Source organism: Ammospiza caudacuta, chromosome 6, assembly GCF_027887145.1.
Source record: "Ammospiza caudacuta isolate bAmmCau1 chromosome 6, bAmmCau1.pri, whole genome shotgun sequence".
In the NCBI taxonomy this organism is placed as follows: domain Eukaryota; kingdom Metazoa; phylum Chordata; class Aves; order Passeriformes; family Passerellidae; genus Ammospiza; species Ammospiza caudacuta.
The window spans coordinates 51,900,954-52,045,132 of record NC_080598.1 but is presented as its reverse complement, the minus strand read 5'-3'; the positions used below and the strand labels follow the sequence as shown (position 1 = coordinate 52,045,132).

Here is a 144,179-nt window from a genome sequence, read left to right as displayed (position 1 = left end):
ACCCCTAATGGTGCTAGATCAAACTTGCATTTTGACTTTATCTGCAAAGACACAACATCTGGTGTGCTTCTGGCTACACAGCTCCTATTCAGAGAAACCACTGTTGAGGCTATCAAGCAATTCCTACGTCTTTGAACACACATAAATGCAAGTGTGCTAGCTTATATCCCTACATTAAAAAAAAAAAAAAATTAAAGTAGTCTTCTTAGGTCAATTAATTTACAGACTTGAGATTCTCCAATACTAAGCCTGCATTTTCATGGAACAAAATTTGCCCCTTTTTCTTAAGTAGCCTAAAACATGATCAAAAATTTTATAAGTGGGAAAAAGTGCTTTGTGCCTACACTAACTACTAGAAAAATGTTTCTAAATTAATTGAACTCTTTTTATTCATAGCAATTACTATAAATATTATTTCATCCCTATTCAAGTCAAAGGCTCATTGAACAGAAGCAGCTCTTTTCTTAGTATTTTGTCGTTTGAGAAAGAATACACAAACGATGAAACTATTAATTAATTAGTAAACTATTAAAAAAAGAAGAAATTATGTCCTGTGGGAAATATCCTGGAAAAAGTATTTGTAAAATCTGTCCACAGAAGATGATCTACCACCTCTTAAACTGCAATCAGACCAAAAAGACTGATCTTCCTCCCATGAAGACACTGAAAAGCAAAACACTGAAACTGCTTTTTAAGGCATTTTTCTTGACTCAGGCTGTGAGGATCCTTTTCTCTCACTACCTATAAGGACTAGATGTGACAAGAAAAAAAAATACTCCCAGATGAGATACCACATTTAGTAATCACTAGTGAACAGAAAATCCACACACGGTTCTGGGTGATGGTAAGAAACAGTAGGAACAATCACTAATAACTCTAATATACTGTATGAGCAGATGGCCTAAATTATCAAACGTTTTATCAGTCTCACTGTTTTTCACATTGTAATGGATAAAACTTACAGATGATAAACTGTGGCTGAGACAATGAATGCTTCCATCCATCATCCTGGGCTTGTTATTCCAACCATGTGACTGAGGTGAACCAAGTTTATGATATCTTGGCAGGAGATTCCTACAGAAGCTAATACCTAGACTGAGTACATGTATAATGAATTTATTCCCCATAAAAAGCAAAAAATGTTAATTTTAAGAATCTCCATTTCATTTAATTGAACCAGATGACAACAAAATATTTTAAATTGCTTAGGCAATTCTCAAAACTTTCTGCCTTTATATTGCTGCTGAAACTGTGTTTATTCTCAAGAGGACATCAAGTTTTTTAAAAATGGCACGCTGATCCTAAATAAGAGAAATCTCCCTTTAAGAGCACAGGCTCAAAATGTAATTGAAATCCTTGGTAGAGGCTGCAGCTCCTCTCCCCACACGCTGAGCAGGCTTGGCACAGCGTCCAGGCATGGCCGGCTCTCTGCTGGGGGCAGCGTTCTCGGCTGTGAAGGCAGAGCGTGCCCTCTGTCACTCATGGCGAGCAGTCCTGTCCAACTGTCTCTTCCCGACAACTTTATCATCAATCTCTTCATTAACAGCTCCGCTGCAGACTCGCAACGCACACAAGGACAGCGCGCACGCCACAATCCTGGAGCACACGGCACGAGGCACTGCTCGGGGCACCGGGCGGGAATGCTGGAGCAGCCGACGCAGCTCAACTCTTCCACGCTCTTTCAAGAAGTATCATATTTATTGTGTTTATTTAGAATCAAGTTTCTATTTGAGGAGATTGGGAAGTTGTTTCTCAAACATCAAGGATTGCCCGCCTTGCCTCCAGTTTTATCTTCAGGCCATTTGAAGTGCCCGATCAATAAAGGGAACTTGACCCAACATTCCGTTCTACTTTAGTAATTCTATCTGCTTTAGGTCAGTGTTTTACCCTAACTGAACCAAGAGCCACAGAAATAACCTCAGATAAACTGAAAAGTTTCACATGTGTAGAGTTTAGGCATTTAAATAACCTTATTCAGGTGATTGACTTCGACAAATACAAACAGAAAACAGGAATGCTAGCTCATAGATCAAGCAAAAGCAGCATTTGCAATTGTAAGCTGTCCAGTATCTGTGTGGGCCACAGCAGTTTAAATGATTGGCCAGTTCCTTAAATAAATAAATGCAGCTTAGCCTACCTAATAAACTGGGGCTTTTATCACCTTACATCAACAATAATTTTACTCTTTATCCTTTCCTATTATTTTCAGGGATTCTAGCTCTTATTTAGAGACAGTAACTTAATACAAAACCAAAGCTTAATAATGTCTACATATACCACAAAATATTTTTTCCCAACCATTACTATTCCTTTAAAGTTAACTTCAATACAGTGTGCAGGACATTTGTCATTCTTAATTTATTTTAAACATTGCACTAGAATAGATAATAAAAATACTGAGGTAATTAAGATATCCAGACTTGCTGATGGCACCTGTGATCTAGTTAATTTAGTAACATAATTCATAATTAAGAGTGGAAGGCAGAAAAAAAAGTTACCTAAAGACACAATTCCTGGATTTAGTTAGAACAATAAAAATATACCTAAACTTCATTTTAAAAAATCCTCAGTTTAAATATCCAAAACACAGATGGAATACCCAGCAGTGGTTAACCATATTATCTTTTTCATAAACATGCCCTCTGAAGTTTCATATTAAAGTCTGCATTCTTTTGGTGACAGTATTAGCTGATGTTTGTAGGTATTTCAAATTATTAGTTTGAATTTTGTAGATGTAGCAAACTGCATCTGCCTCTACCAACAAAACCAAGATGCTTTGTTTCTACTGAACAGACACTTATTACTACTATGATTATTAAACTAAAATCAGTTTACTGATTTGTATTATTGACGTTTTTCCAATATGAATACTGGATCTGTAAAAAAAAAAAAGTGAACCCACTAAGTATTCAGCTAATACATGTACATTTCTAACTGTACCATCAAGACTTGCATAACAAGTGATGAAATCTGGTAAGTATTGTACAGCCACAATGATGGCAGAGATTGATCATAGCAAAGGTACTTGACTAGTGTTTCCATGAACTTACATAAATGATTCCAGCAACACTACAACATGCAAAATACTTTTTCTACAAATACAACTTCTAAATAATATCTATTATGAGGATAAACATATTCTGCTTCCTCAGTAACTATCACAGTAGTTTTTAGTGCATTTAAGCATAGGTTCTGGCTCAGAGTCAATATTGTATGTTCTTGCTATGCTGAATTACTTTTGGCTAGTCTAGATGCTGAAGAACTGTTTTATCTTTTACTGTTGATAAAATTCATTTTTTCATGAAGTATTTACTAACAACTGATATTCATTACTACTCAGTTACCATATACTTGTAGCTACAAGTTTAAAAAAAAAGCCATTTAAGAAAAACCCAAAACAAAGAAAACCCCCCCAAAACTAAGAAAAGCACTAAGAAGTGCATTTAATAGGAAGTGGCATGCACACATACTATCTACAAGGAAGCACAACTTTAGCTAGAACTCATCAACTCGAATGTCTGATTCCAATCAGTATGTCTAAAGCCATCTGTTAAACCATGGCTTATTAATGTTAATTATTTTGGCTACAACAGTAATTTTCAGCTTCTTGTTTGCAGATCCTTATGAGTCAGTGAACTTAATTCAGGAGGTTGATGATGGGCAACTTAGAAAAACAAGCTATTGAAACCTATTGCCAGTACCTAAAAAAACATTAAAGAGAAATTTGTGTATCTACTAGCAGATTTCTACTGGTCAGAGAAAAAAAAAGATGAATTAAAGCCCTAAATAACGCCATCAGCTGTGATGAAAGGGAGATGTGGTGGGCAGGAAATAAAAATGATTAATATGTTTTAAACAAGACAATTTCATGCTGTGAAAAATATATACAACAGAAAGGTTTATTGTTTTAGGCAGGGCAATTATAATATGAAGACCATAATCATCCGTGGTTGTAGCAGTTAAAGAAATTTTAGTCAAAAGTAGACTACTTATTAAAGTTACTCACATCAAGCATTTGGAGGATTGGGCTCATGCTGATACAAAGATCAATCAAGTGATGCACAGCTACCTGCAATTTTTACTTTTATTTCAGGACATGCTAAACTACTTAAGAAGAAGAGAAATAGTGCCATCTGCTGACATAAGGAATAGGCACTTGCAAGAAAAGCCTGAGGTGCCAAAACTCTGACAGCCAATATTTTTAAAAAATGAAGCTCAAACATTTGCTGAAAAGAGCGTACCCCCAAATTATTAAGGCACGTGTTTCTTCTAGTTTTGTCCACTTTTAAGAATTTAGGATGAAGAGATGGAATGGATGCCCTTAAATGTTTTGTGTTTTTGTCGACTCTGCCCCCACCAAAACACTGCACAATTCACAAACTTTCCCTTTAATAGCTGGAACCCAACATCCTTGAGTGTTATTTCCACTTCCTATTGCAAACATAAATGAATGCTCTCTAAGTAAGCATTATCTACTCTATTTCCTTTAGGCCACACCATATTTTGCAGAAAATTTAAGAGCTAAGTAAGAATTAAGAAAGTAAAACGAATTTAGTACAGTCAGAAAAATTGGACAACCATGGGATTGTGCTGTTTTTTATTGTGTTTTCAATGGAGAAATACATCATCTGTTTACAAAATAGCTCTTGAAAAATACAAGGAGTACAGATACTATAAAACAAAGCAAACTCCAGTCATGAGACACTACGTACATCATGCGAAAGCAACAGTCTGATCTCCAGGTTATGAAAACTAGAATTAAAAAGTCACTATACAGAAAGGTTCCAAGTTTCCAGCTTGGCAAAACTTGGGTGCAGTTACATGAAACGTTTAATAAAATGAAAAAGATTTTCTGATGTGTAAACAAAATGACAAGACTAAATTTGTGCCTGGCAATTTCGATCTAAACTCCATAGCTACACAAAATACACAGACAGCTTGTACACTTCAACTGTTAAGATATAACCTTCTTTGGGGGGTGGATGACAGCAGGCTGCACAGGGCAAGGAAAAGAGAAATATTGTATACTAGACATCTTAGACAAATGGCAAAAAAAAAAAAAACCTTCAGTTACTGCACAGCCTAAGTAAAAGATAAGCTACACTCTGACTTTGGAGAATTAATTTAGAAGGATAAGGGGAAGAGTGTAAGTAATTTAACTTGTAACATGAAAGATGCATGTGTAATAGGATGGAGCACAATGGGAGAAGGGAGTTCATAAAACATGCTAATCAAAGTATGGGAAGTATGATTTGACATCCCACATATTTCAGACTTAAGTAATAGTAACATGAAGTTTGTTATCTACATCTGGTATTACTGTTGGTATCCCTCATGTTCCTCAAATACTGTTCTTTGCCATGAGAGCTTCAGTTCTTTCAAAAGAAAAAGCTGTTACTTTTTTGATAGGACTACAAGAACAAAAAATAGGAGTAAGAGAGCTTACTAGATGTCAAGTGCTTACTAGAAATATGATTTTTAAAAATTTGGTGTTGTTCAGCATGTAAAACTACTTGTGATGAACTATCTAAAAATAAAAAGGTTAAAATTTTTAGGGAAAAATCTTTTTGCCTTTATTTAAAATTTTTAGCTTTTTAATGCATACAGGACCTTTATGGAGTGTACAAAATTCATATTTAGTGATTCAAAGGCCATCAAGACAGGTGGTGTATTTCACAGGCACACAATATTTACCTCAACACTTTAGTCACGGGACAAATTCTGAATTTGTGCCTAGAGGCCCACAGGGTTATTACAACTAGGTAAGGGGCAGGGGGGAACCCAAATGAGTACATGGCTTGTTTTTATTTTGTATAAATAACTACTGTTCTACATGGTGCATACAGGCAGAAAAAATAATTTGAGAAAAAAACCCCAACAGTAAATGCAAAATATTTTCCCAAGAAATAAAGGGATAAAAAAAGGGAATAAGGAGTTCAGTTAGCTCAAAAGAAAGTTTATTTACTGTTTGATTGCTGATTTGTATGCACCTTAAAACAATCCTATAAATAAAAGTAGACCACATCTTAATCATGTCCCACCAATACCAAAACTTCCCAATTACTTCCTCAACTTATGTCTTATGACCCCAAGATTTGACATTACATTTTAAAGACTTACTGCTGCTTGATGGCAGTTGAACTAACTACACTATACACTTGGCTTTCAATGTATAGCATATCATAGAATGTCATCCAATTTGCAAATTACTACTATTGAAGAGACTCTTCAATAAAATGAAATTTTATCAGCTAAAGATCTAAAATTAGTCATACTCCAATAAAAAAGTACATAAAAGTGCATTTAAGGGATTCTTATGCCAGTTTTATCTCAATTTTGAAACAATGCATCAAACAAATTCAATCAGAATGTCAAATATGGCTACAAATAGTGTTCATGTTTTTAAAGGCAGTAATCCTTCGAAATATTTAATGTAACTGTTGCTAACACATTAATTGTACTCCTGGCTTCACATACTAACCTGGACTTCCAATCAAGCGGCGACTTTAGTCCAGAAAGGGAAGTGCACAACATATACCTAAATCCATTTGCGATTATGTTCTAGTCTTGCACCCTCCGTTCTCCTTTTTTTCTAGCATTAGAAGACAACAGGTTGAGTTGGCAGATACTGTTTATGGACCCCTGAGGTGGTTTTTACCGGTTCAATCTCAATTTTATTGAATTCTTGATAACAGGAATAGGATTTGCAGGAAGAGCAGGGATATCTGAAAGGTCTGTACTGGGTGTTTTCTGAAAAGAAAAGAAGTTTGGTTGTATTTTAACTTTGTAAATATAAAAAGAAAAATATTGTAGTAACTGGCATTAACTTTCAAAACAAAGATATTTTAAAAGTTTTTAGGAATATATGAAGGTAATTACAGATTATAAGGAGAGAAGCAGGTATTTCCTTTGCCTACAGAGTCTTTAATAAAGAAAATTTCTATATAATCTTTGTGTGCTTTTATTTTTTAGACAACTGCAAGAAATTAGCAAGTGCTGTAGATAGAGCTGGGCCTACTAATAACCTGTATTAAAGTAAAACATCCACAGAATAATGATGCTTGATCAGTACCATCAACTATCTGATCTACATGTCTAGTATTTGAAAACATCTCTTAACAATTCATTGTTAAGTCTCTGCCCTTCCTGATGAGTGATGAAAAACAGTTCCCAATCCAATGTGTGTGTCGTCAGACATTATAGACTGTTGAAAAACTCTACAGTCAAATGTCTAATTTTTCATATTGGTTCAGATTTATATGACAAAAAAGTTATGAACTCTAAAAAGGTACTGTATGAATGTGTTAAGAATTTCACCTTGACAATAATCTCAACAATTTTTTCTCACTTATAAGACTTAAATGCCATTCGGAAAAATTGTATCTAAAACAAACTAAAGGAAAAGACAGAAACACACCCAAGATTCAATGAGATTAATTTATTTCTCACTTGCTGTACATGCCTCTAAGGTTGGGGTGGTTTGGTTTTTTCTTTTAAGTATTTTCACTTCCACTGTGGCAGATTATTTGCCATCCCAATAACGCAGTTATTATGCAATACTTCACATCATTTATCATAAAATGTTTCCTTACATTATAAATGTTCAAAATTTATATAAGGTACCTTTGATACATGGGGAAATCTGCATTAAAATGACTACTCTTAATTGCTGCTTTATTAAAAATAAATCACTCAAGTTAACACTGACTGATGTGTTTGTGCACAAAGCAGCAGGGACCCAGGACAAAATAGCTCTGGGCTTCACATCACCCCTGCCCCAAGTAACCCTCCGGTTGGTGCTGATCTACAGTCTGACATGTTTCTATTTTCTGCAACATGGGCAGTGTTTTAAACAAACCAACAAGAACACTGAGAAATGACAGAGGAGGCTCACCATCCTTTGTAGTTTCCAGATTACTTTTGCTAAACAACCACACAATCTGTAAAAAAGCTACAAAGCTTTATGTAATCCCCCACAATAACAGAAAAAAATAAAATTGGTATACTTACTAAATGATCTAAAAAATTCCCCAAAGCAGTTTAGGAAGTCCATGTAGCATCTACAGTTTTGCTATCTTTATTCAGTACTGCTCATACAGTTCAAAATGTCCAGTAAGAAATACAATTATTACTATTGCAACAATTTCTATTTTCAACCAACACATTCACTACACATACTTCAATGATTCAAGTGTGCATAAAGTGCTTGATAGTGATACTTTAATCAGCAGAGCACTAAGAGAAGTTTAAAAATATTAGTAAGAAACAGAGGTGCTCTCTAAAAGTTGTTACAATACTAGAAACAAAAACTTAAGTGAATGGTACAGAATTCTTACTATTTTGCAAAGGACTTTACACTGCTAACACCAGCTGGCTAAGGAGTGACAAACTTACAACTTGTCTCATACCAAATATCAGAATCTGAAGTTACATTTCAGATATCCTCAACCTCTACCTGGAGATCTTTGAGCAGCAGCTATTTAAAGCATTTGTTTTCTTGTTAGAAAGGATTATTCTGTGATATGCAAAGCTCAAAGGAATAAACTGAGCCCCTTACTTTGAAGGCACAATTCAGAAGAGCAAATCCAGCTTCAGTCAGTTTGTATGGCAAGCCATACATGTTTAGCTACAATGCACATTCAGTAAGATCAATGACTATCTAAAACAAAAATTGTGACAGTAACAAGTAGCTTACCATAAAATGGATTTCTATTTAAAATTATACATTTATTTTTAACATCTGGACTCATTTCAGTTTCAATTCTTTCACCACAGATTAGCACATAAATACATTACACGGCAGCATTGCTTTTATAAACAGTACCTGAGGAGCTTGAAGAGAAGTTGTCTGAAGAGTTTCTGTTTGAGAATTAACATTCACTTCTGTCTCAACTTGCTCCTGAAAATAAAAAAACAAAAGCATCACCACAGTTACACCACTTCCAATGAGCTACTTATATACAACACCCAGCACTCCAGAACGATTTACATTGTGCATATTCAGCAAAAGAAAAATGCAAGCATTGATGCTTGCTGCATTGACACCCTTCCTTTTAGGAAGGAATCACCACACTGGAGAATGTTTCACTTATTAGGCATTTGACATCAACACAAGCTACATCACTTATCAGCTGTCATTTATTTAACCGATAAACACCTTTTATACAGAATCCTATAGCAAAACATTACATGTCACTCAACTCACTAAAGACAAAAAGTGTATTATCAAGGAGGATTATGTGAAAAGCTACAGAATTTGTTTAAAAATTCAACAGCTTTTCCACAGCTTTTGCCATTCTGCCAGTAAAGTTTTCCTGCTGCTTTAATGGGTTGATTCAGCTTTCTGAATGAATAGGTGAGTGTCAGAGACTGATTTGCAGGTAAAACAGTGGGACTACAGGACTAAAGCAGGACAATGGCACATTCTCATTTTAATAAAAACAGTCTGCTAGCTCAAAGTGTACTATGAACACACCCTAAAAAAGGAACGCATTTCAATGGATGAAAACCTGTGTTTATGTTAATTTAAGAAATTTAATTCCACCATAAATATTAAGGACAAAGACTTAGAGGAGACTGCCAATAAAAACTAACAGGATTACCTATGTCTTTTATAATCATCTGTATCCAGAGGATCTATTTTTGAAGTGAGGATTAAGTGCTTACATGTATTTCTGCCCTCACCTATCTTAACTTCAGAGACATTGCAAGGTGACTGCCTAACAAGATACAATTCCTGAAGCTATAAACCAAAGAACTTACATTTAACTTTAAGCATAAGCGTAACTTTCAGAGTATTCCAGAGACAACAGAATGTGCCCCATAAAAACTGCAGAATTCCAACTGGAGAGCTGCTATCATAAGGCTAAAAAGAGTCTGTCAACCTTTCTGTTCACCTCTAAGGTAGAAAAATTTTCTGCTAATTACAAGACACTGGAGAGGCACACTGAATCTCCTAAGTCCCCAAAAAGATTGCTGTACCTTCACACTATAATTTCACTTGCACAGAAGATTTACTTACTATCACTTGAAATTTCTTTATCTAAAAAGTGAACAAGGTGGCTGGCTTTAGGATGCTCAGCCCGACATGCAAACTCCAAACAGAATACATAGGACAATTGCTCTTCCACTAATTGACATACATCAGGTTTGGGATGCAGGAAAAGCATGGCATATTGACACATCCTTGATCTAATATAACAAGCTGAAATATAAATATCATGACTAATTTTTTCATCATGCTTAATATCATGTACTGACCAGCAAAGAAATGACAATCCTATGTGTTTATGGATTCGGGCTCAACTTAGCATGCCAGCAGGCAATGGACTCCATCAATACTGATATGAACATTAAAAAAATAAGATATCATTTTAATTTTGTAGTCATTTTAATTTTGATATCTTTACTGGAGAGTCTAGATATAGACACACTCTTAGTCATTCCTAGAGAGAAACAGTAATTTTCCCAAATAATATATACAAAATTATACAGTCTAGGCATATATACCTTAGTTTCCATTTTTTCATGTTCATTCAAATCTATACAGCTAGTATCTTCACTTATTTCATCCTGCTGAAAAGCAAACACAGAAACTATTACAAATCATAAAATTGTATTTTAAAAAAATCAACAAGAAAATAAGGTCAAAGTGTTTAAAAGGACAGAATGAGTTGTAAGACTTAGCATATTACAAGCTTACCAAAATAATTACTTTTAAGATAAGAATCTAGATTCTAAGCATTTGTGCTAATGCAGTAATGTGTCATGTGATGAATACCAACAAAATAAAAATACTAACACCTTGGCAAGCTGAAAACATCAAGCAGCAATGCAATCAGAATAAGAAATTTCTGAAACTTGGAATATGAGAATCAGCCCTCTGGGTGAAATGAATATTCAAAGTTTTGAACATTGCTATGGTATGATCTGAAAATCTCAAATACCTCTTCAATTTTAATTTTCTTAGGAGACTCTTCTTTATGGGGAGAAGATGTCCTTTTCACTGCTGCGACAGGGCTAGGCATTTTTGTTGCAACATTTCCTGAACTTCTTGGTGATGGATTTAATAGATACGCTGAGGGAACAATTCTAGAGATGGTAGGCTTTGGTGGTGGAGAAATGGCTGGTTGTGTGGCAGTTTGAGGAATGCTTTCATTTGAAGTACCTATGGACAAACAATTTAAAGACCTTCAACAAGAGGAATTGACACAATCATTTCAGTTCAATCACTGGTATTTTTGGTCTCTAATCAAAACCCCTGACATCAAGCAGGCATCAAGGAAGTGGTACAGTTAATGGTGTAGCATCATGTTTGGAACAGCAAGTGTGCATACACTGCACAGTTTCAAGCTCATTCTTGAGCTTGAGTGCCCCCTCAGCAAGTTCACTGGTGACACCAGGCTGTGTGGTGCAGCTGACACACTGGAGGGACAGAATGCCATCCAGAGGCACCTGGACAGGCTGGACAGGTGGGTCAATGCAAACCTCTTGAAGTTCAACAGAGTGAGTGCAAGGTCCTGTGGCTGGGTTGTGGCAAACCCAGGCACACCCACAGGCTGGGCAGAGAAGTGACTGAGACAAAGTCCCTGAGAACAAAGACTTGGGGGCCATGGTTGATGAAAAACTCAGCATGAGCTGGCCAATGTGCTCACACCCGACAGCCGAGCGTGCCCTGGGCTGCAGCCAAAGGGGTCTGGGCAGTAGGTTGAGGGAGGGGACCTTTCCCCTCTACCCTGCTCTTGTGAGACCCCACCTGGAGTGCTGTGTACAGTTCTGGTGTCCCCAATAGGAGAAGGACATGGAACTGTTGGAGCAAGTCCAGAGGAGGCTGTGAAGTTGATAAGAGGACTGGAGCACCTCCCCTCCAAAGAGAGGCTGAGAAAATTGGGGCTGGTCAGCCTGAAGAAGAGAAGGCTGCATGGAGAACTCACAGCAACCTTCCAGTACCAGAAGCAGGCCTACAGGGAAGCCAAAGAGGGATTCTTTGTCAGGAACTGTAGTGATGGGACAAAGAGCAGTGGGCACAAACTGAAAGAGGGGAAATCTGGGTTAGGTATTAGAAGAAATTCTTTAGTGTGAGGTACTGAGACACTGCAACAGGTCGTCCAAGGAGGTTTTGGATGCCCTGACCCCGGCAGTGTTCAAAGCCAGGTCAGTTAAAGCCTTGAACAAACTGGTCTAGTGGGAAGTGTCCCTGCCCATGGCAGGAGGAGTCGGGGTTAGATGATTTTTTAGGTCCATTCCAAGCCCTTAACATATGATTCTGAGAAAGAATTCCTGTACCAGACATAGGGTAGCCATGGCAATGACACTCTGCTTAGCCTAATTAACCCTGCTTAAGGCAGGCTTTATGAGCCCAGACAGAGCTCTGTATAATACAGTTGTAGTATTTGTGATACCTAAGGAAATTCTACTGCTTCTGTATTCATATATACACATTGCCAAGACGGCATTAAATCAAATCCAAGAGCAATCTGACACTCCCTTTTTCACTCAAAAATTAACTTTATCACTTCTCAGGCTTAGCTTATCTAGTGACAAATATGAAGTCATCACAGAGCATCAAGTAAGAATTTATATTATATACATCCTTTTGAAAAACGCTCCATATGACAAAGCTCTATCTCATCAATTGCCTACCTCAAACCCATAAGCACACATAGGGAGATGCTCCAGGATGAGAAAAAATACACTGAGGAAATTTTTCATTAACAACTATCAGGTGATTAACATTTTGATTAACCAAAATATAAGAATGAACAACTTCTGATATGCTTCCAAATCCAAAAACCAGTCACACCATTTAAGCTCCATTTAGTGCTCATGGACAAACTAACTCACATTGATGCACCTGTGACACGATAAAAACCAGAGAGAAGTAAGACTAAACCATGCCACATGTCAAGAGTGAATGAGAGATTTCATTTTGAAAGGCCAACCAGTCGCTCCCCTTTTCCATCTATTTCTGACTTGCTCCTTGTACACTAAAGCACCATCAAAAAAGAAGAGTAGCTGATTCTAAGAAAACATTTTCACCAGATGCTTTTATTCTTTGACTTAGGAGTGAAAAATTTAAATTTTTAAGTAAAGTGTACTTTTTCTTGCAGAAAACAGAGGATAAAGTCAGCACATGCAGTGAGAATATCCGAACAGACATCAGTAAGGAACAGGTGTTTCTGCTTACATCTGAGTCTTTCGCATTCCTAGAATCAAATTCATGAAGCACAAGGAGCGGGAACATGGGAGGACAGACTACATACAGACAGTACAGAACCACCTTGAGTTTAACTACAAAATGAATTAAAAATAAATATAAAAATTGTTCTTCCAGCTTTAGATACTTTTTTCTTCATTTAGCTAACCAAACTACAGACCTACATTAGGTCATTGGAACACTATCGCTATTGTGCATAGCAAATATAAATCTCTAAGAATTAAAGAATTAAATGTCACAGCAAATATTTCTCTGATTTTTTGAATCCTTAAGAAATTATTGAACTATGTGTATGAAGAAGAACACATTACAGCATGTGTTATGCAAAGTCTAGAAGACTCAAGCTGGAAGAAAAACTGCCTTATAAACATTTCCAAAAATTCAATAGAAACAATATGCTATGCCATTTTCCTTACCCCCTGAGCTTTCACTGGAATTTATTTGTGGCACAGTGACTTCAGAAGCCTGTGTGTTGGTCACAGATGCTGCTGTTACAGCTGGCGCAGGACTGCTTCTGCTAAAAAGAGAAAAATTATGAAATGCTGAAGATATTAGTAAAGCTATGGTGTTACATGATCTGCCTTTCATCACATCATGTGTTACCAGTAACCACAGCTAGTATTTTACCTACGTTACAGAGCAGAACTTATGCCAGTAAAAAGGTAAAAGTGAGCCTTGGCAATCTACTACCAAACACAAGCAATGGAAGCTGTTTCAAATATTGAATTTAAATCACTCAATGACAGTTTTGAGACCAGAAAAAGGCTGTATTTAAAAGACAGGCAAAAATTCAGGCAGTGTCCACCCATATAATGAGCATGGGAAAACACAACAATTATTTACTGAAGGATGAAACAAAACCAGTGTAGAAGAATCAGAATAAAAAGTTTGGTTTTAATTTACACACACTATTACAATGATAATTTCAGTCTAAAATCATCCCAAACAAAGGCCTGGAGCTTCAAGTGACCAATCACAAAAATGATCCCTTTTCCATCATCAAGAAACTGGGAAGCAGTGTGTGTCTAAAATCAGCCAAAGGCAATTTCCACTTCACTTGTGACATCCTAGGTAAGACAGATTTATTTCAGTAGCAGAGATAGTGGTATCAACTACTGTTAACTGTTTACCGAGGAAGACTAACTGAAAGAACTTCTGTCAAAAGGACCAAATCAGGTATTTCATCCTATACAACATCCTATAATAGATGACTAATACTGCTGGTCTGTAGGAGATTGATGATAACTTCTATGTGTATCAAAGAGACAAACATGGGACCCTTGAAAGAAGAGAGTACACTCACTTATTGCGGTAAACTGGAGTTAAGGTATGAAAAGACTTAATACAGAAAGTTAGTATTAAGATAACTTTAATATGTACACCTTGAAACTAGGGGAAATTATGGTCCTAAGCCTAATTTGCATAGATATCATCAGTAACAGCAGGAGCACTACTTATTTCCCAGACAGAAAATCTAAACTTGTCTATTGTCTCGCACTTGGAGCCAAAACTCACAAAATACTTCCTCACCCTCACAACTATCTGCTCACTACTTCTCACAACCTCCTACTGCAGGTCCCAAGTTTTTCTATCATCATTTTCTTCTAAGCATTTTTACCCAAATTTATAATTCTTCATCAAGTTCAGCATCATTGCTCCCTATCCCCCAAATTTTGCTATAGTGCTCAAACTGCAATAAGAGTGTTTACAATCTCCATCCAATTTAGAACATTCCCACGGTGGTATCACATGTGTGCAGTATTTGCCACGTGTTTAACACAAGTAATTCAGGAAGAGAACAGCAACAAGCCTGAAAGTCTTCATTACCCCTGAGAACTTCCAGAACTGTTCAACGGACTTGTCTTCATAGCACTGGTAGGCGAAGGCACAGACGTGCTGTTATCACTGTCCATAGACAAGTCTAGGCTGCTGTCATTCAGAGCTGTCAACCTGATCCCTTCTGTTGAATGCTGCAAGCCACAAGGCAAAGGAAAATTCTGTTAGTCTAATTAAAAGTTTAAAAATCAAAAGAAATTTAAGTTAGCTAAAAATGCAAACTTAAATGGACAGTTTTCAAATCCTTTTACATGTAAATAATCCACTATCCTCTCACTACAAGCATTGACATTTTCACGTTCACAACTCTGGTACAGATTTGTCTGAATCAATCACATTCAAAAAGAAACTGTTACTGTATTTAATTATTATATTTTTCAGCTTTATTTCAAATTTCTTTGGTTTTGTGGACTTCAAAATACTTTCATTAACTTTAAAGTAAGTGATGTACATCAAAACAAACTGATGTACATAAAAAGAATTTTTTGTAAATTTTTTAAGAATTTAAAGAGGATTTGAACTTAATCCATGGAGAAGAAAAACCCTTTTCTGACATAGTACTACTACTTTAAGTGACATATTACTTAATAATTACATTGTTTTCTGAAACAGATCTACACTTGGTGTCAATAAAGACTTCCTAGTCCTTAAAACAGCATTCAATGTAAAACAGCTATAGAAATGAAGCATGTTATTCAGCTATACTTAAACAGAATATGTAGCAGTAGTTTAGCTATTGAAAAATCCAAGCAAACATGTATTGCTCTCAGATCAAGCTAATACAAAGCAGTGGAGATTTTGAAATATACTGAACTGTTCAATTCAAACTTTCACCCCTTCTTACTGACTCAACTGAAATTTAACAATAATCCAACACAGCATCTTAATTAAAAACTAATGCTACCATTCTCATATGACCACAGGTAAACTACCCAGCCAGACAACATACTATCCACATTGTTGATGCTCTGAGAAATGTAGTACTATATTCAGTGCACCTAATAATACTGCTACACTCAAATGAGATCATTTGCAGGTAAAATTAGGATCTCAAAATGTGATTTTAATTCTTTGATTAGTAAACCTAAACATCTAAGTAAACGTAAATTAGTAAACCAAAAAATCAAAAATTTGAGAGCAATAGTATTTTTATTGCTCTCATATATTTCAGAAGTTTACCTTTTTCTTTTTCTGAAGCACGTGATTAGGTAGCAGTTGGTGAAGTTGCTTACGCTTCACATGCCTTGCAGCAATCTTCATATCCATCTCAAACATTTTGCTGTTTATTGCTTGCCTGTAAACTACAATTAGAATAACAGTAAGACATACTGAAGCATTTTGTAAAGTCCACTTACTTGCCCAGGCAGAAACCATTTGCATTTCAGAGCACTTATCACCCTCAAGAACAAGAATAATGTTTCCTTGTTCTAGAGGACGAAAGGGAAACTGCCTAGCATGCCAGCACTGATAGTACAAACACAAACATTAGTTTGGAAACAGGTGACCTGTTTTTCAAGAAAAATGTCTTGCAAGCACACAGTTCTCTGTATTTCCGATAAGTTTTAACTAGAAGAGCTCAGAAGCAAACTCTTTTATTTCATCTCAAAGAGATTAAAGATGAAAATAAAATTTTCTCATAAGAATTACAGCACTTACATAAAATAATTTTCTTTGCAAGTGATTTTATTTATGCAGCTCCTGCAACAAATGGGTTTTAATTCAGGAGTTAAGTGCTCATTTGCCACCTAATGTATTAAAATTACTCTGGCAACTCACACATCACTACATTTTTATACAGAAGTAATTTATGTTTAGATTTTTTCTGTTTTCTTGAGCTTTTTTGTTGCTCTGGTTTTTGGTTTTGGTTTTTTTTTTTTATTTCATATGGCCATTTTGGTGGTTTTGTTTGGTTGGTATTTGTTTCTTTTAATTTTGTCTAGTATGACAAGTTATTTCTCTTCACCTCAAAACATGTGCTTCTGGTAAGTCACCATGGTAAGCACTAGTACAAGAACTGCACTGGAACCCAGAATGCTGGGCTCAAGTAAAGCCAGGTAAAAATGAAAAGCTTCTTCTTCCACACTGACTGTCTCCACAACATTGAACAAAAGCTGGGGCAGATGTATGAATACAAAACGGTTCCGTAGCTCTTAAATACAAAAAATTCAAGCGGTATCTCCCTGATTCACTGTCTATTCTACAAACATTAAGGAACCTCACTGAATAGGCTGTGAACAGGTAATTAAAAAGGTGTTAAGAGAGAGGCACACAAAGAGCTGAATGAATACTGAGTATTAAAGCAAGTACTGCACCACTTCTTGGTATTGAAGAAGCTCATAAAGCCTCTCTGTAAAAAACTACAGTGGTAACAGCTAAGGTATAGGCATGCTCAATGGAACCAGACATTGTTAAAGCATTCCATATTCCTGACATTAGGTCTTATCAAAGTTTCCATACAACAAAAACCTGGATCACTCTTCATGTCTCTCTTCCTCCCCTTGCTCCCACTAAAAAACAAGCTATTCTTTCATTCCATCCTGGAAAATAGTTACTTCTGATAAAATCTTAGGATCTATTCCAAAAGACAGGGAAAAGAAGTCTTTAGGCTGGATTAAAAACAATGAAGACAGACCCACACTAATTTCAGATTACCAAAAAAAACCCACAACACAACATCAGGAAATCAAAAAGCTCTCTTCCCCCGAGTGTCAGACATGAAAGTAAAGATTACTGAATCAATTATCTAGTATGAAACACCATGGAATAAAAGACATTTTTGTTAATCCACTGATAAATTTAGTTTCAACAAGTAACAAAAATATTAAACCCTGCTCAAATTTTTGAGGTTAAGCTTGCTAGCTTGTGTATGATAACTAATTTATCTGTTTAATAAAGATTACAAAATAGTGTACCACACTTTTAGTGAGATCTGCAAGATGTATGGATAATTTTTATCACTTTTAAACGAGAACAAACTGAAAGTGATTAGTCTAAATCCTAACTAGACTTAGGAACATTTAAAGTCATTGAAAGTGTGTTTCATGAAATAAAACCTTCAACTCCTCAGCTGAAACCCTCTGTGTAGATACAATTCTACTATTGCTATGAGCATTATGAATAAAGACTTCATTTTGAGCAAAGTCAGTAACTTCAAAAAGTTTGTTAATATCAGAACACCTAGAAAGCAAAACTCACCTGTGTCTGTAAAAGACTGAATGTCGTAGGTAAGATCAACACTTAAATTTTCTGAGTTTTCAGTTTTCTTAAACACCAACCCAATCACCCACATTGTACGGTATTCCTCCCTGGAAAAATTTATAAAAAACAGTCATGTAATACTGACAGAATTAAACAGCTTAATAAGTTATTTGCTGCAATAGACAACAGTTGTACTTTCTAGCTCTAGTAGCAATAGTTAACTGGACATAGAAACGCAAAACTCAAGTTGTCTAACAATATTTCTTTTTCATTCACAAATATGTCATTAAACACTAGACACCTACCCCCAGCAAATGAACTTAGATCATCAGTAGATTACTCCATTCAACTGTGTTCCCATATAGATACTCTCATGTAGCTCCTAGCACGAGAATAACCAGATCTCAACTAGACATAGCAACTATAAAGGCACTGAAAGTAATTAGAACCTATTACCCAATAAAGCAACTTCCATTTTGCAACTTAAACGTGTCTTCAATGCTCAAATCTCTCAGCTGTAACTGACCACAAACTGCAGGTTTCAGTTAAAACCCTCCCTTTGACAGCTCCCCTTTACACGGGATGGTGAAAGAATGAATGTCCTTTGTATATCCTGTAAAGATAACCTTTGCTGGAAGTATTCCCTGAATCAAGTCCTCTGAAATAAGAGCTAATTGGAGCCTCTGATTATGCAGGCAGTTGTAGCTATATCCACTCATTAAACTGGTGCTGAGGAGGTGCTGCCTGCTTTCATCCAGTTTTACTAGGAACACATGTGTAACAATTATATAACCTCTTAAAAAAAAGTAGCCCCATACTGTACTTGAAGCAGTTTGTGTGGAAAAGGCCCTGTGCAAGAGTAACAAGGCTTTTCACATATCCCAGTAAAGACAAATTCCTCCCCCACTCTCACACTTCACACAAAAATATGATTCCAAACAAATTAATTACAATGCTATCTTGGAAAAAGTCTTAAAAGAATTTTCCACCCACACACACCTGGAACTGCTGTTTTGAGTGGAGGAGGGAGTAAAAAAACATTTTAAATCCTCAACAATCTGAAGCACTTAATACTATCTCCACTGTTTCCACAACCTGACAAATTCTAACCACAGCCATTATGATTTCAATGATCTTCATCCCAATTGCTAAATTTTATAACATTAAATGAACTCAGTTACTCAAGAGCTCTTGTATAGTGCCTGATGTTCTCCCACATTCTCAGTGCTTCCTCACAATTAAAACAGCATCAACTAAGTAGTAGTAACTTATACAGGTTGGCGGGAAATTATGCAATTAATACAGTTATTAACAAAAATAATTTCCCCTTATTTTCTGATTTAGAGACATTCTTATACACAATTAAAGAGTACCTAATTTAAATAACACCTATTTTAAATATTACTTAAGAAGAGCTGAGCATCATTTGTTTGCCTTTAGGTGCTGTCATTAAAAATTAATCCTTTTAAGATTCTATAAAAATGTCCATTTATTTATTAATGAATTTGTGTTTTAGTTAAGTTAGTTTCTCCCTACTAAATGAAGAAAATAGCTGTGCTTACTTGTCAGGATTCTCCTTGGGTGCTGGGAATGACTGTGGATTCACATGTGCCAGTGTAATGAATTCGTTCTTCTCCAGGTTTCCAACTAGAATACGGATTTTTGATTCCACCAAGCCCACCCTGTATAAATGTCATTTATTAGCAACATCTCATTAACAGGAAATAATAGAAGTATCCAACATCACATATCAGGATAAAATCCTCAACATTCTCCTTATACTAATACTTGAGACCACTAATGAATTAGTGCACGTCAGATTAATTCAGATCAATAATTTCAGTTAAGGCATTACAAAAGCTGACAAGGGAAGCTTAAGAATGCCCTGCAGCTCTCTCTGCAGCCTGATTTCACAAATGGAATTAAATACAAGACATTACGCATCGAGTAAAAGGCAGTTAGAAAGGACAACCACATATTTATCCAATATTCTTTTGGCTTCAGATCACGAATTTTAGAGGTAAAGAAATTCCCAATACTTGCCAATCTTAGAATTTCACTAATAAAAGAGCAGAAACATGGGAAAGGGAATTGGGGAATTTTTGTTTTGAGAAACAGCATTTCACGTGATTGAAAACATACCTCCTCACACTGCTTATTAAAAAAAGTGCACAAGGCATTTGTAAAGTAAATCTGAGACTCCTGTTAAGGAAAAATTCAAGCAACAGCCTTCACTCCCCAGTTTTTTTATTTTTACTGGGTTTTTTTTCAGCCTCTACAGTCTTCATCCATTTAATTTTGAAACACTGACGCTCCACTTTCATTCATTAAGATGACACCTGATACACTAAATACTCCCTTGTCCAAGGTTGACTGGGGGCGGGGAAGGGAGGTTCTGCTTTTGCTTTTGGGGGGGGGTTGGGGTGGGGTTTTTTTTGCTTAAATCTCAAGGATTACTCACCATTCTAGTCGCTGCTTTTCTGTCGGTGCACTTGCTAGGAGTACAATATAATGCCTTTGGAGATAAAGACAATATGCTATTCTATACATATTTCTAAAACTAGACATTCAAGCCTTAATATTAAAACTTTGCAGTAAACTCTACATTGTAAAAGACAGATTGTTCATTTAAGTATATACCTCACATGAAATTAAGCTTTGTTAGGTAGAAAAAGGGGCTATGTCACAAGTGTATGACTAACAGACTTCAAAATATTTTGGAGTTTAGGGCCATTTGCAATTCCACTGTAATGCCTCAAATAAAAGGTTAGGAATGTAGCACTAGTTGAAATATTTTAACACCTGATGAGATCAGAGATTAAACTATACATATCAAGAGAAAAATTGGTCACAACTACCTTTACATGTCTGCTGTCCTAGTTGCAACATTATTTCTGAATAGTGAGAAGAGTAGTTAGCACAAATGCATTTGCTCAAAATCCAAAGTAACACTTTGAAATGTGGTTTAAAAATTTCTATCTGCATTTTGGAATTCTCTGAAGGCACTTATCTGAAATTTCATAAGGAATGCTTCCTCTGATGATAATTCTTAAACTCTGAATTATTTTCCAGGATATTCAGTGTATAACCACTGTAAGCAGATTTCAAAGAGACAGTACACAAAACAAGAACAGTATTTTAAACAAAGAAATCCAAGGACAGCAGAATGGGAAAAGATAACTTTTAGCTTGAGTTTCTAATGAGGGCACTGAGGCAATCTCACATGCTTACAGGCAGGTTTTTCAGAAGCTCAGCTGGGAAGTTTTAAACATCTTAAGTCATCCAGTGCTGCACTACTCTATACAGATATGGCATATTTAGGTACCTTCAATCAAGATTTAAAGAACAGAAGTAACACAAGAGACCAGTCCCTAGCATATAGCTCACGTAGAGGGAAGCAAGGTCAATGACACTGGAAAATGATGCTACAGAGTTCTCTGGTACCACAGGCCTTCAAATCACAACAGCAAATCCAAATCAACAGATCAAATTAGCAGCTACATGTTTCTCTACTTATTTTAAGGTGGCAAGAGCCAAAATCCTGCTACATGCTACAATCCTCTGGTTTCAGTCAGGGGATGTCAATGAAACAAGGGAACTGCAAGGGAGAAATCTGGAGAAACATCTTCCCTGCTCTGAACAACACCGAGATAAAATAACCTTTTCATTTTGCATTATGGCAGTATTAACTGCTTCACAGGAAAATGTTATGGAAAAAGATAAGAGACCTGGAATTCTGTATAATTACTAATGTTGGTTTATTCTAAGGAACACTACACTTTCTCAAAGATTCCTACACCACACACATCGCACACCTGCAGAATGTTTCATTCAGTAGACATGAAAATGTTTAAGCTTTTTGATATTTTTAACCACATCTGAATCAAAAAAGACAGAATTCAAACCTGCAAATATTTGAAGAAATCAGTTTCCCAGTTACTTACTAAAAGCATCCCTGTGAAACAAACTTCTGAAGAACAACATAAAAAGAAAGTAATTTGGCTATGTCTAAAAGCCTCAACTAGCTGGTAAATACTGAGAAAAAAACCCTAAGCCTTATTTATGAATAAAATAAGTGACTGCTAACTATTTTTCCTCAGGTAGTGTTTGCTGAAAAAGACCTAATTTCTTCTCACCTGCCAGCTGTTAGTGCTGAGAGGGAATTATTTTCTAGAAATTTCCTTCTACCTTTTTCAATACAATTAAATAATTTGTATTAAAAATGAAGATACCCTTAGTTTTCAGAGTCCAAGGTCTCACTGCTAAATTTTGCTAATAGAAGGTTTTCTTTATCAGTGCCTCATTCATAGTTTTATCACAAAGCATATGTGTAATTCAGAAGTGTCTATCACTTCATTATACAGAAAAAAAGGTCTTAGCTTAAGCTTCTGCCTCTCAATGGTGTCATTTAGAATCTGGGTATTATTCTAAAGTGCATCAGTCTGAGGTTTTGTTTGTTTGGGGGCTGGGATGTTTCGTCACTGTCTTCCATTCATAATTAGTTTCATAAAAATAATCTGATGTAGATAGTATAGAATTATAATACATCATTAACACACCTTTCTAAAAAATTACCCAAATTAGAGTCATATTACTTTCTGGAGGAAAAGAAAAAACAAAAAAAAAACCCCAAAAAACCAAAAAATACCAACTGAGAACACCTGAACATGTAATTTCAATTTTTCTTTATTACTTGTCTGGGAATTACACTTTTATTCAGTACTTTACAGTCCTATGAAGCCAAGAATTTAGGTGACCTTTTTAGAAGGTATATTCTTCTTATTTAGCAGAATTCTCTTAACAACATAGAAAGAATATGCTAGAGCTCATTAAATGAGTGCTACTTCTCTCAAAATCCTGCTCTCTTGGTCTTAAGCTATAAGGATTTCACTCTCATGCAACACTTCAAACTCATATCCATTTGAAATTCTTGTCATTTCCCTATAAAACACCTTATCTACACATTCTTTGTTGTTGCCTCTCCCTTCTAAAAATTTAAACCTACGTGAAGGGCAGACAATACATGTTGCAATTCCCCAGCTCCAAGTAATTGCTGATATTTTAAAAGTAAGAAAAAAATAAGTAACTAAAAGCAGATTTCTGCTTTCCTGATTTCTAATCTGCTCCTACTAAAGTAGCCTATAGATTTCCTTGGTATATTTTAAACACAAACAGCAAGTCAAAAGTGCTTATGAAGAACAGATATTCAGCAACTAATTGCCATTGAGAGTGACAGATTACTGAAGTTATTCTTTCAGAGATTAAAAGAAATGTTTGTCTCAGAGCAAAGATCAGATGGTCTCTTATCTGGCAGAGCATTTACACACTGCTATGAATTTCAGCAGAACATGACAAGGCATCTACAATTTAAACAGGAGAAGAGTGTGAAGAGGGAAAAAAAATTCCAAATATCTTTCAGATGGAGAACTGACCAAGAGATGTAACTTTACTGGATACAGATACAGACTGCATACAATTATTTACTTTGTAAAGACTACTAACCAAAATTATAAAATCAACCTAAGGGAAAACAGAGAAAATCCTGGGTAATTTAAATTAAAGCAGACTCCATAATACCATGCCGTACTTTAAAAAAATAGAGCAAAGATATCTTGTGCAAAACGGAAAACCTGGATATATAATGTTGAGCAAAAGAAGATTTTATTGGAACACCTGGTAAAATGGCTTACGCTGGTACACAAAAACCTGTATTAAAATGGAGATTATTTCAAATGACAATAAAAGCTTCCTATTTTTTTTTTTCTGCTTTTGAAAGAAACTAAGAAAATGTACGGGGAAACTTATGAACAACCTCTTGAACAGAAACTGATTTGTCTGCAGACCATTTTTTACTTCAAAAAATAATATAATTTAACAGTGTTTTTAAAATGTTTTAAATCTTAAGCTCCAAGGAACATAAAAGCCATCCAAATGTTTTAAAGCTTTTATCATGCAAAAGGTATAGAAACAAAACACAGACACGTTATGAAGGTCATCAGTCTCTTTTAATGGGGGAACTGTATATTTCAATCTTGTTTAGATTAGTACAAAACCAACCAACCACTCAACACAAACAAGTGTAAAATATATTTGATCTTGATTCAAGAAAAACGGGTCTCCAATTTCAACTGAGGGCAAAGAAGATGTAGTCCATATTTTAATAATCCATATTTATTATAAAAATACAACTTTCAGCAAGTCCGTATACATTTAACAAGCTTCTGCCCCACAAGTATATTACTAGAAACCCTAAAAGTGTGAAGTGTGAATTTCAGTATTTCCCTCAGAGACATTACAAAATTAGAAAAGCTAAGTGTGAGTTAATATAAGATCCAAGAGCCTTAAACTTTAATGAAAAAAATCTATTAATAACTAGTACAACTGGTAGTTAGTCAACACAATTGCAAAAATACCTTTTATTATCAGAGTAAACTGCTGACTATATTGACAGAAGAAAACACAAGTTTTGAGTACTTATTCATCTTAAGTACTGACCTTCAGAATAATTTAACATATTTTTCCTTGGAAAGGCTCATTGTTAGAATGCTTACTGACAGGACTAAAGAATATTTCTATTAGTCAAACCTAGAGTTAACTGGTGACATTCTAAATATCTGCTCAGGAACTAACTCAGGTTTCTCAAATACAGGTTTAGGACACAAAATGTACCTGAGGAGATTATATACTTTCCAAGAGAAAGGACAGTAGTGTATTCCCTCTCCCACGCTAGAAACAAATCCTAACAAAACACTTTTTGGGCATCTAATGTATGTATATTTATGATCCTGTGCTACAGAGCATTATGAGGTAGTTCAACTGATAAACTTTAAATATTCTGCCATGCCATAAAATACATACTTGTACTTCTGAAAGAAGTTGGGAGCTTCAAAAAGTTTGGACCACTCTGCCTTACTCAGCAAAATTTCATCTGTGATAGCAAGACCTAAATTATAAAAAAAAAATATTTAAACTTTTTTTAAAAAATACAGTTTAGTATCCAGAGTAAAGACAGTTTGTTAACTAAGCAAAATCCACTAAGAATTACTTCCTCCCTTTAAATTCACAGCAATTTATCAACAAGATTTATAATTCAGTCATACTTTCATTGGTCATTAGTTAAACAAACCATATTATTTAAAAAACTCAATCTGTGTAGAAACGTATATTAATTGATCTGATTATTTCCCATATTTTTGCTCAGTGGTGTGACACAGCTCCATTTTGGTTTTTTTTTTGCATATGCCACACAAACTACTCATTTCAAAGACAACAGATCTTTCTCTTACAATATTTCCCTTAGATCACCCCTTGTGCAAGGCATTTTACAAGGCAAAGAAAGAGTGAGTCATTAAGATACTGCTCTGAGAAAGCTAGCTGTAGTTGCTCCCTGCATCAAATCTACTTCTTGCTTTGATAACATCTCCCTTATTTGCTATAATTATTCATTACTTGGACAAATCCAGAGGACTCATCTTCAAGAGAGTCTAGTGACTTATATTAGGCCTAGAAACAGGCACCAAGTGGAACTATTGCTAATCCTTCATGTAACAATCTAAGCCACTAAAATTAAGTTATTATACAATTAGTTCTTATTTTCAAAGCACAAGGCACCCTCTTTCATTACCCTCAGTTTCTAAGAGTGAAGGACAGACCTGCAGAAGTATCTACTAAGTTTGCACTGTTAAGTTTAACAGGCCAAGTTCAACCTCCCTCAAAACAGTCTCACAATAAGCTTTTTAACATCCACCCACCTCCCCCTTTCAAAGCATACCCACAATAAAACTATTTTAAATCCATCTGAGAACATCTATATAGAGAGCATAAGGTAATACTTACCTTGTTTAAATTCCTCAACCATGACCATCCGTGTGGAAACGGACACATTGTACGTAGAGTTCTGCTGTGGGTATGCTGGTGTAATTATAGGCATAAGATGGTACCTATCACTGGGGTTTACCTACATATAACAACAGCCAATCAGTTTTCTTCAAGCATACACATCAGTTAACAAATTTGGATTTCTCCCTTTACTACAACCAAGTCTTAAGTTCTAAGAGACCTTCGTTTGCAGAGCAAGAGTACAGAGAAAGTTTAGAAAACAAGAAAAATGCTTTCACAAAGGACATCTTTCTGAACAACAGTGATGTGGGAGGGCTGTAACCTGTCAGCACATCAAGTTGCAGGCATTTCCAAATCCAGAAATGCCAACCAAACAGAACAATTTCCCTCTTCAATAGGAATTAGTTTGTGATCACATGAAACCAAGGACACCTCATCACCACATGACCACCTTCTGCAGAATGACTGTCTTCAGACCTTGTGAAAGATATTTTACACTTTATTTCTGTAACACTACTGAAAATTAAGAGCCATTTTAAGAAAAGAGGCTCTATGGAACCTGACAGAAGCATCACTTGCATTAACGTACTTTTATTTAACAGCAGACAGGGTAACAAAAAAAGAAAGGACACAACATACACACCAAAGTACATTAAAATATTATTAGGGTAACAATCTTGTAGAAGGTAAACAAAAGATAAACCCCTGCCATTACCTTGGCCCACTTTGATTAGTTACTACAACAGTTCCCATCACACACTGACCTCAAACTTCCTGTTTCAGGAACAACAGACTCAAGAACATGTTTTTAACTGCTTCACATATTTAAATGTGAACTATTGTCAATCAGAAAAAAAAGATTTGAAGTACAGAAGGGAATACAACTCAACCTCTGATGCTTACACTATTCCCCAAAATAAAGATTAGCTGAATACTATGATTGACAAAACAGCATTGAGCACACTCATATTATGTCCTACTGAAAGCTCACAATGGGAGCCATGCATCTGCTGCAAGCTGTTTGTTTCACTGACTGCCTGAAGGACAAACATGTCCAATATCCTTAATGTAAGTGCTACAAAGATGGAGATCAAGTATTATAAACAATACACAAAACAACTAAATAGACTTCAAGTTATTATCTTCTTTGGTGCAAGATGAAAAGACACTTTACCACAACTAAATGGAACCAAGCCTATCTTGCTGTAACTTGCATTGAATTCAAGATACATGCAAAAGTAACAGGCTTTAAGTAATAAGCAAACTATTTTAAGATTAGGTATTTTCCAAAAATGCATCACTTTAAGACATGTAACTACTTATGCTGAATTTTTATTATGATCACTTATAGCAAAAATTGGGAGAAAAAGTACATTGTTTAGCAAGTGTGCTTCAAGCAGTCAATTCAGAAAATTAGGGTAACTTTGTTCTATACTCAGGAGAATAAGAGGTTACCTATGAAGATATAACACCACAACATTAAGTTCAATAAACCCACAATGAAGTTCACCTAGAATTTTTTAAGCAACCGAATTTATTGTACAGTGTGACTTAGAGGGGAAAAAATAACACACTAACCCTTGGGTCCCATACAGGCAAATTAAGATTGCATTCTTCTGGCTGTTTCAATAGCACTGGATTTGGCCATTCCCTGTTCAAAAAGATTGTAGCACTGAATAAGACTACTGGATACAACCATGTACGATACACAAACAACACTTTTGAATGTGATCCATCTTAAATCTTCTCTCAAAATAAAGCACCATTTCCTCACGACTAGGCTGGTCTAACTGGGGCTGTTTAAATAAGCTGTATTGCTGAACTACAACACAACTGCAATTAGCTCCTCCAAGGCATCAGAACAAGGCATTTTCTGTAGTCCTGAAGGTTTACAACCACTGGTTTAGATAACTAGTTAAAACTCCTCTATATTCTTCCTGAAATATATTCATCAAAGATAAATTCCTCTGTGAAGATTGACATTGAGTCCATCTTTAAGCCAGCTGTTTCATGGACAAACTACAGAACAAACAGCCAGCACAGTTACAGGCATATAGCATCATTACAAACCATATGTATTAAAAGAACGTTATAATCAAGAGAGAAAGAAACCTTTTCAATTAAACACTAAAAAGTAACACTTGTTCTCCAACTCATCTTACCCCATGAATAAAAATTATCTTCCTATAAAGAGCAGAAGTCAGTTAATCTCTTGGAATTTGTACATTATGCTCCTATGCTATGCATGTACAAACTGGAGAGAATTCCAAGAAACACATTAAACAGAGATTGCAACCAATTCCCCTCTATTACCTTGGTGTGGCAAAATATTACTACATACCTCAAGGAGGCTATAAAGCCTATGAATACAAGACAGTGAAAGTGTGCAAATTATCTTCCCATTAAGAAGAAAAGACACTATACTTGGAGGAAAGCAACATCTTGGTGATTCTGTCAGTGTCTCATGAAGAATTCAGGTATGCAAATATGGACTTTCAAGAAAAACAGTTCTCATCTAATCTGCAAATTTCACTTTTGTCCCATTTGTTCTAAATTTACTTGGAATGTTTCCATCAGTTATTCAAAACATGTTTCTGAGCTAACTAGCTCAAGAGTATAAAATGGCATGTAATTCTGAAACACCTACCACTTTACAGTGGTAAAAGATTAAAAACCCACATTTTTGCCATTGGTTCTCTTAAATTGCATTTAAGCTATGTGCCTAAACCAGATACCGGCATACCTCCTTTATCCATTATCCCAGTACCTGAATGTTAAAAGACTTGAATTTTTGGGGTATAAGCTATTATTTTGTACTATAAAAATATTTTATCTGAAGAGTATAGTTGAATTACAAAAACTACATGAGAAAATTTTAATTAAGAACTGGGTGGCTTTGGTTTGGATGCTTTAAAAAGGAGATATGTTGGATGATTTACTGAAAAACTAATCTGACAATTTCTGGTGGCAGAAACAATGCTTCTAACCTAATTTGGTAACAGCTGAAAATGGTACCATAAAAACAGGACTAAAATTTAGTGTCTACAAACAATTTTATTTTAGTTTAATCTAAATTAAAAACAAACAAAAAAAAAAAAACCAAAAAAAACCAAAAAAAACATACCATTTAGAAAATACCAAGAAAAATTTATGTACAAGAGTTGATGCTATTGCATTTGGATAAAGCTGGCAAGTTCTTGCTACTAGCATAGCCCAGGACACACCGCCAAGGAAACCTAGTATATTGGAATAGATGTTGTGGCCTGTGGATCGAGAAGAGAAACACAAAAGCAGAAACATGTCAGTAACCAGAAGAGGTAGTGGAGACTTGACAAATTTTGGAATATAACTGCTTACGTTTTGCCCACAATTTGATAGCTCTCAGTGTTAACCTGAAGTTGTCAATGTTTGGTACTAGATGCAGAATTTCATCGGTTACCCGGCAACCTGCAAAAGAAAAAGGAATTAATTACAGTTGCTGTTTCCAAAGTTTTTTGCTTGCTTATCCTCCCCCACTGTCAACACTACCAAACTTTTTAGACAAGCATGCTAGAAACTCCCTTCCTATTCTGATCAATTTTGGTTTGGATTAGAAAGCTTCACATATTTTCATGTGCCTCTTTTCACTTTTCGTGTTTTATGGCAACACTCAGGCAGCCAATTCATGAGTGCATAACCACAGATTTGGACTGCTACTTGATTTTTTTGCTATTAATGAACTATATAAGCTGTTGAAGGAACAAACAAGTTCTGCTGTTATATGAACAGATGAAGTGTATCATGGAATGTGCATGCATAAGTCTTCATGGTATAAGTCCTCATGAACCTACAGAAAACCTGCCAGCCAGAGGTCAAAGTTTTGAATTTTAAAGACCAGGCTACAAAGAACAGTTTTTACTAACAGTTTTTACTAACAGTTTTTACTAACAGTTTTTACTAACAGTTTTTACTAACAGTTTTTACTAACAGTTTTTACTAACAGTTTTTACTAACAGTTTTTACTAACAGTTTTTACTAACAGTTTTTACTAACAGTTTTTACTAACAGTTTTTACTAACAGTTTTTACTAACAGTTTTTACTAACAGTTTTTACTAACAGTTTTTACTAACAGTTTTTACTAACAGTTTTTACTAACAGTTTTTACTAACAGTTTTTACTAACAGTTTTTACTAACAGTTTTTACTAACAGTTTTTACTAACAGTTTTTACTAACAGTTTTTACTAACAGTTTTTACTAACAGTTTTTACTAACAGTTTTTACTAACAGTTTTTACTAACAGTTTTTACTAACAGTTTTTACTAACAGTTTTTACTAACAGTTTTTACTAACAAACACTAGCTCTACTACTAGTTTTATGGCATATTTTAAGACTGTAACATTATAGATGGCAATATTAACTGCTTGATTTTAGGGGCCTTATAATACAGAATAAGTAGTACTTCATTGTTACTAAGTTGCAGAGAGCTGTTTGGAAGAAAATAGTATTATCTAAGACTACTTTTAAAGTAAGAGGCAACTACAAATTCTAGAGATTGCACAAGATGTGAATTTCAAAAAACAGCTAAGTGGATGTGATGATGTCAAATTATGAAGTTTTTAATTTGTAACAATAATCAGAGCTCCTCATGCAAACATGCTCCTCTTCCTCCTCAAGCTCTGGCCAGGCTGAAACTCCTACCATCCTGTACATAAATAACCATTTTTTAAATGAAATTATTATAGAGAATTAAGGGTTACACAATGAACTGACCTCAAACTGACAACATTTTGATATCTCCAATTTATCACTGAACCAATTTAATGCATGTTTATGCAAACACAAGTTAAAAAAAACAAACACATCTTTATAAAAACAGGTAATGCTTCACACAACAGTCTTGCAAGTCCCATTAATTTCTAGAACCATATACCAACCAAACAAGAGAAAAAAAATCATAAACAGTCTGGCCAAAAAGCAACAATCCTTCTCTCCAGAAAAGTATACAAAACTGGCAAGAACTTTATTTCCAGCTATGAAGTTGCTGTATTTTCAGTCAAATCCACAAGTACAGTATCAAGGAACCTAGGATAGTTATTTAAAGATTAGACAAGCTGATATACAAATCAGTACATACATACCATTAAGACTTCGTATGCATCTAATGTCTAAATTTTTAAGTAGGCTGTCATCTCGTAGATCTAAGTCCTCAGGAATAGTTTGCAGTGCTAATCTTGCAAACAAAATATCAATCTTAAGAACAAAAAAAGAGGCAAGACATTAGAGAATCCTAGAGAAGAAAGAACAGTTTTCTAAGTAATTTTCATCAAGTCTACTAATAGTAGTCTTGCTAGTACAAAGAATCACTTTAAAAAATACAAACTAACATCCTTCACAGACACTTAAACACTTTCAGATGCTTAATCTATCTTACAACTCCTTTTCCAAGAGGATAAAATACCTATTTAGATTAATATATAACCAGCACACACACAAAAACTATGCTGACTGCCAGTGTAAATAAAATCACCTGAGAACAAGCATCACTCCTAGGTCCAGAATACAAAATCCCACCAACATCAGAACACGCCATGAAAACATAAATCCTGGTTTTAGCTGAAATATTCTCAAATATTCTAGAGAAGAATTCCAGAGAAGACTGAGGAGAGTCCTCATTGCATCCCCTCATGAGGATGTTGAACATGACAAGGGGGCAGGTACAGATCTCTTCACTCTCGTAACCAGTTACAGGACTCAAGGAAACAGCATAATGCTGAGTCAGAGGAGGCTTAGATTACATATCAGGGAAAGCTTTTTCACCCAGAGGGTGGCTGGGAGCTCAAACAGGCTCCCCAGGTCAGTGATCACAGCCCCAAGCCTGACAGAGTTCAAGAAGCATTTGGAAAACCCTCTCAGGCTCAGGGGGTGACTCTTGGGATGTCCTACATAGGGCCAGGAGTTGGACTTCAATGATCCTGACGGGTTCCTTCCAACCCAACATATTCTATGAGTCCATGAAAATTACCATGGTAATAAGAAAGAGTAGGATACCTTTCCCATCCCCTGTAAAGCACATGTGTAACTATGTGACTCATTATATAAGACCAGTATCTATGAAGAGTCTACATACCTGATTACAGAAAAGTTTTGAAAATTCAGCAAAATGCTTAGCAAGCAGATACATTTTGAAATTACATGCAATTTTTTGCTATTACTTCTGCAATACTTAAACATAAGTTTTTCTAGGCCAAGAACATCTAAAACACTATTCAGCACTGAGTTATTTTACATTGCCCTGCACACAAGGACACTGCAAAGTGCAGAAGTCACTTTGCCTTTCCATCAGTTGATGAGAATATCAAGTGCCTATCAGCAGACTGTCTTCAAGGCAACAAAGGCACTTCACCAAATGAGGTTTTTAACCAAAGTGCTATCACTTGACCTACAAGGCAATGAAACACTGAGTACTACTGCATCAAGAACTAAACTGGTTTAGTTACATTAAAGTTATTTCAGATAAAGTGAAACTGAAGACACCTTAAAGACTTTTTGCAGGTACTTAAAACTTTGCATCCATCCATTTTAAACTATGAAGCCCTTCTCTGCAGGAAAGTATTTCCAAACTATTCAGTGCATTTTGTATTTAGAAGTCCTTAATAGCTGATCTTATCAACAACCTGTATTGCACACAGAAGTTCCTACTTGAGTCAAAAGTACTACTTCTCAGTGTAAAACAAGTTCAAAATTAACTTCAGCTTGAAATTCTGCTCTGATCTCTAGAAGGTCTAGCACCTCTAGATTCAAAGCTCATTGACATTTATTTTCAAATAAAGAAATTAACAGTGTGTCTTATGTAACTGGGGGACAGGTACTGGCAATCAAATACAAAGTACTCTACAGGAAAAAAAATTAAAATTTATTTTAAACAAGAACATAAAATTGGCATGTAAAAACTTATTTTCAGAATTTTTTTTGAAGTTTTAATAACAGGATCACCACAAAACTAAAGTCCTTTTCTTCAGTTATACTCTCTGGCATGTTTTGCCTGGGTTAGCAAAAGGAAAATGAAATTAAAATCTCTTGATACTGACATAGCTGGGCACAACCACAACTATCAGAAACTTGCCCAACAACACTGGTATGTACAAAGAGTGTACTTATGCTGTAAGAAAAAGTACTCTAATGCACTGTCAGCAACATGAGTTAAGTCTCAGTAATAAACCCAAGCCCATCAAAGCCCATCATAAATTACTAAATTGGAACAAGATATTACTTCTTTTAGAGGAAAGAGTCCTTTTCTTTTTCCCCTATTTGGTCTTGTACTTCAAATTTCTTTTTTTAAAAAGGAGAGACAAATCCAGCTTGAATGTCTAGAGGGAAAAAACCCCAATGTACAAAAACCAAACTGACCAGAGGACAGCTATGGCAAGTTTCAGCATCTAGAATGAATACCTAAGCTATGTAAACAGCAAACAGATTATCCAGAAAAATGTTCCTTCATACCCAACTGCATATGGACAGTATAAAATGGCTAACAGATACAAATTCCCAGACTGGGAGAGAAGAAATTGCCAATCTTGTGTACAATACTACACCATATCATTTGCCAGAAGATTAGCATGGTAATTCTTTCCCCTCTGTAAACTAACCTTCTTGTACCCACCAGTTACTGGTTGAGATCATCCAACTACAAGTCTCATTAACTGTGTGTATAAACAGGTTGTATGTTTTTGTCTTGTCACCAAGAGATAACAGTTTGACTGTGTAACAGTCTAACAAGAATAAACAGAGTATCTTTTGAAATCACCATGCCTGTTTCCTTAGTAAAAATCAAATCAGCAAGTTCAGTACTCCAAGACAGTTGATCCATCAGGCTGCAGCCACCAAAACCATTGTTCAGGTCACGTGTTTACAGATATGTCAAGAGATCAGGACAAAAGGAATACCTTCAGCAGCAAACTTTTGATAACTACTTAAAGACAACAACTTTCTATAATGTAGGATAATGAAGCAAATCTTCCATGTTTGGACAGTTAATCATTAGCATTGAAAAAAAATTCTGAAGCTATATTATTTAGAAATATAAATTTATTACATGTTAAGCCTAAATAATGCCTATACAGGTCAGTAAACTAATCAGTACAAGTGGGTAGCAGAGCCAAAAAGAAAAAAAGAACAGGGAGATATTCTGCACACAGCTTTAAGTCCATCAAGAAAAACTTATTTCAGTCTTAAATCTCCACTTGAAATTACACAACTGAGGACTGTTGACAAAATCTTAGGCATGAACATAGGAAAGTCACTTTAATAGCATTCATATTACTGAATAATGACTTAATAAGATCTTAAAAACTTTGTTTTAACCACGTTCTACCAAGACAAATTAAAAGAGGATCTTTACCTCTATTCCATCAAAACAAAGTTTAATAACTGGGACAAAAGCTTCTTCAACAGCCTGGGAAAAAAAAAAAAAAAGGTGCATTTTATTTTCAGTATAGAGAACATTTATAAACAATAGCTACCAGGTCTAGACAATCATAATGAAATGTTATTTATACCAATGCTTTTCTTCTTTCAGGTTGATTTTTGTCAGCAATGTCTTTCTCCACCACTGAGAACTTATGCAGTAAGCACTACCTACTATGTGCTGCAGCTGTCTAGATAATAATGATCCAAACTTGTACCAACCAGTTCTGATGGTGTTACCTCAAGGTTCAACCCTTTTCTCCCTACGCAGAAGACATGATCTTTTACTCTCCACAAATATCTCTTAAGTATTCCAAGACCAAGCTATGGGGAATTCTTGCTCTAAAAGGCCTATTATTTCTGCTTCTACAGTTGGTAAAGAAATGAGGAGAGGACTGTATAACTAGGCAACCTGACATCACCTAAAGCAGTACCAGTCTCCAATGGTCAAGCACATTTTGAAAATGTGTTTTGATGAAGAATATCACGATGCAACTTCACATCTCTTCTGGAATCAGCTACAAGTACCATTTTCTTGAACTGAGCATCTGAACTAAATGCAGATCTGCAGCACATGATTTTAGTAAAAGCAATGAACACTGCCTACCTCTAAATAAGAAATACTCTGAACTGTTGGAGGATAAACTTCCAAAAGTATTTCAGTTCTTAGAGACAACACTACTGTCTGTGCTCAAACCTTAGTTAGGTTATCTTAACAATACTGGTTGGTAGGATGGATCGACCCTAAGCAAAAATCAAATATAAAACATCTCATACTCACTACAGCAACCACTAAGAAAGTTTATGCTCCTCTAAAGGTGGACATGTACAAACTTCGAATACTAGCTGGAATGATCTAAAAGTATTATGACACCCTGACATAAAGGTTATTTGCATCACTACAGTGCTACACTGGATACCATACATACCTCGCTGCAAAATCAACTACATTACCTGGAGTTAAGAGTTTACAGTAAAGGTGAATGGAAACCTGAAAATCTGAATCCTCTCAAATACAGAATGTCAATTTAAAGATTACTGAATGTGTTCAAATAAGGTGTTGAAAACAGTTGTTTCAGTGCATATAGTGTTACCACTAGATGTTTGCGTTACCCTGGTAGTTACCAACTACAGGGTGCATAGATTAGAAAAATGCTGCAGAATCAGATGCATTTATTTTATGAAAGCAGGACTAAACCAAAGACTTGCCAGCAGCTATCTTCATCTAAAAAATAAAAAACTGGAGCAGAGAAAATTTGCTCTGAGCCAATATCAAGACTAAAGCTCCCACCAGCTGACTCAGAGAGGTGTCACTGAGGTATAACCGAAACAAAATACTGCATTAGTATGGTCTTCCACTACTATAAGGGAAATCTTCATCTTTAGAAGCTAAAAATCATGCACAAGCATTTAGTAACAAAACACACTAAAAATATAGCTTCCCTTTTCAAATGCACAGTTGACAGCCAATATAAAAAGTTTAGTTAATATTAACCACCATTACTGTTTATGTAAGCATGAAGTTATAAAAAAGCAGCATAAAATCTTCATTAAAACTAAACAAGCTTTGCTGTGAACCCTGTCAAACTAACATTTATATTTGTGTCTGTCTGCTTCTAGAGAATAAGCAGAAATTTTGCCATACTAACATACATGCTAAAAGAACATTACATTCAATTTTTTAAGTGTATCTACTAAGTGAGACCAGAGAAAATTCAGAAGAACCTCTATTTATTTCAACTCTTATGATAGGCTTTGCTGCAAGTTAAGAAAAAATCTTGAAGTCTTAAAAGTAAAGTTATATTTACTAATTTAATGCAACATCTTTCAGTACAGAATTCTCCTAATCCTCAGGTCAGCAAGCTGTACCAGGTGTTTCACATACCCTCAGATCTTTCACTTCTTCTTGCTGTTTTAACTTTTCATAAAACGATGTGAAAAAATCACTTCTTTCGACATGTCTTGGTGCAACACACAGGGCATCAATATCAGCACCTGAAATTGTTAATTAGCAGAAGTGCATTAGTCAATACTTCACATGCATAGAATGCCAGCAATAGATATATTTTTATTAATAATTAAGCAGTAAAATTTAGTTTCATCATGTGGAATGGTGGTTTTTTGAAATACTAAGTCAAACCAAATGAAAAATAATTCATGGCCATTAAACATACAGAACACATACATACACTCTTGCTTCAATTGTGGAACATGTGCAATTTTCTAAGAACAAAACATGAAATTATAAGTATACAACTTCCTCTGTCTTTAAATAATTTTCAACTTTGTTTCTCAATTCATGCTGAAAACATAATATAGGAATATAATTCTTTTCTTTAGAATGAAGACTAGAGATGGTTAACCAAAAAAATTAACAAATCTAACACCACCTCAAAATACAGCATGATCAGTCATTAGCTCAAAGACATGGATTTTTATCACAAAAGGGAAATTACCTTTTGTATGAACCCCTAATCTATACGATCCAAATGTAAAAATTTTTCCTCCAACGTTTTCTATCACCGATTGTGGAAGATTCTAAATGGAGCAAAAAAAAGGTTATTTTACCTTAACAACTTAAAACAACACAAGCCATTTATTTTCAAACAAGAAGGAAAATATTGCACAAAAATTATGCTGCTGAACTACTGAAATAATCTCAGTATTCACAGAAAAGACTGAGATACTTTTGCCACTTGGATCATTTATAACATCTCAACTACATTACACATTTCCACCTCCAACCTGGTAATTGTTGCACCAATTCTACACTTCAGGTGCAACAGCTTTATGATGTTACAGAGATCAAACATTTTGCTTACCACTCAGGCATTTTAGACAGACACAGAAATAGATGATGGATTCCAATTTAGAGCAACTCAAAACACACCCTACTCTATCAGTGTTTATTACATTACTTTCAGAGACACCTGTACCACAGCATTTGAATAAAAATTTGGGGTTAGGAAAGGCATTTATTTTATGCTTAAATTGTTTAGGTACATCTACTAAAATTTCTAGTCTTTAAAAAACTGTTGAATCCACAGTACTGTGGGCAAATGGGCTATCCTTTCATAACAGGATGCAATGCTACAACCTGAAATCCTACATGAATGTTTGTTCACACATCAGAAGACAAAATAAAGCCATACTTCTATTTTCAATGTACATGATATTAACTTAAGCAGCCTTCAATCTTACATGGGTCATGATATTCTCACTATTTTGCTTTCAAGGACCAAGACACACACAGCAGGACTGTCCCTGCTCATAATCTTGTTCATATATAAATTCTCATTGCATAAGGAAAGTGTACAGAAAACATACAATCCCAAATACACATAAAGCAAAATAGCTTAAAAAAATCAGGTGTTTGTTTCCTCTTAAAAAAAAAAAAAAAACACTACAATCACACAAATCTATAACCAGTCAATATGTGTGAGAACACTGATTGCTATAACCTGGCAAAAACTGTATCAGCATTATCAGTGTACAAAAGTAACATTACAGGAACAACGTTAAAGAAAAAGACCACAGACAACAAAGATGCAGTAAGTTCATTTTAAGATTAAGCACTGTTTCACAAAAGCAAATACTCTAAGCCTGTGATTAGTACAGTACTATATGCAGGAATTTTGAGAAAAAGACAAGTTACATCTATCAGTTCCTTTCTTTGACAAGGTTCTACTACTATGAAGAGGCAATGCTGCTTGTAAACAAAAGAAACTACACAAGGTTGGTATCTCTTTTGATTCCCCAAATCTGAGGTTCATTCCATTTAGTACAAGAACGTGCTTTAGAGTAATCTCCCTACAGCACTCTTCAAAACACAATATTGGCAGCCTCATGTAAAGCACACCCATACCTTGCTTTCACTGATTTCTCGGATCCATTCCTTTACCAAGTTATTTAATTTTCCCAAAATTAGAATCCTATTAATAAAACAGCAGAATGACAGGTTACAAACTTAGACAAAACTAGTAGAATTTTATATCATTATAATGTTATCATCATAACACGGTAAGTCAACTTGAGTAACATTACAGTTCTAATTAGAGATCTTGCTATATATACATATATACTGAAAGAGTTACTCCCACAACATTCCCACTATTTTTCAACCCTTAGAAACATTCAAGAGATTTAAGCTCCAAAAAAATGAAAGCATGCAAGGCATACACACATGAATTCAACTCATTTGCAAAATAAAATGGTAATTTGTATAACTCATGCATCTAAAAGAACAGTGACAAGCAGTACTGAGAGGGGGGGGAAATCCTCAAAAAGCTTAATAAGGAAAAAAAAGTATGAAGTCCATTACAATGAAGTAATGATGAAGGGGAAAAAAATGCAAACCAGCCTCCTAAATTTTAAGGCCATTGTAATTCCTCTCTGTGTTTTGAGGTATTACTCTTAATTGTGAAGCAAAGTGAAAATCTTCTAGGATAGAAATCCATTTTAATTTAGGTGAAATGTACATTTTTGAGCTGAGTCTGTGGTTAGAAACCGTAGTTATTTAGCCAGACTGCAAGGCCTAAGCTCAGTGAAGTTACTTCAGCGAAGGACAGAGATAAAGGGGGGAGACAGAAGATGATAGAGACAGGGACTGCTCTAAGGGCAAGTCAGCCTGACCTTGGAATTCTTTGTGATAAAAAGGAACTAGTGGTAAAAGTCACACGAAACCCATAAAAAGGAATGTGTATGAACCTATTGTGAAACTGTATGCATATGTATTTGGGAGGGGATAAAAGGAGACCTGAGGTTCTCAGAGGTAGGCATGCCTTTTAAGGAGAGCATTCTCCGCTTGTGTCCAGCGCTGCAATAAACATACCGAGCTTTACAACTTTTATAAAGTTGTGAGGTTTCTTCTTTTCTCCGCAAAACAATTGAGAAAAATTGAGCTTACAATTCCACTAGGCGTTTAAGAAAGCATTTGAAAGAACACACACACACTTGGTGTTCAGCAGTCACACATGAACCTCATGACAGGACGCCAAACAGTGTTCACTCACCTGCGCTGCAGCTCCTCTTCCTCTTCAAACACGCCATAAGGTTTTAGGGTTTCGATTAATTTCTGGGTAAGCATGCAGTCAAACTCCTTGGGGGCAGCTAAACTGATGGGTGAGGTAATGCCATAATGCTTCTGTAGTTGCTGTGTTTGTGATCCCTGGGTTGTAACGGGACTAATAAAGGCAATTGGATAAAGTTACTGACAGAAACAAAACCAAAGAAATTTATTTTTTCTAATCAGAGTAGACAAGAGATACATACTAAGAAGAAAAAAAAGTTAAGCTTAGTGTGAGCATTTTCAGCCCAAATCACTCTGTTCAGTCTGTCCTGCTAAGGACACCAATAGAATTACCTTTCACCTTCTTTTAATATGCATTCATTTTTTTCCCCCCCATATTTTTTTTTTTTTTCATTCTACTAGGGCAAAACCTGTTTGGGCTCCTTCACTTTCATAAAGCCTAAAGTAAAGAGAACTCCTATGTCAAAAAGTCAAGCTGACAGCAAAAGTGAAAGACCCACTCTTGGCAGGCATAACATTCCTTGGTTATACTGCTCCAGTGCCAGCCCTGCATGTTAACACCTATTATATCCTATTTCTATCATACAAAATGAGAAATATTTTCACAAGGCTAGCTACCTATTACATGTGGAAGAACTAAATCAGTACTTCAATTTTACTTCATTATTTGTCACAGTCATCTCAAGATTTCATTCCTCATTTCCATAAAGGCTATTAAAAAAACCCCTAAATTAAAAATTGGCGAGAATACACAAAACATGATATAGTTTTCCAGAAGTTGAATCCATTTAATAACAATTTCAAGTACTATAATTTGTTTGCAATCAAGAATTTAGTCACAATGCAAGCTTAAGCACATCTGTCCCTTTGCTCATCAGCAAAAAAAAAAAAAAAAAAAAAAAAGCACATCAAGAAAAACATTAAAAAGTGCACATTTAAAAAAATTAACCATCAAGTAATCGTGGAGACTAGGGCAATGTGTCAAATTATTTTCTACTTTTATCCTTTAGCTGATAAAAAATCTGGTAGGAGTTGAATAAATCATATACATCCTAGGACTTTGGGTGTCAATGAAAACATTTTTCTTTAAAAAAATCTGTTCAGATGAATTACATAAAACAGTAATTCAAATTAAGGACAAAGGAAGCCCCTAAAACTTTTTGCTCCTTTTAAAACTTTCTTCTCTTAAAAAAAAAAAAAAAAACACCAAAAAACTTTAGGAATGTCAACACAAGTAGTAGCTTCAGCCACTTAACTGCCTCTAAAAAAAGCAGCCAGAAAACAAAAAGTGTCAATGTATAAACATCCTTTGAATAATTTAACTTATACTACAAAGCAAGTTGTTTGAACTACATTTTCTCTCCTACTGCCAACTGTTATTTTGAAATAAAAAAATATATGCTTTTTAATTTAAGATTTTTCAGTTTACTTTTGCAGATTTTTTAAAGCAGTAATATAAAACAATCAATAATTCAGCTTTATGTAAAAATTTCCTAATGGTCTAATTTTCACCCATTCATAGTAAGAAACTGAATCCAATTCAGCAGATTAGACTTCACTGAAAGGGCTGGCAAAACACAGCCTGAGAGATCCTGTTACTAGATTTCAAAAAAGACACAATGTCACTCAAAACCAGATTCTGCTGAGCTAATTTCTGAAGCCACAAATGCTGACAGAGGCCTCTATATTGCCCCTACTCGTAAGGGCTATGATTCATAAATTCAAGAGCTAACAACTAAACATAATCCTTTACATTGTCCATAAAATACAGTGCATAACCCCCAGCCAAACATCAGCTCTCTCCCTCGTGTGGTGTACACGCAGCCCTGGCAGTGCCATGTGCAGCTCTGCCTCCCGAACACCTCACTGCAGCGTTCCCGCAGCCCCCACAGGCCCGCCAGAGCATGGCCACAGGGCGCGACCCGCCCTGACACTGCTCACTAAAACGACAGCTTCAAACAGCCAGTGACATCGATCACCAGATAAACACCTCTGGGAACTGCTACATAAAGCCAGCTACGGTTCTTACATTTACTTTTATAATAATGGAATAACGATGCTATCAACAGCATCGGACCTCCCCAACACAAGCGTTCCAGGTATTTTTGAGCACTGAGGAGTTAGTAAGTACCCTTGCACTGGGTTAGTGTGTAACAATTCTCAGCACAGACGCCTTCAAGACCTTACAGCTGCAGAAGACAGTTAACATATATTAACATTGAAGAAAACATAGGTAATTTCCAGATAAAAACATTTAAATTGAAGCTCTGCTGTTTACACCTCTAGTTTAAGGTTTCTGTCGCACAACAAAGAATATGAAAAAAATTCCTTTGGAAAATTCAAGAAAAAATAGTATGGCAAGAAAGTTTGTTAAACTTAATGAAGGACAGAATAAAGTAACTTATTCTGTCCATGTATTCACTTAAAAGGCAGCATGAAAGTTCATATAAACAAACAAGTAAAGGTATATCCTCTCCCTGCCTCCTACCTTCCATGGAGATCATACTCACACTCCAATATCTTCCCTTAGTCACACATGGGCTTATGGACATTCCACTTTTTACTTGTGACACATCCAGAGAAGACGTGTCACTCAAGCTCCCAATTTTATTCAAAGAGAAAGGTGAAAAGTCAGGGAAGTATCAGTGCTGACCTGCTACCCAAACAGATTAGGGATTAGCCTTGCTGGGAAGTCAATACCTTGATGGTAAATCACTTCTGCTTCTCACTGAAGTTACACATTAACAACATGCAGAGTATTAAACAACAACTGAAGTTCCATCTCAGCTACTCACTCTTGACAACAGCAGATTTGGCAGATCACCTGGGTCTGACACAACTGAAAGCATGTCTAGGGCTTGTTGAGTTGTGGGATTTTTTGTTTTGGGTTTTTGTGTTTGTTGTTTGGTTTTTAATAAAAAAGGAAAACCAAACCAAAATAACAAAATAAACAAACCAACCAAACAAAAAAAAAAAAAAAAAAGCTAAGCATTTCTTTTTAAGATCATAAAGAAAATTAAGATACAGTTTGGGGCTTTTGGGTTTGTTTCTTGTCAACCACACATAAACATGAAGATCATCCTATCATTCTGAGATGACCATGAGCTATCTGTCAATCACACAAATACAAAATAAAGTCACAGAAAATTATATAGAGTTAAATTTAACATGCTATTGTTGCAGCTCTGGTTTAATTTTTGAAGAACTTATACTAACAATTTACCATGTGCAAGCTGGGCAACAGCTACAGTGGATTTATTCTACAGCGTTATGATTCAGTATTTCAGATTCAAATATTAATTTAATCAGCAAGAAACATACATGTCTTTCTTCCCCATATAAGAATACAGACACAATCTAGTCTGTGTTAAGCTGAAGGCAGTGCAGCCAAACTTTTTCCTCAGAACTTCAAGTTTTGGTAGGCAGTATCTTTTTATATTGTTACCAGTGACTACCAAACTAAAAGAATACACCTTAGATATATGGTCACTGCTAAAACCCATTTTAAACAGAATGCAGAAGTGGAAGAAAAAAACCCGAATAAAGCTTGTAAGAAGCTTTACAGTTTCCAGAGCAAACACCTCTAAACTCCTTTATATGGAAGTGACTAAATGTTGTTCTAAGGCAGAGGAGGATTTACAGTGCATCTTTTGAAGATCAGGTGATAGCCTGAACACATCCATTTAAACTGAACACAGCACAAATACAGCTATACCTACATAACACTGTCCCATATATAACCAAGACTTTGATAATAATTCCAAGTTCTGTACTATTGTTTGCTTTTAGAACACTAGAACCTTTCTCCATCCTCAAAAAAATCAGCAATCCTGTCTTGAACTTTTTCAGATGTGCTCTGTATTTAAACCAACTTCTACTCCAACTAGAAAACCTGTCTTTCTAAACACTTGTTCTTCTTCTCTCCCTGTATTCCACATCCCTTCTAATAGTACTATTTTTAGTGTTATTTCTGTTGAGATTTTACATTTATCAAAAACAAAACACAGTTGCTGTCAGCACCACACTATCTAAATATTATGCTCCTGAAATTTGGGAAACATCACAAAAATAAAAGACACTACAAACAACTGAAATATTAAAAATACATAGCCTAATACTGAAAAAATCATAACAATTTAAATCCCCCCAAGTTTCAAACTCATCCAGATACTAAGACAAAGTACACAACTTAAGGATTCTCAATTATTATCTTCACTTCTCTATTTGCCTCCACTGATTAGCTCAGCAAAATGTACTCCTTTTTATTTGCTGATGAAGACACCCAAGTCAGATTCCTGGAACAATACTGGTCATCACACCATCTGGTTAACCAGCTGGAGCTAAATCATGGAGCTCAAGCTCCACTGTGTCCAGATTCAGACAAACTCTACTGAGGAGTTTTGCTTCATTTTAAATTTCCTTCAGCAATGAGTGACTGGCAATTCAGAGTGAAGATTCCAACTTAATGCTTACATCATCACTCCAACACGAAGTTTCAAAAATCTAGGCAGGAAACACCAATAAAGTCTGTGCAAATCAGTTACTGGGAATATGTGTTTCAAATGGTTAAGACAATACAGCTGTCCCCCCAAATAAAAGTTTCAATATCTAGCAGAATATTACTGGACCATTCAGGCCATGAATTATGTCCTCAACTGTCAGTATGAGGTGCTCAAAACAAACACTGGCTTGAACACAGGCACTGGAGCAATTGCAGGTAACAGGGGTACAGAAGAGGCTCACCTATGGCAGAAGCTCATTCACAGACATTCTGCTAACCCTGGACACTCTCCTGAGCTCTCTGGCTCTTCTGTTCACACAGAAGAACAAGAACGGCAGCATGAGCAAACAAAAATCCAATCCACAACCCATCTCACTAACACAGCTGAAGGAGAAGTTTCTCAAGTTTAAAGAAAAGAAAGGGCTAATGAACTGCACAGGCAGCAGCTGAACCAAAAACTATTCTTATGGCTATATGGGAGACAAAAAACTCAAGAGCAATTTAAGAAATTCAGTAAGGCTGAATCAAAAGATAACAGGGACTATAAACTAAGAACTAGGAATCTCACAAAGCATTTCACTGTTAAGAGATTAATTTGTCTCAGTGGTAAAATCTGCTCAGCCCAAAATAACTGGGCTTCCCAGTTCTGTGCAGTACCTTTACACTAACAGGTATAATCTCAGTCCTTTTTTAGAGTGATACTGGAAGACTGAAAGCTACTGCAAAACCATATATCCTTGCATCTAATCCTCAGCACACATTTTTGTATTATTGCTTCTCAGTTAAGAAAGCTATCACTTTATGTTATAACAACTATTCCTCTAAAGTCAGTCCACTGCTCTCCAAAGTTAAGAATAATTTAATTCCTTTACTAACAGCCTATAAAATTCTCAACTCCCTCTGCCCAGAAACACTACTTATCCATTCCCAGTCAGCACAAGGCATTTTAAATACAATGCTGTATTTCCAGCATGTAAACTGACAGTCTCTAATGAAAAGTGAAGAAAACAATGACTTTGCCTATGTCTACAGCGAAGTCCAGTGAAAGAGAAAATGAGAAGTCTTACTTCAAAAGTGAGAATCAGCTTGACTGTCCACTGGAAACAATAACTCTTAATGACAATCCAAAACTCTAATATAGAAGTTAGCAATACTAATAATACTTAAAAATTATAGATCTTATGGCACTTTTAAAATGTTCATGTATATGCCTCAAAGCACTTTTCCACTTCTTGTAACAGAATAAAATAAAACATATCCAAAGTGTTTTGCCATGAATTCAGCACACACAGACATTCAGCTCCTTACCAAGAAACAGATTCATGTTGTCTCTATTTGGAGGGTTAGAAGGCCCCAGGTTACATGAAAAGAGCATATCATCACTCTCATAAACACAGCTCCACCTTCACTGAGTCAGAAGCCTTTCTGTATAAGCCCCAGATCCAACCAAAACACATGAACAGCTTAGTGAATTCATCCTTCCCTGGTATCTTATGTTTCAGATAATGCACAGGACCATTCCATACCTAACCATGCACTCAAATCTATCTTTATGACAGGGGAAATGGTCATCCTTGTTTCTAATCAGCTTTTCTGTAAAGACTTTTTCCTTATACAGCTCCTAGTGCTCCCCACATGAGAATTCTAACAAAAAGTCATTAAAGTTTCTAAAATAAATTTTAATATTTAAAAAAATATTGAAGGCTTCTGTAAATGCCAGATATCAGCATCAGCAGTCTTACTATTGATATACCACGTACAGGGAGAATTTGATTGGTTTTCTACTTTTGTTAATAAGTGCAATATGAACATTGCTGAACTCTGGAGAACCCGGAACTCCAAGTCAAGAATGACAACCTCTGGTTGTATAAGAAATAAGATTTGACAAGGCCTGTCAACTGTAAACACCAGGGCTGAAAACGCAGTTTGAACAACATATTGAAAAGTCAGGCAAAAAAAAAAAAAAAAAAGAAAAAAGAACATTTTGTCACCATGAAAGTTTGGCAGTAACATAGGGTTATTCTACTTTCACTCAACAAGATTATCGTCCAGAAGACAGAATCAACTGTCTGGAAAGAATTACAGAGGAAAAATCTTCCCAAGCTGCCTCTTTCTCTTCTCTAAAGTCAGAGGCTTCACTTCACAAACTCAAGAATTAGCATTACCAGCATTTCTACTTAGTGGCATTATAATACTTTAAAGTCTTGACTGGATGACACCAAGTCAACAATGTCAAACATACAAATGACAGAACAAATGCATAAACTGAAAAAGGCCCATTTTTGCTAACTACAATAAATCTCCTGTACTAGTTAAGTTGCCAAATAATGTTTACACTGAAAATAGAAATAACTTGGTGCCACTGTAACAATGTACTGTTATTTAAGTGTGTCTAGTTAAAGTATCGTAGACACCTACATCAAGAGAAATTATCAAATCATTCCAAAATTTTCAAAATTGAAGATGGCTGTTATTACAACACATAAAAGTAGCCCAAACTTTTATATGTTGTTACTAAGCCTTTGGAATTTATGTAGTCACAACACAATAAGCTAAGAATGAAAGCAAGTGGAATAAATACCCTCCCATTTTCCTGAGGCTGAAAAGCCTAACCAACTTCAAAAGCTGACTTCTGGTAACTTTTCATTGCCATAATTAACATGTGCAAAACTCACCTATAAAGACATTGGCGCTTCGTTATACAACCATTAGAACCTACTCAGCATAACCATGTTCCTTCCTGCATTCACCCACTGGTTCCTTCCCTGCCATAAACCCTCTCAGATAAGTTTCTATCATGTCATCCACCCCATGACTAACTTTGCAGTACTTCAGACTGAATTAACAAGCACAACAGACAACCCTGGCTATTCGCCACTTAAAAGTTGATATATTTTTAACCACAGTGAATAAGCCCAAATTGTAACAGAGAGAGAAAGAGTGTGGAATCACAAACTCTTTAAATTTCTCCTTCAACGAAAAAAAAACCCCACCACACAAACAAAAAACCAAATAAACAGACCAACCGAGCAAAATACATAAACATGCCTTATTCTGAAATGTCACTTGATAACCTACACATCACTGTTTCCCTCGATCTCTATCGCGTAATAAAATACTAAGATTGTGAACTTCAGAACTGAGGAGCTTTAAGTTTTGTCGTCTCAATCAGAATTTGTAAAAACGTCAGCGATGAGGGACGGGAAAAAAAAAAAAAAAAAAAGGAAGCGAAAAAAAAAAAAGCCAGAGGTAAAAGAAAAAATCAGCGAACAAACTGGGCTGAATAAGGTCACACTTGGTTATTCCCGACTGCCAGCAGGGTCACGGCACGGCCCGGGCAGCGCACAGGCGCCGCGGCTGCCGCCGGCGGCGGGAGGGACGCGCGGGCCCGTCCACCGGCCGGGGGCGCTGCCCGGAGCCGCCGGGAGCGGGGGGTTCCAAGGGCAGCACGCCGGGCTCGGGGAGCCCCCCGGAACCAGCGGCCCAGGGTCTCCTGCCCGGAACGGGGATAAACTGCCCGCGTGGTCACAGCGGGAGAGACCTCACGGGGCTGGGGGAAAGCGCTTCACCCTTAGCGGCCGGGGCGAGCGAGGGACAAACACGCGGGTCTCGCCCCTCCGTGCGCCCTGAGCCAGCAGCGGCGAGCGGAGGCCGCCGCACGCGTTCCCCCCGCCCCGTACGTTGCCGCTGCGAGATCGCAAAAGCGGCGACAACAAGGCAAAAGCCGTGTCGCTATCACTCCGGGGCTCGCACGATGGGGGGCGAGAAAGCGTGGAGCTCCGGCGGCGCGGGCAGCAGCGCCAGGGCCGCACACTGCGGCAGCGGAAGCGCCCGGGCCGAGGGGACCGCGCGGGGGAAGGGCCCGAGCCCCGGCAGGAAGGGCCCGGGCATGTGGGGAGCGCCGGGCTCGGGCCGGCACAACGCGAGCCCCGAGCGCGCCCCGCGAGCTCCCGGACTTACAACGGCATCGTCTCTCCGGCCCCTCCTCCTCCTCCTCCGCCGCCGCCGCCACCACCGCCGCCGCGTCGTCCCCTTCTTCCTCCTCTTCTCCCTCCTCACCCACCGCTGCCGCCTGAGGACCGGTCACTCGTCCCGCGGAGCGGCGGGAGCCGCGACCATGGCACGGGCCGGGGCCAGGCCCCGGGAGCGGAGGGAGCGGCTGTGCCGGGCCCGGCCGCCGCTGCCGCTTCACTCGCCTCTTCCCCTCCGGCCTTCTAACATGGCGCCCGGACGCTACCACAGCAACGTCCCGGGGCGGGGGGGGCCTGACGCAGCGCTGCGAACACCCCCGCACGGCGCGCACGCTCGCCCGGCCGCGCGTGCGCAGAGGGAGGCGGGGCCGCGGGGCACGCTGGGGAGTGTAGTCGCGGTGGCGCCGGCAGCGGCGCCGGCCGAGGTTTGAAAACAAAGCGCCAACGGCCGCGGGGCGGCGCGTGCGCGGGGCCGGGCGGGACGGGAGCGGACGGGACGGGAGCGGCTCGGCTCGGCTCGGCTCGGCTCGGCTCGGCTCGGCTCGGCTCGGCTCGGCTCGGCACCGCGGAGTCTCGGAGAGCCGGCCCGGCGCTCTGGGCTCGGAAGGGGCTCGTTCAAAGGCAGCACCGTGCGTGGCTTGGGCTGCCCCCGTCGGGCTCACTGAGCATTCGTGCCCTGCGCAAAGCAAAGCGAACGGATTGTAAGAGTTGTCCTTGAAACATCTGCCTGGAGTAGCCTGCATAAACTTTCAGAATATTATACAAAAGTCACACTCTTTATAGATTAGTTCAAAACTTTATTGTTAGAAAAGTCAGTGCATTACAGTAACTCTAGCGAAAACCTTGTTTGCCCTCTCTTTTTAAGTGTCATCTTTATTCTGAAAAATAGCACTTTCAAACTAAAAAAAGTGTCAAAAGCTACCGATTATTTTATCTTCAACTGCTTCACAGGACAAATGGTGACTTTGGCTGACAGCATATGGGACGTATAGATCACAAAAATATGTGTTTCTTTAGAGTAGGAGATATTGGTTCTGAATTCTATTCCCAACTTGTCTAACTATGAAAACAGATGAAATAAGATACTCTACAAAAACACGAATATATCTGAATAAAAACATCAGGCATTAACACATCTAAAATTCTGATACTCAAAGACAATATAAATGTCAAATGTTTCTATATCACTATTCTTTCAGCTCTTCCACTTTTCCCCCCTCCCTTTCCACAAAGGGTCCTTGCCTTCTGTTTTGACAAAATCCTGTATTTGTTTTACACTAAGTATGCAATCCCTTCGATCTCAGTCAGCACAGATATGGTTCCTGTGACAGCTGGATGAAGTCAGCAAAACTGAGAAGGACAGCCATGTGCTGGAAACTCTTCAAGAATCTCTAAAAAATATCTATCTAGTGTTGAATGCTGAAGATCATTAAGTGAGTTCTACAGCCATGTGTTTGATACCAAAGTAAAGCACAGGTTTTATGACATACCTGTGTTGGTAACCTGTTTACCAGTCAGTCTTCAGAGAAGCACAAGAAGACTGTATTGTGTGAATTTTTGCCTCTTGGTAACTAGGAGGGGAAATAAGAGAGTTTGCTGCTTCTATTTATTTCCTTTTTCAGTAGAAATACTTTTCTTTTTTTAATAAAAGTTTTTCTCAGGCTAGCTGCCTACATTCACTAAGGATTAGGAAAATAATATATGGATGTGTAAATGTATCAATCAATACGTACAGCAAATGGAATGTTGTAGAAGAGGATTAAAAATCCAGTACAAAATAGTAATAAAGTATATAAATAAAAATGAAGATTGCATAGTAAGCCTAAACAAAAATAACATGAGAAACTAAGTCTTTTTTATCTAAAATGTATTAGGAATTTTCTCCCTTTTTGTTTCACAATTCCTGTTGCAGCTAGGATTTAACGTTTATTCCAGTCGATATCAGGACTGTTCTTGAAGAGATATTCTGCCTGTAAACAGAAGAGTTTCAAAACTACAATTATTTTCACATCTCCAACTTCAAAATATATGCAAAATAACAAAGATATAGTGGATAACATTGCTTTAAACAACACTTAAGAACGTATTAAATGTAGCTTATGGCAGAAAATGTCTCTATGTGAGAGAAAACTCTTTCCCCCAAAGACTATCCAAAATACCACCCTGACCTCACTCACACTCTTCATAGCAGTCACTGTTTCTAGCGTGGGCAAGAGAAGGAAGTGAGCCATTTATAACAGTTTTGTCACTCCAAGGAAAGGTCTAGGGAGTACCCTAGAACCTGATTTCTAGACCCACTGATCCTGATCTTTAAAAGCTATTCAGTTATGAGGGAAGATCTACAGCTACAGGTAGCTATCACTCACCAGCAGGCAAAAAGAAAACATTCCTTAGTGCCTGAAGTTGAATTGTAACACAACTGCCTTCATTTCAATCTTTTGCTTGATTTATAAAATCCTCTGTTTCAGCTTGTAAACAGCTTGGTCAGGACGTGCAGGCAGAACAGCAGCACAGCAATAACGTTACACCACCTGGATTCCTGTCTGAGTGCAATGACCTGACCCTGCTTGCAGCCCCAAGTTGAGCTGGATACTGTCCTGAGGTCATTTGCAACTGGAATTAGTCTGTGAATGTCCTACAGGATTTTTTCCTTTATTTATGTGTGTATTGTGAAGGGAATTACCAAAGAGCTTGCATTTATCATTATGACAACGTGTTCAGTTGTGCCAGGGGGTGGGGGTAGCGGGGGGAGAGTGATGTCCTGCTTTCTGAAGAGTTAAAAATTTAAAATCATTTGAAAGTAAGCATAAGTAGTTAGAATTTTTAGGCTGCAGGTTGAACTTTATCTGAACCATATGGTTATGTTTTTAAGTCAAAGATGGATTGCAGTGAAACCTGGCACTAACAATCTGAACATTAATAATAGAATAGACAAAGATGCAGCTTAAACATTACTTAAAAATTAATAGCTGGGGTAGACAGCCCATAGATCATGGTATATGAACCGTAACAACCACATGATTGTAACAACCAGGACCAACCAAAAGCCCACTGAAACCGACCTAACAGGGTGTGGACGTGACCCTTTAGCAAACCCTTGGTAACAGAGAGCAAACCAATGAAGGGCAACCAGATCTCAGAGCCTCATAGAGCTCTTGGTCCCATGAGGGATGTCCTGTGAGGGATGAGAAGTCTGGATTGTAACGATGTAATTGCTCAGGGATTTCTTTGTTTGTGGACCCTCTTTTGAGGCACCTAACTCCAGCTATCAGATATCATAACAGGTTCATTGGCACAAATCAGTCTAGTGGAAATGAAAGCCTAATGTAAAACAGTTCTTTAACTTGTAGTCCTCTATGGCACAGCAGAATTGTCAGGGTACATAAGATGTGCAAAGTGCACATACTAAGGGGAAACAGATTCTGGTAGTGATTTTTGTCCTATTACTGTTTAACTACACTGGATCCTTCCCTTGATACACAGTATCAGCTGATCCCTTGAGGAGTAGTTCCTGGGTTTTAATTTTCACTATAATTGCTGGTCACCAGAACTGCAGATTCTAATCACTAATTAGTTACTGTCCTGCAAGTGGGGAGGAAATTTAAGTCCTTTCATTAATAGAGATTATTTGGGTCTATATGAGTATTCAAAAATATTTAAGAAATAAAACATAATCACCTTACCAGAAAATTGACTGGGTCATCGGGCCTGATCCTACAACATTCATTTATCCCTTGCATAAGTGTTGGCATGACATGCTTCATTAAATAGTTTCGTAGGGGAATAGACTGGGCCTCCAATAACTCTTGTTCCTGTTTTTTCACTTCCTCCTGCTGTTTAATCTACAATTAATAAAGAAAAAATATGTTTATAAAATCCATCAAATAACACTTGGCTAAATAATAGTGCTGGTCTAGAGGGAAAAAATAGTTTTAGAAGCTGTGGACAGAACTTTAAAGAACAAGCTGACAGTAATAATTATTAACTGTTTATTATATTTAGAGCACACAACACACTGAGGGTACAGAATTGAACATAATAAGGACTGACATAATCTCTTTACTAAAATGATTTTATTTTTTTCTTTAACACCTAAAAGGAGGTTTAGTCTCAAGTCTTCCAGTGGTCCTGTTTCCATAAGGTATTTGGCAAAACAGTTGAAATACACTGTAGCACTTCAAAAATTAGTACTATTGCAAAACACAGGTGGTTTCTTGAGGCTTATTTTAACTGGAGGGACGGAGAATATTTTTACTCAGTAGAGAGCCCTGGCTTTCTAATTTTTTAATTTGTTAATTGTGTGGCGTTTGTTTCTCTTTGGTTCCCTTTATTTGTTTTATTCGTATTTCATCAATGTTTTTGAGGGGCTTGAGAGTCAAATAAACTAAACTAGTCACTAAAACCACAGTGAACATCTGTTTCCACCAGCTAAATTTATTTCTGAATTCAGGTTAAATCAAATTATATTTTTACACTCAAAAAGTAAGAGGGATGAGGGAATATAACTGCTGCAAGCTTTTCTTCCTTCCATTCAATAGCACTTAGTAGCATGCATACTTGCACCAGCTTTAGCCAGAAGATTTCTGCAACTCATTTTCATTGTCCTCTCTTCACTCATTTTATTCATCAGTAGCCTGAGTCATATAGAGATACAGCAAACAGATGATACTCTGAAGACTGCTTTTCTATACTCCAGGCAAAACACAAAAGCAATATTCAGATGAAACAGATACACCAATTTTTACCTTATTCACACAATTCAGGAGTGCTATTGAATAAATCTTGCAAGTGGTCTTTGGCCACTACTCGGAGACAGCAGCTAATTTACAGTGTCAAGGGCAAATGAACAGTTGCTTAGATCTGATCATAACCTTAAACACACGTTTTATCTAACCCTACTTCAGCTTTGATTAATGCAGTTTGCACTTTTAAAGGTAGATGGCTTGGATTGAATCTAGCTAAATTGTGTTAGCTATTCTTAAGAACTTCACAGGGTACAAAATGCTGTTTAATGCTGAATGAAGCTGTAAACAATCAGATATTAGAAAACCCTTATATATGAGCCAACATCAGAGGAATGTAAATCTTTCTTTAATTGTCAGTAATTTCAGCATATTATTACCCAATAGATGTGTATGGGCATTGAAATATAAGAAAAGGACTTTTCCAAGGAAGGATTAGTTTGTTTTTAAATAACTCTAGAAGAAGACAATAGACTTCTCTTCTGGTGAGACGGCCTGAATTTGGGTGTGAACAGGAACATTCTTACAGTACCAATTTCAGGTCATTTAACTAAACTGTCCTTGGGTGTGGAAAGGTAAATAAGGAAAAAGCATCACGAGCAAGTCTTCTGGGGTCAGCTAGCCTATATACCAAGTACTTATTAGATTATTAGCAAACAAAAACCATCCTTCAGACTGCATCAGGTAGTCCTTACCGAACTGAGTACTCAGCTCTTACACACGTTCTTGCAGGCTCAGAAACCTTTCTGCAGTGTAGGCTGGAAGATTGGGTCAGTGTTGAGCTAAAAATCTAGTTTGATAATTAAGACTTAGTCAGGCGCTTAGAAGTAAACTGAGCAAATACAAAAGTCCTGTTCGACTTGGTAAGGAAAGTCTCCGCTGATTGTAGTAGATATTTATAAATGGTAAAATAGAAGAGCTACAGCATAGCAGCAACAAGAGTACTATAAAAGTGTTTTAAAGACATGCTGATACCAAAATGCAAAAAAATGCTATGTCTGTAATAAAAAAAGCATATTATGTAAGATGGGCTTTGAAATGCACTGTGGAGATAGCCTAACCCAAACCTAAATTAGGATACAAGGAACAAGAGAATTTATGCTACATTTCCCAAGTGTATTTACATAACAGATTACTTGAAGTCATCTAAAACACATAAATAATAATGTTTTCAAAAAAAAAAAGTATTAACCTACCCACTCTTCCCATCTCTCCTTTCTTTCTTCCCTTTCCTTATCTTCTTTACGCTCTTGTTCAGCTTTTTCTTTAGCTTCTTTGGCAAGCTGTTCCTCAGCTGCCTGGCGTTGCAAAACCTCCTTTTCTTCATCTGTCAAACCATAATTCCGAGGTTCTCCAACTTCCTTGATGATCTTTGATACAGCAAGTCTGTTTTCAAAATCTTCATATACAGCTACATCTTTTAAATAATAAAAGAGAGAACCATTTCAAGGTTTTGTCAACTATCCTCAAGTATTATGCAAGGCCTAAAAATTGTGTTCATGTTATTTGAATTTTAAAGTAAAAGATGTTGTTTTCAATCGCTTATAAATGTCAACTTTTTGTTACATAGAATGAAGTTTTCTAAATCTGATTTTCTTTACCAGTTTCATCTGAAATACTTTGCCTCTTAAGCTGATGTAAGAAAGAAACATACTAAAATAAATTTTACAACGATTGTTTAACCATTGAAGCTTGCCCAGGTTTTGAACCCAAAAAAGAGGTCAACTACCATATCTCAGAGACGTTCCTGGCACCAATCTTATGTCAACTTCTCCAGATGCACAAAACCATCAGTTTTCTCCTTTTCTCCTCCCTGAATGCTACACAATAGGTTGTTAGGATGTGGCACAAACTCCTATGGTTTCACTCATGCAGATTTACAAATACACAGACCTTTCTCCAGTCAATATCTTACTGTGTTATATTTACAAAACAAATTTGTAGCTTCATGTAGGAACACAAGGACTGAACAAGACCTTCTCTTTCATTTATTCCTTCTCTACTTCTAATTGCTGGAAGTTACTTGCACAATAAACTTGACAAGAAAAAAGAAAAAATACAGAAGAATGAAGACTTTCTCCAGGGCTCCCTAGTTTCTGTATGTATTCAGTGTGTGGAGGCTGAAACACACACTGAAACAGAAACAGTACAGGAATGTACATGGAAAAGAGGAAAAGTGGTTGTTTGAAGGGAGAGAATACTGAGGTAAAGTATTTGTTGAGGGGCAGGAAGTGGAATGTGTAAAAGCACAGAAGTGGGTAAGGAGACATGCAGATGGAGGGGAAAAGAAGAATCATAATACAGAATTTAGATGAGAAACCAGTCGCCCCAGCTCCACAGCTCTTTAGGAAGTTATTTTGGAAGTCATTGGCAAAGCTTTTTTCCCAGTTCTTTCTAATCACCAATTCAGGCAAATCAGACTCTCAAATACTAATACCATTTTTCCAAGAGTTAAATTGTTTGTGATTTGGACCTCAAATCCAAAGTCTGAGCATGAATTGAGGAGGAAACTAACATAATTCTATGTGATAAAGCTTATTTTACAGCTCCTTCTTTCAAAAATCAGGAATTGCATTCCTGAAGTATTCCAAATTAAAGCAGTACATTTGCTATAGCAAGCAGCCCATCATTCCGACAATTTTAGCTGCGCCTGGACATACAAATTACAATGAAAATAACTTTTCTTGTCATTTAAAGTATTGCTAAGAATGGTTTCAATGTTGAATTTGAGGTCTCAAAGACTGCATTTTTTTCTTGGATGGCCACAGAAGGGTACAATGTTCATTTTACAGCAATCAGAATTAGCTACATTTATCCTAAAAACCTAATTCAATTTAAATGAGAAATGAAGTTAGCACTGATGCTAGCTGAGAGGAAAGATCACTGGAGAAGGAGTTCACAAATTAATGTCTTTAAAGGGATTGCTGTTGTAACTTTAACATGCCTTTTTGTATAAGATTTAACATGCCTGTCAACATTCCCAGTTTGCAAATGAGAAAAATGAGACACAAGATAACCAACTTGCAGTCTTCATATAGTGAGTCATCAAAGCAGAGTTTCCAGAATCTTGAAGCCCACTCCTTTGTACTAATCATATTTCAGACTCAGAAAAAATAATAATCATAAAAATGATACATAAAACCATGTTACAATTTTTTTAATTTAAGGTGGAAAAAATATTTATTATTTTGAAACAACATTTAACAAATCACAGGCACAATTTTTAACAACTTCTTTGGAATATAACTGAGCAAGCAGTTGGGTCTCTGCTAAAATCCATTGCTACTTAATTCTATGCATCTGAAAATCCAGCTGGAACATCGACTAGAATGGAGGGGTTAATGGCTGAGTTATCTTTGTGATCTGTTCCTACCATTTTACAGCAGAAGCAACACACCTGCATGCCTCCATGGGTAACAACCAGGAATCTGAACATGGGTAAGGAGACACTTCTGAGACAAACAGGACATAAAGATGATGCTCATTTGAACATGAAAACCAATGCTATACACCCAATATGAAAACCATCTGGATTGTCATGGTTGTGATACTGCAATAACTAAAATCAGTAGGCAAGTGAGTTTCTGTATTTGGAATGGGCTACAGTTGAAGAATAATCTTGAGGCATAATTCTTTGACAGCGCCTCTACTTGCATATCTGGAAGTGTATAAGCTAGGAATATGACCAGTTGGTGACACCAGACCTTAATATTTACCATTTCATACATTTACTTGTAGAATTTCCTCAATTCTAAAATAATTACACTAACTCACTATATCCTCCCACTACTACACTTCCTAACAACACTTATATCTTATTATTTTCAAAATAATCTCCATGACTGACAATAAATAAAAATCTTGGAAAATCACTTGTGGCTAGGGGGTTGGACAATTAACTTTTCATAATTCATCTCAAATAGACATTGCAAATATCAGCAGTTTGATTTTAGCTGCAGAGGTCTCGCCCCTCTTTGTTTCCTTTCCTCTCCCCCCTAAAACCCACCTTTTCTTTAGAATGCTGTCACTCTGATCTCACTGGCATGAATAATCAGATTATAGTTAAGATTTCCCAGTGATCACAATTTTCTAGATAGTATGCAGGGAAGACAAATTTTCTCTCATACAGGTATAGTGCAAAACAGATTCAGTCTCAGGCTTCCACTTTTGATTTCTAGTAATTTTCTTAAATGCTTCTTAATTTACAGATTACCCACATGTTGTCATGGGGTTGCAAAATGTGGAAAACGTAAATTTTTTTTTAAGAAATTATGTACTTTGATGTTTCATCTTTGCATACTTTCAAGCTTGATCAACAAGAAGGAAGGTTTAACCCATGAAACCGACAGCAAGCTCTAAATGATGTCCAGGTGTTACAAAAACAAATTACTTGTTCCTTGAATTACCTTGTTAAGGTGTAGGCCTGAACGAGACTCAATGATCTCAGACCAATGAGCCATTAACAAACTGGGGAAGAAGGATTTACCACTGATAGTGGACACAAAGAATGCAACGTTTGCAGGCCATAAGGGCATTTGGCAGAACGCCCAAGGAAGAAATGAATAAAGCCAACTGAGAAATTGTGCTGAAATCAGCTCCAGCTGGGTGAAAGTTAATGCCAGCAGTGAGGAAATCACAACCACCAACATATTCAAGGACCACCAACACAAAAAACCCACTGACCCAAAAGAAGAGTAACACTGAGCATAGGAAGCAAGAGAATAATTACCCAAGAGAAGAATACTAATTAATAAGAGAACTATGTAATATTTAGCCAATAAACACTAATCCCTTGGTTTGGTAAAATGTATAAATAGTCAAAAGTTTTGACAGTAGGAGCATTTGATTTGTGGACTACCACCCAGCACAGAGGTTAGCACAAGTCTGAAACAACAATCAATGCCTCTCTTCAGGGTGTAATTATTAGTTTTTTGCCCACCAGGTAACAAATCCAATTTTTGAGGACAATAGCATCAGTGGATAAATCTAAAGAAAAAAAAATATAAGGAACCATGATGTATATGTCCATGAAAATGTACTCTTACACATATGTGAAAGGATGCCAGTACAGAGATCTGTAAACTAAGTCACAAAATTATTCTAATAATTAAAATTACAAAAATGAACAACTAACAATGCAAATTTTACAAACAGGTTAACAGTAAAAGAATATTTTTGCAGGTATATAATTATGTGCTTGTTGTATATGTATTCTGCAATGTTAATAAAAATATTATTTATATATGGATACTTACTATTTGATTTTTGCAAGTGTTACATTTGTAAGAACAAAAATTTTTTATTCATGTTATATCTACTAATTTTATTATTCCTTACCAACAAACTGAGGATGTATTTCAAGTTCATCAAAATAGTTGAGAACTGTCACATCATCAGCATTTATCTTGCGGAAGTGCTTCAGAGCTTCCAGGAACTGCTCCTCAGTATATTGAGTTCCAGCAACTTCACTCTCTGAAAGTTGTATTATTCTGTTTATAAGGAATTCATCAGATGCCATCAAAGAAAAAATAAATTCTGTGAAGAAGAACATATTGTTTGAATATATACAAAATTTCCAAAGGAATCAAGCAAAAACAGCAGGATAAAGCAATTTCTACATAGATTAAATCCACTCTATTTTAATTCTCAGCATAACCAATGCATTACATTTTTATTCCATTAAGCTGCTGTAATCACAACAAGACAGCCACTACTGTTGTTATCAGCCAACAGTTGGTGGCATTTTCACAAAAAAACACAAACAAACAAACAAACAACCCAGAAACTGAACCAAACCCTTCCTTTTAATTAAGAAAACTTCTTCAACAAAAAGTTGGCCAAGCATTGGAATAGGCTGTTGGAGAAGTTGAGATGACTGAGTCACCATCCCTAGAGGTATTTGAGAGATGTGACACTTAAGAACATGGTTTAGTGGTGGACTTGGAAGTGCAAGATTTAGGGTTTGACTTGATGCTCTTAGTGGTCTTTTCCAACCTAAATGATTCTATGATTAATTGTTCACTTTTAAATATGAGGGCAGCAGCATTACATGAAATAGATTTTTTTTTAAGTTAAATTAAACAGGGACAGATGGAGTAATATTTTAGACTTCTTGTTGGTGGCAGCAATTTTTCATCAGTTTATTTAATTAGAAAATTAAACTACTCAGTTTATTTATAAAGAAATCTATTGAACTTACCAGGTATGATAATTTGATTAAATTTAGGCATTTTGCCTGCTGCTTGTTCCTCTTCTTCTTCTCCTTCTTCCTCTTCCACTAAAACAAAAGTAAGAAATAATTGACATTTTCATTTGAAGCAACAATATCACTTTATTTGCTAAAAATGTGCAAAGTAAAACACAGGTTTGCCAATATCCAAATTTTAATAATAATTGGAAATTAATTTAACCTTGACACCAGTTTAGAGAATTCAGTAAGTAATTCATGTTGCCAGGCACCCCAGAATTGTACCTTGGGACACTAGTAGTTGTTTGCCTATACCACAGATGTATCTACATGCACATACAATTTTTAAACATGTCCAATTTTAAAACTGCTGTCTTATCTTTGGCCTCTCCTCCTGCCCAATAAATTATTCTGCAAAAAATAGAGACAAGGCTCAGAACAATGAGTAGAAATATTTTACAACTCTGTTAAAATGGTTTTTGCTACTAAGGGTCTGCTTTTATGAATAGTCAGTAAAACTGCCTGTAAAGTACCAGCTGAGCATGACCATTTGCAGAACAGCATACTAAGCTGAACAAGACTATTCTCCTGTACCTTCAAACCTCAGTTATAATTTAAACATGAAGATGATTCTTGGTCTTAATGTATAGACAGTGCTTGCTCACAATTTGAAATGTGTGTATCTACAATAGCTTACCTAATAAATACACTGTAATTTGGCCCACAAAATATGTACTGGTGCACTGGCTGGATCCCCTCATTCAGTAGCCCTTAAACATTATGAAGAAATTCTTCTACAGAGCTTGCTTAATTGGAGCTGGACAAGAGAGCATCCTCCATGCTTGTGCATTTACTTTTACATTACCAGGAAAGATAGTCTAAAAATTATCTTGTGCATAAATTAAATAAGATGCATTACAGTCTTTCTTACATTCTAATAATCACACATCACAAAACTTAGTTTTGTATCTTGCACTGCAGTCTTTACAGTGCTGATGCACTCAAATAGTATGGCTCTGAGAACAGCAATGATAATGACAACATCAGCAGCAATAAAAACAAAACCAGCAACAAAACCAAATCAAGCAGTACACACCTCTAAAAAGCTCCATTGCCTCTTCATAGGTCTCTGGGAACCCATCTAAAACATATCCCTGATTCCTACAAGGCATGGACATGAGCTTGTCCTTCATAATTTTAAGGATATACTCATCACCTAGTTTCCCTAAGACAAAGAAGGTTAATAGGTGCGTAGTTTATAGAAATAAGAGATCTGAAATTATTTTACTAACATTTAATACATTTTAATACATTTTCCTTCTACTTAGACCCTAAAAAGTTAAATATTTTGAGTTACTATTTGTATATTATGCATTGTCAGCAATCTATGGAATATTAAAATGTAGATATAAAATAAAATTACCTTTGTGTTTACAAGGATATAAACATTAGTCCTTAATGATCTAAACATGAAGTTAGTTTTGTTTTGAATGCTAGAATCAGATTTTTATAGAGGCAGTAAAGAAATACTTAGAGAAAAAAAGTCATGAGAAAGCAATAATTGTCTATTTTCATTTTACAGTAAGACTTAAAGATAGTCTTCCAAAAAAGACATGAGGTAGGTTTTACAAGTTTCATTTTCAGACAGGTTGTGATATGAATTAGTTTGTTTACCTGTCCTACGTTGCCGAGAAAATACGTAGGAGGAAAGTCAGGTTTGACCTGAAATTTTGTCCTTTTGGTTCTTACTTTATTTTGCTTTGACTATTAAAAGTCTTAGATATTTATAAACCATTCTAATCATAAAAGTATGTAACTATTTTTAAAGACATTGTAATTTTAAACAACACATCAAATCATGCAGAAGAGATGCTGCCATAGGTCTCGTTACTGATGTTTCCAGGTGTGTGAGAAGTTCATTTCTTTGCAGATACACAAGATCTAAATCAGCTAAACCCTTAGCAACAGATCACATTTTTATGGGGGATCACTTTATATCACATGGAAAACGTTAAAGACTAAGACCGAAACTACATGGCATTATTAATATACAAATGGTAACTAATATTTTTCAGCAAGGAACCTTTTTTCAATCTTTTACAAATTCTTTCCATGCTTCAATAAGCAGTATTTACTTTTTAATGATGTATGAGGTTCTTAATAACCCCCACAATTTCATATCAGCGTGCACTTGTTTTTACTAAACTACTTTTATTATTGCAAGTTTGACAAAGGTATATTTCACCAGCTTTTTACTTTAGGTTATAGAAATGTTATACTCTCTGCTCTGAGAAGAAAACATGACATTATTAAAAAATTCTGAAGTAGAAAAATGAAAGTGCTATGATTAAAGAGGCACCAAAATATTTTTAAAATATGTCACTTTTAATATACAAGGTGTATTGTTGGATTGGGTTTGTGTGGACAGGTTTTGTTAGCCAGGGGACTTACAGAGGTGACTTCTCTGAGAAGCTGGTAGAAGCTTCCCCCATGTATGACAGAGCCAATGCCAGATGGCTCCAAGATGGATCTTCTGCTGAACAAATTTAAGCCAATCAGGGATGGTAGTAATGCCTCTGTGACCAAATAGCTATGTAGGGAAAAAGTCATTGTGCAGAAATAAAAAGTGGTCAGGGAAGACAGAAGTGAGAATCTGTGAGAGAAACCTGTCTGCAGACACCCAGGTCAGTGCAGAACCAGGGGAGGAGGTGCTGCAGGTGCCAAAGCAAAGATCCACCTGCAGGCTGTGGTACAGCCCAGGGTGAGCAGGCTGTCACCATGCCGCCCATGGAGGTCCAAGGGAGAGCTGAGATCCACCTACAGCCCATGGAGAGGCCCCCTCAGAGCAGGTGGATGTCTAAGGAGGCTGTGACCCCATGGGAAGCCCACACTGGAGCAGGCTCCGGGCAGGACCTGCACACCCACGGAGAGAGGAGCCCACTCTAGAGCAGGTTTGGTGCCTGGACTTGGGATCATGTGGGGGACCTGAGCTGGAGCAGCCTGAAGGACTGCATCCTGTGGAAGGGACCACACTGGAGCAGTTCATAAAAAGCTGTAGTCCATGGGAAGGGCTCATGCTGGAGAACTTTGTGGACGACTGTCTGCTGTGTGAGGGACCCCAAACTGGAGCAGGGAAAAGACTCCTCTCCCTGAGGAGGAATCAGCAGCAGAAACAACATGTGATGAACTGGCCATAACCCCTATTCTCTGTCTCCATGTGCTGCTGGTGGCAGGAAGCAGAGAATCATGAATAAAGTTAAATTCTGGAGAGAAGAGAGGGGTGGGTTCTCTGATTTTGACTGGCAATACATTTAAGTAATTTCCCCAAGTTAGGGCTGTTTTGCCCATGACAGTACTCTGTTTGTGATCTCTCCCTTCTTTATCTCAACTCATAAACACTTCATTGTATTTCCTCTCTCTTGTCCAGTTGATTCTTGATTTCAATAGGAACTAAAAGTCTAGAACACAAATTTATTTCCTAATTTCCATTTGCATAGGGTTGCACTAGCCTACCTGAATCCCATCATCATACTTTGTATTTCCTACCTTTATTCTGCTGCATGTTTTCTTTTATTGCATCTAAGAATTCCTTTGCTTCTTCTATATTTTCACCCTCTTCCTCCTCCTCCTCCTCTACAAGCTTTTCTCCTTCTCCTTCTCCTTCTCTTTCTCCTTCTCCTTCTCCTTCTACTTCACTTTCCACCCTGACAGGTTCTTTAGCCACAATTTGCTCCTGATGACAAGAACAGAAATATGTGTTGGCTCAGAAATTCTGTAACCAAATTTACTTTATACACAGATGTAATAAAAGAAAAAAATAAATAATTCCTTTCATGTGTGTTCATGAACAGTGAGATACTGAGCAACTTCCATTCTCTAAAAAGATTTCAGTGCAAATGCCAGAGATGATCAATATGTTGAAAGATAGATATTTCCATTCTCAAATAATGGGATTATAAGTAAATTTTAAATGCTGCCACACATCTTAAAATCTGAGAAATTAAAATAACAGGAATATTAGAAAACAGCAACACACCAGATCTGCAATTTTTTCAGAAATGGCATCTTTTGTGCTAACATAATGGAGTTTGTAGTGCTTGCAGAGCTCCTTAGCAATGGTAGATTTGCCAGAGCCGGGAGGACCATGAATGTAAACTTTGAGAGGCTGGAAAAAAGGATAAAGATATGACATTATTCAAACAGCACATATGCTTCTATGTAAAAGCAGCAATATTTTTAATATGACTAATAGGAAATAGCAATTGTGCTTAAAACTAAAAGGATATTTTTGTCTTATTTATTTATTTCTTTTTTAATATCTCCTCTATCACCCACAGGTCTCAAGTAACATAGTTACTTAGATGATGAAATTTACTGTTGGAGAAAAAGCATGCTTCTATTTAGTAGACTTACAGACCAATTTGTTGTGGCTAGTTAATGTTTGAATAATCCAAAGAGATGAAACACAATCCCACAGATAGGATGCAGTGAATTTTGGAATGTCTCTACTTTCCAATTGAGATAGAGTTGCTGTCATCAAAATTATTATTTAGACCTCAAAAATTCCAGATCCATCACAATCTTAAGTAATGTCTCATTTCAGCCTACCTAGCCTGAGGATGCGTAAGCGCAATTAGGATCCCAGTATGCACTTTTTAAATATGTTATGCAATAAACTCATAATCATACCTAATTAAGTGTGTATCTTAATTTAGTAAATCTGACAGTACAGACTCTGCAATAGAGTAGTGACAGAGACAGTCTAGCTAGCCTTACTTCTCCTTGCTACCTGGTATGTACTGTTTTTTTAGTTAGATGGATTTGTTCTGCGATGCAATAGTTTAACCCAAACACAGATCTGATCATTCTTTCAGAGCTATGGAGGGACTTTCAGTAAATAACTTTTAACAATAGCATCTTTATCTTTTTTACATGCCCTGAACTCTTATTCAAAGTTTGAACCAGATATAGACATGCTAAACAGCTTTATTGATACTTGGATGTAAACAGGCATTTTTCTGCACCTTTCAGTAACCTATACATCTGAATAGAGAAGTTCTAAATATCAAGCTAACATAGGAAATAGTGCAGTTGCACAGTAAATTACACTACAGAGCAGGGTAAAAGGAAGGCTATATTGCATTGGAATATCCACACTCACTGAATACATAAAGGGCACAAAATACTCACCTAACTATTGACTATTATAAAAAAATAAATAAAAGATACACTTATTATATTCCTGAGGCAAAATATACCAAGAGTACCATATACTGCATAAAGAAACTAGCTTCAGAATAGCAGCTTTCCATCATTAAGCTAATTTGTATTTACAGAATTTCAGTTTTAGGCATAAAGGAAATAAAACTCAGTCTTCTTTTTTTTTCTTTTGCCTCTTATTTAAAGAGGCAAAAAAAGAGCCTCTTATTTAAATCTTCAATTTAATTTTAAGTTTTTATGTTCACTTATTTTGCATCTATATCCATCTTCTGTGGATTTTTACTTAATTAATTTAATACTTGTGTTTATATAACCATTTCTATTGGGAATAAAGAGAGAAGAGCAGTTTAAAATACTATACCAAAGCATTACCAGTAATCCTCGAGCTTGCTTGTATTCCAAGACAACTTGAGCAATGTTATCTATCAGTCCTGTCTCAGCAAACCAGTTAATGTTGAAATTCTCTTTCAAATAAAGAGATTCCATTCGCAGGTTCACAAACAACATATCCAGTTGCATTTGCTGGAGGAACAAAGCTACATTTATGAACAGACTTAAGCTATGCATGTTAAAAGAACAGCTGGAGCAAGAGACTAGAATGGATGGGGAGAATAGAAAGAATAAAAGCATTGGGAAAGAAGGTTTACATACAAGACAAAACAGATATTTAAGCTTTTAAAAAATATTAATTTTTAATGTATGATTGTATTTGAGTGTTCTCAAATTAGAACATGCAACACTAAACAATTTTCTGTGTAATGAAAAGTTTTCATGTAACTGCAAGGAATCCCCACTTTTATAAATTTATTAAGTGCCATCTTAAAACTATCTGGCTTGCATTTTCTTTATTTCTGCTATGAACAGTTTCTTCCAGATAAACAGATGAATACAACGTAATTTATGTATTCTGTGTTCATCAGCCTTAGTAGCACTGCATTATTAACCTTTTTTAAATTTTTATCATTTTAGAGCCCTCCCATATGCTAAGGGGAACAGTGATATCAGAGCTTCAGTGTTTTATTTTTTAAATGAGGCTGTAACTCTTCAAAATTCTGTGTTTTATGATGGCTAGATTTTATTTATTTATTTTCCAAATTTAAACTCACTTTAAATATTTTTAGGCATATTTTGGGGCTAATTTTTTCTGCTCAAATAAAGAAAAAAGAAATTATATATTTCATTGTATCATACTTTTAAGTTTAAATACTTTCCTGAAGAAGTAAAAGAAAGCAAATTACTGACTGTTAGCTCTTTGCTCAGGAATGCATTTTCTTTAGGAACCTTCTCAATTTTTCCTGGTCCAATATTTTTACTGATACACTGTCAGAAAAACAAACAAAGAAACAAATAAAGCAAAAGCCACATCAGAACCACTTAAGAAATCAGATTCTTAGGAAAAAAAATGAACAGAATTTCTGTGGATAAAAGATGTGCTGTAAATTTTATGTTACGCTGTGCCTGGAAAATCAGGATACTGATTTGAAATAGATGTAAGAACAATACATTTATGCCTTGAAAATCAGGATACTGATTGAAATAGATCTAAGAATAATATATTAACTTTAATGTTTTAGTATTGAATAGTTTTTCATTGCTAAGTAACACTTCTTCCTTACTACCTGCAATTAAAAAAAAATCAAAACACCAAAACAAAAACAAGCAAACAAACAAACAAAAAAACCCACAGAAAACTTTATAATGCTCTTAAATATATGAATAAATTCCTAGTGCTTCATATGTATTTGGAGATATTTATTTTCCCAGCACTTTTACTTCAGGTTCCTTCAGGTTCTTCATTAACAATTGGGAAGGCTTTTCAGATCAATGCTACTTACTGATAACTCTCGGCATATCATTTGCATTTCATCATTAGACAGAAATTGTTAGTTACTCCTACAGCCGTTTAGAATAGATTTAAATCACACTAAATTCCATAAAATCTGTGTAGAGCATTTGTGTAGACTATTGTCAGAGACTGAAATACTACAGTTTATGACTTAAACATTTTCATGAAGGACTTTTGCCTATTGTAGCAAAAACTGTTTTACAAAGGCTGCGAAGACCACCACACCCTGAATGGGGCTCTGGCTGAGGCCCCGGACTGCTCGCTGATGAAGATAAGATAAAGTAACAATTTAGGAATGCATTCACAGAGCACAAGCCTAACACCTTCTGAGGAGTGACCCAGCCCAGGGCTATCAGCTGCCAGGCTGCTCACAGACCCTCTCACCTAAAGGTGTGGGAGGGAGGAGACTTTTTGGGGGTGTAGCGCAAAAGCCTCTGGTGAGAGGCAGTGACCGCCCTTCCTCCACTGTGCACACCGTTCAGCTGACAGGCCCTTCACTCCGAGAAAAGCTTATCCACAGCAGAAGGGGTGTCATGGCCCATCAAAGGCCCCCCAAAGGGGTCCCCAGACCCTGCACCAGAGCACTGCAGCATGTTGCAACAGATCCGCAGTGTTGCAAGGACAGTGTCAAACTGGCCCCTGCAAGGGGGACACGTGGGCATTCCCACCTGCCCAAAGCCTGCATTAACCCGCTGGATTCTACAGGCTTCTGTGTGGTGGCCCTCACCACCAGAGGAAGTCCAGATGTACGGGAGCAACGGGACGTCATTGGGACCTTTGGATGGGTGATATGCTTCCACCTAGCTCCTTCCCTTCCCTTCCCTTCCCTTCCCTTCCCTTCCCTTCCCTTCCCTTCCCTTCCCTTCCCTTCCCTTCCCTTCCCTTCCCTTCCCTTCCCTTCCCTTCCCTTCCCTTCCCTTCCCTTCCCTTCCCTTCCCTTCCCTTCCCTTCCCTTCCCTTCCCTTCCCTTCCCTTCCCTTCCCTTCCCTTCCCTTCCCTTCCCTTCCCTTCCCTTCCCTTCCCTTCCCTTCCCTTCCCTTCCCTTCCCTTCCCTTCCCTTCCCTTCCTCTTTGCCTCTTTTACTATTAAATAAAATATATCAAATTTTTGGCACCAACATCTAACCTCATTTGCTTTTAATCATGTTTTTGGGATACATTTTGAACCTTCAAACCTCCCAAACCTTTCCATTTTTTACACAGAGACTTAGTTTTCTTTGCTCTTCTGGATTTAAACTGGACCGTAACAACATCAGATCAAATAATCCAGCATTCTGGCTTCAATGATGTCACTTAGTGGACACCCAGTGAAGATAAGCATGGAAAAGGCATATGTGATACCCGTTCCAAACTCTCTTCTAATCTTCAGCTATTTTCAACTAGAACTCTCAAGGTGTTTCTTTCTCATGCACCTTTCCAGTCTTCCCCGGGCTGGTACAGCTCCCTGCCAAGAGAGGCCTCTGTAGCACCCTCTCCACTGGCAACTTCCCGTCCCCAAGAACTGTCCACTTACCCCTGTCCTCTATTTGACATTTCTAAACACCCTCATACTTATGAAAGGACACCAACCACTCTCCTTGGGATGCCTCCCTGGACCAAGGCACAGGTTTCATCTTCTAGTGAGCTCCCTGTTTCATTAAATTCTCTTTGATACAACAACAACAACAACAACAAAAGGGCTTTATGTAACATTTGCTCAATCTACATGAGCAAGTGTCCTATGAGCTGACTCTCACTATCACAGTGTACTGTTTAGCAGTGTCATTCAGACTACTTCTAGGTTTAATTTCAAAACTCTTGGAAAAACAAGATATCTTCCACAATGTGAAGGGAAACACATGGTAAAGACAGTATCTAATCACAGTTTTGTGAATCTCATAACAATTCTCCATAACTTTCGTAGGTAAAAATTTTATTAAAGTTAATGATAATAATGCAAAAATTAGTTCTGCAAGATCAAGTAAACTACTTCATTTAAAGGACAGAAGTCTTAGAGGATTTCAAAGTAATCTTTCATGTAATTTACTACTCAGGATAATTCAGGAAGACCTAGGAATGTCTACTTCAGTAAAACACATAGCTTTAAAGCCTTGCATAAATATACTAAAGAACAACAACAACAAAAAAGAAATTAAAATATCATGCTTTTATCAACTCTCTTACCTTTATTAATTCTCGAAGCGTGTGCATCGATGCATCTACTCCAAGTACATACTGAAAGGCTGGCTTGAGTTCTGCTACATTTTGCAACACTCTGAAACACAGCAAGTACAGCCCGAGCTGGAACTTGGAGAAGCATCCAGGGCTCTCCTTGTTAAAGGCAGTTCATGAAACAGCACCAAGAGTCTGAAAATTCTTGCAGAACATTTCAGAGCATGACATTTTCACACATATTTCACTTAATAAAGAAGCACAGCTACACATTTTATTTGGAAGGAAGTTAAAAGAATAAAAAGCTATATCTGTGCAAGATGTTGTCTTAGTCTGCTGTTGAGTCCACAATCCATTTCCAGTTCTGTGCAGTTAACTGGAATCACACTGTGGACTGAGCATGACTTGTCATTTATTAAAAGCAAAGCACCAGTGCAACAGTCAGATAAGGATTCCAGAAAGCACATCTGCTTCTAGAGAAACTGAAGGCTCTCTATGACTCAGTTAAAAGGGCCCAAAAGTGACCTTAAACCAATCCACCCCATTTAAAAGCCTCAGTACTCTCTAGTGGATTTCTCATCTAGCTAGGTATCAATTATTGCTCAGAGAATTTTTTTCCCCTTACATTGCTAAATCACGAACATGAATGGTTGGAATAATATTCTTGCCATCTCCAAAAACAGGTATTGCAGGAGTCTCACCAAGCCAACACATCTGAAAATCAGAGAATAAAGTGATAAAAAAAAGGAGTTACTTTTAACTAGATCTAAAAAAGGAACATTTGATTACAAGGCAAATCTGTATGTTCAAGATTTAAAGTTCAGTTTATTGAATAATTAATAGAACTGCAGTAAAGGAGACCATTCTTGAGCAGTACTGATTGCCAAACTACTAAAAGCAAAAGGGTTTTTTTAAAGACCATTCTATAATCTTGGCAAATATTACTTTTTATCACCCTAAGGAAAAAAAAAAAATAGACTGTTGAATAGAAAGACATTTCCCTGGATTCCATTTACATGACAGACATGTTCTCACTGGAAAGTACATATGGAGATACTGTTCAAAAACTAGAGAAATATCTAAGAAAAAATAGAGCCAAAAAAAGGAAAAACACTTCCACTGTAGTTAAAACGTTTCAAAAGGATCAAATAAACACTTCTGCTCATGAAAGCATTGAACTTATGATGCCAAGGCTGCTAAAAATGAATTCAATTCCACTGCAGTTTGCCCCAAGAAATTAAATGATCCTTCAAATGTAGTTGGATGTCTACCTTAAAAAAGTAGTGGAAGAGTCCTTCCTCAGCTCCATATTGATGTCCTGAGGCAACGACATAAGTTGAAAACTTTTTTTTGTTCTGTAAAGTGAAATCAGCAAAAAGTTTTCATTAAAATCTGGGACTGCAATTGGGATACAAGTTTACACTGACTCTTGAATACATGTACACTAAATACACAAAGTGTGCAAACTGTATCACTTCCAAGTTGTAACTACATCAATTGTTGCATATCCTGTAGCTTCCTGAGTCATATTATTATTACTTCCTTCAAGAAAAGCTGTCTACAGCTGTCTTCAAAAAAATGTCTACATTTGAACAAAGATTATAAGACTAAAATAAAATTAAGAGGTAAAATTTGGAAGTTATGTAAATCAGTTGAATGAACAGGATAACTCATGATTCTACTTCCTATTTTCAAGAAAAAATAACTCTGAAATTCATTACAACTATTTTTTTCAATGCATTTTATTTGCATTTGTCTGTCTAAAGGAGCAGAAATGCTGGATTAATGATTTTACAATTTCTTTACTTTCTTTTGATACACTATTACAAAAAAAAATTCTTTGAACTATTTAAATGGTTTGCTAACCACACATCATGATTAACCCACAAATTTTTGGCTGATCTGTGTAATGTCATAAAATTGCCTGTCTGTTACTGCTTGTATCAATGGTGAGGATGGTTATATGAAAAAAAAAGATTTTTAAATCATCATAAAGGAAAAAAGCTTTCAAATATTTTTATTAAGTGGTCACTTAAAAAATTTTTAAGAAGAAACAAAATTATTAAATAATTCTCATATTGTAAATATCCTAGGCATTATACATCTTCATCATAAAATGAAAAGAACCTGCCTTTATCACAGTGGGAATATATGTGCAGATTTGGGATCTATAATTTTTTTTGGGGGGGGGAGAATGGACCTTTTGTTGGCATCTTTATAATGTTTTAGAAACAGAAAAATAAGGCAGGTCTTAGCCAATCTTTGATTATATAAGCAAAGCACCATGTAACTCAATGACAAGTTGCAAAGTCAGTGTGTTGTATCTATTTGGCTTTATCTATACACTTAGAAAGTGAAACTTTGTCATAAAAACTACTTCAACTAAACTGAATTCAACAGCTTAGTTGAATTAATTAGTTAACAGTTATTAATCAGGAGAAACACTAAAATTAGAAGACATTACAGATAGCAGAAGAGCTTCCACACTGTAAAGACAGCTGCCTTTTTCAAACACTGCTGGGGCCACAGGAGGACTTTGCCATGGGATGAGCACAGAAGGGAGCTACAGCAGAATATCTCTAACTCCAGGCATGGCAGGGGCTGATCTGGCTAGTATGTCCTGGTTAACACATCTGGACAAAAATTCCCACTGTGGCCAACAGCATCATGAAGCAGCTGTCCATATGTGTACCAGTGGTCAAACAAAGATCACCCCTAGTTATGGGTCAGATGGCAACCAGCAACTATCACTGAACCCCCTGAATACACCTGTGTGGATACCTGGAACCTGGACTGTAAGGTAAACCACCAGCAACTTGAGATAAGGTGAAGGTGGTGTTATCCCAGACAATGCATTACAAAACATTATAAAGCTTACATTAACAAAGCTTGGGGAGAAGAATGATAATGCTGATAATGATCACAAAATGCAGAATTTACAGGCCATAAGGAAAGCCAGCTCAGCAAGTGTGCTGAAATCAGCTTCAACTGGATAAAATAGTAATTCTGGCAGGGGGAGGTCATGACCACCAAATTATGGCCTTCCCACTCAAGAAACCCATCAACTCAAAAGAAGAGAAAGACTGATCTTGGGACTAATTACCATTAGAAATGAGGGAATAATTTAACCAGTAGGTTAAGAGAACTCTGTGGCCAATGAACATTAATTCCTTTTTTTTGCTAAAATGTATGAAAAGGAAAAGTTTTGAACTATCTTGGGACCCCCATCACTGAGAAGCCCAGTATGAAGAAGGACCAACATGATCCTTGGGATCTTTGGGTGGTGACTATCTTCTGCTTGATCTCTGTCCTCTGTTTTCTATTTCTTTCTATCTCTCTACCTCATATTTAGTGTTAAATAAAATCTGTATAATTGACTTCAGTTTGTGGTCTCATTTGCATCTTTATTTGGGAAGAGGTATCTCTTACTACTCGGATCTTAACACACACTGAGTTTGCTTGGGTGATTCCATGACAGATAGTGTTTGCACCTAAGAGCAGCAGCTCCCAGGGCTCCTTTGGGCAGGCTGCAGACATGTCCCAGAAGATACATAGTAATTTCTGTCTCCTAGCAGGAAAAACCTGCCTCTTCTGAATGCACAGGAGGTGCTACTTCTCATTTCCCTTAAAAGGAATGTAACACAGTGTTATGAACAAAAATTCGGTTAATATTTTTTTCTGTGAGAAAAAGTTACCACTACTGCTGGGCTGCTGCCTTTGTTATTGTAATCACGGGTCGTTGTCGTTAATGGTTGTTTTTGTATTAGTAAAAGCCCTGGCTGGGGCGAGGTAATGGCCCTTCTCCTGGGTGGGGACCTTGCCCGAGGCTAAATTTTACCTTTCTCAGAATAGGGAAGACACCTGAGAAGGTGGGGGGGGGTTATGCAAAGTGACTCCCAAGACCAGAATGCTTTGTGGGACCCCCATCTCCAAACTCATGGAGAAACCCCAAAAACAACGAGCCACCTAAGAGTTGAGAGACTGGAGTGATGTCTGGACGTGAGGAGCCGAGTGCTGAGCCTGCAGAGACGCGGAACACCTTCGGACCCTCTCGCCCTGACCAGGAGAGTTGACCCCGGCGGTGAGACCAAGCTGACAGAGTGGGAGGGGGATGATCTGACGGGATCAGCAGGCCCTAAAGGCTCCCAAGAGGATCTGATCCCCAGCTCTGCCCCTGGTGGACAGAGCTGTGCATATCCTCCTCCTCCTCCGAGTCGCCTTGGGAGAGACGACGGGTCGAGCTACCCAATCCTGAGCTGATCACTTTTAATATAAAGGCATTAAAAAGGAGAAGAAGTCCCCTGGCCCTGTTTATTTCACACAGGGTTTTCTTCCATGTACCTTGTGCTAACTCCTGCCTTGCGTGAAAACAAACCCTAGTTTTGCACTGAGTGCTGTATTTCACTGAAATGCATACCTCTAGAACAGGTTTAATTCCTCTAACAATAGTTACTCAGCGTCACAAGCCACCCATTGAGAAGGGACTACTTGACGTTACTTGGCTATAGGTAATTTTAAACACAGGGAAGTGTTTAGGCATGTTGCTGTTCCTCGCAGCACGTTTAGTCCCGGGTAAGGAAGCACAAGCACGTTTAGTCCCGGGTAAGGAATGTCACGTTCCCGTGCTGTTCATTAAAGCCACTAGGTGTCACTTTCTAGCTGGGATCCTCAGCTCCGGGCTGTGGTCTTTTTGGCTGGTTTGCTTGCTTCTTAAAAATTGCTTGAAGTGAGAAACAGGTCTAAATGGATTCGGGAACTGTGATGTCACTGAGAACAGAGATGCGGGATGAAGAGCTTTTTTGCCTTTGGCAGGCAGATATTTCTCCAAGGATTCTGAATTTGGCAGGACCCCAGAGATTGCAACTTCTGAGAAAAGTGACACAACCTGAATGCCCTGAATGCCACAAAGATAAAGGTAAAATATTGCTAGTGATAAAAAACAAAGATTGTAAAACTCTCAGACTGTTACTGAATTTTAATGAAAAAATAGGTGAGAGGTACACTAATGCAGAGAGGTGAAATCTTGCTTTAAGAAACAACTTCCAATAAATTGCACTCTGAACAGGCAATAAGGCTTAGAAAACCTTCTATTCTTGGTGCAAGAGCTTTTTTACACGGCTGGCTGATGAATTCTAGTGTCTGAGGTCTTTGCAGGAAACGATAACACTGTAATTTCTTTCCCTGATGGCATATTTCCTAGATAACACTGAATTTAGGAATGAGTGAAGACTGTAATCCAGAAGTCTTCAGCCATCACAGAAAGCCAAAGCTGATTCCATGGGAAGAACAGATGCTTTGGAGCCATCCTGCTCCAAAGTGCTGACAGAAACCATCCAGGGGCAGTGATACCCATTGGTGCTGCCACTGGAGTTCTGGAGCAAAGGGGCTCCTTTTGAAAGGGTTACAGCAGGTAGTATTGAAAATATTCAAGCTGCTTTATCATGTACTGCTACATATCTGTCTTCTTAACAGATGTTCAGCCTGGCAAACACTTAGTAGCTAATTATATAAATACTTTTGGTATGCAGTGACTCAGTGCTTTGGACTAGTCAGAAAAATTGCCAATAATTCATCTGGGTATCAAGTGGTGGCAGAAGTTAACACAAGGTTGATGGATGTTGTTTAAAATTTTCATGTTTTTAACACTGCAGGTGTGAAACTCATCCCATGGTCTTACAAATCCATGTTAGCATAGTAAGAGAAAAATGAATTCACCACTGCTTTTTCAAGCTAGGAACCAAATTTTTACTTGTATTCTGTATTATTAGATCCACAGTAGAACAGAATATAATTTCTAGTGCTATTTTCTCAGCAGGACATAAGACAGCAAATATATGCTCAAACTAGAGAAAAGTTTTTTTCACAATAAACTCTGTTATTAGCTGGATAAATTTCTGAAATGGACATTGAATTATATTGCTTATGGGAGACTCCTAACACAGAAAAAGAATGACCAAATGGCACCTTCATCATCAGTGTATTTTGTTGTCTTTGAACCTCCTCACTACTCCGCCACTAATGACAACAGCTTCCATTTTCCTGAATTGCAAGCTGAGCCACTATTGGTATTTATTTAATAATAGTTCTTAAAGACAAATAGAGGCATAGTCTGTTCTCCAGTAAGATTAATGGCCTAATCAGACCAAAGCAAGCAAAGCTGAAGGAGGGGATTTAAAAACATGTAAAGTGATAACATATTGTAGCTATTCTGTGTCAGCTTTATGGCCATGATTTTAGAGTAAATTATAGGGTGGAACAAAAGTCAACAAGGCCTCTGCTCCAAGAGCACAAACTATCCAGGACATGATAGGTGTGGCCAGAACATCTAAGGATTTAAATGAGTCGTAGTACTAACATAGCTTGCTGATATTTAAAGATGCTGCTTTTCTTTAGGCCAGTACTAGTATCTCATTCCTCTACAATCTTTCTTCCTTAAATCTTTCCATACAGACTCCAGCTTTGATTGTCTCTGGTACAACCAAAGAAACAGTATTTTTTTAAGATGAGCATGATTTACTCCCTACCTAAGGAAAAAAAAAAAGACATTGAGATTTATATTGTGCATATGCTTAGGTTTCAAAGGACATTATAGTATTCTCCATGCTACTATATTTTATTACTAATTTGTATCATCCATATTTATAAGGACAATATTATATTCTTAAAACTCATTCAAATGGTTTATAAATTCCATTAATATGATAAAGCTCTAAATAAGAAGGCAAACCAGCTTATTTTTATAAAAAAGTTCTATACATACAGTTTTCCCGAGTTTTGCAATGTGTTTTTCAGCATTTAGGTGATCCACAAAGCCAGGATGAGACCTTCTCTTGCGAAAGTCTTCTTCAATAAAAGGAGCTTCAGGATTTTCCTATGAAGAAAAAAAACGTTATTGATATACATTTCCTAAAACAGAACAAATTTTGAAGGTCTAGTTAAAGGAAGTTTTTAAGAAGCATTTTAAAATCTGTTTTAACTTTGTCTTCATTTGAAAACCATCAAGGTTCTGAATTTGATGCTTGAGGTTCAGCATTTTGAAAATGCCATTAGTTCAATTTCAAATTTCACAGTAAAAGATTTTAACTTCTTTTTATATTTCTAAAAACATTACTTTTTATTATATATAGCAGTACACAAGGTTGAAAAACTTTATTTCTGTAACAATGAATTTGAGAATTGCAATAGCATACTACAAAGCACCCAACATGGCTCCTGAAAATACTTTATATATTTTGATATAAAGATGTATCCATTTTAATTATGTATTTCATTAAATATGCAATGAATATGGGATTTTTTTAATGACTGAAAGACAGAGCATATTGTGGTTAGCATTTGTCCTGCCTCTTGACTAAGCAACTCCTTATGTCTTTCTGTATCATTATAGCCCAATGCCTCAACTTTTGTGAAAGAGAATTTCATCTAGCAATTTTGGCAGTGAGTAATGGGTAAGGGTGAAAGAATCCTAAAAACCCACTCACTTTACCAGCTATCATTGAAGTACACACCCAAAATATATTGTATAATTTAATGTAATTAATATTTTCCATTAAATGGCAACATCTGTTGAAAAACTATTAATGTTTTGATATTACTTACAGGGTCAAAGGGTTTGGTATTTGCCCAGGTCATTATTGTTGAAATGAGGATGAATAACTTTTGTTTTGCAAAAGTCTCTATTTCCTTATGTAGGGCTGTTAAATGAAAGCAAGAATTTTATTTTAAACTGTATTATTCAAACTGTAGTTTTGCTTCTATATAAAGGTCCTGGACAGACACTCATACCAATGTTCTGTGTGATGTCTTTTTAAGCAAATGCTCTTTGAGTTAATATAAAATAAAGATAAAAAATCATGAAAGAAAACAAATAGAGAAAGAAAGAAAAAGCTACTGAAGAAAGAAAAGCAAGCAAACAAAGTTTATTTTAATATAAAACAATAAAATTAAATTTTTTATTATGCAAATTATTCTGTTGTCCGAATGTTCATATTATAAAGAAGAAAGCATCATTTAGTTTAGCTGTCATATAAAGAATCATATTGCACTCTCACCATGAAAGGATTCCAGCTGCCTATTAGAAGAATTTGGGTGTAACAATAAGGAGAAAGTTTTCAAAAGACTGTTAGCAATATTTTTATTGGACTTTAAAGAAAAATAAAACAATTATATAAAATATTGAAACATTATTTGAATATCACAGGAGCAAATTTTCTACCCACCTCCCGATGCAAAGAGATGGGATGATGGTTGACAGTTATTTGGGGAAATTACTGCCTACAAAGATGTGCCATTTAAAGAGTTGGACCATTCCATGTCAGCTTCTCTCCCTTCTGAATATGACAGTGCATTCCATGGTTCCTTGCTATTTATCCAAATAATTTGTGCAGCATTTCTCCATCAAGGAACCCAATTTTATATTAAAGTGAACCCATGATAATTTCATTACACATTGATGGCTACATACAAACCAAATTTCTGTTCAGGTAAAGCTATACTAACCAGAAGCAGCCCATGTTGCTTCCTCAATTTGGCTTACATCCTCAGTGATATTATATAAAACAATTTCACACTCAAGCAAGTGGCTTAAGAGTTCTTCTCGAGAAGAGACCTGAGGGAAAAACAGTCAGATTCTGTCATTAGAGAAAAAAAAATCCTCTTCTAGTTAAATATCTGGATAGAATGTGGTTTTCTAACACTAGGATGTTGGAATTATTCGTAAGATCGTTACCAAACTTTTATCTGTCACATATAAGAAAGCTGATAAAATGGAAATTAAATGCTGAAATTTCTAATTTAGAGTATATGTTAACATAGATAAAAAATAGAGACTTTTAATGGTATTTTAGGATCCATATTTTTAGTGCATTTGTGAGTATTGAAAATATCTACTACTTACCCAGGTGTTTTAAACAACTATCCATTGGCAGAATAGAGAAGACATAAAAAATGTCACTTTCCTTGCAAGATAGCATCCTGTAATTTTTATTGACTTCAGATTATCTGTATTACTTGAGCAAATCCAGTAAACACTTTGGACAAAAGCAGTTAAAACTTAACACCACCATCCATAATTTCCTGATTGAACAGTTCAGCTGCATAGACATCTGAATCAAAATTTTCAAATGTTGGAAGAGATTCTTCAATAAGAAGAATAATAACAAGTTTATAACAAGCAGTTTGAGACAGAGGCAATTTCTAGTTTCAGAAAACTAAATCAAGCAATGAGCAATCACATCCACAAGAGCAAGCCTCCTCTAGTTAATTAAACTCTGGACATACACATTTTTATACAAAAATGGAGGTATTCAGAACACTTAGCTGCTAGTGAAAGCTGTGATTTCAGCGAACAGTTAAGAAGGACACTAACTTTGAGTCCAGCATCACTACCTTCAAAATGGTGATAAAAGACAAAAAGAAGATGAGAGATCCTTGAAGTGTAAGCTTTGAGAAAAAAAGAAAGCAGACCGGTGGATCAATAAGATAGATTTTTGTACAAAAATTTATGAAGAGGACATCATCTATTTTCTGTCTGAGGTTCTTCCTTTTATATTTGCTCTGTCAGACCTAGAAGTGAGGAAGCCAGAGCACACGCAGGAAGCAGAAGGAGTAAAGCAGATATATACAGGTTCCAGCAGGAACAAAATTTCTTTAGCACAGGTCATTTTACATGACCTGTGATATTTCTAATGTTGTCTAAGGGCAATCTGAAATCAGACTCATACTTACTGCATACGTTTCCTTTGCAAACTGTAGATCAGCACTCTCTGGATTAGAAAGAGTACCCACTATTTCGTAGGTTTCCCCTGTGCTCGTGGGATCAACAGGGGGTTCATTTTCTTCTCCCTCCTCTTCATCTTCTGCGCTTTCAAGCGTCGCCCCAACAACGGAAGTGGATAAATACTGCAATATACAAGACACATAATTTGTATACAAATACCTATTGAGCCCTACACAGCTTGTCGTAATCTCCAGAAGGCACCAGCACCGTCTGACCAGCCCTGCTCCTGTTGTTGGTAATGCTCTTCAGAAACAGCTTCCCATTGAGGGGAAATGCTCAGGCGCTGCTCAGGCTCAGCTGGGTGTGCCGGCTCCCCGTGAGTCCCACGCCTCACAGCCGAGAGTGCCGGCGAGTCCTGGACGCCTCCGCTCCGCCGCGGCTCCTCTCGGGCAGGGGGTGCTCACAGGGGACTTGGTTATCGCCCTCCACAGCGATCAGCTGCTGCCTGAACTCTCCCCACCGGCTTTATCCCCACCTCCTGTCCTAACTCTTTATTTTTACTCTTTAGTTTTACTCCATCTTATCCCTTTAGCTGCTCCGTTGCCTCTCCTCAGCAGCTATCTCAGCTGACCCTCCGGTCCGCCCGGCCGAGCTCCCCGGGCACCAGCCGCGGCTCCCCCGCGGGCGGAGCTGCCTGAGGCAGTACGAAGCCGCGGCCGGGAGCAGCTGCGGACCGTCCCCGCGGTCACCTTGCCGATGCTGCGGCCGCAGTAGGAGTCGAGGTGGTTGAGGAAGATGCGGCGGCCCCGCGGCGCCTCCTCCTCCATGGCCCAGCCCGGGACGCGGCCCCGTTGCCGCGCGACCGCCGGCGGCCGCACTTCCCCCCGCCGCCGCTGGGGGCGCGCCGCCCCGGCACGGCGGTCGCGCGCTGCGCGCAGGCGCCGTGGGCACCCGGCCCGGGGCAGTCGCGGCCCCTCAGGCTGGGACTTTTGGCGGAACGGCACAACGTGTGTGCGGTACCGCCGAGACAAAAATAGATGTTTATTGTGTTATCCGCCGGCCTTTCCGACAGCAGGCGGGCTATGGGGCTGCCTAGGCGATTCACAGACTAACAGCTGCACCAGCAGCACTTATTCAGCGCTCCGGACAATGGAAACAACTGGCAGCCGAAGGAGACCTGAAATTGTCCCTCCTCAGTGCTGCAGATCCATAGGGGCAGCAACGCCGCGGGACAGGCATGGGAGAGCATTTTGCTCATCCTCAGTAACCCAGAAGGGGTGGAATGACATTGCTGTCCCACTTTTGGGTTAACACTGTGTTATACTACAAATGTAATACAATTAAAGAAATAGGACAAGTTTCTTCTGTTAACACCTACAAAATACCTGTTCTGAAAGTATGCTTATAATAAGCACATAAAATGACGGCTTAGAGACCTCTAAAACAAAACAAAAAAAAAACCAAACAAACAAGCAAACCCCAAAATTTAGTAATGAAACATTAGTTTGGCATTTTCCCACTTGGATTTCTAACACTCCAAGTCCTTTGCAATCACCTACCATACCTTACCTTGCCCTTTCATGACAAATTTTCAGCTGATACAAGTTTGCAACCAGTTTTCCAAATAATCCACAGCTAATTCAGATTCGTCTAAGGGCATCATGATTTCAGTTGTTCACTTCCAACTTTACAATAGCTCCACCCCCCACAAGAAAACTTCAACGCACCAGTCCATTTATTTAATTCTTTAGTCATTGAAATTGAACAAGTAAATCAGTTGCAAGGAAAAATATTCAAATATAAATTTGCTGAAGTACATTCTCCTCATAGAGGACTAACCACGTGCCACAGACCTGTGTGCAAAAGAGAGCCTATGAACAATTATTGGAGCATGGAAGCATACCCTAGGGCAGTGGACTAGTTTCAGAAATTTCAACCCAAAAAGATAATAACCATGAAATGGAGCTCTTGAAAACAGAAGCACTAATTACAGCTGTCCTGTCATAGTTGCACATTGCTAACTCAAAGCCATTACAAAAGCTCTGGTAGGCTTGCCTGATCCGTATAACTAACCATGGCAGGTATAAGCCAACATAGCTCTACTGAAGCCACTGGAATCTGTGAGAACCAATAAATCTCTAAATGTGGCTCCAAAAAAGCAACTGCATGTACTTGTCACAAAATCATAGAAGAATAATGGGAGGATGGTTTAAATAAAGACACATAAATACAGGAATAATAGAAGATTACAAAAAAGTGTGAATGTCATAGAACGTCAGTTCAACTGTACAAGCATTTCCACCCAACTCTAATTTTTAAAAAGTCCACTATTCAGTACATACTTGAAAAGTTATAGCAGAACAATAGATTTATAAAGAGAGTTGTACCAGTTTTTAAGTAGAAAATACAAGTTATATCTTCCAGCTTGTATTAGTCTTAGCAAATTTCAATACAGCCTTTGGTTTCAAACCAATACAAGGCAAATAACATTACAGTGCTTACTTTAGTATTCATTAGGAGAGGACACTGTACAATTGAGGGAGAAAACGTGAAAACTGGGAGTACCAAAGTACTGTATTATAGAAAGTAAAGCAAAAATACTCTTGAGTATATCCTGTACATCATGTAAATACACATTCAAAATAGTAAACAGGCCTTCCAAGCCTCTCAAACAGTTGCAGTACATATTTATAGCATAGATAACATAATTTTTAGGAAATGTGTAGCCCATTATTTCTGTGCTTAATCATTTATGTTTCAGACAATACATTCATATATAAGAAGTTCATCTTGTGTATTATTTGGAGCTTGCTGATTGCCATAGACAAGTACAGATCAATTAACGCTGAGCCTTCCTTTTAACTCAGATACTGCCACTATATAAGCAATGCTCAACTGTTGAAGAACTATCTTTCAAGCTACAAAGCTGACAACTTTCAGATTTACGTATAGCAAATCAAGCAGGAATTCCTTGCAGAAGTTTTCCAGTAATTTTTTCCTTAATTGGGTAGAGCAAGTAGTTACCTTCTGTTTTAAAAAGAAGGCATGAAAATTTTCAGTAAGCACACACACAAAGAATTACTACTTATATCTATAACATTCAGTCTCTATTTTTTTAGTTTTGAATACTAAGACTTGGAAAAGAGACCAAGGTTTTTGAACATTGTATGGAGCAACTTACATGCTCAATTACAACAGAAAGTAAAATTAAGAATTTTTTCTGCTATTTATCAAAGTGGCTTTTAATAACATTGATATATATGCAAAACCATGGTAGCAAAATGTTATATACTTGTTATAACATATAAATGTTATATAATAATGTAGTAACATGAAGTAGACTTTAATCCAAGAAATGAGGCTTAAGATGTTTGTAAGGAAGATCTCAGTGCTTCATAGTAAGAATTCCTTCTGGCACTAAATCTTCCTTCTGTCTGGGTAAGTCATGACTGACTTTCTTTCTTCAAAGCTTCTAGTCTTTGTAGTAATGCATTTCCAAACACCTCTCGATATGCAGGGCTGAGAGAGTCCAACAAGGAGTAGACAGTTTCATGATATGGAGTTTGCAGTCTATCATCAGTCTGATCAAAATCATAAGCTACTACCTGCAACAAAGAATTGGGTGGTTAAATTTCTGTGGTGATGATCACCTTGGTACATGTAGCACAACACTTAATCTGTAAGAACAAAAAATACTGAATTTAAATCACAGTCTCTTCTTTCTACTGTGGAGCTTACTGGTTAGACAGTATTTAAGACAATTTCAAATACCTTTTGTCCAAATCTCAGAATGTTAGTAAAATACATTGTTTGTAAAGAAGTCTCACATCTACATGTCTGTATAAAAATTAAAAATGGTGCAAAAAAAATTTGTATAGATGTTGCATTACTGACTTTGGGTACCTGAGAAACCCAAAGATTGACATACCTGTAACAAATTACTTATTCTGGCTTCGCCATTTTGTGTCTTAAGTAAATTCCTGTTTTTTTATTAACTTCTAGCTTTGTTGCAAGTAACTAGCTAAAGTTCCCTCTTCTAGAAGAAAACATGTAGATCAGGCTTTCATAAAAGTACAAGAGGAGTATGTGTGGTTGTCAGTAAAGTATTTTTCTAGGCACTTTTTGAATATGGTCATTGTTCAAAACAAAGAAGTTTAAGAAATTACAAAAATTGGCTTACCCTAAGTCCCGCTTCAGTGAGCTCCAGACAGTATCTGTTCCTTTCCCTGGTTTCCACATTGATGTATGCCACATCCTCTGCACAGGGAAGGGTTTTTGACACAAACATGTTACTGACAGCAAACAAAACATCATTTACAACAGCTTCGGCTTCTAGTCTCATATCTTTCACGTCTGTTCCTTCGAAGTCTCTATAATCAGAATCTTCTTCAAACCCTGTATTATTGGCCAACTCCATAGGATTGCAATCAGTCTCCATCCTGCATATAAAAACATTTATTTTAGACTTATTATACCACTGCACTCAATAGATAATAACACTATAAAACACGTTATATTTTAAACAGATGTATATATATTTTAAACATTGTTCAAAAAGGAAACTATGAGACTCAGTGACTTCCATAACTCATGAAATGAAAACCTAGAGAACTCAAACACAAGACATTCAGAACAAGTGCTAAAGAAGATTACATGAACATTTAGAAGTGGTATCAGTATCACCGAGGCTAGTTTTTCTCAGGCATGTTAACTTGTATTCTGTGGTATAGGACTCTTAAGATTCAGCGGTCATTAATTCTGCCCTTTGCTGATGCAGAATGTAGGAGGAAGACAAGTCATGCCTGGAAGAAGCGAAATCAATAGCTGCAGAAAAAAACCCCTACTGTTGGTGCATATAAGGAAGACTCAGAAAAATCTATGAACGAAATGGGTTATCAGAGACCTTAGGAACTAAAGGCAGCTGTTTTTTACAGTCACTAAAGAATAAAGCTCCTGTTCATCTTTTGCGCACAACTGCCGATACATTCCAGAGACACAGGCTGCTGCTCTTTGCCAGCAACTGGTCCCAAAGGGGCAGCCCCAGCGGGGTCACCGCCGCCCGCGGCTCCGGCAGTGGCCCCGCGGGTACCGGTGTGCCCAGGAGGGCTCAGCCACCACCTGAGGAACCCGCGGGTACCAGGAGGCCTCAGCCGACACCTGTGGAACCTGCTGGAGGCAGCAGGGACAGAGAGCCCCTCGCTCGGGACGCTGCCCGAGAGCTCCGGTAGCTGAGCACGGCTGTCGGGAGTTAATGGGGGCTGCAGTCACCGATCCCCAACGTGCGGGACATTCACCCCACGGGATCCGCCGCTTCCTGCCAAATCCCACCGCCGACACACAAACAAATTCAAAAGACGCTGAAGGCGACAGAGGAGCGGGATACCGAGCTGCGCAGCCTCCCGCTCCCAGGGACCGCACCCCCGCCGCGCCCCGGAGCGCACCTACCAGCGCCGATGGGCGGCCGAGGCCCCGCCGCCCGACCCCGCACGGCTCCAGACGCGCCCGCCGCCCTGCCCCTGCCTCTCCCCGCTCAGCGCACAGCGCCCGCCGCGCTGCTTCGCGGGCCGCTCCCCGGAGAGGCGGCCCCGGCGCCACTGGCTGCACGACGCCTTCCGGGCGCGCCGCACCGCCTCTCCCGCGGCCGCTTCCGCCCCCGCCTGCTGCGCGCGGCGACGCCACTTCCCGCACGTCACGGTGCCGGTGGTCGGCGGGGGGCGCCGGCAGGAAGGGGACGAGCAGCCGCGATCGGCCTGGCCGCTCTCGCCAGCGGCGCGGAGCTGACGAGGAGGGGCTGCCCTCCCGCCGGACCCCGGCCCTTCCCCGCGCAGCGCGGCTGCGGCGGCCCCTCCGCGCCCGAGAAGATGGCGGCGGTGTCCGAGTGAGGATGGAGCTGCCTGTCAGCGCCTCTTCGCCCTAGGGCGGGCAGTGCCGCCCCGCCGGGGCGTGAGGGGCGGCGGCGGTGCCGCCCGGTAGTGCGGAGCCCCCGCCGTAGCCCGCGCCGAGGGGCGAGGCTTGGCCTGGCGGCCCCACTCAGCTGCTTCGCGCCTCCGCTCTCCGCCGGCCCCGTCCCGCCGCCCGGCCTCGCGGCCCCCGGCGTGCAGCCGCCATGCCGTGGCCTTTCTCGGAGTCCATCAAGAAGAGAGCCTGCAGGTACCTGCTGCAGAGGTACCTGGGCCACTTCTTGCAGGAGAAGCTCAGCCTGGAGCAGCTCAGCCTGGATCTCTACCAGGGCACCGGCTCCTTGACGCAGGTCCCTCTGGATAAGTGGGTAAGAGATGCTGGCGCTTCACCCCCTCGGCTCCTGCGGCGTCTGAAGGACCAGCTGATTCTCTGCCCCCGACTGCCACCCACTTCATTCTCAATACCCAGCCTCGTCTATGTAGAAAGTTATAACCATCATTAGCATTTAATCCAGGGAACTGTTGTCTGGTATGATAGCACTAAAGAAAAAAAAGTCTCGGCATTTGTTACAGATACATTTTTTTAGCCACACTTCGATTGTGTAATTTTTAGTTATGAGAAAAGAAACAAAAACTGAAAGAAGGCAATAGCTGCTAGTATTTCAGGGAGAACGAGCTAGTGTACCCCAAACTTCTAGAAATCGCTGTCGTTAACGAGTATGTTTACTGACTGCTAGAGATGGTGAGAACAAAGTAATGCCTGTGGTATCTATGCTTTGTCTTTGTCTTGGAGACGTGTTGGTTCTTAATGATAGTGTTATGCTGAGCTTAGTCTGTGTAGTTCTCTAAAGATTGTCCCCTCGTCCTGTAGTGGTGAAAGTACTTGTTGACAAAAAGAAAGCTGATTTTAGCTGGAGTTTGCTCAGCAGGTGGCCTGTCACACTCCAGTCCTGGCATGTTTTTCTATACGTATGTGTCTCTACACAGATACTTATATTTCCAGCCTACTCTAGAGACAGACCTTTGGATTACTGTGTTTGTAATATTTTGTAAAGGTTCTTGGTTTAATTTCCAACATTACTGCATTCTACGTGTCAGTCGAGTGTGTCTTGTGGAGATTAAGCGCTGCAGTGAATCGGTCACTGACTTCCAGGGTAGTGTAGATGATGAGCTTGGTCCTTTGCTTTAATGTTTTCCAAACCACATTTTTATTACAGTATGTACTGGTATTAGGCCATGCAGGGTACATTTTAAAATACTTGTGAATATATGATGTTTTCAGGTAATGGTTTTTAATGTTGTTAGTGTGACAATATGTTCAAAAGTGGTAGGGGACAGACGCTTACAGAAGTGCTCAATGTTACCAGTGTTTGAGTGTGGACTTTCTTTTGTTGTTTGCTTGTTTGCTTCCTTCTTTTCTTTTCTGGCCGTGTCTGCAGCTTGTTTTCTGCGGCAGGCTTGCAGTGAGGCTTTAATTGAATTATTATGCCCTCTAGTGGGTATCGAGCTCTCTTTGCGAGTCAAAGTGATATTATTTAAAATGTAAAATACTTAGTAACAAAGCAGTTACGGGTCGGTACTAAGTGAAGTGTGCATAACGTATACACAGTGATTAAATGAATATACTGTAATGCTTAGGTGATCTTCCCCATTTGTGGATCAGCATTTTTCGGTTCCACTTGTAAACAATTACATGTTTGAGGCTCTCTGCACGTGACTCTCATGTATGACAGATTGCAAAAGCAGATGTCACGGAAGTACTACAGCTCTTTTTTCCCCCTAGTCATTGTAACCTTGTTCTCAATGAATCACCAGGATGACTGTATTTTTACATGGCATCCATTTTTGCTGACACTTCTGTTCATCCCAGCACTGTAGATACTTTAGCCATCATGGTGTTTATTTGTACAGATATGTAGGAATTCATTGGGCTATTAATGGAATGCCTATGCCTTTTGGGGTGTGGGCTGTTCAAAAGTGTCAAAATGGAATGGATGATGTTTGTGGTTGAATTTTAGTATACATTAAATGCTACTTTTGTGGAGTGTTGGTCAATAATGTGGAAACAAGTCCTGATATGAAGGCTGTGCTTCAGTTCTAAAATTTCACTTGGAATGCACTAATTACTTCCTTCTAGGAACAGCTGGCCTATTTATGAAGCAATTTTGCTCAAGAGTGCTTCAGTTTCTTTTGCTTTTAGATAGTAAATGTCTATTTTAAAATAGTAAACAGTATGCTAAAATACACTTACTTTTTATGTGCATGGGTAGCAAAAAGACATCTCAGTCAGATTTGTTCAAAATATGGTAGCTAGCTTACTTCCTGCTATAGTAAATTATTTGTAAATTCATTCAAGTAATTGAAATCAACATATGGTATTTTTAAATACAGTTTTCATTTCTAATAATTATTTTTGCCTTATCTTATGCTATTGCCACATGTATAATTCTTAAATATAGGTTAAAATATGTTTGAGCTTTTATATTATTTATTTTATAAAATTTTAATATCACTGTATTTTAGTTGATTATTTGATTCCTAAATAATTTCATAATAGGACTATTCAGGTTCTGTTTCTTTAAAGTTTGTTATTTTCTGCTGCCTGAGTGGACTTTGGAACAGAAACTAGAAAAGCTGAACATGCAAGGCAAACAAAATTCTAAAGGCAAGGTTATTGAGAGCAACAAGTTAATGTGATGGGAAAGTTGCATCTGGAGATATAAGAATAAAGAAGTTATCTTTTCAGAAATTTACATTTTTAAAATTATTCTAAATAATTGGAATATAGTTTTAAATACCATTAAAATGGCAAAGAACTTTTAAATCCTTGGTTTTTTCAAAACTTATGATGTTGAATTTAAGCATTTTCTTATTAGGTAAAATCAGTAGCCTTGTTTAAAACTCAGCAAGGTCAAAACCACACTTTCTCTTGCCAGTTAAAGATTATGTCCTATTATTGCAACCACTGTCTTTAGTAGGGTCTTGTTTACATTAGAAAGTTGCACTCTCTGGATTTGATATGTGAATAAGATTGGGATTTGCTTCATTGAAGCCTAACTACTTCTTGTCTAAGGACTTAAGTTTTAACTACATTTTAAAATCAAACCACAGGCAGGAACTCACTTTTTTATTAGCCTAAGTGTGAAGAATATGTTTCATGTGAATGGATGTAATGAAACCTTTATAGAGCAATAGGAGAGTCTTCTGAGGATTATGGAAAACTTGAAAATCCTAAATTACTTGAAAATCCTAAATTACTTGAAAATCCTAAAAAACTTGAAAATCCTGTGTTAGAGCGACTTGAATGTAGCAGTGTTTAAATGCCACTATAAAAATACGATGTAGAAATGGCAAGTATGTTACACAGCAAGAGGGGATTGTTTGGGTCCACTGTCACATTGAAAATGAACTTTACATTGCAATTACATGCTATGAAATACTCCTGTCATAGAAACTAACTACTTTTGGTGCTTTTACTGTCAGCCTGTTTTCAGTTTTCTTCAAGTACTGCCAAAGAAAGAGCAGATTAACTTTTGTTAGTATTCTGATATTTATAAGAGTAAGTTAGCAAACTTTTTTTTGTATAGTACAAAAATGCAGACTATACAGCCACCACAGAGCAATTCTGAAAGCTAGGCAGAGTGAAATTGCAATGAAATTGATGTAGTTGAAAGTGTCAATTTTTTTGTCTGATTATAATTAATTTTCTAGTAGTGTCAAAGTGTTTTTATTTGTTAGATGCAAAATTATGGATGTGATTTTAAAAAATAGTTATGATTTTTAATTTTTATTTTATTTTTTTCTAGTGTCTTAATGAGATCCTGGAGTCTGCTGATGCACCTCTGGAAGTCACAGATGGATTTATCCAATCAATTTCTTTATCTGTCCCGTGGGGGTCGTTGCTGCAGGATAACTGTGCATTGGAAGTAAAAGGATTAGAGATGGTCTTCAGGCCAAGACCAAGGCTTGGTAGGCTTAATTTTTTGATTTTAGGAAAGGAGATTCTTTACAGTTTTTCAGAGTAAAAAGTCTACCCTTGCTTTAGTCAATTCTTGGTCTTATTTAAATTGTCGTTTAGCTTCCATACATTAATGATTGAGAGTTATAAAAAAAGAAACTCTCAGGTATTTGTCAGTTGGTTGTCAACTCAATTAGTTGTTGCTCTGTTAAATAATTTTAAATGCTTATAATTTTCCTGCTGTTGTATGTCTTCCAAGCCGTTTCAGACCTATAGAAATGGAAGTGTGGGCAGGAGTTTTTGCAGTTTTTGGGTGGTGTTTGTGCAGTTCTGTGAGGCAGTGTTAGTAGCTGGCTGTTGGGTGGCAGCAGGACAAACATCATGGTGTAAGACTGGGGGGGTAGGGAGGTTCTATCTTTGTCTACTTCAGGCTAAAGGATGCATCTATTTGTATGTTTAGAGAACAAAAAATGCAATTTAATTGCCATGCAGTGTGAAATAATGACTTCTGAGTACTCTAAATACATACTAACTTTGATTATAATGCTGAGGGTTGTCTGAGTTCTTCCAGCTTGTCTGTATCCATGTGCTTGTTACTGATCTGGTTTAGATTGTCCAGGTGATAAATTTTTACTGGTCATCAAGCTTCCACAAATTCTGTGGAACACATAGTTCATTTTTAGTTGTGAAAATGGTTTGAATGTCTGAAGGATTTTAATTTGGTTTCCTTCATGTAGTGTAGAGAAGGTGGAAGAAAACATTTTTTAAACATAAGAAGAAGAAAAAAAATGAGTAAAACCTATTTCTTATCTTTTGCTAGTTACCTTAAATGAATGACGTGCTTACATGTACTCTACATTTGATCTGTAGTTGTTTAATTGGAATTAAATTTTGAGCTATGTTACTTTCTGATGTAAGATTATTGCTTTGAAGGAATGGTAGTGTTAGGAAGAAACCTTTATTTCTTCACCTGCATCAGTTAGTTCTCTGTGATGTACAGTGCTTCATAATAGACCAAACAGTGTAGCAAAAACCCCATGGTGCTGGTTTTGTCACGCATCCATAGCCATGTGGAGGTTTCCAGACCTGAATGCTTAACTGAAGTGTTTTGCCTGTTTAACACAGCTTGTATTTGAGCTGGTTTTATTTGTGTCTGCCTGTACTAGAATGTGATAGTTGAATTTGATTTGCTTTTCTAATCCATAGTTTTATAGTATTTGCTCACAATGGCCTTGGCATTAGCTGGTAGGAATGCTTTGTCAATTAAATTAATCTGGCTGATGAAAAACTTGTTCAGCTTAATACGTGCTGTGCTCTTGGATTTTATTATGTTTTGCTTACTATATCAGGTCTGTGTTAGGCATTTAAAACATGTTTTAATGTGCTAAGATAACATTTTAAACCTTGCTTAAGGTTTAAAATGCAGTGTTGTCCATGCAGGATATGTTTCAAGAGGAATAAGAAATTTTGAAATAATTCTTAAAAATTTGACTTCATTTTGCCACTTATGCCTACAAAAACATACCAATATAGTAAAAGAATGCTAGAAATTATTTAATTGCTTAAATTAAACCACTGCTAAAAATTGATTACACTGTTGATTACCCAATTTCTTGTTTATACTGAGTTTTCAAATACCAGAATCTTACCAGTGCAGTCTAACAGATTACATGAATTTTAAAGTCTTAAAGTCTATAATGAGAGATTATAACTAGATTTGTTTTTAAGTATAACTTCTTACTAAGCTGTTGAAACTTTTCTGGATGTGCCAAATATATTGGTGTGTTTTGTCTTTATAGTTTCATGAAGTCCATGTTTAATTTATTAAGACTTACTTTACTTCACAGCATCTGGATCTGAGCCTATGTATTGGTCAAGTTTTATGACCAGTAGTATGCAGCTTGCAAAAGAGTGTCTTAGCCAAAAATTGACAGATGAACAAGGAGAAGGGTCCCAACCTTTTGAAGGACTTGAGAAATTTGCAGAAACTATTGAAACAGGTATGAATCAATTATTGAGATTTGAATTAACATCTGAGATTTAATTGGTTTATGTTGTGTGGCAGTTTTACAAAATGGCATCTCAGCTGCCATAACTTACATGACTGATTTTCACTTGTTAGCATTGCTTGTAAAATCTAAAGAGGAATGTTGGACAAATGATCTTGATTTTGAAGTGGGGGAAAAAGCCCCATTTACTTCCTAAAGTATTTGTATATTTCCCTCAGTGGACAGATTGAACTCTGTCTCAGGGCAAGTTTGGTGTTTTCTTTCATCAGAATAAATCCAGCTAAATCTATGCTTGAGGGATTGATGACATGTCTTAGTTTTGGAGATGGCTGTGTAATTCATCAATCGCTAATAGTGATATTGTTGAAAGAGAAATGGAAAAAGTTTCTTCAGCTGTGTTTGTGCAAAGCTGACCTGTTATGTTGTATGACACTTCATAATCACACCATGTTGATAGAAGTACTTCAGAAAGTTTTTTTTGTTGGAGGTGGTTTTCCTAAGTGCACAAAACTAAGGGCTTATGACCACATTATGTGGTGGAGAACTTTGTGCAGAAATGTCTGAGTTAAGGGAAATCTTTCAAGTCCCATCTGGAGATGGAATTCCTCAGCCCAGGCAGCATGCTGCTGCTGCAATGTTTAATAGTTCAGATATGGTGCACAATGAAGATGTTACTTCCCTTGAGGATCATCCACACTGAGCTACAGGAAAACTTGGTTTGAACTGTCACTTGCTGAAATGTCTGAGCCTTAGAGAGCAGTTGTATGCTGTGGATTTACATATTGGTCATTTAGTAGGAGTTTATATTGTCTCTTGAAGTCTTGTTGCCTTATTAAACTCAATTGGTAATTTCCACAGAAATAAATATTGAGAACTTATAATCAAAGACCATTTAATATGGTTACCAAAGTAATCATTCAGTAACTTGACATAATAGTCTACATTGTAATTTTTTGTTTTGTCTTTTAAGTTTTAAGAAGAGTGAAAGTTACCTTTTTGGATACTGTGTTACGAATAGAACATGTGCCAGAAAACTCTAAAAGTGGAACTGCACTTGAAATCAGAGTTGAAAGGTAATTTTTTTTTAATATGTGGATTTTTTTTCCTAAGGGACTTCTTGCCATTTCCTGTAACATACATTTTACTCATACACACAATTCTTCTTAGTATATGGTTAGACACTTGCTCTCGAGCACCTCTTTTATAATGCTAGTGAGCATTGTCTTCATTCAGATTCCACTCAGCATGTTTCTGCTAAAATTATTTAACCATCAAATTAGGAGAATTCTTTTTTTCCCTTTACACATTTTCATCAACTTCTACAGTTAATGAATAACATTTCTCAGACATTCAACAGCCCGTGTATGTTGTTGGCTGGTCAGGCCACGTGCACAGTTAGAAAGGGAACTGACCCCTTTGAGTAAGACACTTTAAATCTTTTTAGAAAAAAATATACAGTCCTGAAAAAAAATGCCAAAACCCTGAAAGAATTTAGGTTCTGTGTGAGCTTTCAAAAGAGCCCATGTGAATTCTGTAATTACTTTGAACATGAATACTGTGTGTGTTCTCAATATAGATTATTTTCAACCTATGGGAGAGTGTAGTCATACTTTCTTGCAAAGTATTGAGATTAGCATCAAATAAAACTGATGCTTACCAAGGATTGCTAATGAAATATATTTAGTTTTAAGCATTTATAAGCTTCGGATTAGTGTGTTCTCTGGGGTATCTTCACATTTCTGGTGGTGTCCCATAGAAAAGTTAAGATTTCCACCCATTCCCAGAGAGTATTGGGGTTTCATTTCGTGACAGTGGACAGCACTGTAAAAGTGTGAAGAGAGAGACCATGTACAAACTGAAAGGTTAAAAGGCACAAGGAGAAGTAACAATTTTCATGCACCCACTGTCTTAATTTCCTTTCTTTTGCCTCCCAGAACTATGTACTGTGATGAAACTGCAGATGAGTGCTCTGGAATTAATGTTCATCAGCCCACAGCTTTTGCTCACAAATTACTGCAGCTCTCAGGTGTCTCTTTCTTCTGGGATGAGTTTCCTGCATCAGCAAAGTCCTCCCCAGTGTGTTCAGCTACTCAGCTGGTAAAAATAAACACATTATATAAGGATATAAAGTGATGAAAGAATATATTGGTACACTATTAGATTAATTCTGAAGGATACAGGAGTTGAATTTGTACTTAAATCTATATTTGGGAAGTTTTATAATCAGTTCCTGTTGATTTTGAGGAGAGGCAAGGAAATGGACTTTAGTAGAGTCCATTTCTGGAGTAGAAATGGAGGAAATTAGAAATTTGAGTAGAAATTAAGATGTATTGTACTAGAATCTGGTTGCAACTTTAAGAACTAGAAATTCAAGATCCCTGCAATTCACTATTCTGTGGAAACTTGCTTTTCTTTCAAAGGCCTGATGCTTCACATTCTATGTGCCTTGTTTTTTCAGTTATCAGTACATGTTTGTAAAGCCTTTGTCAAATTTATAGTTTCTAAAGTGACTTTTTGTGTGATAAGCTTATTTGAAATGCTTGTGTTTTGTGTTTTTTCCTAAGAAATGGAATACATTCTTATTCCTTTATCTGTAACTTTTTAAGGCAACTGAACCAAAGCTTTCACCTAGCTGGAATCCAAAAATCATTTATGAGCCACATCCACAACTAACAAGAAACTTGCCAGAAATTACTCCTTCTGACCCTGTACAGATCTGTAAGCTGATTGGTAGAATGGAGTTAAGCCTAACATTAAAACAAAATGAAGTACTTCCTGGAGCTAAGGTTAGTCATGTTTTCCTGGTGTTTAACTAAATGAGTAGTTTTGTATTTTTTTGTTTTCTAGTACATATGAAAAAGGTGTAATATTCTCAGGGGAACAGAATTGCCATCGTTTTCATGTTGATTCTTTATGTTCTAACCTAATAAATATGTGTAAAAAAGACCTCTTCATGGTGGTCAGATGAGTCAGGACACACTGAAATCTCTTAAATGAGAATTCCTGTATGTTAGAGAGAGACTCTATTTAAGTGTTTGAAGACCAAGTAGACATGGTAGTGAGTATATAAGTAAAGCTGTGTAATATATTCTCCTTCTCTCCAATTTTTAAATTGGCTGTTGACCTGTTTTGTATAGCCTACCATATTTTATAGAAAGCATAAAGTTTCTACTGCTGTAGAGAAGGATCTTTTTAATGTCCAGCAATTTCTAGTCAATCTTTAACTGTTCTTATTTATTTAGTTAAGAGTCCTTGAAAAGTAAGATAACATTTCCTTGGTGTGAAATAGAGAAATGCTTCCAATTTTAAAAGTATTAATATACAAAACAGAAGACCTTTATTGTTTTAAGGTCTATTTCAAAAGGTGCTTACTTGAATATCTCATAATTAATAAGTAAAACTAACTTTATTTTTTATTGCTTTGGGAATTATTAAAAAAAATAGCAGATTAATGAATTATTGATTTTTTTTTTTCTGTTGAGATTGTGTATTTATTTTAAGCTGATAGTCAGCGACACATCTGCATTTATCCTGCCAAGCTACAGGTTGGAAGAAACACAAAATTATGTTTTTAGTTGTTTTATAGAAGATACTGGTGTAATGACTGTATTCTTTCCACCGTAAAAATCTATTATCCAAATAACTGATTCAACTAATGTAAATAAAAATTCCTTCAGGTTCCTTGACTGCATTTTTTCCTTTTCTTTTTAGTTGGATGTAGATGGACAAATAGATTCTGTGCATCTGTTTCTGTCACCAAGGCAGGTTCATCTTCTATTGGACATGGTAGCAGCTATTGCTGGACCAGGCAAGTATTACAAGGAACAAAAAAAAAAGATTTTGCAAGATAAAAATGTTTCTTCAGTCGAAAAAAAATTGTGTTGGTACATTACTATGAGTTTTTATCTGATATTAGTAAAATGCTTTGTAGCTGCTGTGAGTTAGGACTATGATTGATTTTTTGTCTTTAATTGCAAATTGTACATCTAATAATGAAACAAACCAGCAAACAAGGGTTGACACATGACTGTATAATAATACAAGAAATGAGGAAGTTCTAGGTGGAGAAAACCAGGAGACTGAACAAATTCTGATTCTTGCAGCTTCTGTTTCACAAGAGGAATTTAGCTTCTCTATCCTGTGTTTTAGTGTCAGGCACAGAAAATATAGAACAGGCTGTAATTGAGTTTGTCTGCATTTGTGAAGAACTAAAAGCAGTGTTTCAATTACTGCAGTAGAAGTATGAGAGTGTTATGGTTTGTTCCCCTCATCTATTTTATGTAGCAACACTTGTTAGGGTAAATAATCTTTTTGAAAGATAAGTCATATCCTGGGTGGGTGCTTAATATTCTTCTGATACTGATCTACTTGTTTTATTGGATGTGCTCATTGTTTTTGGACAACTGGAGAAGTATTACATACAGTTTCCCATGTGTGTCATCTTCAAACCTGAAACTTTATTTTTTATAATAATTTTTATATTTATTAATATAACTTAATTCCTTAATAGGAAAACCATTAAGAAGTTGTGGCCTTAGTCCCTAAAGCTGACTAAGAGAAATATACGCATCTTATATGCCATCACACTGCATATATAACCTTGAAATGTTTTCATCAGATATGCACTTAATAAATGCTAGGAGAGAGTAATCTGTTCTGAACAAATAAAACCTTCAAACCAACAAAATGCACAAATACCCACATCTGATATATAACTACACATGCAAATATATACCAATGATTAATTTTCAGATTAATTTTTGAATTTTATTAGGGATACAGGAAATTACAGTAGGATTTTTATCCTTTTTTTTGAATTCAGAGAGTCTGAGCAGGATAGAATTGTCCAACAAAGATAGGAAGAACCGGCCAATGCAGCAGGAGGACGAGTATCGCATTCAGATGGAGCTGAAGCGTTATTTGAGGAAAGAGTCTTTGTCTGCAGGAGCATCATCTGAACAAAGCTTCTATGAGACAGAGAGTGCCAGAACGCCTTCTAGTCGTGGCAAGTATAAAAGATGATGCAAAATTGCAAATAACCTGGTGTTAAGATTGTTTAAATTGGTTGTTCATCTCTTAATCTTACCAATTTGTGTATTAAAATAAGTTTGACTTGAAGTAATTATATGGCATTAATGGTAAAGTTCAGTAAAAAATTAACTAGTTTAGGTATCAGGCTGGACTTGATTCAGTATTTCCTTAAAATGGTTCAGTTTATGTTAATGTGAAGTATGCTAAAAACACATACAGCATGACATCTTTTCAAATGTGGTTGAGGAAATTACATCTAGAGTAATAGTTGTATTTATCTCATTTTATGTGAATACTTTTTTGCTTATTTTTAATGTGAAATACTTTGATTTGTCAAAAGGAGAATGTATCAATTTATAGAAGTTATATCAACTTGAATATGAAAATGAGGTATTTAACTGTTCTGATATTCATGTGGTTTTTTTGTAATTTGATTTTTATTTAATCTCACTCCATTGACACTACTAGTCTCATGTCAAGAAAACTTCGGACTTTTGTAAATGATATATTTAGCTGGTTATTCTGTCTAGCAGTTAGATTTCTAGACTCAAAAATACATTTCTGTTAGAAATAAAGGGTTTTTTTTAATTAGTAAATAACTATTAATTATCTGTGATTCTCTACTAGAGGAAGAAGTTTTCTTCTCAATGGCTGAAATGGACATGTCCCACAGCCTTTCCTCCCTTCCACCTCTTGGAGATCCTCCAACCATGGATCTAGACTTGTCTTTAACCAGTACATACACAACTACACCAGCAGGATCTCCACTGAGCACTACAGTGGTATAGTATTAACTGCATTTGGAATATTTTAGAAATTAACACTTCTTCCTGAAACTGTTGCATAATTGCTACATTCTTTACAATGTCAGGAGCTGTTGCAAAATTCTAGAACAATTGAAATGTTTAGAGCTGATAGTATTCCTTTTATGCAATGGAAGTGGTATTGGAATTATTCACATTTTATTTGGCTAAACCAGGAAATGTGTTTTCAAATGCCTTGAAGCTTATATAGAATGCTTCATGATTTATTTTCTTTTTAATTACTGCATGTGTACTACTTGGTTTTCTTTTAAAATAGACTACACAGGCAATGTTGTATGAAATTGTAGTATTAAATTTTTCCTCAAACAATATAAAAACTATGCTGTTGTTATCACTATCTTTCCCAAATCTGTTGTGTACCTAATGTTTTCTGTAATGAAAACCGTGGAGAGTAGTTGTAGAACTAGAAAAATATATGCTCATGAGGAGCGCAACTTTAGCCTTAAAAACCTGTGGAATTAAAAGCATATCTTGAAATACAGCATACCTGCATTGATTAGTTGAGCACTAATTCTCCATGAAATGGCATGCTGTTGATTGTTTATGCATGTTGGAGTGTTTTGGTAATTTACCTCATTGTCTATGTTTGATTTAATGTCTAACAACTCTGCAAATTTAAGGTCATATATATTTTTTGTTTTAGCTGCAACCAGCTTGGGGTGATTTTCTTGATCGTAACAAACAAGAATTACAGCCTCCAAGAGGTTCCTCACTAACAGCCAATATGGTTCACCAGACATCCTTAAGAAGGACATGTAAGTAACAACAGATAGATAGTTTTGCCTAGATAATTATGAAAATGAATTGTTGTGCAGCAACTTGGTAAAAAGAAATGAAAATCAAAAGTAAGATGATTTTATAAATGTGTTATTGCTGAAAAATTACGTGAACTTAATTTTGTATTTCAGCTATTCCATCCAGATCTGTTTCTGTGGATGAATCCAGACCTGAGCTACTTTTTAGACTGGCAGTTGGAACTTTCTCAGTGTCTGTACTTCATATTGACCCTTTACCCCCACCTGAAAGTTCACTGAACCTTAACCCATTGACACCAATGGCTCGGGATTTCTTTGCCCGAATAGAAAAGATTGAGCCAGTTAAGTTTTCAACAGAAGATTTTCTGTCCTTCCGAGAAGTATTTGCAGAAGCTTGTTCTCATGATCACCTTAGGTATAACTTTGCTTATTAATAAATATAAGTAACAAAAATATATTTTAAGTAAATTTGAATAAAGTAAGTTTATTACCATATGAATTGTGTCACTTAATATTTTAACTGCATTAGTCTTCTTTATTATTTTCAAAATAGTCTTGAATTTTAACATCTGTTGTCCAAGACATCTTTTTTAAATAAGTTGAAACAGAAAAAGAAAGGAGAATAAACATTAAAATCACCTAGCTTTTTAATAGATTAATTAAATTAGGTACAGTTTCTATGACAGAAGCCTAGAGAGTCAAGAACAATTAAGTAAATATCTTTAGAAATAGCTGTGTTTTACAGAACTATTGTTATTCCAATGTAGTGATTGCTGCTTTAAGGAGCTTAGGGTTTTACTTAGTGCAAAATATGATATCAGTAGGGATAAAGCCTAAGTGAGAACAAGATAATAAAGTCAGGCAACAGTCTCTTTTTTTGCAGAAATTTTTACCATCCCAGTACAGTGTATAAAGTAAAATATTTAAGGGTATATATATTTTCTTACCTTATGTATGTAATTTAGACTTTGTGAGACATTTGACTTCTTCATTGTCTAAGGATGTTAGTTTTATATGAACTGCACCTCAGGATAGATGCCTAAAATGTTCTTTACAAATTTCTCTATGCTGACCGTTGCTGATTATGTAACATGAGCTTCATTGTTTTTGTTGCTAAATCTGTTACAATTAGATATTTTCATGTATTTGGAGAAATTATGTTGTTTTAATGATTTAAAAATTATTGTAGTGATCCTTTTTGCCTACTTAAGTTTTGACTTTTCATAATTGTTATTGATTTATGCTACTTTTAATAATTATTAATTTTAATAATCCAGGTTTATAGGTACTGGCATCAAAGTGTCTTATGAGCAAAGACAAAGAACTGCCTCACGAAGTTTTAGTACTGACTTATCCATTGGTGAGATGGAATTCCTGGAATGCCTTTTTTCTACTGACTCTCATTCCATGCAGCCTCACTATACAGAGGTATGTTAAAAATAAAGAGTTCCATAAAAAAGAAATGTTAATTGTATAACTGAGAATGGTAGATTTTAAAAAAGTTGTAATTAAAATGTCTCTTAATGTTTTTTAGTTTTTTAAATATGTTACAGTTTTAAGGTTAAAATTTACATTTTAATTCTGAGCTCAAATAGTGAACCAACTTCTGTCATACCTGACAGGAACAGCACCAAGTAGCCAAACTTTGTTAGTTACTTCTTAGATATGCTTAATGTGATTTAGGTATTAGCTTTTGGAAAACATTTACTCTAAGTAATGGAGTTGAGCAATGCAAAGGTTTCTTGTGGCAGTGACTATTCTTCCAGCCCTTTAGTGGTCAGAGATATCCAGTAAAGTAGCTGAATATGTGGATTGAGTAAACAGTTGAGCTGGGGCCCTGTTCACTGACTTCAGTGTGGGGTTACCTGTCTGTTCTAGCTAAAATGTCATAATGTGGCAACTCATTCTTATTTATTAAACATTTTTAACTTTTTCTTCCTGAAGCTGCTGACATTTCATTCTGAAGAAAGAAATGATTCTCATTCTATGCCATGCCTTCAGCTGCATTATAAGCATTTAGATAATAGAGGACCTCAGGTAAGGTGGGAGATATAAATGACTAAGTTTCTGTACAATAACCTTTGTCTAATTTGGTTCATTTGAACAGAAACTTGACTGTAAAACAGAGTTCTTAACTCCTACTTATTATAATTTGTTTCACTGTATTGTGTTGAAGATTTTAGTGCTTTTTCTCTTTCTTTTCAGGGTAGTCAAGGGAGACTCAGCTCTGTTCCACAGAAAGCAGAGTTACAAATAAAGTTAAGTCCAGTGTTTTGTGAGCTGGATATTAGTATCGTAGACAGATTAAATTCCTTACTTCAACCCCAGAAACTAACTACAGTGGAGATGATGGCATCTCACATGTATGCTTCTTACAATAAGCACATAAGTCTGGTAAGTTTAAAGTGAAGTTGATTAATAAACTTGCTGGGTTTTTTTGCAGGAGGAAGTCAGGGTGACAGTAAGCCTGAGACTGCTAGTTCTGATTGATTTGTGGTGGCTGAAGTGCTTTTTTTTTGGTGTGAGAGGTTTTTTTTGTTTGGTAGGTTGACTGGAGTTTGTTTGGTTTTTCCCAACTTCTGACACAGATGCATTTTGCATTCAGTGATTGTGTGCTTGAAAACAGACCAAAAGACAGTGGTAGATGCTTCACAAATTGCATAAGTCCTCAGATTCCTGAAGCAAGGAGAACTGGGCAAAAAAGAATAATCTTGACTGATTTCTCATCCCTAATCTGTCCCATCATGCTCTCCAGCAGCTGATATAAAGTATTGCTAACAATTCCACCTCTATGTTAAAATCTTTAATTGTCACAATCAGCCCAGTTGTCTCTGTGGTGTATTACCTGCTTTTGGGGTAGATGACAGAGAGAATGGGGGGCATATGCATTGCATTCTAGTGTTCTGGGACCAACAGAAAGAAAATGAAGCTTATTTGCCTTGGTTTGAGTTATCACAATAGCATTAAAACTTAAAGATTTTTCTTAAAATACTTGAGGAATGATTACCTGCATTTAACAGATTTTCTACACAGCAACAAAAATCTTCATGTAATTTTATTGCTGCATTTACTGATTATGGAAAAATCAGCTTTCAAAATGATTTAAGAGACTCCTAAAATTGTAAAACATCAATTATTTCTGTAAATATAATTGTCTTGCTATTTTGATTCCTTTCAATGATCAGCAAAAGGGGGAGGGTATGAAGGACCTGAAAGGGACAGGAGCTGGGCACCCTGACTTCTTGAAAGGGACAAATACACATGATAGTAATTCCTACTTTTTCAACCGTTTTTAAACAAGTGTCTAAGACATGGTATTTCTGAACTGCAGCTGAATATTGTTTGGTACTTTCACTATCTAATTTTGGAGGAAAAATAATTGCAAAAATAGCAGGTTTTTTTAAAGATTGCTAATCTCTGCAAAAACTTGACTTCTAAGTAGAATCTTCATGACACCTATAACAGAAAAATATCCTAATAACAAACGCAGTTGGTCTTGATGTGTTTTTTCTGTGATACACAAATAATATTTTTTGTTTTCAGATATTACATCATCAACAGCTTTCCCCATAGTCACTTTTAATGCTATTTTCTCTAATTCAAAGGGTTTTTTATTCACTCTGGTTTGTGTTTTGTTTTTTGTTGTTTGGTTCTTTTAGCATAAAGCCTTTGCTGAAGTTTTTCTGGATGATTCACATACTCCTGCAAACTGTAGAGTTTCAGTTCAAGTCACTGCCCCAGCATTAAAACTCTCTGTTCGCTTCCCAATACCTGATCTACGGTCAGATCAGGAAAGAGGACCATGGTTCAAGAAATCACTTCAGAAGGAGATTCTTCATCTTGAATTTACAGATTTGGAATTTAAAACTGAATTTATAGGAGGGTCAACTCCAGAACAAGTTAAATTAGAGCTTACCTTTAAAGAGCTAACTGGTAAGAATGTTAATATTCAGAAGTACTTTTTTATTTTTCTAGGTACTGTGTAGTGAGATAAAGGTCCTCTCATATGGAGTAACCCAGGGAGTGTCTTTCCACCTTAATTTTGGAGTAGATATGATATCTCTACTGTAATTTTGTGTTCTGTACTAAATGCCAATGTAAGTCCAAACAATACTACTATGAGGAGAGGCTGTGTGTCTGGTTTGGGGCTCCTCAGTAAAAGAAAGACAAGGAGCTCCCGCAGAGGGTCCAATGGAGACCTCAAAGCTAATGAGGGGTCTGGAGCATCTTTAATATGATGAGAGGCTGCAGGAGCTGGGCCAGATCAGTCTGGAGAAGACTGAGAGGGAAATCTCATAATTATGTGAATATCTCAAAGACAGGTGTCAAGAGGATGGTGCCAGACTCTTCAGTGGTGCCCAGAGACAGGACAAGGAGCAATGGCCATAAACTGAAACACAAGAAGTTTCACATTAACATGAGGAAGGACTTCCATACATTGAGGGTGGCTGAGCACTGGAACTGGTGCCCAGGGAGGTCGTGGAGTCTCCCAGGCCCACCTTGGACACACTCCTGTGTAACCTGCCCTAGGTGACCCTGCCTTGGCAGAGGGGTTGGGCTAGATAAATCCAGAGGTCCTTTTCAATCCTAAAAGTGCTGTGATGCCAGGACTGATTCCCTAAATAACTGTCATTGAAAAACTTGAATAATTTTATGCCTCTAATATCTTTCAAAGTAATAAATCTATGAGACTGATTTATATTGGCAATCTTCTCTGCTGTCTCATTTTGTGTACTTAATCAAGGCTGTGACAAAGTAGTGATGCTATAAATGTAAATGCTAGTATCTATGCATTAGAAGTGTCTGATTTTCCAACTACTGCTAGCTAAAAATAATGTGAAATAATTTTTGTTTCTAAAAGTTAATTTTTTGGAAGAAGAGATGACAAAATTTGCCTAAGTAGCTTAGTAAGTAGCATTGGCTAGTTATGCTTGTTTGACTCCAGCTTGAGGAGTGAGTGGCTGACCTGAAGTTAGCACTTGTCATTTATCTGTTAATTTCTAAAAAATTTCTTTCTATGCAGGTTCATTTGAAGAAGATAATGGAGAAACACCAGTAAAATTTTTTCAGGTGTCAGGTGGCACAGATGGAGACATAACATCATCATCAGACAATTTTGACTGGCCTCGGTAAAATAAATTTTCATGTTTTTAATGTGCATTGATTAAGTTTTTATGAAGAACAGTTGTTTTTCTAATTTTCATCCAGAATGCTTGTGTGGTAAATGATTGAAAATAATTTGCAAAGAAAGAGCATGTAACTATTAAAAAGACTCCAAGAATTTATAAAAAAACATGGAACTTCTACATTTATAATAATGCAATGTGGTTTTTATAGTACAACTTCTGTATGGACTTGAGTAAATTTCACTGAAAGTTAGATAAATGATTAGAGACTTGAAACTTTTTCCCATTTTTTTTTACTTTACCTTTTCTCCTGCATTCATGACTGAATACCAAACCACCCATCCTAGTTGAATTTTGCCTCAAAATAATATAAGGCATAAGAATAGTAAGAGTAATTACATTATGACTGAATTATTGCAGCTTATATCACATGCAAGGCAATACAATGCTTCAGACTTACTGAAGACAAGGACCTGACAGCTGAAGCATGTAATAAGATATTTAAATGAGGCAGTTTTAGATTTGCTACAGAATTTGCTGTGTACATTGTTTGCCACAAAATTCAGTGGCTTTCTGACAGTAAGTTTATGGGGACATTTTTTCTTTTATAATGGCACAAATAAAATTTTTATAACAGTGTTTACATGTATAAAGCTACACCATACAGTAGAGAATTTTTAATAGCTGTTAATGTTCTAGTGAAACAAGTTTTATTTTGAGAGAGTGCTAGATTTTTGTTAGATCACCTATATGATCACCTAATGGAGTTGAAAAAAGCAGACACTTAAGGTTTTCTTTCACCTGATGGTACCACATCCCTTTGTGTGTCTAAGTTAGTTTTTTTCTTAGTAGTATTGATTTGGGTAATAAAATACGTTATTATCTAATAAAAAAGTCCCTGGAATTTTGAGTTATTTAGTTTATGTGTATTTAAAGGCAAGCCAGTAGAACTAGTGGACATGTGACAGAGCATAAATATAAACATTTTAAGCATCTCTAATTGCTTATTCTGCTTAACTTCTCCAATGTCAGGATTGTATTGAAAATAAACCCTCTGGCTGTGCACTCTATTCTGGAAAGGATAGCAGCTGAGGAGGAAGAAGGTGATAATAACTTTCAAGAGGAAGAAGAAGGAGGGTCTCATTCTTTGAAGGATGTCTGTGATATTAGAAGACCAGAGCCTTCTCCATTTTCTTCTCGTAGGGTCATGTTTGAAAATGAAGAGGTACTACAACATTTTGTTATTGCTTTGTGCTTATGATAGAGAAAATGAATACTGTCTCACTACATGCAACTTCTGGCTTCCACTTTTGGTTTTGTTTTGGGTTTCTTTTTTTTTAGTTGTGTTTTTTTTCTTAATTATTTTCTTTTTTCTTTCAGATGGTGATGCCAGGAGATATAGTTGAAATGACTGAGTTTCAGGATAAAACAATTAGCAATTCTCATTATGTACTGGAACTCACATTACCAAACATTCACTTAACACTACCAAACAAAAGCTTTTATGAAAAACTGTACAACAGGCAAGTATAATTGTTTTGCTTGGTTATCATGACCTGTACTCTCTGTTCTGTCTCACTTTTGATAAAAGCAATTGTCTAAGCAGGTATAGCAGGAGCTCATTTGTACAGCTTATTTAAAAACACAAAGTGCTATATAAATATTTTTCCAAGTTAACATGACACCATTGTCATGGTTATGGCAGCTGACTGCTAAGAAGTGTTTGGCAGATTTTGTGAACAAAGGGTGAAGCTAAATAGACTTTGGCTCTCAGTGAACACTTTGTTCAGATCTCTGTGCAGTGTTTCATTTTGCTCTAATCTTTCTGGTTTCTTGGTTAAACAGATTTTTATACTTCAGAAACTTGCACTCAATTTTACTCTTCCCATCTAAAAATCTAGAGCTTGCAAGACAGTTAGAAAAGAAAAAACCTAATTCAGTTTTGTAAGGCTCACAAAGGTTTATGAAAATGTAGAGAAAGCAAGCCAAATTTATAGATGGGTATTCATTTATATCTGTTAGCTTGCTGTCTGAAAACCAGCAAAATACTACTAAATTGTTACTGTGCTGTGCAAATATGCGAGAGAGATTGTGATGTATTTTAGTCTCTGATAGACATTACTTCCAGTATTTTCACTTCCAAAGTGACAAAGCAGAACCTTCCATTGAATATTTTGTTGTAATACTTCTCTACTGAATGTCTTTACCCTGACAGACACACTCACTTGAAATCAAAAGAATGAATGTTTCCTGCAACTTAGTTGAAAATTGATGTGATCAAAATAGGGGTTTCTCAACTCTCCCTCCCACCTACTGAGCAAATATATACCCACTTAGAGTCTTTTGTGTCACCATCACATGTTAGACTTTGATGTGTGCATACCATTATTACAGAAGAGAAGTTACTTCCATTTTTTTATTGCTTTTACTAATGAATATATTATTGTTTTGTGCTCGTGAACTTTATTTTCTCTGTTTATGGAATCTGGAATCTGTTATATAAAGTCTGCAAAGGAATTATGCTTGACTGACTTAATAGAAAATGGGAATATAGTCATATATTTTGTGTAATGATAATGTATTTCTTCCTAGGATCAGCAATGATTTATTGTTGTGGGAACCCACAGCTCCATCTCCTGTAGAAACATTTGAAAACCTTTCTTATGGTGTTGGACTATCTGTGGCCAGCCAACTCATCAACACTTTCAGTAAAGACAGCTTCAGTCAATTTAAATCTGCAGTTCATTATGGTAATACACTTAATAAATCATCTAGAACTATAGTGCTTTAGAAGTGTAATTGGCTGAAGTGATTAAGATGTTAGTGGAAAGATTTTGTAAACTTATGGGAAAGCATAAACCAAGAAATAACGATAAGGTAGATTACTGTTTAATTGGGTAAAATAAGTGTGAAATTGAATTGCATTGCCAGTGGAGAAACAGTGACCTAGAGAATGAGTTGTACTTCATTTTGTCTATTAGATGATGAAAGTGGATCTGAGGAAGAAACGCTACAGTATTATTCCACTGTTGATCCAAACTATCGTTCACGCAGAAGGAAAAAGCTTGACTCACAGAATAAGAACTCACAGAGTTTTCTGTCTGTTCTGCTAAATGTGACACATGGATTAGTGTCAATATTCACAGATGTAAAGGTAAGGCACTGGGGCTGGAACAAGTTTTTTGTTGTTTTGACCATGGGTGGCCCCTTCATGCTGTAGATACCTATCTGAAAGGAGGTAGTGTTTTTAACAGTAACTCTATAACCTTTATACTACTCTAACTAGGCAGTAATGCAACACAATATTTTGCAAATTCTGTGTACTTTGCTTCATGTGAGAATAACTGAAATGCAAGCAGGAAAACATGTATTGGTAGCAACTGTTGTGTTAGTTTAGACTGCCTAAATTCAGCAAACTGTCAGCAAACAATAATTTTATCATTTCTCTTCTTCCTTCAGCAGGATGATGGAAATACACTGGAAGGAAAATATGGTGAATTCTGGTTTGAGTTCAACGGTGGTTCCCTTTTCAGTGTGACTAAATATGAAGGTTTTGAGGACAGACACTATGTTTGTCTCCATTCTAGCAGCCTCAATTTATATCATCAAGGTAGGGATGGGATTGAGGTGGCTTTGGGGCTAAATTTGAAATTAACTAAGCTTGAAGCTTTTTAGGAAAAGGCTGTATTTTTTTCTCTTTTCTCTCATAGTGTGTCATTTGGTACAATGAATATAATTTATTGCTAATGTTTCTAAATGCTACAGTAATGCAACTTCATTATAATTGTATTTAGTTAAAGTTTAGCTCCAACTTTCCAGACCACTGCTGGTATTTACAGATACTGTGATCCTTTGGCAAATTAGCTGTACAGCCTATTCTTTACTATGAAAATGCACTCTTCCTACATGTTACTGGTTGTTTAATTGAAAAAACTACAGGTTACCAGTGGCTGCTGTGTTTTTCCTCAGTAGCTAGTTGTCATCCACTGGTGAAGAATTTTGGCTGTGTAGTTTGTCGATGTCTGGTAACCCCCATGTAGTTAAACATTTCAAGGTTTCCCCCTCAGATGCCTGGGAATCAGTGGTGGTCATGCTTCGGTGCAAGGCGTAGTTGTTGTGTGTTGAGACATTAGCCTGGCACTAGCTCATAAAATGGAGACACATGTTCTTCATGTAACCTGTAGGAGATTTCTGTCCTTTATTTCAACTTTGCTATTTTGTTGGGCAAATAAACTCAGTTCCTAATAGACACATTGAAGATGATAGCTAGAGCTGTGGTTTTAAATGTTGGATCACCCATAACCCTCCCTTCACAGTTCTCAGTTGTGCATGACTAACTTTGGTAATTAAAATAATTTTGTAGGCATGAAGCATAAAAAGGATTTTCCTTCACACTTCATCAGTGACAGCTTTGTTAATTCATTCCAAAATGTCTTTGCAGGTTTGGTAGATGGAGTTGTCCCTTCCTCTGAAGTACAACTGCCCAGCACAATACGTCCCCATTGGTTAGAGCCTACTATTTGTTTTTCTGAAGAGGATGGTCTTAGTAGGACTACTTCAGATGGTGTAGGAGTGGATAGTCCCAGTATGCTGACTGTTGCAGTCAAAATCCAATCAGATAAAATAGAGAGCAATACAAAGGTTTGTGTCATTTGTACTTTTATAAGTTGAGTTATCTCAGTTATATGGAAGCATCTAGACATGGAGTTAGAAGGGTTACAGATGAAGAAGCCATATAGTTCGCAGACATTAATTTTCAAATTACAATGTTCTCTTAGAATCTTTGTGTGGATTATAAAATTTAAGCAGCAGCTTAATTTACTAATTCTTCCAATGCTTCACTTTGCTGATCATGCTATTTTTTACTGAATACATTTTTTGAATAGTTGACATTTTTTGTTTTTGTTGAGTTTCTGTTGTCAAAATAGGCAAGAACAACTATAGAATAACACTGCTGTTAACTAGCAGTGTCATCTAATAGGCAGCCTTTGCTTACCTATTTGGAATGGGACTGTTAAATGACAGTAGCATTCATTAGTGTGGCTGAAAGAGGACCTCTTAGCTGGCATAGTGGTGACAAACAGGTTGGTTGAGTTATCTTAAGAAAGATTCTGCAGACCAGCAAAATGTTGTGGGTGTTCAGTTGTCTCACATGTGAACTACTTTAAGGTGATACTCCTGGTACTCCTATTTCTGCTGAATCCCAGAGTGAATGTGCAGGCAGCCTTCCTTCCTACCACCACCACAAAACTGCCATTTCTGCAGTGTCCTGTTGCCAAAAGTATGATACTGTGTTATCCAGGGTTTCTGTATTGGAAGGCAGGGTTTTTCTAGACACCAGGAGATTGTTGGGTGCAGAAGGGTAACACAGTTTCATAATCTAGATGTGAAATAGTTACATGTTTCATGTAAGCCAAGTCATGCAACTTTGTTGTGCAGGAATTTCTGGTGGCTGTTGGACTGCGAGGAGCCACCCTTCAGCACCGTGTGTTGCCTTCAGGTTTAAGCTGGCATGAACAGGTCAGGCTGCTACTGTTTTCTTGATTACATCTTCAATTTCAGTCTCATTGCCTTAACTATCAAACTAAATCTTGATTGAAAATCTTGATGTTAGGCTGTGCTTTATTATCATACTCTGCTCATGAAAGTGTTGTTCTTTCTTTCCTGTTTTTCTTTGAGACCATTGACAGATGATAATCTTACTTTTAAATGATTTCTTGTCTATTCACTTGGTACTGTTCCTCCCATCATCCTAACTTTCTGTCCATTACATGTGAGGGAGGTCTTGGCAGGGTTTACTTCATTCTGTTGGGGTTTGGGTTTTGGGTTTTGTTTAAAATTCAGATTAAAAAAATCTCAGTAGTGCAATACTATTCAAGTACTTAAATAATCCTTAAGTTAAACATATCCTCAAAAGAAGCAAACTTGCAGTTTTGAAAGCATTTCTGTATTTTTCCTTTCTGCTCACTTTATCCCTCAAGTCTCATTTCGCAGTTGTATATTTCCTGTTTTGTATTGCTGAAAAAGCAGTACTTGGAGGACTTTAGGGAGGCAGTGAGCAGCAGTTTACACAAACACTTCTGAATGAGAAGGGTTGTTGTCATAGGTGTGGATGCAGAGGCAGAGCAGAGCAGAAAGGGCTGGAACCCCTTGATCTGTGTGTGTGCACAAGGCAAAACACCATTAGCACAGGAGCAGTGTCATTGCATGTCCCTGCCCCATACTGGATTACAGACAGCAACCCTTGACACTCAGTCTGCTCCTGTTCATCCTCCAGTCTGTATAATATACTGATTTTTACATGCATTGTTACTGTGTAACTTTGTGGAGCTGAACTTGGGGCTTTGGACTCTGCTGTGCCCTTATTTTCTCCTCAGTATAATATTCCCATGGTTTGTGTAGCCTGCTTTACACCATGTTGCTTCTTTGCTCTGTGAAATTTTTCTCAAGTAACATTTCCAAGTGCATCACAGGCAATCTTTTTTGGAGGGGGAGGGATCAAATAAAAATTGTCCAAAAAGGTAGTTAAAAGAAAAAATCAAAAGACTAGCAGTGATGGTATACCCCAGGCCTGGAATATTTTAAGAACTTCTATAGTGTAACATATTCAAGAGGGAACTATGACAGATGTTACAGAGGAGGATAGAAGCTATTTTTATGTGGCAGTACATGAAAAAGCTGTTTATACAATGAAGGTGCACATGGTTATGAGTGTATTTCCCATATCCAGCCCTCAAGAAAGACTTGAAGCAAGATACCTTGAGCAACGTAGAATTAGCTAAAAGTTAACTTTTCAGAGAGAGCAAGGAAAATACAAACACTGTAATAACAGCTACAAAGAGGGCTGAATAAAACTGTATTTGGGCAGTGTCTTAAAAATGCATTGTGAAGCTTTGTTACAAGGAGCCACTTGAGTGTATGTGGATTGGTCTTTTCCATACCTTTGAAGCTGCAGTTTTTATGGGGTTTTTTTGTGTTGTTTACATTCCGTGCTTCTCTCTAATAAGATATTGAGTAAGCATCTTTAAATATCTGAGGCTGTTCACACCTTTTCCTTCTACTAATCTAACATTTTATTGTCATACCTGTTAGAGATTTTTCTTTTTGCTCTTTTGTGATGTGTAGTTGTTTGTTAATTTAACAGATATTGAAGTATGAATATTTTTTGTGATTTTTAGATTTTATATTTTTTGAATATTTCTGATGAGCCTGTTTTGGGATATAGTCCTCCAGCTACAGTTACAACTTTTCATGTGCATCTGTGGAGTTGTGCTCTTGATTACAGGTAAGTAAAATGTAAGTGTGTCACTTGACACTGCAGCTGTATACTTACTCTTTAGGAATGTTCAAATTTGCATACTATAAATAATAGTTATTTAGGCACTTTTGGAAAAAATACTTAACAGACATCTTTTAACTAGAAGGAATTTAAAGTAGGATATGACTTACCTAGGTCTGGGAAGATGGAGTTAGGTAATCTGTAAGACTTTGAGTGAACTTCAGATAGGTACAGAACACTAATTTGTTTTTCCAATTTGTTATTAGGCCCTTGTTTTTGCCAGTCAGATCTCTCCTTACTGTTGAAACCTTCAGCATTTCCAGTAGTGTTGCAGTAGATAAATCCTCTTCTACTCTCAGGTATGATTTAAATTATTATGAATCATGTAAGCTCCTGTAAAACTTGTAATGCCTGTCTGCTTTTTTGACCTCAGAAGCTTTCATGTTGTATAAATGATCACACTGGTTTCCGGCTTTTGAAATACACTTTGCTCACATGAAATTCTTCTGTTTTATTAGGTTAAAGAATTTTGTTTATATATACTTTTTAGTTGGATTGCTTCCTTTAAAAACAAGCAATTCTGCATTTTTAATAAGATTGCAATGTCCTGAAATGAAGTTATGTCTATTTTATGGATTAGTGAGACCTTAAAATTTCTTATAATTTGTTACTTGGCAACAGTATTTTAATTAATTGAATATTTAATGACTAATGAAAATATCTGTAACTTCTAATAATTTTCTTGCAACTTCAGTTGAATATTCATTCTGTTTTACCTGTTCTGTTGTGAAATATCTACCAAGTTGATTATTTTTATTGATAAAACCTTTTAAGTGATCTTTGAAACAAATGTTCTGTTAACTTTATGTAGAGAAAAAAGACAGAAATAAGTGTTAAGGCTTAAGGCCTTATTTCTTATTCTAGGTAGGATCAAATATATAAATTGAAACGTAAAAAATATGTAATTAGCAATGGGGAAAATATCTTACAGTGGTTAATTGTCAATAGATTTGAAAATTATGAAAGGCTAAAGTGAAGAGTTTGAATTTAGGATATGCTTGGTATATTTGTGTTTTTAAATATTTTTTATATACTAATTTCTTTTGGCTTACTAATTGCACAGCATTTCTCTAAGCATTTTTATTTCACCTTGTTTTTGTCTCAGGATAATTTTAGATGAGGCTGCTTTGCATTTGTCTGATAAGTGCAACACTGTCATGGTGAACCTCCATAGAGGTAAGTAAGTCTTAGATGTGACTAATCAATTACAGAGCCTAAAGAAACAAAATTACAGGCATATTCAGCATACACAAAGGTTATTTAAGAAGAGGACTGAGAAGATAAGAGGCAGCAAGTAGACCATGAGAGAATAGTGCAATCTTGATAAAAATCTGAATGCTCTGGTTTGGATTTGTGAATCCAGAAGTCAGAGAATAGCACCTTGCAATTCCTCTGGTATCATGTTACAGTTTATTAATGGGTATTTGAAAAAGCCTATGTTTAAAAATCTGGAGTTTCACAGAAAGAAATTTTTGTAGAAAAGAGACCTCATGAGATATAAAAGGTTGAACTTGAAAGGTGCTATATGGCAGAGAGTTGTAGGTTCTGAAAAGAATCATACCAGCTGGATTGCCCTCATTGAAATAATAAGAACCTTTAAGGACTGAGAAACTTGAATCAATATTTACTAAATGAGTTGGAGAAATAATGAAACCTTGGGCCCACAAACGTGTATTTAGCTTAGGTAAGAGATCTCTAGTAGGGGGCACAGTAAAGGTTTGCCTGTTTTTGTTTAAATAACAAAAGAGGACAAATAAGTTATTCATGGCACTGAAAGATTAGTACAGTATGAACATGTGTTCTCTCTCACTTCAGCTAAAAACTGATAGAATGTTTAGTCATTCAGCTTCTGTGTGCCTTGGTTTCTCTAACTCACACAGATGGGATGAAGGTAAATATCTTAAAAGATTACATTGCACACAGATGTGGTAATGGGAGTGATACATTGGACTGAAATGGTTCAAGTTCTTCATTTGAGTGGATGAAACTTGAACTCTGAAAGTAATCCTCATAAAAGAAGGAAATGCAGAGATATGAAAGGCTTTGATTCCTTTACAGCTCATGCTAGTTTTAATGTGTTTAGAACTGTACATATATAGGGTTTTGCTATTTTCTTAGTAATATTTAAAATTATCATATTTCAGATTATGTTCGTGTTATGGATATGGGACTGCTGGAACTAACTATTACAACAGTAAAATCTGATTCTGAGGCAGAAAGAGTAAGTATTTAATCACTAACAAAATAAAATGTAAAATCTTCATGAGAGATTGTGATTTGAAAATTAGTTTATTGTACTTAAAATCAAAGAAGATTTTCCAGTTTACTTGTATTTTTTAACTCATTTTTTGACTAGTTAAGTAAAATAATTGAAAAATAGCTGTGTATATGTCATTTTTATGGAACTTCAGGATAATTTGAAGTTTATTGTTGTTTTTTCATTGTTGCTATCTAGACTAAACCTCGTTTTGAGCTGCACTGTTCCAGTGATGTAATCCATATCCGTACCTGCTCTGATTCGTGTGCTGCACTAATGAATCTCATCCAATATATTGCAAGTTATGGTGATTTACATCCACCTGCTAAGACAGAGGTTAAACGTGGAGTTAGCAAGCCAAAAATGAAGGTATTAGAATGGCAAAATGATAGCAGCTTAACTTTCTGATTCTTGGTAATATATTTTATTTTAATCCCTCTTCTATTTACAAATAATATGAGATTTTTGCAAAGAAATTGTATCAAGTTGTACCAATTGTATCTAATTAAAAATATATTTCAGAGTTAAAATAGTATTTTTTTCCTGTTTTGGTCACTAAACATTTCAAAACACTATGCTGTTTACCTCTTGTACTTTATTCTTATCTAAAGAAGAAAATTCCAGGACATACATGAGCTGTCCAGGTACTCTGACCTAAATACCCCGAACCATAATGTTCTAACCTACTTTATGAATGAATCACCCAGCTTGGTGTTTCAGATCACTTGAGTATTTAACAAGTTAATGTGTTTTTTCTCACAGTTTAAGAGCTGTGAAGCAAGCTGTTCTAACAAAATCTTTTTTAACATTTGCTGGTTTTGAGATGTAACTATGTATAGTTCCTCTCCTACAGGTAGAGACCTTTAGCCAGCCATCTTCCCACGGACCAGGCCTTGCTGAGTCAGAGCAGCAGATTTTACGGGATTTGATGAGTGATGCCATGGAAGAAATTGAGATTCAACAGACTGCTTCTGCCATCAAGCAAGAGTCTAATGGTGAGAATCCCCTGAAGGCATACCCCTGCATATAAAGTACAACTTTTCTGGAAAGAAAGTGGGATTGAAAGCTTTGTGTATGTAGAGATGCTGCAATAAGAATGGGAGCAGGTACTTAGGATGTCTGAAGTCTTCAAACGATGGAACAGATTCTTGCTTTTAATAATAGTAATGCAGAAGTACTTTGAGATTCTAGTCAAAAATACACATTACTGAGCTACTGAAAGCAGCAGGGAAAAAATCTGTCTCTGGGACTCTGTCAAGACCCCAAATTCTGTAGGAGTATAAGTTAGTGTGCAGGAATAAAGACCTCTCTTCTGGATGTGAGAGAGGTCCAGGAAGAAGATACAGTTTCAAGGCACAGGAAGAGCTTTTTAGCTATAAAGAATTTTTTCAATTAGCATATAAAATCAACTACCTTTTTCTATCACAGGATTATGGCTTCTGTATCATGGCTAGAGTGTAATTCAGTTTTAAATTTGATAAGGATTTTGTACTGCAAGTAGATATCCATTACTATTTCCGTGATCTCTGTTCGTTTTTTCTGTGGTAGAGGGTGAGCAGTCTCTGTGGTACTGAAAGGTTTTGATTCTGTGGTCTTACTACCAGAATAAGAAACTTGAGAATTGTATATTATTTATAGTATGAATTGATTCAAGATATAATGAGCAAATTTCCTTGATATAATTGAAGTAGCAAACATGAGTTTACTTAATTTTCATATTTCGTAAGGATTTTTCCACTGAAATATGTTTTTTCTCCACTCTCCTTCAACTCTCAGGAGTTTTAGATGACAAATCTCAAACTCAGGAGCCATCTTGCTCAGATCTCTTCCTGTTTCCAGATGAAAGTGGAAATGTCTCACAAGAGCCAAGTCCCACTTATGCTTCATTTACTCATCACCTGATAAGTGAGGCCATGGGAGATGTTCCAGCAGAAAGTGATGATTTCTGCATTCTTTTTGCACCTAAAGTTGCTGTTGCTGTAAGATCTTTGAAAATTACTAAAAAAAATCCATATATAAACTGAATTAGAGAAAAGCTTATATAAAGCCTGGGTAAATAAGATATCATAGATTTCTGTGATTGCTTAGTGATGCTTTTCTGTTTGGAGGGAATTCATGCATTGTTGCTTTTAGGAATGAGAGCAAGTATTTTCAAATAGATATGGTTTTTCTATATCTCAGCACTGTGTAATTGTTCTCTCATCTGGGTGTTACATTAAACATTGGCAGTTTTCCTGCATCTTAGTCATGTTTAATCATTGTCATATCAACTTAAAATAATGGCAAAATTACAAAAAAAAAAGTGTTAAGCAAAAACCAGCATTTATCAAAACAGCAGCTTTGCATATCTTCTAATCTTTTGTTCATTTCTCTTAATCTAAGCTCTCAATGTTTCTAAGGATCTAAAATCCTTGCCAAACCTCAGACATAAATTTTTGTGTCACTTTACACCAATGTCTGTCCTCTGCATGTTGTCTGGTGGTATTCTTCCTAATAGACAGAAGCAGATCTTTGGTCCCTGATTAGAAGCTGCATTTTCCCAGTTATAGTTGAGCTTGTTTGTTTCCAGAAGTGCTAATAGGGTGGCCTGGGCTCTTCTGTGGTTTTCTGCTTGCTTTCAACTAGTACTTAGTTTTGTTTATAGTTTGGGTGGGGAAGTCTTTTGTTTTGGTTTGGGGTTTTTTATTGCTGTTTTTAACTACTTCACAGGTTCTACTTTTTTCATATGCTTTTGTCTGTAGTTTGTAAGAAACATTTCTAAACTGATCATGTGTTGTATAAGCTTTAGAAGACAATACAGAAAGTTTTCCTTTTCATAGGAAGGAATTGGACATCTCAATAAAGATGATCTCATCTTCTCAATGTTATATGTTTTTTTTTTTAATTAGGAAAAAGAGGAAGAGCCAGTTATAAAAATAATGGTTGATGATGCAATTATCATAAAGGAAAATCATTTCAGTCAACCTATTAAAAAAACGGATACAAGCAAAGCTCCGCTTCATTTTCCTGTTCCTCTGGTACGCTATGTTGTAAAGGAAATATCTCTTATTTGGCATCTTTATGGTGGAAGGGATTTTGGGGCTGCACCACCAACCTCTCCAGCTAAAAGTTTCATGTAAGTGTTTCATCTAATTATGTGGATTAGAAAATTCAGAAATACTTTCTTTTCTTTTGATAAGGAGGAATCTTCTTGTTCAATCACCAGTCTCCCTTGCTTGCTTCTTGGCTCCCTTCTCACAAGGAATCAATCATAGAATGATTTGGGTTGGGAGGGATCTTAAAGATCATCCAGATTCTCACTCAGTTCCACTCCACAGAGTGTATTTTTCCTGTGTCTTAACCTGGACAAGCTTGGTTTGATTTTGCTGATTTTTAGAGGGGGGTGGAGGGATGGATTTTGTTTTAGGGTAATATTGGTAGTCAAATTTTCCTAAAGAGATCAAGACTTAAGAAGCATAAGTGTAAGATTTACAGGATATCATGTGAGCTAGAGAATAAAATTATTACAGCCAAAACTAAGGAAATGTTTTATGAATGTTAATTTGGTATTGGGATACATGCACCTGGCATTCTGCTTAGATGTATTTTACTTGAACAAAAAAAAATTACTTGCTTAACAGTAATGTAATTTCAGTTTTTTGTAATATAATTAAAATAGTAAGAACTTACATCTAGTGTATTTAGTTTTAGATTAACAGTGAGATAACTTTAATATGCAAAAGTATTTTTCCTTTTAATTTCCCCAGAAGTCCCCACAGTTCTCCTTCTCATACACCAACAAGGCATGGACGGAATACAGCATGTGGAGGAAGAGGAAGAAACCCAGACTTCCTAATGGAAATACAATTAAGCAAGGTGAGTAACAGAAGCAGCTTCAGCCATGACTGTCTGTGTGGATATCGTTACATGTTATACTCCTTTGATAGCACCTTTCCATTAGAGTTCAGTTATATTTCTTTCAACAGTATCTACATCTAAGCAATTACTTTGCTGGTGATGAATGTAGAATTTGTTCAACAAATTAGTATTAGCATAATATTTTTTTCTGAATAAGCTTGTTTCTAAAGATGGAGGATATCCATCACAATGTTCTTAAAAGCTTTTGTTTATTATAACCCAGTTTTGCAACTGCTGTTCTGTGTTCCTCTCTTTAGTTCCATTCTGAATAGGTATCCATGTTATGAAATTAGGTGTTCTAACAAAATAAGCAAGACATAGATATTTTGAGACTATTCAGTGTATCAATTTGATAATTGGGTATGAAATAACATCTACTTGTATCAGAGTATTGTTTCTGTGTTTCCCCTAACATATTTAGCATCCTTCAGGCTTAAGTATCTTAGCTGTTTTTAGGCTGTGCTTAGCTCTAACATAGGAACTAGATGCTTTTTTCTGGTGCTATGAATAATATTGGCAAAGAGTTAAACATATTTCATGTTAAATGGATCAATAACAGAATCTTTTTAAAATAAGATGTTTTCAAACGTTTCCATAAACCTGAAAGGCATTACATTAAAATAAAGGCTTTTTTATAGTCTATGTGCATTTCTGAGACCTAAAATTCATCCCATTAACGCCTCAAGCTTGCCAGAAATATGTAATGCTTAGGATAGCATTTTCTAGAAAAAACATGACATTGCAATAAACAAAAGGAGAAAGGGAAGCATTTAATATTCCACCCTGAAAACTTCATATGCAGAATGATAGCTGTCTCTCAATTTACAGATATTTAATGAGAGTTAGTGTTAACACTGAAGCAGTATAAAGATTTTTTCCACTACTTGCACCCCTAGCTTGGTTACGGCTGGGCAGTAACGTTTAAGGCAATGAAGGAGAGTAGAAGGTGGCACAGGCGGTGTTGCCTTGGGGCTCAGCGCGGGGCCGGCAGGGGCCGCTGCCGCTCTCTGTGCGCGCCCAGCAGCGTTCACTGCCGGCCGCGGTGCGCGGGGTCTGGGGAGCAGCGGGTGATGGTCTGTGGGTCACCACAGCTGGACACGAGAGCTGCATAACTTAGAATTGAAGAAAAATGCTGAATTAGCTTTATATGGAATCACTTGAGAAGTCAGTTGGTTGGGAAAAAAACATTTTTTTTCTTAAGAGGGTGAAAGATTCAAGAACTGGAAGTTTGTCTGGTACAGGCTTCACCATGATGTAAGAAATATGTCAGGATTGAGAGGAAATAGCGGAGTCAATTTAAAAAAAACAGTGGAATTCATTCCCTATCTTATGGCAGTAAGATTTCCTTATCAAAGGGTCAGTACTCTTTGTTTTGCCTTGAATTTGCATGCTAAAATGCAAATAATTGTGCAACTAGAAGTTGGAAGATTTCTACTGCTAGATATGTAAAAACCTGAATAGTGTTCAGAAATCTTAATAGTATTTCTGTAAATTTAAAATAGTAGGCAGCTTTATAAGTTCTTATATGTGGTATACTTCCCTGATTTTTGTTTATTTTTTTAAAGAACTATTCTGTTGTTAAATGGTGTTTTTCAATGAAGCTGATTATGCTGGTTTTCTTTTCAAAAGGTGAAATTCCAGCATGAGGTATATCCTCCAGGTGGTGCAGAAGGTGAATCCTGTCTTTTGGAGCAGCCAGTGTCACGACAAGTTTTTATTGTTCAAGACCTGGAGATCAGAGATCGCTTAGCTACATCACAAATGAATAAATTCCTCTATCTCTACTGCAGTAAGGAGATGCCCCGAAAAGCACATTCAAACATGGTATAGCCATGAAATGTTAATTTCTTACAATTACAGTGAGAATTCTCATTGTGGAGGCTATGTGCACTTCTTAATCTTGCAGAAGCAGAAACATGAGCTTGTGCAACATTGAAGTAATATAATTTGTTGATAGTTATTTGCTTGACTCTTTGTAGATATTAAGGCTAATTCAAAAGTCAGTTTGAATGTCAGCATGTCAGGTATTAATGGGTTTGAGATTGTTAGTTTAAAAAACCAGATGTGCAGGACTACTTTGGTAGCTTTCACAATTTCACATGCAGATTTGTACTTTTATGGTAACCAGTAGTCTTACTGGTTTTATACAGGATTTAGTAATTTTTTGGGGGGGATTTCTTTTAACTTTATTTTTTTATAACATTCAGAGGAAATTTTTATTCAATACTGTAATTGCTAAGTGGAATCATACTACTAAATACAAAGATTTAGCAGTAAATGTTTTTCCTAGCTGGTGTTCTGAGTTGTAATAATTGTGAATGTTAGTACTTTTATTTATCTTGTTGTTTTTTTTCAGTTAACAGTTAAAGCTTTACATGTCCGTCCAGAGTCTGGCAGATCCCCACAGGAATGTTGTTTACGTGTTTCACTAATGCCTCTTCGCCTCAATATTGACCAGGTTGGTTGTGCCAGGGCAAAAAGTAAAACCATTTTTTCTTTATTGAATGATACCTGGGGTTTCTTTTAACCAGATACTTTTAATCATCGTGCATATTTTACATTTTATTTTCTTGGTGTGATACCTTTTTTATTTAATCTTTGGATCTCTGTTGTTTCATTTATATCCATGCTAGAACTTGCCTTCTGCTCCAGCTATTACAAAGACAAATTTTTTTATTTATTTAAAAACCAAGAATATCTTAGACAAAACTATTTTCTCAGTAAGTTTTCCTCTTGGAACTTCTGATAATCTCAAAAGGTTTGGAGTCACAACTTTTAAAAATAACTACTTAATCTTGAATGATCTGGTTTTGTTTGTTAATGAAGTGACTTAATTGTCTTTAATTGAATAAGATTAATCATTAATCCTGAAGTGGTTCACATCATGTTGGTCAAGGGCACTTGACACTTGAGAAATGCTTCTGTAACCTGAAGGCTTTGTCTTGCTGTCAACTGCAGTGGCAGGAAGAGCAGAAATTGTTTTACTTTCTTTAGCAGGGCTTTGTGCAAGGTATTTTTGATATAGTCAAGAAACACTGGGGTTTTTCTAAAGCAGTAAGAGCTCTATATGTTTGTGCTGGCAAATGTGAAGTGTAGTTATTACTCTTTGTCGAAGCATTTCTTCCTTAATTTGTCATCTTCAGAGAGCTACGTGGGGTTTGGATTTTTAGGAACATAATTAGGATTTCCATACCTTTTCTTTCTTTCAACACACATTAGAGACCAGGTTTTCATTTCACTCTTAGCAAAACTGAGCTCTGTCTAGTGTGCAATAATTTTGTCTAGGAAACAATGGCCTGGAAATGCTGCCATCTAGGGAGGAAATCTGTTCCTTCTTGGTTACTTTTTAAGTGTTTTATGTTTTGTACCATAAACAAAATTCACCTTTACCACTTCTATGAAATTAACCACAGCTTTTTTGGAAGCACAGGGCAGCATGCAGTTATTAGAAATACTTGTTATTACTGCTTAAGCTGTCAGTCTTATCAGCTGGAAGTCAAAATGGAAAAGAAAGTCCAGTTGTCATCAATGATAGGATGAATGAACCACCAGTGTAATGCATCTGTCTGAAAAAAAAGCTGGGATGTAATAGCTTTGTGGCATTATTAAGACATGAATACCATAGATATCAATTACTTTTAATGAAGCAGTGAGGAACCCTGATTTGTAATGATTTGGTTGACTTTGACAGTACTAGAGAGGAATATAAACTATATTTAAATACCTTCTGCTGCAAATCAGAGAAAAGTTTATAACTGAGTTCTGGAACTCAGTTCTGGAACAGTCTCCAAAGTGAGAGTAGAAATGGTGAAAATAATCCTGAATTTTTAAGGCCAAGCTAGATATATGGAACAGGGTGCAGTGGCTAAGAGGGACTTCCTGGTTTCTGTCCTAGATGTTGTTGTGGCTTATACATATGTTAATGGATCAAAAAGAAATAAAAGGTTTGTTTTATGTCTGCATAGAAATAGAGCTGGAATTGTAGATAATGTGTGTAGAGAATTAGGTCTTTGTATTTATTTTAACCTGATTCTATTTTACTTTTTGCCATTAGGATGCCTTGTTTTTCCTGAAGGACTTTTTCACTAGCCTTTCTACAGAAGTAGAACTCTTGGTTACTCCAGATCCTGAAGGTATATTTCTGAAAAAAATCTAACATAAAAGTGCTGCTTCTTTGTCCTTTAATTTGGGTACATGTCTATAAATTCACATGTGAATCTTGTGTGTATAAAAACTTGTGTTGGGGTTTAAGCACTAACATTAATGACTGATTTTTTTAGAACTCAAGAGCCTTTGGTATTTAAGCTTTTTATATTAGAAATATGAACAAAGGTGTTCAACACCTGCAATCTTAATTTTATAAAAGGAGGTTGAACCAAAATTAGAGCATATTTAATAAGAGCTTCTGGAAAAATTGAGGGCTGCATATGCTATTGGGAGTTATTATTAGATAAAACTAATACATTGTCCTGCTCATTTATAAAATTGAATTCTGTGTTAGACAACTTCAAGCTATTAGACAAACATAATACTCTATGCAAGGGTATTAAATTAAACATTAAATAATGTTTATATGCTATTGAAGCAGTACTTCTTATCAATTACATTGTCTGATGCAAAAGCAGTATATATTGAAAGGCACATTTCCACTCTGAAGTGTATTTGGATATTTCTTAGCAGCCATACTTTCTTTACCTATTTCTGTTGGGGTGTCATGCTGAAATGCACAGGTGATGAAGCACTCTGCAGTACTGCCGTTAGAACCAGATACATTATTTATGCTGATGCACTAACCTCAACTTCAGCTGCATGTAATAGCTTCTATCAAAAACTGAGAGAATCTAAATATTGCCCTGCTAATTCCTACTAATAAGCATTAGAACTTACTAAGGATGCAGTAACTGTGTAAATACAATCTCTGTGTAATCACTGTGAAAAATATGAGTCGCTTTCCTGTGTTTAACTTCTTTTTTTAGTTAAAAAGTCTCCTGGTGCTGAAGTTACATGTAGTTTGCCCAGGCATGTCAGCAGCCTTAAGGAACCAAGTCCAGTCATTTCTTTTGCATCACACAAGCAAGCAAATGAAAATGGCAGCATTGATTCCATGGATGTGGTTAATGGAGAGGATGATCAGTTCTCACAAGAAACAACATCATACAGTGATCAGCCAGTATTTTTCAGGTAAACTTTTGTTACAAAAAGTTTTAGGAAAGGATGGTGACAAACTATTCTAGACCTTCAGGCAAAGTGCATTTTTTTGTTTATTGGCTGCTTGTAGAAAGAAAATATATTTGTTTCTATCACTGGAAGGTCACCAATGATTTTTATTAACTTTTGCACACTACTTTGCACAAGGAAGTAAAAATTAAGTCTCTACCCCATAGAGAACCAGTAATGAGTTGTTTTACAAATGCATAAAAAGAGCAGTGTTTGTATTCTTATGTCTAACTAAAAATTATCTAATATGATCAAAAATGAGTGTATATAAGGGAAGAGGATATAAGGATATAATGGAAGAGAGGTATGAAATTAAGATATCACACGAGAAACTCTAATGTAGCCCTGACTAGGAAGTGACTATCAAAGTTGTAGTTTGTTATGCAGAAGTTTTTTCATGTGCATTCAGATCATAAGTGCCTCTAACAAAAGATGTGTGCTGTGGTAAGCAGTGCAGAGTTAAATTTTAATAGCATGGCTGTGGTTTCACCGCATACATTTCATGCATTAGCAACAGAATATTTTATCAAGTTCCGCTTGCCCACAGAACCATCATTTTGTGGGTGTTTGCTTGGTATATTTTTTTAATAATCACTTCCAGGATTAGTAGCACATTTGCAAGACTTTAAAATTTATTACAAATGCTAACCTGAAATAGATATAAATAAACCAAGAAAAGCTGAATTTGCCACTGTATTTTGTAAATTTATTCTGAAGTATTAGCACAGTAAAAAAAGGATTTATGGTTTACAGAAAATGGTTATGATATCCTATTCCAGGAGAATGGGAAACCATGAGTTTCTTTTCAGAAGGATAATTTCATTTCCTTTTCATGTTTCTCACTATAATATTTCCTTTCTATGTTCCAGAGAATTTCGCTTTACATCAGAAGTTCCAATACGGCTTGATTACCATGGGAAGCATGTATCAATGGATCAGGTTTGTGTATAATGTTGATACTATAGAACAAACATTTGATGCTGTTTGTTTTGCTCTCCCCTCCCTGCTCCATGAATGGGAATATCTTCGTGCTCCCTAATCATTAATGATGCAATTGTGACAAATATAAAACCCTTTATTTCCCCTTAATTTTAGTAAAGCTTAACCTCATTTCACTCTTAATTTGAAAACTAGGGGTGGATCCCAAATTATAATTAATCCAGGACAGAACTTGAATGTCACATTTGTGAGCTCCATGATTGGCTTGAAATCATAGTGTAGAGCTGCAGTGCCCCTCAAAGTATGATACCACTATCTGATGCCAGAATCATGCATTTATTTTATTTTTTCCTCATTGATGCCAGAACAAAATACTGTTGTTTATTCTCCTTGTTTCCTTTCCTTGCAGTCTAGTAACATAGGGGTCTCAGTGGCAGTGGCAGAATCTATTACAGATGAAAAAAATGCCCATGCCCATGGTTCTTGTTAAAATATGCATTCTTCATTACACTTAGTTTAGAAACCAACATCAAAAAATCCTATTTGCACAACAAGACTTGTACTTTATCATGGCAAATCAGTAAGAAAATATGGAAAGCAGCAACTTCTTGAATTTGCCCAGATATCAGAAATGAAACATGAAATATGGTAGCTTCAGAATGCCTGGAACACGCTAAAGCCAGAACTATGTTTGCATAATTTATTTTATCTCATTATTTCTGAAGAAGCCCTCTTGTATCCAGTTTTTTTTTGAGTAGCAGGTTAAGCCAAGTTTCTTTTTTGCAAGTTTCCATGTATATTTGGGAGACTGGGAGAGAATATTTAGACAGGATACTGGTAAGTAAGAGTTGAGATGATGAAATTATTTCTCACAGGTTGTATGGGTTGAGTAAATGTATGTGATAACAAAATATTTCACTTACAGGGAACATTAGCTGGGATTCTTATTGGGCTTGCTCAGTTGAACTGTTCAGAATTAAAGCTGAAGAGGCTTTGTTATAGACATGGGTAAGTTTCTCAAAATGTATATCAATACTGCTATTGCAAATTTGCAAATGTAAAGTAAATTTTGTCTTACAGTGCCCTTCTAAAATCCAGGATACTTCTTGATTCTAGGTGTTTTTCAAATGTATATAATTCAATAAATTCTGAGTCACAACAGAATTTAATATATGTGCTATTCTTGAGGATAAACTCTTCATTTTAGTTTCATGTTCACTTCCTATGGAACTGTATGTGATTATGCAGTTTTGAGTTTGTTTTATAAAGCATATACAATTGAAATACTTGGCTTAGTCAACAGCAACAAAAGACATTTGAAGAAGCTTTCCTTTTGTTTAAATGACATCTTTCACGTCAGTGACTAATGAATGCATTTATCTAATTAGTAATAGTTTGTTTAAAAAAGTTAATAATTGTATTTACTTTAGTTTATTAGGTGTGGATAAATTATTCTCCTATGCCATCAGTGAATGGCTTAATGATATAAAGAAAAACCAGCTACCAGGAATTTTGGGAGGAGTAGGGCCTATGCATTCGCTTGTGCAGTTAGGTAAGTTAATTCTTACTTTTGTTCAGCTACACTTGAATGTATTTGTTTCTTTAAAAACCAAACGACACCTGTCCCCTCTCAAAAAACCAACACAAACCATGCTGACTCTTGTTTTCACTTCCTTTCAAGGCATTCTGCATATGTAAGAGAGCTGTCTGACTTTGGTGTTGTGTCCTCATTTTCAGTGCAAGGTCTGAAAGACCTGGTGTGGCTGCCCATAGAGCAGTACCGCAAGGACGGTCGGATTGTGAGAGGCTTTCAAAGAGGAGCAGCTTCTTTTGGTACTTCCACTGCCATGGCTGCACTGGAACTGACAAACAGAATGGTTCAGACTATACAGGTAGAGTGTATGACTCCTGAAGTTAGATGTAAAATGAGAGGTGTGTCTAGTAAATGCTCTGTATTAAGCTAATGTCTTAATGCTGTGGATTTAAGCTAGGGAGCATCTATTAAAAAAGAAAAGCAGGTGTATGAATAGGAGAGCAGAGACTGGGCAAAGTTTGCAGCAGTCTGTGAGGTGAGATCTATGACATCAAATGCAATGGTTAGAAAACTGTGTTAAAATACTGCTGAACACCCAAGCTGCTGCTTGTTTCTTAATGTCTTTAATGCATTGCAATGTACAGTTTCATATGAAAATGTTCAGCTTCACTAAAAAAAATCACTCATGCTGAGAAGGATGAGTTCTTTGTTGCATGTGTGTTATCCACTAGTTGATTCTTACCTTTTTATAAAACATCAACTTCTCCGTGCTTATTTTTGAAAAAACAAGCCCACAAAACCAGCCAAAAAAAAGAACCCCAAACCCAAATCAATACTATTTCTGTAGATCTACACAAAGGCTATAAAACTTCCTGGATTTAATACTAAGGGAATCTTGGATTAAAGTGTTAATAAATTTATGTTTCTTAATATAAAAAATACAAAAATACAATGAAAGTACACTTTTACCACCTAATCTTGCAAAAATAATATATGTGCCTTAGGTTGAACATATATAGTCAGAAAACCAGTGCTATTAATCACAAGTGGGATTATATGTATGTGTTTGTAAGAAATACCATTGATCAAATGTTCAGTTTCTATCTTGAGCATTTTATGCAGTTTAGAGGATGCTTTTGAAGAGACAACAATTAGGAGGGGAGAAAACCCCACCCAAACCTACAGAATTCATTCCTTCATTATGGAATTAATGTATAGTTATAGCTGCACATTCCAGAAGTTCTTGTACAAACTGTAATCTGATGCAAATGAATATTATTTATGGAATAAGAATTCTTTTATTTCAGTGACATCACCCTATTAGTAGTTAAAATTTGTGATCAGGTGCTATTACACTTATGTGTTTTGCATTTGCTCCTGATGTGCAGGCAGCTGCAGAAACTGCTTATGACATGGTATCACCAGGGCCAACCTTCATTGAAGCAAAAAAGATCAAACGATTCCCTCGCCATCGCTTGGCTCCTCAGCCTGTCGACCTGCGGGAGGGGGTAGCCAAAGCCTACAGTGTTGTGAAAGAGGTGAGTGCAGAACCAATTGTTGGGAACCAAAGTTAAGAATATTTCCTAAAATGGCATTATAAAATAACAGGTGTGAGTTTAGGCTGACCAAATGGAGAAGGAGATTGCAGCTTTGAACTAGACTGTCTTCATCAATTATCTTAAACCAACAGAAATCTTGAATGGAAAAAGGAAGAAACCTAAGATGCTAGGCAGATGAGTGTGAAGAGGACTTAAATGATGGCTTACAATTATTCTGAGCCATGTAAACTTGATTTCCTGTGCTGTGTCATCCAACCTTCCCTTCTCTTTCTGCTCAACCACCTTTGCAATTACTGTTAATTCTGAGGGAAGTAGAGTTTAAGCATAACGCAGGATTTGAAAGAAGTGAAACCTTTCTCTATTATGACAGTATTTTATAAATTAGAATGCTGACCTGTTTTTATTATATTTTGTGTTATACTTTGTTTGTTGCACCTTATGTAGTGTCTATGAAGTAAGGTGTCAGCTGAGTTTCCAGAGGATTTTGTCATTTTTTCAGTAGTTCACAGTACCCCAAACCTTCTACCCTTATGCACAAGATGTGCCACCATATGAAATGAAATATTTACATCTGTTATTTTAAGCCTCATTAGAAGAACTAAATCATATTTATATCAGTATTGCTTTATTTTACAGTTATAATACAAATCACCAAGAAAAAGAATGCTGAGCAGTTTAAAACTTTCCTTAAAACTAGGAGAGGTTGCTTTTCTTGTTTAGTGTAACTGATTTCCTTTATTTTTTTAAAGGGGATTACGGACACAGCCCAAACCATTTATGAGACTGCTGCTCGTGAGCATGAGAACAGAGGAGTCACTGGAGCAGTGGGAGGAGTCCTCCGCCAAATCCCACCAACCGTGGTGAAACCTTTCATCGTTGCAACAGAGGCCACCTCCAATGTCCTGGGTGGAATGAGAAACCAGATCAGGCCAGATGTGCGTCAAGAAGAATCTCAGAAGTGGCGCCTTGGGGAGGATTGAGATTTGTAAATCTGGCTCAGCAGGCAGGTAGCAAGGCTGGAAATGCAGAAGAATGTCCCGTTGGCAGCTTTAGATGGAGCTCACTTTGTTTTGTCATGCTCATCTCAGGAACAAATGAGGTTTTCCAGCTGTTACTAGCAAAACATCCAACCAAAAATATTTATGAAGTGAAATGCGAATTGGTACGTGCTTGTACTGTGTGTTACCAATACATTTGGTAGATAGTGCCAAACATAGTGAAGCATGCGCTGCCAACTCAGAGACATGCTTGCTCTGCTCCATTTACCATATTTTTCTTGGTAGATTTGACATCTGAAGCAGTAGCCTGTATGGTGAAGCTAAGTGGACTTTAAAGAGGTTTTCTGAATATAGTCAAAGAACTGCCTTCAATAAAGGGCTCTGCAGATGCTCTTCACTGACTAAAGGATAAAAGCTTTCATTGTGGACATGAGACATGAGGCTGTCTAGTATGGAAGCAGATAAGATAATACTGTTTAATGGTCATAAGCATCGCTTTTAGCGTGGCACTTAAGCAAGGACAAGCTTGATAACCATTCAGAGTTTAGATTCAATGTCAATACACCTACGAACAGAATTTGTTCCTAAATATTAAATACCTACTTTTGTGGGTTTTTGAAGAACCTGAATGTTGCAGAAATGTTCTGTTGTGTTGCACTTTAAAGGATATGGCCTGTATATTGTGCTTTTTTATAGTGTGAATAAAATGTAATGTGCATTATCCTTTATGTGGTTTAGAAGCTTACACAAATTATTGAAAAGAGCATCATTTGATGATGATCCTACAGAAAAGTGTCTTAAATTTATTTAAACTCATTATATGTAAAAACTTTTTTTGTCTACTGTTACACTAATTACAATGCTAAAAATACCTACTGTTCAGGAAAATGGTTAATTCTAATTGTCACCAACAGTTCTTTGTAAGAATGAAAAATCATAAGTAAAATCAAATTATTTCATAATTTCATAGTTAGAAGACTATACAGACTTTATTTTAGTAATCTGCTTTTATTTAAAGTTCATATTGTTGCAAAGTTGCTGCTCTCACAAAATATTCTTAATTTAGATTGTGTGTCATCAGTTATTTGATAGTGAGTATTTGGGGTCCTTTAACTGAAACTGGGGACCGGTGAGAGGTTTTAAAAAAAGGACAGCAAAGCTTCTAAAATCCAAGTGGTACTGACATTATTTACCAGTTAGTAGGTGACATGTGTCTCCACAGAGCTTTACTAAGCACCTGACATTGCACCATTTTGGGGCAGTTGAAAGTCTTGGCGATAGATGTGCAATAATGAACCTTTTTTTGTCTTGTATTAGCGAAAACTGGAGAATAAAGAGTAAAGACTCTTTTGGATAGAAGAGTATTCATTTTGAATTTCAGTAGATGAAACTTTAAATGACTAGCCAGTATGTAAATTTGCTATAGTTCTGTGCTAGTCATAAGTGGAAACCCTGCCCGTATGCCGTGTGTAAAATCCCCACTGAAAGGGGGACATCAGATGCTGTTGATCAGACTTCAGTCTCAAAGGGTGATGAGGAAGTATTTTCATTCTTTGTTCAGTTAACCTGCCTCTAGCAGAAACTTTGCTGATGGGCCTTAAGGGACAAGCAGGAGTACATGAAGGAAAAAAAATTGCTGCTTGTTCATGCTGATACTATACTAAGTATTCCTGAACACCAAAGAATCTGGTTGGACAGTAAGTGATTTGAAAACGTCCCCTCTGTTGGGAAGACTTCTGCAGTCTGCTCTATTTTTCATAAAACAAAGCTCCAGGTGAAAACAAATTCCTGTGTAGGGTGACAAGTGATATTATGAAGTTGTGTTTCAATTCACTGGAATCATTGAAGTTGTGGTGCACTGAAAACCTGGTTATTTCAGCTAAATTACTTGCTGCAAGCAGGAGGAGATGCTTTTGAGAGGAAAAATACCTGCAGATTTAATAACCCAAAATATTTTCTGATGTTAAAATATTTGCTGGAGTGCATACTTCTGCTCAGTAATTAGAGAGCTTTGCTTTAATGAGCGCTCAAAGCATGAGCATTTTGCACAGGAATGAGTTCCATGTTTGCAATGTGGCACCTCCTGAATGCCTTCTCAAGAAGTGGTGGTGAATCAATGCAAGTAAGTAGCAATGCACCTTTTTCATTGGGAATTAGTATACTAGTAATTAGCTAGTACTTCTAAATAGCTAATCCAGTTCATCCACTTAATTAGCATAAATCTACATATTTTTTGCCTTTCAGACACTGCTGAAAAGAAGTAGCATTTCAGTGTTTTTTGTTTTTCAATTCTGTCAAGATCTAATTGTACTGCAAGGTAACTAGAATATATTTTTATATGAGGGCATGATGTCAAGGTGAAACATTTTTATAGCGTGTCTCTCATTGTCAGCAATACAGATTGTACAAATTTATTAAACTTCACTTTTCACTATGTAAACCCTCTCATTTGCTGCTTGCACTTTATTGAGACTTTTCAGTGAAATTGATTCTAAATTTTTTTTTCAACATTTTATTTTGGAAATGGTTTTCTAGTTCTAGTTTTTGGTATACATTCTGCATTGTTGCAGTGTTTGAAATGTTTCAAAAACCCTTAAAAATCACAGAATTTACCAAACTAGTCTTTACATTAAGACTAGTGCGAAGATTGTGTCTTGTAGGGCTCAGCTTGTGTTTTAAATCAAAAAGTATCATGTATGAGAAGGGATTAATCAAATGCTCTGTTAAATACTGTAAGAGTTTTCAAGTACTTAAAAAAAATACACAAAGTGAGATTTGACTCTGGACATATTCCCTGGAAATGGAAGCTTATGGATAACATTACTGTATTTTCCATTAGAACAAGGAGATTGTAAAGAATATTCTGGTACTTGAATTTTCCATTGAAATCAGTTGCTATAGATATGGGCAGTTTCATATTTGTAGAGGCTTTAAACTGGCATAGACAATGCTTTAATTCTCTCCAAACACTCTGACACTACTACTGCTATTCCTGTTACTTAGCTCAGCACCATCCTAATAGAACTGTCATCCTGGGTTTTATTAAATAACCAGGTGTTTCAAATAATACATGGATGAGTGGCCTGGAAGTACCTGAAAAACAGCCATCTTTTGTAAAATAAATAAACCATTCTTGCTAAGAATCTTAGCAGTGACTGAGAGGAGCAAATCATCACATCAATGCAAAGGCAACTTCCATTTTTTTCTCCACTATTTCTTCTAAATCCTGCAGGTTTTCAGCAGTGCAGCGTGCCCTATGTGTACTTGCCTACTGAACAGCATTGTCAGTGACTCACTAGATAATCCCCTGTGAGTTCATCTGTGCTTAAGGGACTGTGTCTGCTTCTATTTGCTCACTAAGTGGTTGATTGTGAACATCCATTGCTTGCTTTCAGTTACTGTTCCTTAATTGAGTTGCCAAGAAAGGTTTCTTAATAAACCAAAAAGGTATTCAATGGTAATGAACAAGACACTCTTACCAACATGAAAATCTACACCTGCAAATGTGATGCTGGTTTTTCTTTGAATATTGAAATGTATGCATTTTGTAAAACAATGAAATCCAAGAACTTGTTTAGAGTAGATGAATACATCCAAGTCTTTTAAGTACCCTAAATGCCCCTGCAGGATAAGTCAGAAAATGTGTGGGTATGTATGTCAGTTTGGATCCTCATGTGCACAGTTCTTCAGTCTCCAGGCCTCATGATTTACGCTTCTGACAACTGTTTTAAGTTGCTCTACATGCTGAATCTTGTTTACAATTAAATATTAGATACTTACAGGTCAAATACATAAATACAAATCATGCATTTGTACTGGATTTCTTAACTGTAAGGTAGCTCAGAGAGAAACACGGCAATTTGTGTATATGTTTGTGTATATTTTTTACATTTTTGCACTTATGGTAGGTTTGTGGTATTGTTTGTATATAGTTTGCTAGTGTAAAGGATATAATCTCATGAAATAGAAACCACTGTTGAAGGGAATTGACTATTTCAACTTGAGTTATTTTGCTTAAAGTTCTTGTCCCCTCAGTATGTCCTTGAGAATTATTTTTAACCATGATTTGTATGGCACCAAAAGTATATATTTTAGTGAATTAAAATGCTGAAAGGCCTGAGTGCAAATAGGTTGTGTGTTAAATACATTTAATGGAAAATCCCCCCCCAAATTTGTAACAATGCAAAAATAAATATCTTAATTTGTTCCTTGAGTTGGTGTTCTCTACCTGTGAATATAACTGACACAGAAAACAGTCTCTCAAAATACCAGAATTAACTGTAAAGCTAAGAGTTATACCTAAAAAAAAAATTTCACTGACTCAAAAAAAAAGAGTTTTACAATTACATGGAGGTCAAAAGGTAGGAAATTAATTAAACTGACCGATATAACCTGAAACCACTTCTGTTTTTACATCAACAACGCTCTCTTTACCTGAGTGATCAAATTTTGTCTCCCCCATAGGCCTGTTGCTGCGTTTAGTTATTAGGAATGTATTTTTTATCTCTGTATTTACTGGAGGCTTTTAAAGCTTCATCAGCTTCCAACCTCTGTGAAGAATGCTAAATAATTCCCTTCAGGATTCTTCTGTCATGCCCACTTCATGTGTGTTTAGTTACAAGCATCTGAAAAGAGATCTTAGAATTCTGAGTACTGGGCAATATTGAATTCTGGTGCCAGTGCCAGATCCCTGAAAAAGGTGGAAATTATTTTCTGCTGTTTTTTGTAATGATGTGATAATTTGGGGGTGAGGGGTGGTCACTGTATAAGGCTGGATCACTGTTCTGGCAAACAGCAACCCTTCATTTAAGAGGGGAGCTGACTCCCACCTGTGTATCTTCTCTTCCCCCAATTTAACAAGGCCTCATGGTGGATTAAAGGAAAGTATCTGAGTTCTTTATCTCTTTGCAATACTGGGGAATACCAGGGATAATCCTGATGTCTCCAGTTTAGCCCCCAAACGAGCAGAGGAAACTAATGATACTCCAGCTACCTGAGAATTTATGGAAAGCCACCAGGAAGTCATACCAACCCAGAACAACATGAGCTGGTATCCTTGATCTCCATTCCTGGTTGAGGATGACCCAGGCTCAAGAGTTCTTTTATTTTCCCATTAGTAAATTTTGTTAGCAACATTCAAAATGTGATATTAAATAGTGAGGTATTTTCTGCCAATTAGTATTTCTAGGAAATAGTATTTTAAACTGTCTCTATTAACAGAGATTATAAAAGTAATAAAGCTCTTCCATGATGGATAACAGGTTTCAGAGCTATTTCATCCTGAAACAGAGAGATTAGATGAAAGCAGAATTTAGTGAAGGGCAACAGTGAATATTCATGGCCCCACAGACAAGTAAACAGTTCAATTTCTTAGGTCTTTCTCATGAGGATTTGGGAGGTATCTGTAGTGTAGGTCTGTTTTCAGGCTTTTATTTGTGTATCTAATTACTTGCTTATTTGTTGATTTCTTTCTTTGTTAAGAGCATGAGTGTTAAAATTTGGCTCTTGAAGGTTGAAGATTGAGGAAGGAAGCCTCCAAGGAGGAAAAGAGATGTGAAACCATTAGAGCAGAAGGAAGGTTACTTCAGTTTTGGAGATAAGGCACACGACTCAGTAAGATGGATCTTGGTCCACTGTAGCTCATGAGCACAAAGATAAAATAAGTAGGAGCTGTTTCCACTGAAACCTTTAACTTGCACCTTTAGACTTCAACACTTGGTTGTTATTTGGTACTGAAGATTTGTTGGTGGCCCCAACAACTCCACGAATCTCCCAGGATGACTTTTTTTCCCTTCTTCTCCCTGATGAGTTTGCAAATGCTTCCTACTGTGTGTGTAGAACAGTCTCAGCGAGACTTCAGGTTGTGAGTTTGAGGATGTTTGACAGTTCTGCACTGTCATTTCAACACTGGCAGTCCTTGGCCAAATGCAGGAGCAGGCACAGTGAGCCGAACCCCAGAAGGTGAAATGGCACAGGGTGTGCTCTGAGAGTGCTGATAAGACCACAGCATGGGTATGTCTTTGCTATGCTGAGTATTGTACAGATCTGGATTCACTGCAGCTGATGGAAAGATAGCAGGGAGACCTGCAGTGATCAGTAAAGACATATGCATAACACTTGGTACTGTGGATGGCAATAGTGCTCAGTTTTATAAGCAGGTTATTTATATCAATTTAAGTTTTTAAGTTATAATTCCTGGTATTATTTATCTCTTTAGTAATATTTAACACATCTGAAACATTTCCTGGAATTATTTGATAAAATAAAATGTTTCACCTTCTTTATGGCTGGTCTCTGTGTACTCAGTGCCAGAACTGTCTTTTAGAGCCCTAAAAGTAGGCCTTTCGATTACTTTGTTCTAATAGTGTTTGCTCCTTTTCTTCTTTTCTGTGTCCTTTCTATCTCTGAGTGCTTATTTTCCTCAGAACAGGTCACAGGGCAAATGCAACATATGTAAATGAGGGGGAGCAATTACATCAGTTCCATTAGAAGAAAACTCTTACTTGATAGCTGAATTTTGTTTGCACCAGCCAAAAGTACTGTCCCAGGTCATGGTTTTTTGTTTTTGCTGCTGTTTTATCCTAAGAATTTTTGGCAAGAAGGCCCTTTTTCCTTTTCCCAGCCAGAGGTGAAGCCCCTCCAGGTAAACTTGCTAATACAATGGAGTTTGACAATTCATTCAAGAAGAAAAATTACCTCTGAGTTTGAGAAGATCCATTGACGTGGGGTTGTAAACTGGGCTCTGTCCCTTCACCGTATCTCCCAGGCACTGCAGCAAAGACAGGAGGCAATTACAAGGGAGCATGTCCCACTGCATTAACCATTAATGCCTCTGCATCGTTGCCCTGAGCCTCTCGTACAATTTAATGTGAAGATCCACACTGACGTTAAGAGAGGAGGTTTTCAGATGCAATTTCCATCATAACCATCCTGCCTTGTTGTCCTCGACCTGAATTTTTACTGATGCTTCTTCCTATTAAGCATGAAGCCCCAAGAATAGTTTCAACAGATATTTGTGAAGATGCAAAAAAGCAAGGAACGTTGATGAATAAAGTTGAGCAGTGTTTTTATTTCTGCCAACCCTGAGATTTGCTGGTAAGTGTTCTTGTGTTTGAATTTCTTGATCAATCCAGCTACTCCAGGGGCAATCACTTGAATTTAAGCTTGCCATGCAGACAGGATAAAGAGACAATAGATTTTTCAGAGTAACATTGAATATCTGAAAAATGTTTGGGGTTTGTTTGTTTGTTTTTCCTCTCTACACATTTTAGGGGTAGATATACAAACACATTCACTGGAGTCTTCTTTGTTTTCCAAGTAACACTCTCGATACTTGTTGCTTTTGCAAAACTCATCTCTGCAGCACAGTTAATGTAGAGAAAGGACAGTGAGGCGAGTTCAGCTGCCTGAACAGAGCCTGCTGGCTGACGAGGAAGCTGGCTTAAGCATCCAGTCATCCTGAGGAAGGACAGAGGTGTTTTTTCCAAAGCACAGTCAGTGTCCATTCCTGTTGGTAGGAAAACAGAGCCTTTCTGAGCTTGCCCTGTGTTTTAGAGAACTCCCCTGAGTGCTCTGCAGTGCACTGGGGCAGGGCCATCAGGTGCAGGGAGTGACTGGCGCACAGCTTTCTCCTTCCTTCTGTAACATGCTGATACCACCCCCTTTCTTTTCCCAAGGAGTTTCTGTTTCAGCCAGTTTGTGGTGTGTGTCAGGAAAAGTCTTAACTGTCAGAGAACACTAACCAAAACCAGCTTCTCAGTATACCTTGTTTTTACTGCAAAATCCAAATTGTTTTTGTCCTATTCTTGTTTGAAAATATATATAAATCTGGCTTGATCTCTCATTGCACAAGTAAATAAATGTGATGCTGGGACTCTGATTTTACACCAGTGTCCATGGAGGCAGGTGTGAGCTCCTCCTACCTTTTCCTGTATTTTCAGCTGCTGAAAAATCTTTTAGAAACCCATAGCAAAACTGAAAAACTGAAACTCTGTCCCTACTTATTTTTAGCAAGGCTAAAGTGAGAACTTGAGGAGAACTGAAAGAGAAGACTCCTTCAAATTCTTTACTGCTTGAAAATTGAAGGACCAGCTTAGAGTAAGGCAAAGAACTGGGAGCTTTTTGACAGAGTTTGGTTAGTCTCCAGGGTAACTTCCACATGACTGAGTCTGCTTTGCTGAAAGCTGTTTCCTTCTTCACATCACTTTTCTGTTTAAGACCAAGTCCACTCTGTTAGGTTCCAAGCAGCAAGAATTTACATTCCTCCGACATGCAAAGATTCTGTTTCCATAAATAACAGCTGTCTCTATGGTGAAAAAAAAAAAAAAAAAAAAAAAAAAAAAAAAGGAGGAAATTATTTAGTTTCAGACTAGTTCTTGTTTGCATAAAGTCAGCAAATAATGTTGTCTTTTATAAATCAAACTTCATCCCATGTATCTATTGTGGAACAGAAACTACTTGTGTAGAGGACAACACATGAGCTCCAGTCACTCAGGACACAAAGTGCTGGATAATTACCACTGAGATCTATGGTTGATGCTAAGTTCAATTTTAGGTGTATTATATGTACCTGTAGCTGGGAGAATTTACATCCCTATATGGATTGTAATTGTGATTATGATGATAATATTCCAGGAAGTTAAGATATGTGTGAAAGAGCAATAGACATTGCAGTTCATGCCATGACAAAGGAAACGTTTTATAAGGTTTACCAATAATTTCTCCAAATTTTCTCAGTCTCAGAGGGGACATTTTTAGTTGTTCATAATGAAATGCTGAAGTTATGACTTCAGCATAAACTGATCATAGTGACAGAAAATACTAACAAGGAAGTGGCTGCTACAGAAGAAAATGAGTGTCTTAGTCATAGTCTTTCACAGAGACCAGGGAAAGTCACAGCAAATTAAGTAGTGCTGTCTCCCAAGCCATTCACAACTAAGTGATGTATCTTAATATAACCAAAGCTGCATTAATTACTGACAATAAATTAACTCCTCTTTCAACAGAGGAAAATTACTAAAGGCTTATTTAAAAAATACGTATATATCTACACGGCTTCTCAATGAACAGTGAAAATTGCTTTGTATTGCAATGTTAAAAGTAGTTAAATGCATTGTTTAGAATGAAGAGACTCTGAAAACCGCAGTAAGAATATTTGAAAACTGAAATTTCTATTACAGTCAAATAACTTGAATCATGATGGTGCAGTGCCACATTAACTTTGGGAGATGTTACTCTCTCCGATAACAGAACACACCATCATGGTGCAGTTTAGTGGCCTGACTCACACTCATATGCTGTGGTGCTGCTAAAAAGTTTGCGTGCTGTTTGGACAGTTCAGGACATGGTTTCCCTTGCTGAATAAATTTTCCACCAGAGGACACTCAGTCAAAGGGGGAAGATGGTGAGTGAGAGAAATATGAGGAAATACAGGAAAAATATTTCTCCTGCTCACCAGCTGTTGGTCTAGTCAAAGAACCACCTTGTTTTGTGGCCTTGATGTCAGAGTTGAGTTCTGCACTGAAGTGCCTACCCTGAAAATGTTGTCATTACAGTACAAGGGTTCTATTGCCATTACATTGCAAGGGTTCCACATTGCTAGAGTTTCACACCTCCTTGATGAAGGCAAGGCTCCTCCAGGCACTGACTCCTCCTTGTCCTCACAGCAGCCAGCTGACTCCAGTTCCCTCAGCCAACCAATCCACTCTTTTATAACACTCTTCTTACTGGCTACAGCTGGGGCCTGTTAACACCAGGCCTGCTCCCAATCTGTAATAATTAACTCAGCTGCAACTCTTTAGGGAGTACTCTTACATTCTATACCACCTTCATTTACCCATACTATATCCCCCTACATGAAAAGACAATATTACAGCAAGCGTATGCTTTCTCTGGATACTTTTCAGCTCTTAATTTGAAAAGATCTTTCGCTTTTACCTAGCAACTGAGGAATAGGAGGTTGTTTTACAAATGTGATATTTTTGTTGAGATGCTATTCTACTAGAAATAAGTTTTATTGTCCACATCTATAATTGGGAAAAACCTGTTGATAATGATGCATAGAAATACCTTGAATTGATGATAAAACAGTTATTTCCAGAAAAATACCATCTCTAAGAAAGAGGCAGGAGCTGTGATTTTACATGAGAAAAAGAACAAGTTACATCTATGTAATTTCTATGACATTGTACTGTATTTTTTTTCATGCATTACATTTAGGTCACAGAGTGGCTAAGGCTGTCCTTCACCCTTCTTTCCAGTGGTAACTCCATCCATGTCCTGCTTTGCCTCCTGAGCTGTGCCTGGATACCTGGTTTTGTGTTTACAGGCATTAGAATTGGAACTGGATAATTAATGGGTTTTAATCTGGATCACTTTCCTGATTCAGTTCATCACAAATCTACAGATCCCTCTGTTCTGGCCCAGCTAAAGGAGAAGGAACAAATGAGTGGAGAAAAAGTTCATCTGGGGTAGGATAAACCAACAGAGTCCTTGAAAAAATATATGGGAAACTGTGGCCTCAGCAAAGATCAGTTATCTTTATGTCTTAATTTGCTCTCTGGGAGAAATTAAAGAGAAGTTACCAACTTGTAAGCAGACTGCCTATGAGCACTTGGATCTGTTGTTATTTGTCATAGCAGGATATGATTTTTTACTGCTTTTGGTAATTGAGCCTGACACTTGTTTATCAAACCCATTCTCTTTGTTAACCAAAGCACAATTAAAAAATCACTTTTCCTCCTTTTCTTCTCTTTTTATGAAATGTAAAGCTCACATTATCTTGCTGTTCTCTGATTGGGAGGGTCACCAGTCAACACTTATATGCATGTATTTATTTATAATAAAGAATGTTATATATAAAGAATTGGCCTTGATAAAGATCTTGCATGATATGATCTCTTTTTTTTATTTCTTTTGCTACATTAATTTAGTAGAAAAAGCCTTAATATTTAGCATCTTGCAACAATGCCTTTTATCTGCCGGCATCTCCATTTGTGCTGGGATAAATAATACTCTGTTATCTTGGTGAGATGACACCAATGCAGTTTTTATGCCAATTGTGATAGTAGTCTTATTGGTCAAAATCTCAGATTCTGCCAGTAGCTCAGAGGGTCAGAGGGTAGTGTGGAGACTGGTAAAGACTCATTAATATTAAAATATGCAACTTGCTTTGTGTACACTGCAGGTAACTTAAACAGTGCATTTTATATGCTATTATTTTTTCTATGTGGTTAAACCCCTAAACATTTAATTGTCCACAAAACCTGACTGTGAGTAATCTTGTCTAATGTTTAGGTTTAGCAGAACAGTGAAACAGAAGCCAGTCAAAGTTAGGAATACATGTACGTGGTTTTCATAATAAAGGAAAATGTCCTTAAGTGTTTGCTTGAAAACAGATTTCAGTTTCTATACAAATAACTGAAATTCACAGCAGTGTGTGGAGTGTGAGACATTGAAGGTCATGTTTAAAGCAATGGATGATTCATATTCTCAGATACCTGATTTTATGAAGTGGCACTTTTGGATCTTCACCAAAATTCAGCTAAACAGATTATTTTCTTGAATGTGTTATTAAATCCCTTCAGATTTTCACTGACAGCATGGTAAAGTGCTAGAGAACTACTTAGTTGCAGTGGTTGTAGCTGGAATTAAACACCTTGAATTCCAGTTCTTCTGGAGAAGCAGTAATTCATTTCTACCAGGAGGGGCTGCTCAGCAACTGTTCCTGGATTGCAAAATGAATACCAGAAAAAAAGCCTAGCTGGGCTCCAGATCTGTGTATGTCAGATGTTCACACATGGTGCTCACAGATGTGCCTCCCAAATCTCAGGCAGCTCGTAGGAAAGGTTCCTTATCTCTGTGTGTGCCTGTGCATACTCTCATCAAGCCTCCTATAATGCTCTGAAACTTCTGTCATAGGGTGGAGTCTTTCACTCAATAATAGCAATGGCTCTGATTTGGGTCTCCATGCCTCTGTGCCTCAGCTGTCATTAATCTAAATAATAACAAAGCTCAATAATTAACTAATATTATTATAATAAATAAAATAGTATTTTTAAAACCCCTTTTCATACCATTATGGCTTTTCTTATTACACTAACTGAGTAATTTACAGTTTTGGCAGAGAAGAGGAAGTGAAAATTCAAAACACTGCAATACTTCCAAAAAAATCCCACGCTGTTTTTACTTCACATTGCCCTACCCATGTACCAGAGCTAATCTTACTCTTGAAACACTGAAGGAAAAGCTGCCTTAGGCATCCATAACAGTGGTCTTTGAAATGTTGTCAGACTTCTTGGCTTTCTTAGATTTGTTCACAAAGTCTGCTCTGATATTTTTGGTTGTGCTCCAAAGCAACCTGAGCCTTCTCATCTGCCAGCCTGGACCAGCCAAGCTCCCTGCATGGCCCCTTGCCCTTCAAAGCTGTTGCTCATGACTGCAGCCAGCTCCTGGCAAGGCAGGCACATTTCCTCAGCATCCAGGAGCAGATGTCCTCACGTATGGGTGAGGTTATGCATCATCTCTGTCTGAGAACTTCTTTGGTAAAGGATTGCTCGCTGTGCTCTTCAAGACAGAATACTTTCGTTAGTCTTGCACAATTGTCTTGGATGGTGGCTTCTTGTCTTTGATGTCTGGCCCTGGGCAGCCAGGGTGATTCCCTGTGATGTGTCTGGTCAGCTGGAGTGAGGCAGGCACCTTCTGGAGATGAATGGAGACTGGGAAAGCTGTGCCTCTGCAGGCCATGGGTGTCTGGTCTCTAATCAAGGATGGGGCAAGTGGAAGAGAGTGGTGGTGAACTTTTGTGGGAAAGCCATGCAGGAAGGGATTTAGGTGACTTTTGGCGCCTGCTGAACACAGCCTGAGTCACCTGGTGACCTGTGTTCTCCCTTGGGGCACAGAGAGGGACGGGAGTTCTCTCCACTTTGCCCTACCCTGCTGCAGCTGTATCCCACACAAGCCACTCCTCACTCACCCTTGCCTCTGCTGCATTCTTGGAGGGCTCTCGGGTCTGTGGACCTGTCCTGGGGCCATAGGTCCCACAGGGGGGACCCTTCCTCAAGTGTCAGTGACAGGAGCCCGTGGGATGTGTCTGTGCCTCTGGAGCAGGGGACAGGAGGCATCCCTCTGTGAGCAGACTGGTCCAGAGGCAATGATGACAGCCACCTTTGAGGATTATTCTCTTGCCAAAGCTGTAGACAAGATTTGTGGCTGAGCAGGGTTTTGGCTCTTGCTTGACAGAGCCAGAGGTGCTAAAGCATTAAGAAAGGGTGGTTGTACAACTCCAAAGCTCTTTGTACATGCAGGTTTAGTGGTTGCTGTTTGTCCACACACAGAGGAAGGAATTTGACTGGCCACTGGCCAACTTATGAACGTGATCTTGAGAGGAGATGATTTTGATTTGCACTGTCAAATCATATAAGGTAGAGGAGGCTTGTCTGTCCACACGTCATGAGTTATAAAGAGACAGTTCTGTTCATTCATGCAGTGTCTTTAATGAATGCAAACTGGAACACAGTAGTGAAAAGAATTCTCTTTGTGTCACCAGGGATCTGGGCCTGACTGGCTTCAAAACTTCAGAGTAAAAAGTGTGCATTACTCTGCGGCACAGAAAAATGACAGAGCTTTAATCCTTTTTTTATTCCTTTTTTTAGCAACAGTCCCACTTATGTTTGGGTTTTGTTATTTTGGGGATTTTTGGGTCTCAGGGAACTTTTCTTTCCAGGACACCTTGCTTTTCATCTGGAAGAGTTCAGTTTACTGCCCTCCATGATCACTCCCACTTGAGTCAAGATTAAGCACAAGATACAGAAGTCTAAGCTTCAATTTTTTTTTCTCAGATGTTTCTCACAGAAAGCCAATGCTTTGGTTTTGAGCTCACACTTTGTAAGTGTGATAAAGATGACCATCTTCACCTTTCCAAGACCTCTCTTATGACCCTGCAGCTGCCAAAGTGAGGTGAAGGTTGTGTGTAGATGACAGTTTTTTTTACAGCTCCAAATGGCGCCTTAAACTCCAAGCCACCTGTAAAAGCTTCCAGCTCTCTTTAAATGGGTGTCTAATGCTCAGTTGCAATCCACCCAAGAGACTGGGTCAGTGCTCAGTTCAGGGTTTGCAATCCATACAATGTTGTGTGGATGTGAAAATCAGACTGGATGTCGGTGCAGAAACATCTCCTGAGCACACCTGATTCACATGAAAACCAGTCAAATAACTACCATCATCCTCCGCCTCACAGAGATGTGCTCTCCACAGGCTGTTCCACACCATGCAAACTCATATTTAGTGCCCATTTGCAGTTCTGAGTGTTGCACAGATTATTTTAGAATCCTTTGCATGTATTTGCATACCCATTTACATAAGGAGGACTTGTTGGCAAGAGTGAAAATGGAAGGGAAATGCAGTCATTAGTGTTCTGATAATGTTTCACGGTGTTTGATTCCAGAGCTCCTGCTTCACAGTTTATTTGCCCATTCAGGTAGACACTGGCAATTCTGAGTTCATAATTCTGAGTTCCCTTTTCTCATCAGACATGCTCTGGAATGATTCTGGGGCATTTCAGGCAGGACAGAATGGTCTCTACTGCTGTTCTTCCATAGGACACACGGCAGCTGAGGGCTTGGGGAGCTGGTCAGTGAGTGTTAGAAACTATCAGTGCCCAGCTCTGTGTTGCCAAGAACTGCTTCCCTGAGTGCTTCTTTTTGAGTCAAGACTGCATGGCAAAGCAATAAATGTATTTTTAAAAACTGCATTGGAATGTTTGAGAGTAACTAAGCAACACAGGTAATATGCATTGTAAATGTAGTACACAAAAGGACAAGGCAGCAAGAGTTCTTCCACTAACACCTAAGCTACACGATTGAGTCTCTGTCCTCACAGAGGTGTAAACCAGACTGGCCTTGCTGCAGACAAAGGATCTGTGCTGTTGGAGACTCCTCCTCTAGCCTTCAAGTTTTCCATGCTCCCACATGGCACTGCCTTTAGTTAGAGAGGAGTCTGCAAGGGATCATCCCTTGGAGAAGGCAGTGAAGGGGCAGCAGTGCTTTGGAAGCAGTGTTTTTGCAAGACTACACTGTTGCCTGGGGAACCTGTGTTTCTGCCAAAAGAACTTTAAAAGTGCCAAGGCACTCTGCCCCAGGGTCTTCTAGAGCTGAGCAAGGGTGCAAACCACATTCCAGTAAAGTGATTTAAGCAAGCTGTTTGCCATCACATTAGGTCTGTTCCAGTATTCTTAAATTGGCTGTGCATTAGTTATAGCTGAGAGGAAAAAGGCAAACAAGAATAAAGCAATTGTATTGATGAGAAACCAGACCATCCACAGGGATAATTTGACCTTTAGGTTCATTACATCAATGTACATTCACCACTGTCACTGATATTGCTTTGCTGATTAACTGTAAGGTCTTTAAACTTCTGCTCCCAAAAATCCTATCAGAATTGGTCACTCTTGTTAGTGAGCTCACAGAGTCACACAACCCTTGGAAGAGCCTAACTTTGGGTGGATATCTTGGTCCTAAATTCTGCTGGGAGCCTCAGGACAGGAGTTTCTAACCCTGCAGGAGATCAGGAGCCTGTGGACTGGGGCACTGTTCAGAGCCTACAGAAAGGGCTCTTCTTCCTGCCAGCTCTTGGGTTAGGTGTGGCACAGGTTCATTGTAGCCATGATATTTTCTGAAAAATCCTTTCCTTAGGATTTTTTTCTTCTGAGAAGCAGAGAGGCCTCAGGAACAAAATGTAAACAATGGTTATCCGCTGCTGTGGAATGCAACAGGTGCATCTGGGATTGGTCTCATGAGGTTGTTTCTAATTAATGGCCAATCACAGTCAGCTGGCTCGGACTGTCTCAGTCACAAGCCTTTGTTATAATTCTTTTTCTATTCTTAGCTAGCCTTCTGATGAAATCCTTTCTTCTGTTCTTTTAGTATAGTTTTAATATAATATATATCATACAATAGTAAATTAAACCTTCTGAAACATGGAGTCAACATTCTCGTCTCTTCCCTCATCCTAAGACCCCTGTGAACACTGTCACAGTTCATGTCTTCTCCTTCAGCTAAGATAGACTGGAAACCTAAACTAGGTGATCTCAGGAGGTCCCTTCCAACATAAATGATTCTGTGACTTCATAATGTGAACTTTAGTCCTAGGTACACATTTCTTGGAAGCAATCCGTCTATGGTTACGGTAAAGCAGGATGATGAAATCTCAGGAGATCACTAACATTACATTTGGCAGTGTTTTTTCTTCATCTTTAATCTGTGAACAGGGAGAAAATACTCTAAAATATTTAAACTAAACAATTTAAAGGATTTACTTAATACAAAACATGCACTTAGCAAAAGTAATGCAAAACAATTTAGGTTACTGTGAAATTCTGCATAAGTATCCTTAGGAGCTTCTTTGGGCTTCTTTAGTGGTTTGGAGGCCTTCCAATCTCTCTTTCTTGGCAAGAGAATTTCTGACTGTGTTTCTGCAGGAAGGGCATTAACTGTTACCTACTGCCCTGTGAGCTGAGCACATATCCTTAGAAGTTTTCAATCCCCAGCTCCTCACTCATGTGTGCTCATGCACACAGTCTTTCTGCTTCCTTCTGTCCCATTTCTTAGGACTCAGGTGCACATCTCCTGTAAGAGACAAGGTTTCCACCGTGGTACACTGATGTGGTCCCTGAAGCAGCTCAAACATGGCTGATGAATGACATGTCCTCCTCTTTTCTGAGGAGCTGACAACATTGTCACTTCACCCCTGGGAAGGCAATAGTATCCTCATTTACTTGGCATCCACTCAAGTAATCTCACACCAGTTATTTGAATTTCAGGGCCATGTGGCACAAGAATTTACTGGCATAGAGCAGCTGCATTGGTGGAAAGAAATGGCCAGCCTTAGGATCTCCTAAAATTCCCAGGTCTTAGGAGGTTGTTCACAGACAGTATGTGATAGGTAGGTCTCTCATGCCTTTGAAAAGAGCAGGGCTGGTTCAGTGAGTACCTGTTCAGTGAGCACACCTTGCTGTGAATCAAAAGCTTCTGTTTTTTATTTAATTTTTGTGTTTTAACAGAGCTCTACTCTCCATTTGCAGTCCTAAGTAATAATGCCATAAATTTCTCAGGCCTGACTACTGGGTCAAGTCCCTCAGAACAATCACATCTGCCCAAAACAGATGGTAATTAGAAAGGGATTTGCAACAGCTGAGAAGAAGACAAGTAGGAGTTTTCATCTAATCTTAAAGAAAAATATGAATGTTGTACTTCCCCAACATACCTATACCCATCCCCAACAGCTGCCTCTGCACTATAACCCACCTTCAGGAAAGCTTTTTTACCTTGTCCTCCAATCCTCCTTTGAGGCAAATAAGAGATGGGTGAGCAAGCAGACCAGGGGACCTCTAAGACCAGGACTATCTAACAAAGCAGGGGACACTGGGGGCTGCCTGATGCTCCAGTGTTTTCCTCTAACACAGGCATCAATGTGAGCAAAGCAATTTAAGGGTTGGAATGGATCAGGGAGATCCAGCTTCATCTGACTGCTCCTGAATCACATTTCTGGTCCCACCACTTTGCTGTTTAAGTACAATTCCCCTTCATTTTTCTTCAGGTGTATTAACTCTAATGATGTGTTCCATATATAATCTGTTGGTGATTTCACTGCTGAAAAAGGCAGTGAACCATAGGCCATGGTTCCAGCAGCATGGACATAGCTGGGGACCTGGCTTGCCCTGTGGCATTGTCATGTCTTATACTGGTGGCACCTAATCTAAGCTGTCAGAGCTGCTGCAGTGACAGCCTGTGCGTTCTGTGATTGATGTGAAGGTGTAGAGAAGAATTGGGATTGAACAAGGAGGCCGTGTCAGCATTGCAGCACCCTTTAATTTGGTCACACAGACTGTGCTGGGCAGTGCTGGTGTTTGGGAGCACTGGGCAGGAGTGAGAGGCACATCACAGCTCACAGACATTTCCAATAAGAGCATTCTCATTGTGCTTTCTGGCTTGTCAGTTCACATAGGGCAAAGATGGATATGGATCAATGCTCCTTGCACAGAGTTCTGCAGCAGTGTCTAGGCTGCAACACAAGAGACCTGCTGTGATAGCTTTGGGGATTCTGTCTATGTGTTATAAAATGCAGTTGTAAATTTGTATCAGTTACAACTGCAATTTTAAAAGGTTGAGAGAAATTAGGCATGCATGAACTCTATATTGCTTTACCAATCATATTCACTAGGAGATTTTTTTTTCCTCTGAGAAGGCCATCTTATGGGGTGGTCTGAATTCTAGATGAGATTGCAATGAAAATATTGTGTTCAAATGTGGATGGAGCACTGTAAATATCATTAGTCTTCCAGAGACACACTTGGCAGGCAGCACAGTAAGCTGCATGGAGCAGCAAGCAGAATGTGCAACATGGCTTTTCCCTGAGACTTAGAGATGCATTTCACCAAAAGCCCCTAATACCTGTCAATATTTCAACAGCTCAGGCTAACAGCTGCTGGTAAAACTCTGCTGAAGGTCCTTTAGGACACTGCACTGTGTGTGCAGCTTGCCACTGTTTATGCTGGTCTGCTGGGAAGGTCTCCTCCAGCTTGGTAAGTGCTGCTGCAAAAAACAAACTTAAACTCTGAATTGATTTCCATGTATGCAGACTGAGTGGAGACATGGAAATTGCTTCTAAGAGGTTGGGTGGGAGAAACCCAGATAGGTTCCAGCAGGAGTATCCAGCTGAACCACAGAGGCAGAACAGTTTTAGGGGCTACTACTAATCCAGCAAAGCAAAAGAGACACCTTTTCTTCTTTCCCATGTTCACAAATTCCTCCCCCCACTTTCTCAGCATTTCTGTCACATGCCAATCAGAACAAAGTGACTTGACTATCTCTGTGGAAGGGTTCTCCTTCAAAAGAGGCTCTTGCTTAGTGTTTCTAGAAGTATCCTGGCTGATGGAAGAGAAA

General features: G+C 37.1%; 4 protein-coding genes across 10 annotated transcripts; 1 reads left to right on the top strand and 3 right to left on the bottom strand.

The window, feature by feature from the left end:
- Positions 1 to 4,583: 4,583 nt before the first annotated feature.
- PAPOLA (poly(A) polymerase alpha) lies at positions 4,584 to 48,268 on the bottom strand. 7 transcript variants are annotated; one of them, XM_058807588.1, is made up of 22 exons: positions 48,025 to 48,268; positions 39,547 to 39,717; positions 38,400 to 38,466; positions 36,991 to 37,072; positions 36,420 to 36,529; positions 34,470 to 34,523; positions 31,210 to 31,321; positions 29,447 to 29,536; positions 29,214 to 29,352; positions 27,668 to 27,740; positions 26,087 to 26,207; positions 25,109 to 25,193; positions 20,712 to 20,765; positions 19,813 to 19,932; positions 18,248 to 18,357; positions 16,232 to 16,353; positions 15,044 to 15,186; positions 13,633 to 13,730; positions 10,947 to 11,167; positions 10,510 to 10,572; positions 8,825 to 8,899; positions 4,584 to 6,750 (listed from the first exon to the last, which is right to left on the bottom strand). In XM_058807588.1, exons 1-22 carry the CDS (start codon positions 48,030 to 48,032, stop codon positions 6,655 to 6,657), a joined length of 2,214 nt encoding a protein of 737 aa, XP_058663571.1. In that variant the 5' UTR covers positions 48,033 to 48,268; the 3' UTR covers positions 4,584 to 6,654. The 7 variants fall into 7 exon arrangements, 6 of the variants coding, with proteins under 6 accessions (XP_058663571.1, XP_058663569.1, XP_058663570.1 ...); XM_058807586.1 differs by having other exon boundaries at positions 13,633 to 13,733; positions 48,025 to 48,262; XM_058807587.1 differs by having other exon boundaries at positions 10,510 to 10,575; positions 48,025 to 48,262.
- A 1,335-nt stretch (positions 48,269 to 49,603) lies between these two features.
- AK7 (adenylate kinase 7) lies at positions 49,604 to 78,725 on the bottom strand. Its single transcript, XM_058807684.1, has 18 exons — positions 78,648 to 78,725; positions 77,907 to 78,080; positions 76,680 to 76,788; positions 75,780 to 75,874; positions 74,941 to 75,051; positions 69,452 to 69,535; positions 68,806 to 68,894; positions 68,193 to 68,283; positions 65,427 to 65,504; positions 64,557 to 64,706; positions 63,001 to 63,129; positions 62,511 to 62,697; positions 60,061 to 60,189; positions 58,977 to 59,048; positions 58,115 to 58,312; positions 53,974 to 54,194; positions 51,719 to 51,877; positions 49,604 to 50,005 (listed from the first exon to the last, which is right to left on the bottom strand). Exons 1-18 carry the CDS (start codon positions 78,723 to 78,725, stop codon positions 49,955 to 49,957), a joined length of 2,205 nt encoding a protein of 734 aa, XP_058663667.1. The 3' UTR covers positions 49,604 to 49,954.
- A 932-nt stretch (positions 78,726 to 79,657) lies between these two features.
- Positions 79,658 to 83,480, bottom strand: GSKIP (GSK3B interacting protein). The gene is made up of 3 exons (XM_058807256.1): positions 83,344 to 83,480; positions 82,079 to 82,337; positions 79,658 to 81,503 (listed from the first exon to the last, which is right to left on the bottom strand). The coding sequence occupies exons 2-3, from the start codon at positions 82,334 to 82,336 to the stop codon at positions 81,342 to 81,344; spliced, it is 420 nt and encodes a 139-aa protein (XP_058663239.1). The 5' UTR covers position 82,337; positions 83,344 to 83,480; the 3' UTR covers positions 79,658 to 81,341.
- A 127-nt stretch (positions 83,481 to 83,607) lies between these two features.
- On the top strand, positions 83,608 to 129,783 carry ATG2B (autophagy related 2B). Its single transcript, XM_058806266.1, has 42 exons — positions 83,608 to 84,166; positions 87,605 to 87,767; positions 89,604 to 89,756; positions 90,736 to 90,838; positions 91,700 to 91,862; positions 92,372 to 92,551; positions 93,477 to 93,573; positions 94,588 to 94,770; positions 95,424 to 95,578; positions 96,264 to 96,375; positions 96,529 to 96,790; positions 97,653 to 97,803; positions 98,320 to 98,412; positions 98,581 to 98,769; positions 100,035 to 100,308; positions 101,399 to 101,504; positions 102,534 to 102,726; positions 102,882 to 103,024; positions 104,094 to 104,251; positions 104,483 to 104,655; positions 104,961 to 105,111; positions 105,943 to 106,142; positions 106,941 to 107,021; positions 108,680 to 108,786; positions 109,047 to 109,139; positions 109,946 to 110,016; positions 110,985 to 111,061; positions 111,296 to 111,466; positions 111,951 to 112,092; positions 112,874 to 113,076; positions 113,986 to 114,212; positions 114,844 to 114,952; positions 116,624 to 116,818; positions 117,351 to 117,452; positions 119,049 to 119,127; positions 119,971 to 120,175; positions 121,081 to 121,150; positions 122,076 to 122,158; positions 122,581 to 122,702; positions 122,888 to 123,042; positions 124,073 to 124,222; positions 124,993 to 129,783. The coding sequence occupies exons 1-42, from the start codon at positions 84,005 to 84,007 to the stop codon at positions 125,221 to 125,223; spliced, it is 6,237 nt and encodes a 2,078-aa protein (XP_058662249.1). The 5' UTR covers positions 83,608 to 84,004; the 3' UTR covers positions 125,224 to 129,783.
- The last annotated feature ends 14,396 nt before the right edge of the window (positions 129,784 to 144,179 follow it).

Coding starts and splice junctions, on each gene's coding strand:
- ATG2B (XM_058806266.1), top strand. CDS start 84,005: ATGCCGTGGCCTTTCTCGGAGTCCATCAAGAAGAGAGCCTGCAGGTAC. Junction 91,863..92,371: donor TGTGTTCAGCTACTCAGCTG/GTAAAAATAAAC, acceptor TAACTTTTTAAG/GCAACTGAACCAAAGCTTTC. Junction 103,025..104,093: donor TATGAAAAACTGTACAACAG/GCAAGTATAATT, acceptor ATTTCTTCCTAG/GATCAGCAATGATTTATTGT.
- GSKIP (XM_058807256.1), bottom strand. CDS start 82,336: ATGGAGACTGATTGCAATCCTATGGAGTTGGCCAATAATACAGGGTTT. Junction 81,504..82,078: donor TCACTGAAGCGGGACTTAGG/GTAAGCCAATTT, acceptor TCTTTGTTGCAG/GTAGTAGCTTATGATTTTGA.
- PAPOLA (XM_058807585.1), bottom strand. Junction 29,353..29,446: donor TATCAAATTGTGGGCAAAAC/GTAAGCAGTTAT, acceptor CTCGATCCACAG/GCCACAACATCTATTCCAAT. Junction 13,734..15,043: donor AGTTCTGGAAGTTCTCAGGG/GTAATGAAGACT, acceptor TTCTCTTTTTAG/CAGAAGCAGTCCTGCGCCAG.
- AK7 (XM_058807684.1), bottom strand. CDS start 78,725: ATGGAGGAGGAGGCGCCGCGGGGCCGCCGCATCTTCCTCAACCACCTC. Junction 78,081..78,647: donor GCGGCCGCAGCATCGGCAAG/GTGACCGCGGGG, acceptor TGTATATTGCAG/TATTTATCCACTTCCGTTGT. Junction 63,130..64,556: donor AGCAAGCTCGAGGATTACTG/GTAATGCTTTGG, acceptor CCTTTTTTCCAG/CCTCTCAAAGTTTACATTCA.